Here is a 134014-nt window from a genome sequence, read left to right as displayed (position 1 = left end):
ACGGCGAACAAAGTATCCAGAAGGTGGCCAAAGCTGGATGGATACGATGGGCGGGGCTTGTAGCAAGAATGCCGGACAGCAACCCTGCAAAGATGGTGTTCGCTTCGGATCCGGTTGATACAAGAAGGCGTGGAGCGCAGCGAGCTAGGTGGGCGGATCAAGTGCGTATCGATTGGGCGAGCGTGGGACAGTACCGACGATGGAGAGATGCTGCCACGAACCGAGTATTGCGGCGTGAAATTGTTGATTCAGTGTTAACTAAATAAATGAAATGAACGAAATGCTAAGGACAAAGTCTCTGTGCATCGCTCATTATACCCTCTTCTTGTTGATGACAAGCACCATCCGTCTTTAGCAATAACTATTGATTCGGTATGTGTTAAAGGTTTTTCTGACCCTTACGATCCCACTGCACTGAATTTCAACAAAGTTGATTATAAACTGTTAGCTGTTCGTCTAGGAGATATAGATTGGTCTTAGATGTTTTGTTCTTATAGAGATATAGATTGGCCAGAGATTCTTTGTTATTCAAGTGTGAATGATGTCGTTGCACTATGAGCATGTGGAATTTTGACGTCTTCGAGAGTTGTTTATTTTATCTAAATGAACAACTTTGCCGAACATGCCAAGTCTCTAGAACGTCTTAGTAAAAAGTTAGATTGTGGCGCCACCTATGCGAACGATTTACAAACTATCCGTTTATGTCAGTAGATGGCCTTTGTTGTTACAAAAAACTTTGCCGAATACACCAAATGCCGGAAACGCTTCGTTACCGAGTTATTAATTTTGTCCCGCCAGATTGCGTCCCTGGCCCATAGTGCCCAAAAAGTTTCTGGAGTTTCGTCAGCAAGCGAAAGAACAACGGACTACCAGTGTCTATGTACTATAACACTCAAGAAGCATTCAGCGCAAAACAAATATGCAACTTGTTTACTAAACGTTTTTCTAGTGTCTTTACCAGAGTTGGGAAAAATCTGAAATTCATTCTACAGTAGCCAAACAAAGCCAATCGCAGTCAGCGAAGCCAGTGAAACTCAAGCCTAGCGCTACTGTAGGCAAAGAGCCTTGAAAATTTCAAAAAAAAAAAACCGTTGCTAAGGGCAACCCAAAATTACTGTAGAAAAATGTTCTATTTCCCGCTGTATTTCCCGCATTTAGAGCTTTGAATGACACTCACGATGTAGAAAATTCATGCACCCAACATAGGCTACTTGATGAGATTCACGTTTTTGAACTACTGTACTGGGAAAGCCACGTGATTTTCGCAAAATTCAAGCTTACTACTATTCCCGAGGAGGAAAGAATAACTCGCCAATAAATTATGCATACCATATTTTGGTATCATACCACAATTAGGTATTGTTCAGTTATCAATACCTCATTTTGGTATTATAATGGTATTTGAAAAAAATGTTTAAAACAATTAAAAATTCTTCATTTTTGTATTCGACAGCTATTGAGGACTGCTGGAGGTATTGAACTAGTATTGAAAAATTTCACTTTTATTTGAAAATCCATCAAGTATTGTTTAGGTATTACAATACCTGATCTTTACTGCTCTGCCCATAACTGTATATTTGTAATATTCGACAAAAGTAGGTATTGAGTAAATGGGATACCAAGTTTGCATTTTACTGCAGTATGGGAGGAAACTAAAATTTCAAAAAATCACTAAGATTACAAAAGAGCTTATTTGAGGCTGAAATTTTGTACAACCCATATCGCATATTGGGTGAATAATCAAAAAAAAAACTGATGGAAATTTCGTTGCTACAACATTATGAGGCTCATGTATAATCTCAATGTAACTGTTATGCGTTTACAATTGCCAATGTGATATTGGTATTTTTTTCAAATTTTCTAGAACAATCTCACAGATTTTAGTTAGTTGATCGAAAGTATATATCATTTGATGACTCTCCGTGGTATTAACTCCAATTTGTTAAAAATTACGAATGTGACTGTTATGCAGTTATGGGCAGTAGCTGATTGTCTGTCTGAATTTGACATTAATACTACAACTAATAATGTTCCAGCTGACATTACGTGCTCCATCAATTTACACATAAGCGCAGAGGATATTATAAAAGCTTCCAAAAGATTGAATAATCGAAAAAATGACTTGTTCTGATAGGTACTTCTGGTACATCAATGCATAGTTAACATTTATATAAAGATATTACTGGAATACTAGAGCAAGATCCTCTGTAGTTTTATTGATACAGTATAGCAAAGTTAGAGTTTTTAAGAAAAACTAAAAATTCAGTACAAGTACAAGGCATACGTTGAATGAATCATAATATTTCGTACATATCATTATACACTGTTCGAAAGCATACTAAAAACCTATCTTTGAAAAATAAAACGAAATAAAAATATGTACTTTAAATCTGGTAAATAAGGTGACTACACTTAAAATACATATTCGATTTTTTACCGAAACTTTACACATCCCATACTTTTTTGTCCCACTGACCATAGGAGAGGTTAAAAAAGCTATCAGCGAGCTGAAGAACTGTAAGGCTGCTGGGAAGGACGAGCTTCTCAAGCACGGAAGCGAGCAGCTTTACCAGTCGAGTACTGCTGAAGGTATCGGAGGACGAAGAATTGCCCACCGGCTGGTTAGATGGCCTCATCCACCCTATCTACAAGAAAGGGCACAGACTGGAGTGAGCCAATTACAGAGGAATCACCCTGCTGAATTCGGCGTACAAAATTCTGTCGCGCATCCTGTTTGACAGACTGAGACCGCTCGAGAAGTCTTTCGTCAGCGAATACCAAGCTGATTTTCGTGAGGGCCGTTCGACAACGGACGGCTTGCGAATGATCCTAGATAAATTCCGGGAGTATAACTTGCAGACTCACCATCTGTTAATTGATTTCAAAACGGCGTACGACTCAGTGAAAAGAAATGAGCTATGGCAGATAATGTCTGAAAATGGTTTTCCGGCAAAACTAATTAGGCTGATACGTGCTACGCTGGATGGTTCGAAATCAAGTGTTCGGATCGCAGACGAGGTGTCAACCTCGTTCGTGACGTTAGATAGATTGAAGCAGGGAGACGCACTTTCAAATTTACTGTTCAACATTGCACTCGAGGGTGCTATTAGGAGAGCTGGCGTGCAGAGAAATGGCACTATTATCACAAGGTCGCACATGCTCCTTGGCTTTGCGGACGATATAGACCTAATTGGAATCGATCGCAGGTCAGTGGAAGAGGCCTTCGTGCCTCTGAAGAGGGAGACAGCAAGGAAAGGCCTGACCATTAATTCTACCAAAACGAAGTACATGGTTGTTGAAGAATTTGTTTACCTTGGAACACCTGTGACATGTGACAACGACGTTTCCCGCGAAGTGAAAAGACGTGTTGCGGTTGCGAATAGGGCCTTTTACGGACTACGTAACCAGCTTAGGTCCCGCAGCTTACAAACGAGAACAAAATTCGCCCTGTATAAAACATTGATTCTTCCGGTGGCTCTCTACGGGCACGAAGCGTGGACGTTGAAAGAGTCAGACCGAAAAGCTCTCGATGTTTCCGAGCGTAAAGTGCTGCGGACAATACTCGGTGGGAAACTCGAAAATGGTGTGTGGTTCAGACGCATGAATCACGAGTTGTATCAAGTGTTCAAAGATGCGAATATTATCAAGCGTGTAAAATACGGCAGACTTCAGTGGGCTGGTCACTTAGTGCGAATGTCGGAAAAAAGAATTGCGAAAATAATATTCAGCAGGGAACCAGGTAGACGTCAGCGGCATCGGGGAAGACCACGATTTTTTTTTTTTTGTTGGGGGATTGAAACTACTGCGTCCATTGTTTAGAACTATTGATCACGAATACGCTGGCTGTACGCAGTGTTGACCAGACTCATTTCCCCGAAACTCGGATTGTGAAGCTCTGAACTGTTATTACTGTGCGTTGTATTCCTGAGATGGAAGGGGAGATTGTTGGGCTTGAGTGTTGCACATGGGATCCGACAGTTTCGATCTCGGTGGGCCGCAATTCAAGTTTCGGTGAAATGATTCGCACTCACTTACTCACTCATTTCATTTAACCGAAACTTGAATTGTGGCTCTCTGAGAACAAAATTGATCGATTTTGTGTGCAGTACTCAAGCTTAACCATCTGCTTTTCTATCTTAGGAGGATAGAGCATGGTTGTAGTAGTTCGTGGCTTCGTAGTTCGGAAAATGTTATTTTCGGGGAAATGAGTCTGAGCAACACTGGCTGTACGCAGTGGAAGAGGACCTGACGACCCTAAACGTTCGGGGCAACTGGAAAAGTTTCACCCAAGACTGACAAAGATGGAGCTCTACAATACGCCCGGCAATGGCGTGACGCTACGCTGTAGCCATCAAGGTATCAAGGAAGGTATTTGCACTTTTTTCAGTTAGGGCTCATTGACTTTTTCCAATATTTTTGCCTCTTTTTTATTAGGCGGCGTCTATTTATTACGTAACGCTAAAATTGAAAATTTTTGACCCCCTCCCCCCCTCCGGAAGGCTTTTTGTATGAAAAATTTTAGTGTGAGCCGTAACGCTTGAGCCTACTCCCCCCTCCCCCTAGAGCGTTACGTAATTTGTGGATGCCGCCTTAATATCAGCTAAAGATAATTTCAGGGGATCATTGAATACCGCTAAATAATTCATATCTTCATTATTATGTAAGTTTTATTATTTATAATGGTTTTCACAACGTTATTTGCATAAGTGGCCTATATGCATCATTATTAAAAAACGCATTTTTTGCTATAAGGCCTTTTCAAATGTTGATCTCGACTACTTGTTCATTGAAAACTAAACATCAAATTTGTATCACAAAACTCATATATATGATATATGATAATACAGCCATTCCATGAAAAACCGATCTAGTGAGTCTCCGAATTCCGTGAAAAATTGCTATTTGTTCCTTATCCGAAATAAAGATACACGTATTTTTGGATTTTTTGATTAGGGTAACCATTTCCGAAATAAGGTGATCAGAAAAATCGCGATTTTGCAAAATTTTTATTCAAAAAAAAATTATAACTTTTGAACCGTTCGACCAATTTTCAATCTTTTTGGACGAAATGAATTTTGACTTTTCAGGAAAAATTTAAAATTTCACAAAAATTGTGTTTTTTTACATGAAAAAACTCAATAGTTTCCGTTTTTTCGTGTTTTGAAGGCTGTTCTCATTTTTTCTTGAAAGTTCAGAAAATTTTACGAATACTGTCAAATTTTCAGCGCTGTATGTTTTTTAGTTTTTGAGATATATTTTTTTGAAAATAAAAAATCAGTCATTTTTTATCGGCACACACTGTAGGTCTCAGCGCATTAGATTTGTAATGTTTAAAAAAAATTATAACTTTTGAACAGCTTAACCGATTTCCAATCTTTTTGTATGGAATGAAAGCTTAAAATTTCAACAATTCAGATAAAATTGAAAAATCTGATAAATAGGGGACGGACCTGGTGTAGGGGTTAGAACACACGCCTCGCACGCCGAGGACCTGGGATCGAATCCCATCCCCGAGATAGTCACTAAAAATTTCAGTAGTGACGACTTCCTTCGGAAGGGAAGTAAAGCCGTTGGTCCCGAGATGAACTAGCCCAGGGCTAAAAATCTCGTTAATAAAGATAGAAGAAGAAGAAGAAGAAAAATCTGATAAAAATATTTTTAAACGTGAAAAAATATAAAAAATTCTAGTTTTTTTTTAGAAATTTTCATATATTTTAATGTAAAAAATTTTTTTTTTTCAAAGTTTTCTATTTTTTTCTAGTTTTTCTGAAAAGTTGAGACCTTAAGCTTCCATTCCATAAAAAAAAAATTGGAAATTGGTTGAGCTGTTCAAAAGTTGATTTTTTTTAAACATTACAAATCTAATGCGCTGAGATCTACAGTGTGTGCCGATGAAAAATGACTGATTTTTTATTTTCAAAAAAATATACAGTCATCTCTCCCTTACTCGATATTGAAGGGACTATCGAGTTAGGGAGGTATCGAGTTACAGAACACAAAATCAATGCAACTGCGATCCAAGGGACCATCGAGATACGAAATATCGAGTAAGGGAGAGATGACTGTATCTCAAAAACTAAAAAACATACATCGCTGAAAATTTGACAGTTTACATAAAATTTTCTGAACTATTAAGAAAAAATGAGAGCAGCAATAGCCCCTTTGGTCCCGAGGCCTTCAAAACACGAAAAAACGGAAACTATTAAGTTTTTTCATGTAAAAAAACACAATTTTTGTGAAATTTTATATTTTTCCCGACAATTTAAAATCTTTAGCATTCATTTCGTTAAAAAAGATTGAAAATCGGTCAAACGGTTCAAAAGTTATTTTTTTTTTGAATAAAAATTTTGCAAAATCGCGATTTTTCTGGTCACTCTATTTCGGAAATGGTCACCCTAATCAAAAAATCCAAAAATACGTGTATCCTTATTTCGGATAAGGAACAAAATAGCAAAATTGCACGGAATTCGGAGACCCACTAGATCGGTTTTTCATGGAATGGCTGAATATATATGAGATACGATGGAAAAAATATTTTTGGCCGATATTCTATATGGAATCCGCCCATAGTGATCCTTGCATCCTAAAAAATGTATCTAGCAATTGTCACTTCCGCTCCATCATCCCGAGTAACACACATGTTATAATTAGGGCATATAAACTGATATATAACTAGATTTAGTCATATAATAGTAATTTTGCCTCAATTATAACATGTGTACTACTTGGGATATCTTCAATCTGTTTATATTCGCAGAAGTTGTTCCTGCTTAGTGGAAATCGTCGTTTATGTTTCCAGTTTTCAAAATAAGGGGATCGCCAAAACATGCTCAACTATCGTTTAATAACTTCGTTATGTCCTTCTTCGAACTTGCTTAAAGTGATTGTGAATGAATCCCTGCTTTACAATTTAAAATGCTACATTAGCACTAAACAACATGGCTTTTTTCCACGTCAATTCCTCACATCAAATTTAGTCCAGTTCAGTTCGTTTGTACTTCACAAAATGGATCAAGGTTCACTGCACTGATTGACGCTGTATATTTGGACCTCAAAGCTGCATTCGATTGTCTCAACCAAGATATTCTTATAGCAAAGCTAAGAAAACTCGGCATTGCCCATTGCACGGTGATGTCATCAGAAAATCCCTCTCTTTCCTTCTTCGGGAAATCTGAATACTGGCACCGTTGTATGTCAAAGTTGACAGGTACTGGCACCATTGTTTTCAAGATTTGTTGAAGAGCGAAAGAGAGAGAATTTCGCCGTGGAATGCCTAATAGGTGGCATACTTTTAGACTGGTTCGATTCATACTTACGAGATAGGGCGCTGCAAGTAAAAATTTGCTTCTGTTGCTCATCCCCCTTTACCGCTACATCTGGTGTACCACAAGGCAGTAACGTTGGTCCCACACTGTTCTCGTTATTTTTCAACGACGTCACAAGGAAAATCCCTCATAACTGCCGGTCATTATCAGCGTTGTTCGTTCTTCAGACGACGCGCAAGTGCTTCAACAGTTTCTTACGCTTTTTTAGGATTGGTGTAGCCGAAACAAAATGCCATTAAATGTTAATAAATGTCAAGTCATAATATTTCCCCGCAAACTGTACAATGTTAATGCTGTGTACAGAGTAAATGGAGTTTCTCTGAAACGTGTAATGTCAATCATCGATTCAGGAGTTATATTGGACACCTAGTTAGTTTTTGTTAAGCACATTACTTCAATTATTTGTAAAGTTAACCGCCAGCTCGGGTTAATTTCAAAAGTATTTCAGGCGTTCCGTGATCCATATTGTTTCCGTTCATTAAATTGTTTATTAGTTCGTTAAATTCTTGACTTGTCTTCTGTTGTGTGGACTCATAGTTATGTTACATGAAATTTACGTTTGTGATCTGTTCAACGTCGCGTCATTCGCCGTGCCCTATCCCATCTTCCATGTAATGATCCAATAGTTCTGTCTTCCTATAAAAACCGGTGCTTATTGCTGAACCTCAAAACACTTTCTACACTAGAGTTCGCGGCTACAAAGCAAAGCCATGCTGAAGGTGTCTGGGTTCGATTCCTGGTTGGTTTAAGATCGTTTCGTAATGGAAATTTCCTTTACTTCCCTGGGCAATAGAATATCATCGTACCTGCCTCACGATACACACTTAAATTATTTGACGGATTCCTGTAAAACCTCAACAGCTGAACGGTTCGGTGAAATAAATTAACGGAGTACGGTAAATTTTTACAGTATTCGGTGAAAAATCACCGTAATCCGTAAAATTTCGACGGAATTACGGTGTTTTATTTCACCGAACTGTTCAGCTGTTGAGATTACGGTGAAATTCGCCGTAAGAGCTTAATGTGTATACGAATGCGAAAATTGCAACTCAGGCAAAGAAAGCTCTCAGTTAATAACTGTGGAAGTGCTCATAAAAACACTAAGCTGAGTAGCCGACTCTGTCCCAGTGCACAGTGAGAAAATCGGGCTCCAAAACGCGACTAAATGCAATATCTCAGCTGGGTAATGGTTTCAGGAAATGATTTTGACCATTCTAGATCGGAAATAGGCTGCTGAATCGATTGGTGGCCGTCCCATTGACCGGAGACTTCGCCCTGGCCACCTAGAGCCCTGGAACCATCCTGAGTTCCTTACGGCAAGTAGAATTATTGGAACTGATATAAACTGTCATGATTTCGTTTTGCTGCGGAACAGCACACGACAATATTCTTGCATGGCGGATTTAATGATATGAATTATTGACCATTATGGCCATTTTATGGTTCCGGAACTAACCCGGAACATCCGTAAAATTGGAAATATTGAAAAAAAAAATGTTCTTTTGGTTCCTTTGTCTCTTGTTGGTAAGAAAGAAGTACTCTTACAATTCGTATTTTGTAATCTGAATGTTTGACCATTACGGTCATTTTATGGTTCCGGAACTAACCCGGAACATCCGTAAAATTGGAAATATTGAAAAGAAAACAAATGTTCTTATAGTTCCTTTATGTCTTGTTGATAAGAGAGAAGTATTCTTACAAGTCGGATTTAGTAATCTGAATGTTTGACCATTATGGCCATTTTAAGGTTCCGGAACAAACCCGGAACATCCGTAAAATTGTAATTAATAAAAAAATATGTTCTGATAGTTCCTTTGTCTCTTGTTTGATAGAAAGAAGTATTCTTACAATTCGTATTTATTAATCTGAATATTTGACCATTATGGCCATTTTATGGTTCCGGAACTAACCTGGAACATCCGTAAAATTGGTAATATTAAAAAAAATGTTCTGATAGTTCATTTGTCTCTTGTTTGTTAGAAAGAAGGATTCTTTACATTTCGTATTTAGTAATCTGAATGTTTGACCATTATGGTCATTTTATGGTTTCGGAACTGACCTGGAACATCTGTAAAATTTTCCATATTGAAAAAAAAACCTATGTTCTATGTTCATATGTTCTTTGTTTAAAATTAAGTATTGTTACATATTGGAACCTGGAACATCTGTAAAATTTTCCATATTGAAAAAAAAACCTAAATGTTTAATCACTTTGATCATCTTATAATTCCGTGCTTAACCCGGAATATCCGTAAAATGAGCAATATTGAGAAAAAAAAAGATCAACTTTGGTAAGCTAGATCTCAGTTATTTATGGACCTTTTTGAATGAAATTTTCACAGAACATCAAACATATCGTTATTCCAACATGCAATTTTGAATAAGTTTTACAATCACGAGTTTAAAAGTAATAGCAATTTTCCTAAAGACGAAAATTCAAAACTGTTACACAATAACTGCATAAAGCAAACTTGTCCATCTTGTCAAAATGTTAATTCAAATGGAGCTCACTGTAGAAAAATTTTTGATCATTTCCTCCGCAGAAATTTTTACTTTTCTTGAGCGGAACAGCATACCTAGCTTAACATGTGAAAAATTTGTGGTGTTCTTTTACCAGTTTCTGGTATAGTTTTGATCTAAACAAGCGATTTCCATAGCTTTGCGTGAATACTCAACTGATAATCAGAAGTTCTCGCATATTCATGAAGTGAACGCATGTAATCATGATCCAGAACGGTGATATTTTAAAAAATTATATTCGTCGGCGATGTCAAGAAGATGTTCTAAATTTTATACACAAAAAAATAAATGTCTCCCTCGAATTGTTGAGACCTACTGTTAAAGCTGCTTATGCTATCGTCGACAATAAAAATACCCACGCCTGCCCAGTGTGTATTTCAGGACCAGATGTAGTTATAGGTACATCATATTTTCACTCCAGGTTGAACTCCACGGAATGGTTGATTCGTAACGCTGCCAAAAAGAGGATTCCCAATAATCCAGCATTGAAACATCCGGAAATGCAGTCAAAGCATAGAAGAATTTCAAACAAACTTGAAGATCGTTTCAAAGCGCATGTCAACCGACCAAAGCCAGGTGGATGTGGAAGCTCGAATAACGGAAATCTTGCTCGCCTTCTACTCTCCGATCCTACAGCGTTTTCTGATATTTTGGGAATAAATAGAAAATTGGTGGAAAATTTAAGAATAATGAGCAGTTTGGCACTCTCATCGCAAAGGCTCGAACCCGAGAAAGTTAAAATTTTATACGAGGAGTTAGAAAAAAACATACTGACAGAATTCCCTTTTATAAAAAAGTTGCCACCTTGCTTGCATAAGTACAAACACTTATCGGAGTACATCACCAAATTGGTAAGTGCACTGTTAGCTTAAAGTATATAAAATATTATCTGATTTTTTATTCTAGCCTTACACTATGAATTTTGTTGTTGAGCAGGCAGGTGAACGCATGCACAAACGGCATAAATTTTCGAGGCCTAACCTAGCCAACTCCGGAAGATAACATGTACGATATAATGGTTGCAGCTTTGGCGTGGTCTGACATCAAAATATCGTACACTACGTTTAAAAAACGACGAAATTGTAACGCTAATGAAGACCATGATATTGATTTGGCGCAATATTATGAAGGTCATCAAATGGAGATCGAAAACAAGGAATCAGCACAAACGGATGAGGAAAGCTCTGACATAGAAAGCTCTGAAGAATTGTCTAGCGAAGAGAGTTCAATGTCTGATAACGAATGACGAGCGTCATTTTTGTTTTTTTTTTACAATGTTTGTTAAAAATTGTTGATTTTTCTTCGTTAGTATTTGATTTTAATAGTTTTTTTTGTACTTTTGTTTATTAACGTTTATTGTTTAATTGTTCATACTTGATTAATGTTATAGGCATAAGAAATGTGACTAGAATTCTTAAAAATAACAATAAGAGATAAAAGATAAATATTTTGTTTCCATTCTCACATTTCATACATTTTTTTCTATGTAGCATTTACATAATATGTTATTCTTTGAGTACCAATCGGAATTTTTGGAACAACCAGTTTACGACTTGGTAATTCTGATTTTTTATCATAAATATGTCTCAAGAGGGGCATCATATAAGAGATTGAAGGAATACCATTGAAAGTTTTAAACAACTACCTTTTACAGGACGGGGAAGAAGAACAACATATGATTTACTATAGAATTGAAGATGCTTGTTTTGCAAAATAAAATCTTTAACTTTGTTTAACTTTGACGTATAAGAGAAAACTAATTAGATCTTATACCAAAGACCTCGACTATCCACAACATCGTCGAATACTAGTTGGACGATGTACAGAAAACCATTTACGATTTCATTACTAAATACGAAATGTAAGAATACTTCTTATCGGAACATATTTTTTTTATATTTTTTACAATTTTACGGATGTTCCGGGTTTGTTCCGGAACCATAAAATGGTCATAGTGGTCAAACATTCAGATTACTAAATACGAATTGTAAGAATACTTCTTTCTAACAAACAAGAGACAAATGAACTATCAGAACATTTTTTTTTTCATGTTGCCAATTTTACGGATGTTCCGGGTTAGTTCCGGAACCATAAAATGGCCATAATGGTCAAACATTCAGATTACTAAATACGAAATGTAAAGAATACTTCTTTCTAACAAACAAGAGACAAATGAACTATCAGAACATTTTTTTTTTTTTCAATATTTCCAATTTTACGGATGTTCCGGGTTAGTTCCGGAACCATAAAATGGCCGTAATGGTCAAACATGCAGATTACTGAATACGAATTGTAAGAATACTTCTTTCTAACAAACAAGAGACAAAGGAATCATTAGAACATTATTTTTTTTCATGTTGCCAATATTACGGATGTTCCGGGTTTGTTCCGGAACCATAAAATGGCCATAATGATTACTAAATACGAATCGTAAGAATACTTCTTTCTAACAAACAAGAGACAAAGGAACTATCAGAACGTTTTTTTTTTTCATGTTGCCAATTTTACGGATGTTCCGGGTTAGTTCCGGAACCATAAAATGGCCATAATGGTCAATAATTCATATCATTAAATCCGCCATGCAAGAATATTGTCGTGTGCTGTTCCGCAGCAAAACGAAATCATGACAGTTTATATCAGTTCCAATAATTCTACTCGCCGTAAGGAACTCAGGATGGTTCCAGGGCTCTAGGTGGCCAGGGCGAAGTCTCCGGTCAATGGGACAGCCACCAATCGATTCAGCAGCCTTTTTCCGATCTAGAATGGTCAAAATCATTTCCTGAAACCATTACCCAGCTGAGATATTGCATTTAGTCGCGTTTTGGAGCCCGATTTTCTCACTGTGCAGTGGGGACGTTGATTCCTAGAAGAACGACGCATAAAAGCTGAGGCCTTGTTTGCGGCTGTAATTATTGTAGGTAAAATTAATTCGCCTGGTATATTTAGTGACTTCCATTTCTAAGTTCCAACCCGTATACTTCGCTCGTCATACTTCTTTGTTCTTCCGTTCTGACGTACAAACTATGGTAAAAGTGACCCTATACGTAAAATGTGTGTCTCATTCAATATATTCTCCGATTGTTTCGACTTTACGTAATAGCTGCATGTTTAAGAGTAGGATTGATAGGATTAGGGTTCAGAACAATTATATTAAGGATCATTGCTCAATTAGGCATAGGATTGTCCGTTGAATGTATATTGTATATTGTAGTGATGTTTTAAATTCTTTATGATGTCCTTTTTTGTCAAGTCAGTAAGTCAAAATGCCCTCCTCTTAAAAATATTCGTACAGTAATCCATTTCTGTAACATCTCAAATCATCGTGAACACGGATGTGTAAAACAAACTTGCAAATTACAGATGATAATAAGAGTCGATTCTAATGATCTTCACGACTTGAAAACTAATTCAATTATTTAGGCATTTCTCAAAGATATAGTACATCTTCATTCATCACTTCCGGGTTTTTTTCTAGATATTCCTTTTAAAGGAATAACTGTAGAAATACCTCAAAGTACTCCTTCAAAGATATTGCATCAGAAATACAAAAAAATGTTAATGAACAGATCAAAAAATGTCTGAAAACTGTTTTTCATAAACTTTTTTATGGATTGCTCAAAGACACAACAGAAATCACTCAAGTGATTCTTCCAAAAACATTTTCATTTTCAAAAAACGTATCTCAAGGAATCACACTCGGATATTACTTCTTCAAGCCAGATGTGCAATTTACTGTATTTTTTAAATTCTTAGTATAGTACGCGTATGTTTATACTCCCTTTGGTAAATATGTTTGAAATTTAGAGCACTTTTTTAAAGACATCTACACGTCCTGACGAAAAGTTTCCCGGACTGAAGCGGGAATGGAACCCACACTTCTTGGCACAATGCGGCTAAATACTTGGTAACATTAACCGCACGGCCACGAAGCCCACTGGACTTTAGTTCTTAGTCCAAATTCCAGGAACGCCTGAACCGTTTGCGAAATATGACTCGGAAAATAATTTATTGGGATAGGAGTTAAATTGCCGTCGGCAATTATGACACATCATGAACCCGATCTCTTTTGATGATACAATTTACGCATTCATACTCGTTTCAGTAAACCATCTCTAGCCTAATATCTTAAAAATTTAAAACACAATTGGAGAGTATCGTATCGGCAAAGAACAACCCTCCCAATCATAATATTGCCGATTATCCATCGCACTAACTACGATTTCGGCACATGATCATGGTACTCGCACTTAATGATTGATCAGCTTTGCGCCGATCGAGGATTGATAGACTTAAGAAAAACTACTCTCCGCACCGATGAGATGAACAAATCCGAGGCAAAAAGGCACCCAAATTTAGCTGTGATTACGTGCCACAATATTTTCACACTCTGTGATCGTGGACTGAAGCAGTCAGTCAGTTGCTCTGTGATTCAACGGTTTGGCCGAACCATCATTATCTAAAAGCGTAAATGTGTACCAACTCATTCAAGGTCCGATAGAGTTTTAAATCGACGAGATTCGCGCGAGGACGAAGTGGAAGAGGGTGGGTTCGTCGTTTTTTATCTTCAACTTCTTCTGTGCGATATGAATGTCTTTGTTTCACTTGCACTATTGAAGTGTAATTGTTTTCTCGTTGAATGGCCATTCGATCGTTCGTTCGGGTGTTGGCGCTTTGCGTATCGATATTGTGGTATCGTAAACTGGGGGCACATTGTTCACTATTTATGAATTTTAGTGATCAATTTGACCTCGGATCACAGTGCCGTAATCCGTGAAGCTATTGATGAGTTTTTCAGATATATCTCAAAGACAACATCTGAAAATGCAAATATTGCGAGCTTTTTGTTAGAAACAAGTACTGACATACATAGTTCGTGACTATATATTCATTTTTTTTGTGAAAAACTCACCTTACGGTTGATAAATGTATTCAACAACTTTTCATTTGGCCAAGCTTGATAGCCCATATCCAATTTTAAGTATTTACTGTATTTTCCTAGCTTACATCATTTGCAGAAATGGAAGGCATAAATCTTCGGTAAGTTTATTCATCTCATGTCAATCATTGTTTCAAAAAAATGAAAAATACACCTGAATATAACTTAATTTTTGCTTAACCCTATAGTTTCTATAAACCTAAATATAAATATAAGATAGAGAAACACCATTCACGCCGATCATTGATACCCCGTTTTACGGTACAAGAAAATCTGTGATCAACGACTGATCTATGTTGATCGCTTGCACTACGATCGAAGCAAAAACACCCGAAATGAAAGTAAACCATAATGCGTTCGTAGCTTACATTTGGAACGACCGAGTAACTATAATTACCATTCGGATTGTTTTTCTTTTAACCCCGGCTTTCGAATGCATATTTTTACCTGAGTGAAGCTATTGTCTATTTCTCAAAACTGTATTCTCCTTCCAAAGCAACCCAAAAACGGATTGCTGCTGCACATCAATAGAACCCGACGCGGCGGACAAATCTCCTCAAGCACAGATAGGCCGCAAAGTGAATGACTAAAATCTCGGCTGCCATCACGAGATAGTTAAAGTAAACCGTATCCAGGCTGGTCCCGTAGCCATAATCCTGCAGGACAGCTTCCCCGTTTCGCAGGCAGGTAACGTTCCGGCCTTCGTCGCAGGTGATGTTTTGCACGCCTTGCCAGTAGTAAATGGAAACACCCTCCGAGGCGAAGAAGAAGAACGACAGGTACTTGCTGACGGGGAACGCTACCACGTTTAAGTACAGACCACCCAGCAGGTTGTACAGCAGGAAGATGAGATTGGCAGCTTCGAGTGACATCTCCAGCGAGCCGGTGATGCAGGTGAATAGGTAGCCTGAAATGGTGGGACGAATTTTAAGATTGATTGATGCATGTGGCTTATTTTATTTATGGATGGTATTTAAAGTTTATTTTATCAAGTCAATATTTTGATTTTGGTTCAGACATAAGCATCAAACATCACAAATTTGTTATTGATAATTCATTAGACAAGGGATGCATTTCCCTCATTTGTTACAAATCACGACAATTTGGGACTTATCATTACCTCGCTCCCTTAGTACATAGGGCTCCAATACACTGTGTTTTAATTTCTCGTTTTCATGCGCTTTTTGAATAGCGCCCTAAACGTTGATTTTAGCGATATAGTTTGTTCGGAGATGTTTCTTGGTATATTAAGGCGCAACTTTCGACGAAAAAAGTTTTGTGATCAATCCACCTAGCAGTGAGATAGAACAACTATTTTTTTCAAAACATTTAGATAGACATATGGTGTCTTCGGCAAAGTTGTAGAATTGGCAATTTGAAACAACTTTATCGAAGACACAATTTTTCTATCTCTTATACGTTTTGAGATATATAGTTACCGTGGACACTCCACCAGTACCGGCAGCTAACCCCATTGCACAACATGCGACCGGATGCATTGTAAGCACCTTACGCACCTAGCAACAACGACGAGTGACGACAACAACGACGACGCATCATCGGTTGGTCAACATTTTAGGCTACATGCAGACTCAGCAGATTATGCTATTAAATAGGGCCGATAGGATTCCGATCAGGCAGTCATCAGTGGTTATTATGTGAAGATAGTCGAATTGTGTTAATTAATTGTGTAAAAGTGAATAATTGTCGATAAAGTAAATGTAACAGTGATTAAATCTTTTTTAAAAATCCGATCACGATAGCCCTGTGATTATTGGCGCAGCCGTCCGGAGTCGGCTGAGTGACTATTTGTGATAACAGTGGAAAATTCACGAACTAAAAACGTGAATAAAGTGATCCCACGGCGTTCAACGCGAATTGGACAAGGCATCAGTGACAAGTAGACGGTACACGTCGTCACGCGACTCGAGGATCCCCCTGCAAATAGCATCTGGACAACCAGCAACGTCAGCCAGACCTACGAGGACACGACTACAAAAAACCGTAAGTAATTTTTACTCCATTTTCACTCCCCCAAAAATTACTTGCGAGGAGATTTGCGAACTACTATATAGGCGCATAATCTCTACAAAGAAATCGCACTATCAGATAGACGATTTCTTTGCCGCAACTTGATTTACTACCAGATAGGAATCAGGCCAAGCCTATCCTTACCCCCTTCTTAGCGTACTACCAGATAGGCGCACACTCTTTACGACGTGTCGCTCTACCAAATAGACGACCCGTTCGTTGCAACTCAATTCACTACCAGATAGAAATAGAGTGAAGTCTCCCCCCCCCCTAGTTAATTTAATGCCAAAAGTTAAAAGTGCCTTAAAGAAAACTCGAGAGCTCTTTCGGTCCGACATCGATAGCAGCTCTGATTCGGATAGTAGTGTTAAATCGGAGGAATATTCCCACGTACCGTTAAAAAACCTGACTATCCCAATCGAATCCCTTAACATGGCAGAGCAAAACGCACTTGAAGCCATGGCTCGCCAAATGGAAGCTATGATGCAAGCCATAAATACCCTAACTACAAAACAGATGCAATACGAAACTCAAATCGGTGCATCAACCAGCCGGGCTAGTGACACCCGCGAGACCGGCAACACATTTACACTGATGGGTGATCCATTCAGGATACCCGATCCAATAAAAACCTTACCAACTTTCAACGGCAATAAAAAACAGTTGAATTGGTGGCTGGAAACGGCCGAAAAAACATTGAAGAATTATGAAACTCTAGTATCACCCGAAATATACCAAATTTATTTGACTGCAGTTAGCAACAAAATTGAGGGTCACGCCAAAGATGTATTATGCACGAACGGCAACCCCACAACTTTTGATGAAATTAAACAAATTTTAGTAGCTGCTCTTGGTGACAAACAAGACCTGTCCACATACAATTGTCAACTCTGGCATAATAAAATGGACGGTAGTGTGAGCAAACACTACCAGCGAACAAAACAGCTGGTCCATAATATAAAATCGTTGGCTAAGCAGAACCCAAAGTATAACGACCATTGGGAAGCGGTCAATGATTTCATTGATGAATATAGCCTCGCAGCGTATGTCAGTGGGCTGCAAAAACCATACTTTGGCTACGTACAAGCTGCCGAGCCAAAGAATATCGAAAGCGCTTATGCATTTATTTGTAAGTTCACTTCGAACGAAACCAATAGAGAGATGACGCTTTATCATCAAAACAGGAAAGATAATTTTACCAGATCTAACGATCAAGACAAACAATCCAAACCAGGATTTAAAAAACCTTTCGATCCTCAAAACAGGGTAAGGAACGAAAATAAAGTTCAAAAACCTGAACCAATGGAGGTCGGCTCGACACGCAGTCGTCTAACGTTAAATAATGTAAATAATATAGAAACCAATTCTGACAACGAAGAGGAAGAGGACGAAGCTTTTCAGGACACAATTTTTTGCGTTCTGAACGAGTCCGACTCGGACACATAGAACATGATTTTTTACCTTACATCAAAATCAGGACTCCAAAAAAACAAATTTTCAAAATTTTAATAGATACAGGTGCCAATAAGAACCTTCTGAGACCAGGCATATTAAAGAATACATCCAAAATAGAAAGCACCCAATCCAAAAATGTAAGAGGTACGTTTAAAATATCCACTTAAGGAAAAATTAAATTACTCGGTCCCGACTTCCCAGAATTAACTTTCTACGAACTTGATTTCCATCCATCATTTGACGGACTGATTGGCTCTGAAACCCTTTCTAGGTATAAAGCCGAAATCAACTATGAGAAAAAAACTATCGTTTTTAATAGTAAAACGATACCGTTTTTCAAACATTTCATTAAAAAGGAAAAAACATTCAATCACATTGTTACTCTCAAAAGTAATAAAGATGGCGATTGGTTGGTAGGTGAACCCACCGAACTTTATAAAAACATCTTGATAGAACCAGGAATCTATAAATCAGTCGACAACAAAACATCGTTTCTTGTACGGACAAATAGCAAAGAACCCCCTAAATTAAAAAAATATTATTCATATCTAAGTCAATAATTTCGAAACGCGGAACTTTTTCTCGAACGATAAACATCCCCCTATCCAACATGTAGAGAAACTAGAAAATTTAATAAGAACTGATCATTTGTCCATTCTCGAAAAGAAGTCTCTCATTGAACTAATTAACAAACATAAGAATGTCATACTGAAAGAAAACGAAAAGTTGACATCTACCATAAAAATTAAACATAAAATTCAAACATCCCACGAAAAACCAATTTATACAAAAACATACAGATACCCCCATGCCCACAAGCAAACCGTGAAAGATCAAATAGAGGATATGCTTGAAAATGGCATAATCACGCATTCGGATTCTCCCTGGAATGCACCAATATGGGTAGTACCAAAAAAACCTGACGCCTCTGGAAAAAAGAAGTTTCGAGTCGTTATCGACTACCGGAAACTTAACGAAGTAACAGTTGATGACAAATTTCCAATTCCTCAAATTGAAGACATTTTAGACAATTTGGGAAAATCAACATATTTTACGACTCTTGATTTGAAATCAGGGTTTCACCAAATAGAAATGGATGAAAACTCAAGGCAGAAAACGGCTTTCAGCACTGACCTTGGCCATTATGAGTTTTTAAGGATGCCATTCGGGCTTAAGAATGCGCCAGCTACTTTTCAAAGAGCCATGAATTCCATCCTTGGAGAACTAATTGGAACAGTATGCTATGTCTATCTAGATGATGTGATTGTGTTTGGTAGATCATTAAACGAACACATTACAAATTTAGGAAAAGTACTAGAAAAGTTAGAAAACGCTAATCTCAAAATTCAACTCGATAAATGCGAGTCCCTAAAGAAAAAATGTGAATTTCTAGGACATGTAATCACACCAGAGGGAGTTAAGCCTAATCCCGACAAAATTAAAGAAATCCAAACCTGGGAGTTACCAACAACAGAAAAACAAATAAAACAATTTTTGGGACTAGTTGGATACTATCGAAAATTTATTCGAGATTACGCCAAGCTAACTAAACCTATGACAAAATACTTGAAGAAGGATGTTAAAGTAAATACTGACGATCCAGATTTCAAAAAATCTTTCGAAAAGTGCAAAACCATGCTTATTTCAGACCCTATTTTAGCCTACCCAGATTATTCGAAACCATTTGTACTGACCACGGATGCGTCTAATTATGCGCTAGGGGCAGTATTATCCCAAATTAACGAAGGTAAAGACCAACCTGTAGCATTCGCATCAAGAACCCTCAATAAACATGAAATAAATTACTCAACTACAGAAAAAGAAGCTTTGGCAATTATTTGGGCAATCGAAAAATTTAAACCATACCTCTACGGTCAGAAATTTACTCTAGTTACTGATCATAAACCATTAGTTTTCATCAAGAATGCAAATAAAAACGGAAAACTTATAAGATGGCGACTAGAACTCGAAAATTATGATTATACAGTAATTTACAAGACGGGCAAAACAAATGTAGTGGCTGATGCGCTTAGCAGGAAAGTCGAAACTAATGTAAATGAAATATCTGATCCTTCAGACATCGAAACAGTTCATTCTGCATCAAGTTCAGAAGAATTTTTTATTCATTTCACGGAAAGGCCCATTAATAATTACCGAAACCAAATAATTTTTAGAACAACTTCATTTAACTCCATACTTATGTTCGACATCTTCCCTGGGTATAAAAGAACAACAATTTGTGACAGTAATTTCACAGCAGATAAAATTACTGATTATCTTGAAAGATATTGGAATGGTAGACAGACGGCTATTCACGCGCCAGAAAGTTTACTGAACATGATCCAAGTGTCCTATAGAAACCACTTCTCGCATGCACACCTTGTTATTACCCAAAACATGGTAGAAGATATAATCAGCGAAGAACGTCAAGATAATATCATTAGGCAGGAACATGATAGAGCCCATAGAGGAATCCAAGAAGTCGAACAACAGATAAAAAGATCCTACTTTTTCCCTGAAATGGTCAAAAAGATAAGACAGTTTAACAATGCTTGTCAAATATGTTCCGGGCACAAATATGATAGAAAACCATATAACATAAAAATTTCACCAAGACCCATTGAAATAGCACCTTTTCATAGAATACATATTGATATTTTTGGAATGGACAAAATTAAAATTGAAACAAGAAATACTATTGATATCCAAAATGCCCTTAATCAATATTTTTCAAACTTTGCAATACCACGATCCATAGTGTGCGACCATGAAGCCGCATTTACAAGTATACAGATGGCAGATTACCTTGCAAATTTAGGAACTCAAATGGATTTTGCATCATCATCCGAGTCCAACGGGCAAATCGAAAAAACGCATTGTACTTTAATTGAGCTTTACAACACAATCAAACACAAATTTCCGAACATGTCTTCTGAACAGATTATGGGAATTATAGTGGCATTGTACAACAACACAGTACACTCCGCTACGGGATTCACCCCAAATGAAATAATATTTAACAGAACAGATGCAATAAGTCCTGCGGAGATCGATAATAACGCAAACAGAATTTTCAGAAAAGTAACAGAAAACTTACAGAAAGACCAACAAAAAATGGAACGTTACAATGACGAAAAAGAAGACCCCCCAGTAATAGAAGAGGGACAGACAATATTTGTTAAACGCGGGTACCAGAAAAAAATTGGATCCTAGATTCAACACGACGAAATGCTTGGAAAATAAAGAAAAAACTATTAAAATTCCTAGAAATACAAAGCGGAATAAAAACAAGATTAAAAGAATAAGGAAACCATAATATTTGTTCTTTATTAATCAATACTTTACTTTTCATTTCAGAGAACCCACTTTTATTTTAAACTTATGCAACCCGGACAGACATCGTTGTGAATATCACGTACATTTTTAACAATCAAAACTAAAAGATCAATTCATTTATAGAATCAACCAACCATTGGGAGGAACCTTTCATACCTTGACGACATACATAACCAGCCAGGAAGCCAAAATTTGCCGTATAATATCACAAATTGCACATTTTCAGACAAAGCATATTTGATTTAACGGATAAAACACAGCATACGGTCAACCTATACATTTGATTTATCTAATTCAAAAATTAAACTTTAAGTTAGTTAAAAGCAACTATGACTATTACGCAATTTGTACTACTTGTGTTATGTGTAATTTCAAACGTTCACCCACAATCGTTAAACATTAGAAACCTTTATAATGAACCACTTTTATTATTGAAATTTAAAGACTGTAGAATTCAAAAATCTTTTATAAAAATAGTACATCCAATCAATCTTACATCTATCGAAACAGAGGTTATACGTATAGTTAAATTAGCCAGTCAGTTAGATCAATCTTTACAGATTTCTCAATTAACGATTCAGAAAAGCCGAATGTTGATCAACAATCTTCGACAGCTGAAACCAATCCATCATAGGAGAGTACGACGCTGGGACACCATTGGAAAAGCCTGGAAGTGGCTAGCCGGAACCCCTGACGCAGACGATCTCAGGATCATAAACAGCACTATCAACCAACTTATAACGCAAAGCAATAACCAGGTAATCATAAACCAGATGATAACGAAACGAATAAGCGGAATGACAAGCGTTGTAAACGAACTTATAAACAAACACAACATGGAGAACAGAATAATTCTTAAGGAATACGATGCTCTAACACTCATACTGTATATAGACAGCATGAACCATTTTATCGAGGAAATCCAAGATACCGTTTTGCGTACCAAAATAATGCTCCCTAACAACAAATTACTAACGCTCAAGGAAATAACATTAGTCGAATCGCTTCTCGTCGAACAGGGAATAAACGTACGGTTTCCCGAAGAAGCACTCGAGTATGCTACACCAAAAGTTGCCATCAGAGAAGATTGTTTGCTCTATATCCTACAGATTCCAAAACTCTACGACCAAAATGCGGAAGTCATCGAAATTATTCCTTTGACTACGAATAACTACATCATCCCAGAAGCACCAAAATACGTGATAAAAATGCAGAACAGTTGGTTTCTAACACACTATCCAGAGAAAACCATCCAAAAGGAATCAGACTTAAGCACAATGAATGACGATTGCATCCACGCTATACTCAAAGGTGCGGTAAGTCATTGTAAAACCATAGAAAATCATGACATCACCATTAAACAGGTGTCAAGAAATAAAATCTTAATCAACAATAGCAAACAATCCTATATTGGATCGAACTGTGGCCCACATAATCGATCAATAACAGGTAACTACTTAATTACATTCCATAATTGTACGGTAGTTATAAATAACAAAGTATATGCACCAGAAGAAGTGATCGACAATATAACGTACGATTTCCAAGGAGCTTTTCCCAATTTAAAAATCAATTGGAGCTTTACAGAGCATTACAATATTTCAACACTCAAAAATTCAACAGAATTCAACAGAGAGCACATGGAGCTGATGAAACTGGAACAAAGTCAACATAAATCATGGATCATCACCCTTGCCGGAGGACTCTCAACTACAACACTAACAATAATTGGAATATTTTTATACGTTTGTCTCCGTAGAAGAAAACTTATCATCAAAATCAAAAACCCTGGAAGAATTAACCAAAAGCTCGAGGACGACCTTTCTCTACCCCCCCCCGAGGAGTTACCGTGGACACTCCACCAGTACCGGCAGCTAACCCCATTGCACAACATGCGACCGGATGCATTGTAAGCACCTTACGCACCTAGCAACAACGACGAGTGACGACAACAACGACGACGCATCATCGGTTGGTCAACATTTTAGGCTACATGCAGACTCAGCAGATTATGCTATTAAATAGGGCCGATAGGATTCCGATCAGGCAGTCATCAGTGGTTATTATGTGAAGATAGTCGAATTGTGTTAATTAATTGTGTAAAAGTGAATAATTGTCGATAAAGTAAATGTAACAGTGATTAAATCTTTTTTAAAAATCCGATCACGATAGCCCTGTGATTATTATATGCCTTTGTATGTGAATGACCCCTAAAAATCATATTTTTTATCATAACTTTTTTCCAAGACTTTTAACATTTTTTGTGTTTTCTACAAAGTTGTTTGTCATAGAAAAACCCGTGTTTTTGCTGAACATATCATCACCCTATCTTTTGAAGTAACAAAGTTATTCATGAATTACTCTTTTTTCAAGACGTAGTTTAGGCCTCTATAACTGGCTTCGGCGCAAAATGGCGCAGACAACTCTTACAAATCATGAAAGTACCATATCTCCCCTTTTGGCAGTTGATAAAAACTTTTGTCTATAAGCGTCTTTGCATGGGTTTTACTATCAAACAAATAAGCCTTATTAAAACGAATTCGACTGATAATTCTTTTACTTTAAGAGATAGAGAGGTGCAATGTTCAGCAAAAACACGCGTTTTAAGATGCTTAACAACTTTGTAGAAGACATGAAAAATGTTAAAAATTTAAGTAATTTTGACTATTGGATTGTTCCAACATTGCTTGCAAAGTGGGAAAATACGATGAACATGGGAATATCGTTATGTCTTTCCTTCAATTAAAAAGAAGCATCAAAGATTTTTCTGAAGATTACCCGAATAATTCTTCTTGAAATTGGTCCTGATATACTTCAAGCAGATCTTCCAAAGCATGTTCGGATTTTTTACAACATTTACCCAATTGGTTCCAAGTTTGATTCCTATAGCTTTGGTTGGGAGTTGGGACTTCCGGAAGAAATATTACGAAACTCTGAGATACCTTTCTGAATCATTAGAACTTCCAGCAGAATATTAAGAGAAATTGGAACTGTGGAATAACGTCCCAACTAGAACTGAGTCTGCTTCTCAGCTAAGTGCTCCTATGAGCACTTCGCCAATGTTGCCATTTTTGCATGCGTATGTCGTGTGGAAGGTACGATGATACTCTATGCCCAGGGAAGTCAAGGAAATTTACATTACGAAAAGATCCTGGACCGACTGGGATCGAACGCAGACACAAGCATAGTTTTGCTTGGTAGCGGCTAAGGAAGGCCCCTACTATAGTCTTATATTATTTCTGAATTGTTGATGGATGATTTCAAAAAAAATAAATGATACTGCAAGAAAATCCTAAAATTATTTCAGAACTGTGACTGAATAGGTGAAAATGTTTAATATTGTCATAAAAAAAGTTACGCTAGTAAATATGGTAATATAATACGAAGCGAAGGCCAAATGGAACAGCGTGAAGATGACTTGGAGTGCTCAGATTTTATTGTGAATATAAATCACTTCTAAAAAAATATATGTAAAAAGAAAAAAATGTCTTATATGAAAAATCTTTAGCTAATTTCTTATTGATTGGAGATGGCTGAAGACGTTTGTAACTCATAACAATACCTGACAATTATCGTCCTTTTGGATTTTTTTTATCACAATTTTGAGTTTACTTTACAAATAGTTATCGATAATAATTTCAACCCAAAATCTGTCGGCATACTTTTTCTTCCACATGATAGATCACGGTGTCTTTTTCATGTAACTTTATAACAAAAAAATCGGCAAGTCTCAAATTTGGAACGATGAAAGACAAGACTTTCCTCTTTTATTTGCTGCTAAATTCAAAATAATCCATCGGGGGGTCTAGTGCAATTTTTTTTTAGAAATTTTTTGTTTCTAATATAATTTTACATGCACCGAAAATTGATAAATTTTGGTGAGGTGAACTGTTGAAACGGATTTAGATGGAAATGGTGCAAAAATCCAGTGTCAATATCTTGTAGATTATACTCTAGACAGCTCTACACCTAACAATTTAGAGGCATGGGTCCGAGATGCCTCTCCTTTGCTTCATTCATTGTTGAAATTTGCATCGCTTTTACAACAAAGTATGTCAAACAACCTTTTTTCAATTTTGGTTTGTAACTCAAGAGCAATATTCATCTTTCTTTGGTTTAGGAACAAACAAAAGGTCGGAAGGACAAAAAGTCGAACAACAAAAGGTGACAAATGGTCGAAAATGCAAAAGGTCAAAAAGGACAAAAGGTTGAAAATGATGTCCATTATGGGAAATTTAATCATCTTTGAAAGAAGATTTTTGACCTTTTATCCGCTCTTTATTACTCTTCAATCTTTTGCTTTTTCGACCTTAAATCCAATATTCGAACCCAAATGCAATAGCAGTGCTATGTTGACAGTATTGTCCATGTGTTTATTGTGAGTGTTGACAGAACATTGCTTTTGTTTGCGATGGACAAAACAAACAGTATTGCTGACAAATATTCTCAGATTAGCTAGTCTAGGGCTGAAAATCTTTTACGTCAACTCGTCGTAAAATAAATTGTGGACTATACAGTGCCCTCTAATAAGGAGCTACTCTGAAAAAAATCATACAAATTGGTAAAGTATCCTTAGAGATATCTGAAAATTGCGATATGAGGTTTTTCGATGTTTTCAAGATCTTTATTTGACCAGCGTGGTACCAGCAACATACATGCTCATCACTCAAAAACGGCTGCACCAAATTGCTTCATTATTTCACAACATACTCCCATTAATGAATTGTTCCAAATAATGAATATCCGAATATGATAAAAAAAAATCGAGAAGACCAATGATCAATGTTGACACAGATTTCAAAACAAAAAGAGTTTTTTGAGAACTTGAGAAGTTTTTTGAAAAAATGGTGCAAAAATACTGAGAAACAAAAAAGTTATCGCGATTTGATTTTTTTCTTGCGGTAAAAAATAAAGCTGACGGCAGAGGGGTTAGTAACGAAATCATAAAATAAATAGTTTTGAATTTTTCATTAAGAACTTCACTTTAGTAAAATCGTTATTACTTTTACAGTCGTGATGGGAAAAAATATGCAAAAATGTACGTTCAAATTCAAGTTATGCCTAAGATTCTGTGAAAATTGCATTCCAATCGGTGCATAAATAACTGAGATCTAGCTTACCAAAGTTGATCATTTTGTTTGGAAAACCGAAAAAGTTGCAAATGTTTTGTCCAATACTGTATGTTGTGTTCAAAACTTATGAAGGCGGCAACTCGAAAGACTGTTGATACTAATCTTCCATCAAAAGACGTTCGAGTTGGTGCTATAATTGAATAAAAAGAGTCACAGGGATTCAAAATCATGAATTTTGAGCCGTCGCATGTTTTCTTTTGGTGCTAAAACTTAGTGGTCCCAAAAATAGAGAAAGCTGTATCTTCCCAATGGGGGTACAATAAGTCAAATTTGAGTAAATGCAACTTTTCCTATGCTTGCGTTTAATCAACCCAGAACTAAATATATATTTTTAGGTAGTGATCGAACGATAAGTCAATGACTTCAACAAATCCAATCTTTTTTATGCTTATTTGATACACATTTCAATTAAATAGGTACAGTTGGATTCAGAATAATTCTGTTATGATGAAATTATGATGTTCTCTGTCAAAATTTTATACCGATTGCTCAAAATTACATCATGCCAAAGGTTAGCATTTTGTTTGAAAGTCGACTTGAACTATTATTTTCTGAACACATTTGTATGCTCAAATACTACACGACATAATGCAAAAATCTTGTTGTAATGAATGCTCGGAGTATTTTTTTTCTGAAATTACTTAGAAACCCTTGTCTAGGTACGTCAAAATTCGTAAAATTTCCGGTATCAACAAATCTATCTGTTTAATTTTATTTCTATCATCAACTAAAATATACTACATGTCTTACAGTTGAGGTTGAAATACTCGTATCTGTCAAATGGTACAAACTCTAGTAGAATTAAAAGGTACAGTACTTAATTTGGTTTTTCATTTACTTATAGACCTTCCTCAGCCGAGTGGTGAGAGTCTGCGACTACAAAGTAAAGCCATGCTGAAGGTCTAAGTTCGATTGCCAGTCGGTCCAGGATCTTTTCGTAATGGAAATTTCCTTGACATCCCTGGGCATAAAGTATCATCGTACCTGCCACAAGAAGAAGAAGTATTCCACTAAACAGCTCGATGATTTATTATAATATAAAACTTCCTGTTATCTCTGAAATTCTTGAAATAATTTTCAGAAAATTCAAATTGATGCTTGACTATCCTAAAGACTTATTTTCACTCATTCCAAAACATAAAAGAAATACCATATGAAAATACAGAAAATTTACCACTTCTATTACACTGAATCATAATATGAGAAGTTAATATTTTTTGGAAAATTCAGGAGAACTTCTTGAAAAAATCAGGAGAATTATCCTTGAAATGCCGGATTCTAACAATTAAGGCATTAGCTGCCAAATCCTTAAAATTTCCTGTGTCATCGAAAAATGACTCACGTTTTTCGCAATTAGTTTTTATTTAAAACAATATCTGTGATAACAAATTATTTCATATACATCTTTTTTTAGGAAACTCTCAGCTGCTGTAAAAATAACAAATGTATTTTTTTTTTGACAATCGTCAAAGTTTCCCTAGCATTATTTGAAAATGAGTATGCTTAGAAGTATAAACAAAGAGTATATGTGGAATTAATAATTATTCAAAAGCATAAGAGTACCGTAGTGCGGGGTGACATTGGGCCTTAAGGGCGACTTTAGGCCAAGATTTTTACAGCAAACTAAAACCGGAATAATGAAAACAATATGGCAAGCTTCAAGATTGTGGTATAAATAGCCACTAGATGATTCTGGATTAGTTTTTTGACTCACGTACTAGCCATGAGATGCATCGAAAAGGGCGGTCAAATTCACCCCCTAGGCCCAATGTCTAAAACTGACTGTCTTCTATAAATATAGATTGGACTCTGGAAAAACGCACCGCTTTGTTTTGGGTGAAATATTTTATTGCATGGGTAAAAGTTAATTAAATTTTGAATAATACTAGTTTAGAATGTTATGCCAATGCGTGAAAAATTTTATCGCGATCTGTCAAGTAGATTTCAAGATAATTTCGAAACAAGAAGAGCTACACCAGCAAATCTTAGGCGCGGTGATCGATAATCCTGGTTCGTCGCACAAATGGATCGGCAAAAGGCCCCGAGCAAAGTCGGATAATTGGATGATATCAAATTGATAACAACTTTCATTATCGTTGTTATCTTTTTGATCTTATGTTATCAATGATAACCGAATGATAACAAAATTTGTTATCATTGTATCCGTGACAGACATTTTGAAAATTATCTGCAGCGTAAGTTTATTCCAAAACACTCATCTCTCAAAATATTTCCCTGATTTATGACGATAAAATTCAAAATTATATGATGATGTAAAATTAGTTATCATCTTGAACATAATTTACTATTACTATTTGACAATCAAATTCGAGTTATCATTTCTGTTATGTTGGCTGTTAATTCAGCCAAGGTGATAACAAAATCAGTTATCAAATGATGATAAGCAGGTAACAAGATTTGTTATCATTTTGCTACTCAACTTTGCTCGGGATGTCACACGTTGTGAAGATGTTCCAGGAGACGAAGACCATCGAGCGGCGCGCTGGAAGCGGCAGAAAACCGAAAACGGAATACCCACACACCTTATTATCAATCTGGTTTTCGATAAAGTAAATTAACGAACTCAGCTGGTAAATCTTACTTTGACTGCAATCCCGTCGAAATTTGACACTTGATCCAAATTGACATATTGAAATATATAAATCAGGCCTCAAATTTTTTGTTGGTACGTCCCGCATGGAGGTTCCGGAAGAAAAAGATGGACAAATTCGCGAAGAAGTACTTGTTGTAGCAGGCGATCTGCGAGTTTGGACGGTACAGTAAGCCGCTCGTTACAACCGGCACAACTAACGTGCAGATTTATCGAGAGGAATGCTTGCAGAAGCGCTAGTTGCTCTTCCACGCTCTCACCGGGGTCCCACGCTGTTCTGGCCGGAACTCGCTTCGTGTAAGAAGCGAATGGCGTTAATGTGGTCCCGAAGGAGGCAAACCCGCCAAATATACCAGAACTTCGTCCGATCCAAAAACTTAAAGTCGATAATGAAGAAGAAGTTGAAGAAAAGTGAAAAAACATTCAAAACCGATGAAGTTTAGAAGAAAAACTGGGAGATATTGTGTGATAATGATGGGCAAAGCCTCGCCCAAGATCACATGAGCAGTGTTAAGGGAAATGTACGAGCATTCAGCTTGGGGGAAGAAATTCAATAAATAAATTATCAGATATGATCATAACTAAGTAAAATCTTAAATCTTCTGGATTTTTTAAATTGTAGAATCTAGTACACATATCATTGTGAGAAATGCTAAAACATGCTATCCACAATACCTGAAAAATTTTCTACAGGAGTTGAAAGAATTCATGGAGGAATATGTAGTAACATCCCTGTAGGAGTTTATGTAATGGGTTCTCATAGAGATATTGTAGACAATATTTCGAGTGATTTCTTGAATTATTCTTGTAAAACTCCTTCGAAATTTTTGAGAAATCTGTATAAAATGTACTGGAGACATTATTAAGGAATAGGTGAAGGAATTTTCAAGTAACTTTTACATGACTCTCAGAAGAAATGCTAGGAATGTTTGATGGAAATCCTGAAGAAATGCAAGAAGAAAATGAACAATGATTCGAAAAAGAATATATGGAAAAATTACTCCAAAACTCCCTGAAAGCCGCTTTCTAGAAAATTCTTTGAGGAATCTTTGGACAAATTTTAGAAATCCTGGGAAGCTCTAGTAAGTATTGTTGCAAGTACTATTGTAAGTATTGCTGAAAGATCTCTGGAATGATCCTCAGAGGCACACCTAGGGGAAAAAAATGTTAGAATAACATGACAATATTTTGAAATAATCTTTGGAGGAACGTTTAGAGCAATCTAAAAAAATATTTCTTGTGTGATCTCTAAATTAATGTATGAAAATTAAGAGTAAAAGTTCTTGCAGGAATCTCTAGAGTGATTATTGAATCTTGCGATAACATCTGGAATTCCTCGGAAAATCCTTTTGAAAAGTTCTAGGAGAACTCCAGTGTTCACCTGGGAAAATTCAGCATAAAAATTTGAAGAAATACCTGCAGAAGTTCTTGGAGGAATCTCTGGAGGAAATTCTTCTGAATTTCTCAAAAATATTTCTTGCAAAAATTTGTACAGGTTTACTGGAGGGATAATTGATGATGAATTCCCAAAAGATAGCATCATAAGTTTTATCTATGGAGGAATTATTTGAAAGGTTTTTATATAAATCGTTCCTGCATGAGTTTCCAACGTTATGCAGGGTGGAGAAGAGTTCTTGTTGTCGTTTTTTTTTTTCTAATTTTTGTTGGAGAAATTCGAGAGATTACTGGAATGATTTGAGACTGTTGCGCTGTAATAATCGATGGTAAATATTCTCTGGAAAAATTCTGTCAGAATCACATATCTTCTTCTTCTTCTTCTTGGCATTAACGTCCCCACTGGGACCGAGCCTGCTTCACAGATTAGTGTTCTTATAAGCACTTCCACAGTTATTAACTGAGAGCTTTCTTTGCCAAAATTGCCATTTTCGCATTCGTATATCGTGTGGCAAGTACGATTATACTCTATGCCCAGGGAAGTCAAGGAAATTTCGATTACGAAAAGATCCTGGACTGACTTGGAATCTAACCCAGACACCTTCAGCATGGCTTTGCTTTGTAGCCGCGGACTCTAATCACTCGGCTAAGGAAGGCACCACATAATCACATATAAAAGTTTTGAATAAATCACCTTAGGCATTTCTTGAAGCATTTATAAAATCCTTCAGAATTACATGGATAATCTTTGATGGAACTCATGAGCAAACGTGTAAATAAAAATTTTAAATTCATGTGTTTCTGGAGAAAAACTTGTGGCACACTTTTCTTGAAAAATGTTATTGATCCATTTAGTTCAAAGACCAATATCAACATCAAATTTACTGAAATGTAATAATTTGAAGGTAAGCATCGAGCGAAGGTTTGAGTGGTGTCTGAATTATCAGGTAATGGCAAAACATGAGTTAATAAAACCAAGTCAGATGGCATGATGGCGTGATTCGCTTTGTAACAAAACATTAATTTATCTTGGTGCATGAATGCGCAATTAAAAAACATAGTACATTGAATACCATACAGCATTTGCGGCAAAATGGGAGGCAAATGATCATTTTGGACTATTTTCAGCTTTTGGACTGCAAAATTATTTATGAAGTTTTAGGTTTTATTGATATTCTCAAATACGATTCAATACAACATTCATATTAATAATAAGGTCTACTCTTCCTTCCAAATGAGATCAGTTCAGCTAGATTCTATTGAGAGTAGATACAGCGGTTTTAAAGAAACGATATCCGCAAAATATGCAAATTCAAAGAGGGTAGATTTTAGCAGACATCTGTACTATTCATATGATGTCGTAAATCAAAATGTACACCAATCGATGAGTTACTATTCAACACTAGAGAAATCAAGGAAAAATACAAATGAAAGGATTTGTAAACTTCATTTTTTTTCCTTTGGTCAGCTTTGGGCCCAGTGCGTCGGTGCAATGTCTATGTTGGAGGTTCCCGCCAAAGATTGTTTCCATGTAGAATACTAAGACACTGTAATACAATTATTTTATCAGTATTATCATCATTTTAAACCTCAAAATGGCCAAACAGTTTGTGTCAGATGATAAGATTGTATTAGCCTAACGTTTACATTGTGCTACACTTAGGAAGGAGGAGTCTAAAATGTGTAAAATTGATATTAACAAGAGTATGTTACGTACCATAGGAAACGCCCAGCAAACTGGCCACGGTGCAGACCGCAGCCATGCCCACATAAGTGGCAAATCCGGTCGAGAACTGCACAAACCCGTAGATGATACCGATGAACAGGTACGAGTGGAAGATTGCCTTCGGAACGGTCAGCAGCGCCTTGTGAACATAATAGGCCGAAAGTCGATACATCTGTTCGCCCACTTCGCGCCTCAGCAAGGGCATCTCATAGGAGAACACATAGAACACCGCATAGCTGATGGTGTAAATTAGCTCGCAAACCATGAGGAATAGCGCTCCCCGAATGTCTTGGATGGCCGTCTGGCTGGTAGGCGTAACGTGAAAGTAAAGCGCCGAGATGGTAATGCTAGTGATCTACATAGTTGCAGTGAATGGGAAAGAAGAAAAGTTTAATCATTTTCGCCGTTGTCAAACGGTAGCCTTTTGAATGCACCAATAAAACAATTGAAAATGCTCCATAGTAAATTCAAAACTACTTCATAATAAAAGCAATAGTATACCGTTAAAATTTGCGACATGTTACATAAAAAATAAATTGCTTTATAAGTCACCTAAGTGGTAGCCGTAAAACAACGAATTTTCTGATTTGAAGTGGAAAATCGTGCAATATTATTTATAAACCTTCGAGAGATCACTAGTTATGCTTGTATTTCTGAATACATTACATTAATTAGATGTACATTAACCTGCAGCGATCATTTGCTATGTTTGTAGATCTGAAGACCCTGTACTTGAAGAAGATTTTGTATAACCTTAAATAATCGTTGAACTCAAAACATTGTACAGCTTAACTGTATGAGTTTGCATGGATATTTTTTTAGTTTGCAAGGGATTGAAAAGTGATTCTGAAAAGTCACTCGTTGCGATTGTTGATTTGCTGACCTTTTCTTCTTGTAATTCTTGGGTAATTTTGAATAGTCGTTGAGCTGAGATCCTGGTAGCGTCTTATTATATAAGCTCATATAGATATCAACCTTGTTCCTAATCCTTGGAAAGATAAATAGTTACACATGTAGATCTGAAGGCCTATGCTCAAAAAAGTTCTGGTATAACCTTGAACGGTTGTTGAACTCTAAACATGAGTAAATATATTTCCATGAGCCTATACGAGCATAAATGTTGTTCATGAACCTTCGAGAGATCACTAGTTACACTTGGAGATATGAAAGCCTGGTTCCCTCGGAATTCTTGGCTAACTTCAAGGCAATCAGCACATAGGCATAGGTTTTGTTAAACAAGTCTTGTTTGTAGTCTATTTGATACTAATTTCATACAAACTGAATTTCGCTGGAATAAAACATTTACGTAACAAAAACAATTCTATTTATGTAACATTATTTTTACGTACCCCCGATTCATTACGTAAAAAGAAGTTTCGGTCTAATGCTGAATAACTTCATTTATCATTGAGCAGTTTATGGTTTTCTATGGAGCATTATCTTTTTCTTCTAGTCGCAAAAACTTTTCTACCATTGCCGAACTGTATCAGACTTCGACTTACCAAAAACAAGAGCGTCACAATGACGTGCTGCCGAATGTTGCGGACACTGTCGATGACGCCCCGGCGAAGCAGTAGCTGGAGCTGCGATGGCCAGCATGCGTGGTGATTATCTCTGGAAGGAAAAATGGTGGCAGACGCGTGGAAAATGAACGTTAAAACATTTAATAGGCGAAAATGGTTCGTTCCCCCTCACCGACAAAGCTTATCAATCACATCATTTTGGTGGTACGGTCCCATCAGGCACTTTTTGCCAATGTTTTCCATATGGCACTTGCGCACGATCTCGTATCTCGTTTTGCTGTCCGTTTCTCGCTCTAGCGCTTGCTGTTGCTGCAAATGATGATCGTTTTCCACATGATCGATTTGGCTGTAATCGCAGACCAATTTGAAGTAGTGATCTGCGGGATTGCAATTAATCGGTAGCGGAAAATGTATGCTGAAAGTAGAAACGAATGAGCGAAGAGAGGCTCATTAGAGGCTTTTAGGGTCATCATACTAAAATTTTGTGAAAATGTTTGCCTGGGGGGGGAAAAACGGGAAAAGTCGGTGGAAACTCAATATGGGAAGTAGGCGAAACATTTTTGGGTTGATTAATTAATGCAGAACTGTAGATTTGTTTGCGGCCATATGGCTAATGTCGTCAGGAGCTAAACTGAATGTTATTTTCCATGTTAGATTTCTTATTCATTATATAGAAGATAGAATAACCACCTGATTGGTTTACAAAATCACGACGATCAAAAAAGTAAGCACATTTGATCTGTTTCTCGAACGCATTTGTCATGGGAAACGCAAATATTAGATAATAGTTTGTTTCCTTTTTATATTAACTGCATAAAAGATAGGGTACTACAAATCCTCGCAGTTTATGGTAGTAGATGGAGGTTATTTGGTCAAAAGCCCAAAAGCCACAAGAAAAGCACTTTTTTTGTAAGAACAAAGTAGTACGAAGTGGAAGTGTTTTTTCGACAATTTATCATTCCATACAAATTGTACGGGAGCTAAAAAATAGATAATAGATTGAAAAGGACCTTACACTTAAATATTTTTATTGCTGACACCAATTAAAAAACAAGTTTAAACTATCAATATAACATTATCATTTCCCTTTTTCGGATAACTTTGCCTATCAACATGCGCTACGACTAACACTTAACCTTCAGAGGAAGACACGAGATCAGAGCTTATGACTTAGAAAATCCCGACGGCTTTTATGATTATCGTCTCCCGACAGGCTGCGGAGGCATGTGGGAAGGAATTGACCACCAGAGCAGAGAATAACACAGGGAATCGATTACTGCGTGGGGAAATTGTGATTCGGAGAAAATTAACTCGCGACGACGTGACTTGCGTTTACAAACGTGTTCACTTTAATGATCGATTGAGAGGTAACAACGGAAATAACAAAAGGTGGGTTTACACTTTGGGTTCCAGTTCAGTGGGTCAGCGCCCCTGTGGTAAAAAGATACTTACGTTCAACACTCCTCCTCGCTGAGCTACTGAACGAATCTATCTCTGTTTACCTTAGCCAGCCCAAGGTCGGCTACGTATTGGTTAATCTTCTGTGGTCCCAATGGCTTGGTGAATATATCGGCCATCATCCTATCGGTTGGACAGTAGGCCAGCCAAATCACTCCTTTCGAGCACAAATCCTTCGCATGATGTTGTCTAGTATCGATGTGCTTGCTGCGTTTTTTTTGCCGATCGAGGGAAACAAAATCGATACAACTACGGTTGTCTTCGTTGATCTTCGTCGGTTGTCGCTGCTCGGCTCCTAACTCACACAATAAGCGTCGCAACCACACTGCTACCTGTGCCGCTTCTGACAGAGCGACATACTCAGCTTCCATGGTGGACATTGATACGCAGTTCTGTTTTCTACTACCCCAGCTGATCGCCGCACCACCAAGCATGAACACAAATCCGCTTGTGGACTTACGATCCGAGGTATCTCCAGCCCAGTCTGCGTCGCTGTATCCAGTCAGTGTCAATCCATCTCCACGCTTGAGCCCAAGTCGCAAAACCAAATCTCCCGTTCCGATCAGGTATCGAACAACGCCTTTGAGTTCGACCCAATTACGGTGCGTAGGGCGGCTGCTACTACGACTGAGAATCGACACGGCTGCAGCAATGTCTGGTCTGGTGTTAGTGGGTAAGTACAATAACGCACCAACAAGACTGTGGTATTGCACGTTATCAGCCAGTGGCTCACTGTCAGCCTGCTTCATGTACCCTGTGTCTAGAGGGTATTTCGATGTCTTAGCCTTGTCCAATCCATGGCGTTCCGCGATTTCGTTGATAAACGCTTTCTGGCTCAGCGAATAGAATCCATCGCTGCTCTTCTCAACCTTGTTGCCTAGGAACTGACTTATAGGCCCCAATGACGAGATTTCAAAATGCTTACTTAATTGATTCTCCAAGAGATCCATCTGACGCTCATCACCACTAACCACGACAATGTCATTCACACATATTAAGAGATAAATCCACTCACCATTGTCCAACTGTTTCGCAAACAGGCAAGCGTCCGAATCTGATTGCTCAAATCCTAAGCTCAACAATACCTTCTTCATGGTAGCATTCCAGACATGAGCTGCCTGTTTGAGTCCATACAAACTTCGGTGCAGTCTGCACACCAGCTCCTCCTTACCGGGTACCGCGTATCCCGGGGGCTGCCGCATATAGAGTTCTTCGCTCAGTCTTCCATTTAGATACGCATTTTTCACATCGATGTGACGAACTTGAAGCTTCTTGTGCCCTGCTAGCACTAGGAGCACCCTGAACGTCGACGGCATTGAAACCGGCGCAAACACTTCACTAAAGTCACTGCCGTACCGTTGTCCAAATCCCTGGGCAACGAGCCTCACTTTGTGGCGCACCACCTGTCCATTAGAGTCCTTTTTCTTCTTAAAGACCCATTTTGACTATTGCTTGTCGCCCTTTCGGTAGTTCAACTAACGACCACGTACCCTTCGACAACAGCGATTTGTATTCATCGTTCATCACTTTTATCCACTTATTACTACACGCACTATTCACAGCTTCACGGTAGTTCTTCGGTTCCGGATCGTCCATCTTCGCAACACCGACTACAAAATCCTGATATCTTGCCGGCAGCACTCCTGCATTTCCACGCTGAGGTCTACCTGGCTCCGCTTGATCTCCATCGGAGTCTTCGGCATCAGCACCATAGAAAACATCATCGTCGAAATCTTCCTCCACAAAACCTTACCATTCCGATTCTTCGTCGATGCTTTCATTCTCTGCGGAAACCGATTCGATAGACACGAGTCGATCCGTGCTCCTCTGCGGAACAACTTCCGCATCCGCAGGCTTTTGATCCTTCGCTCCAGCTGGTAACTCCTCCTGCAGTTGTGATCCGAGTTCAAGGAACCTGGCATCCCGACTAATAACGATCTTATTCGTCTGCTTGTCCAAAAAACGATACGCTTTTGAGCCACAAGCATATCCAACGAACAAGAGCTTACTCGCTCGGCTGTCTAGCTTCACTCGTTTTGCGTCCGGAATGTAGACGAATGCCTCACACCCAAACACTTTCAGGCGGCTTAAATCAGGTTTCTCTCCACACCATAGTTCCATCGGCGTCTTCGCTACTGACCGTGAGGGTAAACGATTCTAAATGTAAGCTGCAGTAGCTATTGCTTCTCCCCAATACTTCTTATCCAAGTTCGCATCAAGAAGCATGCATACCGCCATCTCCTGCAGGTAGCGATTGCGCCTCTCGGCTACGCCGTTCTGTTGTGGCGCGTATCCTGCCGTCAGCTGCATCTGAATGCCCTCTTCCCGATAAAACTGTTCAAGCTCACGGTTGACGAACTCGCCACCACGATCAGATCGTATAATCTGCGACTTCCTCCCAAACTTGTTCTCAACCATCCGAACGAAACTCATGATACAGTGTTTCGCTTCAGATTTATCAGTAAGCAAATACATTATGACATACCTGCTGAAGTCATCGATGAGGGTTAGAAAGTACCTCTTACCGCCGGGTGTCACATTGCTCATTGGACCGCACAGATCCGTGTGGATCAACTGCAACGGCTGTGTTGATTTCCGCTCAGCTTGCTGCGGGTATGGCAACCGAGCCATCTTGCTCTCCATACACGGCTCACACACAATCTTGGTACCACAGTTCACTAGCTTCATACCAGTAGCCAGATCTTCTTTCTGAATCTTCTCAAACACCGCCGGATCACGGTGACTGAATCTTCGGTGCCATGTATGCTGGCAGTTCACTGTATGGCACTGGATATTTGCAACCGCAACACATTCCGGCTCTTTCAAAAAATACAGTCCGCCGCGCCTCTCACCCAAGGCAACGACCGTGTCCGACGCATTACGCACTTCAACACTGTTCTTCGTAAAGAGCACACTGTAACCCTTATCTGCCATTTTACTCACGGATAACAATCCACCGTCGAGGTTTGGCACGAACAACACTTTATCGAGATTGATATCCACCGGTTCACCGGTACCGTTAACACTTTTCAACGAACCGCAGCCAATACCACCAGACTCTGAGCAATTTCCATTCGCCATCACAACCGTAACACTCGACTTCTCCAGCTCATTGAAAAACCCTTCACTGCTGGTCATGTGGCACGAAGCCCCACTTTCGATCGTCCACAAACGATCCACTTTGGCCGCTGCACAGATGGCTTCACCCTCAGTATGGGCAGAAAAACAAACACTGTTGATTTCCGGATTTTTCACTTGCTTAGCCTTCGCCGGTTGTTGGCCACTGCCAACAGGTTTCACACCGGATAGTCCTTCGCCGCTGTTCTTCTCTTTTACACTTTGCCACTTCCGACAATCTTTCTTAAAATGTCCCGGTTTCTTGCACAAAAAACACAACTATTCTTTGTTTACTTTCTGCGTTCTTAGCACTTGTTCACCGGATGAAGATTTTCCGCTCCGCTCCTGCCGCTTGTGATATTCGTCCATGAGCTTGGACCGCACCAACTGCATCGTAACATCCGCATCGGGGCGTGCTTCTAGAGCAGATGCCAAGAAATGGTACGATTCTGGCATGCTCCTTAGCACCATAGTGATTTTCAGTTTCTCGGCCAACTCTAATCCCGCATTCAATAGAAAAGCGAATCCAATTCCAACAAGTGCTTCTCAACGTCTCCATTTTCACTCAATTTCGCATCACATAGCCGGTTTAGAAATGACAGCTGCGACGATGCTGTCGACTTCTCATTTCTTCTTTTAAAGCATCCCATACTGCCTTTGCACTAACACTATCCTTGATTAACACATACAGTCAACTCTTCCTTACTCGATAATAAAGGGACCATCGAGTTAGTGAGGTATCGAGTTACAGAACACTAAACCAGTGCAACTGCGATCTAAGGGACCATCGAGATAGCTATGAAAACCAACTTTTACTATGGTTCTCTAACTCGATATCGAGATACGGAATATCGAGTAAGGGAGAGTTAACTGTATTGACTTTCGTCTTTGCACAGTCCTAGTATAGCACGGGCCTTCCGGTCAGCTTTGTTCCAGGCGTCGGTTACTGGCTCCGGTTTGGCATCCGCCACGACATGCCAAAGATCCTCCCGGATCAAAAACATCTACATTTGAAACTTCCAACTAGCGTAGTTGGTGTTTCCAAGTTTGCTGATCGCAAACTTTCCCGGATCCGCCATTTTGTGCCCACCGGCAAATCACCACCAGGCAACAACCAGCCGAATTCAATGCACGCGACAACGCCAAAACTAATCTGACGAACTTCCGCGAATTTCACTATTAAACCGACCGAATTCCACGATTCCTCTCTGGGCACATAACCTGTGGGAAAGAATTGACCACCAGAGCAGAGAATAACACAGGGAATCGATTACTGCGTGGGGAAGTTGTGATTCGGAGAAAATTAACTCGCGACGACGTTGCTTGCTTAGCTTAGCTTAGACTGACTACACATATCAATGGTTGCTATTCCGTGATTGACCGAAGTCAGTGAAAATGCACAAAGAATCAACTAGAAGTTCGGCTGGGATTGGCCATAATCTTCTTCAGTGTGCATAATTCAGTGCCTCTATTTATACAGGGTCAATAACGGCGCCGGCCACGTCCTTGCAGTCAGGTGGGATTGGGGGAAGGAATGTTAGTGTGTAACCTTTGCTTTTTGGAGACCGTGTTTGCCTCTGCATCTCCACAAAGGTTACTGGGAGGGATGTTTGTTAATGGGGAGGATCGTTGGGTCATAGGATTCACTTTGATAAGCGATTAGACCATGATAAACAATGATTTGTGAGATATATACATGCTCATATGAAAATATAATATTTTCATTTGATATGAACAATTTCTATGTAGAGGAAAATTATGCCGACACTTGAGGTGACGAACCATTCAAAGTTTGTTGAACAAATACCTAAATGTAACATTCCTACAGCTGTCAGGACGAAAGCATGTGTTATTATATTTTACTCATTTGAAAAGAAACAAAAAACTCGATTGGTTGGGACATCATAGAACACTCTTATTCTTATGCCGACACTTACAGTGGCGAACCATCCAAAGTTTGTTGAATAAAGTGAACCTTTCGCAAGTCTACACTTGTAGTGTCGAACCATTCAAAGTTTTTTTAATTACAAAAATAAAGGTATATAAGAGGTGTTCTGAAAAAAAAATGTTAAACATAAATAAATCATGAATCAGAGTTTGTGTCGACACTCACAGTGACGAACCATCCATAGTTTGTTGAAAAATCATATTTACATCCCACCATTGTAACGATTGAATGTGCAGTCATACATATTTTATAGATTAGAAATAGTAGCATGAAACGAGCTCACCAATTGATCCGTTATCCTTGACTGAGCAGCCACAATCCACTTTCGGCTTCACTCGTTTGCTCGGCTATAAAAAAGCACTCAGGAAAAACAATATAAGCGCGCGACCCAAAAAGAATAAAAAAAAACTGTTCGGGCTTTCTTGACGCACTGCCCAGGAGCAAGCGTCAAGGTCGAAGGATCAAACAGAACTAACCGATCGCGGCACTTTTTCAGTTACTCCAACCGAACTCACCGATCACGCCACTTTTTCACTTACGAGACCGACGCGCGACATGTTTGATCCTGCCCTCGTCGCTCGCCCTGGCAAAAGCAAGTGTGAAAGTCGAAAGATTAAACAGAACTCTAACTCGCGACGACGTTGCTTGCGTTTACAAACGTGTTCACTTTAATGATCGATTGAGAGGTAACAACGGAAATAACAAAAGGTGGGTTTACACTTTGGGTTCCAGTTCAGTGGGTCAGCGCCCCTGTGGTAAAAAGATACTTACGTTCAACAAGGCAAATATCCATCACTATTTTGTTAATCTCCTAACCCAACTTTTTTCGCACAAAATCAAGCAATGTCATGATCTACAATCAATGCACTGCTCTTACTGTCTGGAACATATTGACATAATTAATATTGATGATTGCTGAAGATGCAATTTTTGAGCCTTAATATTTATCATTGGGAGTAAGACAGTGCAAAAAATGCATTACAGATGGAATAAGATGGGTTTAAAATCCCTATAAATAAGGACTAAATTTGTATATGTTTGTTAAAATAGTTCGTCTATTTCTGGTTTAATTCTTAACGGATCATCAAAGAGACCTCCACCCACACCTGAGACCCTACATATCGTGCCCAATAATACAAGAGCCTAGACCAATCAGTTCATTTCCATTACTTTTATGTTTCAGAAAATCCCGACGGCTTTTACTTTTATCTGTAAGAGTATGATCATGTAAAACATTCGTGACATATATAGAGGAGGGGGTTGGGGGGTTTGGTGTCTAAAATTCCTAAAAATTTTCCAGGCAGATTCTCAAAGGAAAGACTACAGGACAGCAAAGAATCAAGAAGAACGTGGAACTTTTGCGGAATGTTTAAGGTCACATTTTTTTCAATTTTGGCTTTGTAGATTGAATAAGACTTGTTTAATCTATGAAATAATAATTCATATTTCGGTCACACTTGCTATGCACTTCTGAATACTCTGTAATATAGTTTCCAGATCTACAAGCATGATCTCTGTCCAGATCATCAATAAGCATTTGAATATTTAAATCTGTGCTATTTTTGTAGAAAATCCAAGTTGTTTTGTTACATTGCTAATTGTAACCGCATAACAGTCGCGTTGAGATTATACATAAGTATGATATAGTAGCAATGATATTTATTATCTGGTTATTCACCAAATATCCTAAATGTACTGTACATAATTTCAGCATTCCATAGGTATTGTTGAGTTCTGGGTAATTTCTCCATACTGACAGAAAAACACACTTTGTACTCCATTTTAGCACTCCAAAATTCGTTACTTTTTGTACTTTCAATTTTTACGATCCTCTAGAATGAGAGGAAAGGGTATGCCGATGGCCTACAGGAGTGTTACGTTCGCGCCCAACACTTTTCATGTGACAGGTTTTACTATGCATTTGTTTACATCCGGGCAGGATCGGTGCAAACACGAGACTGTCATTTCCATAGAAGAACTGTCAAAGGGCTTTCCTATCAGCTGATTTGGAACGTCTTGTGAATAGGCCTATCAATCGCAACACTATTTCTTCTCTCTTTTTCTACTATCCACTCACGTTGGATCTAACCAACAAGAGAATGCACCAAACATTGTCAGTACAGACATGCTTACGCTGATTAAAATAATTATCAATTTTAGGCTGACAAAATCGGGCAAAAAATGGATGCTAAAATCGGGGGTTGACAAAATCGAGTAAAACAGGGTGCTAATCGGGGGTAGATAAAATTGGGGGTACACAAAATTGGGGGCTGACAAAATCGGGTCATTACTGTATAAAAAAAATGTGAAATATCAGAGATTTGCATGAGATTTTTGCGTGAAATACTTGATTCATAAATAGTGGGCAATATACACGCCAGTCACAATTTATGAATCAACGTTCAAAGCTAAGTATGCTGTTCCGCTCAAGAAAAGTAAAAATTTCTGCGGAAGAAATGGTCAAGAAATTTTCTACAGTGAGCTCCATTTGAAATGACATTTCTTTTCAACTGCGTACTGCGATCAAAGAATAATGCTTTTCTTGACCATTTCTTGCAAGAAATTTTCCACGCATCGACATAGGCGATTACTTTTCTGTTGAGGTGCATACTTCGCTCAAACTGCTAGAACTTGATGAATTTAAAATGTTTTTTCTCATTTTTAAACTATTTGCAATATAAATTTTGTGATGGAAGTTCGAAAAGTGCATAAAATCGGTTCGGGGCCGTTCATAAATCACAAATATCAAACAGAGTACAAAAAATGCCTAGTGCATGAGCCCGAAATTCTCATCGAATAAAATTATTAGAGAAAAAATGTGTAAATATTTTATATATGGCTCCTGAAAAGTATAAGGTGAATAAATTGTTGTAGAAAAGTTTCTTGGAAACGAAGAAGACCCAAAATTATTGAAGTAATGGTAAAGTGTTGATTCGAATTGCCCGGACGCTTCGAATCCCGAATCATCCGAAAAATATTAATTTGTCAACTTTTACGAATGAAACATTCACATTCAACATTCGACTTCCTAGAGCATAGAGTATCTTCGTACCTGCCACACGATATACGCATGCAAAAATGGTCATTGGCATAGTAAGCTCTCAGCTAATAACTGTGGAAGTGCTCATAAGAACACTAAGCTGAGAAGCAGGCTTTGTCCTAGTGGGGACGTAACGCCAGAAAAGAAGAAGAATGCTCGTGTTTGTCTACACAGCGCAACAAAAATAACATGTTTGCGTGTATTTAGGATCAAATCATGTGTCTTCAATAAACTTCGGGTTACTAAATCTGATGACGCTCTCAGAAATGCTCCAGCACGTCACGCTGTCATCTGTAGCTCAACAGGTTGTCAAAGTTTATAAAATGCTTGTTTCATTAATATTCACAAGGAACTTGAACTATGATTCATATTTTTTAGTAATCTTATCCTTTACGCAAATTACTGGATTACATTTATATTGAATCGGCTTTTTCAACATACTTGCGATCTCCATACAAAATTCTTCATTTCTTCTACATGGCAAAATACAATACTTTATTAAATCATCAAAAATAATATTTGAGCAACGAAAATGAATGAACTTTCTTTATAAGTGTTCTTTGAAACCTAGAATGTGCATTCTGTGTCAAATTAACTCTCTAAAACCCAACCTCGCCTTTGGGCGGATTACACTTCGCAGCTTGTAGATTAAAGCACCCATCCAGCGAATAATGAGTCGTTGGTTCGATCCTTATCGGAGCACGTGGTTTCTTTTCGTGGTTTCAATTTAAATTTGTACATTTGACACGTGTTCGTCGTGTACATGTAAACTACAAAACCTCGTATTTGGCCAAGACTCTTGTATGCTAGATAAGTGCCGAAGATGGCCGATAGTTCTGATGAACTGTAAGGTAAATGGGCAATGAGAATATATACCAAGGTGTGGAAGAAGAAGCAATGGCTATGTATTAGTAAAGAGAAAAAAAGCATAGCTCGTTTGCTTGTCGTTGTGAAACATGTTGCACCGTACATGGATGTCATGCACACTAAATGTCTTCTTCCTCACCTCGGTATATATATCATTGGTAAATGGGTTACTAACAGGGATAGGGAAAAAACATTGATGAATGTATTGGCCATTTGAAAAAGTAGTAAATGATCAAATGTTATTTCGCCCTAACAACCCTTTCGGCCTAACGGCATTCGGCCTAACGACCTGCACCTTTCGCTATCGGTTTCTTGAACATTTTTTGATGTTTCGGGGACAGTAGGTTGTTAGCCTAAGGTTCCCTATCCGCCGTGTTGGGGCTGCCATCTTAGGTGTAGCTTCCGGGGAAGAGCATTTCTTATTCAGCCGCTGGATGCCAGACAGACGCTGTTTGAGCCGCACCTCCTTGGTGAACAGACGCTCGGTGGACGTACCTCCTCAATGCAGCTGAAGTCAGAAGGACTACAGGACCCAGGCTGCACTACCAGCTAAGCACGCAACTCTTAGCTGGCGGTCATTTGTCATCCGTCGGCCCGTGGAAGCATGAGGTAGGAACTTGTGAGGACTCCGTCGACTCACCATTTTGCAGAGCAACGACCTGCACCCTTGACAATTAAATTGTGCTTGGTGTTTTCTAATTGAACGCATATGATATTGCTCTCACGTCTTATCCCGGCCGGAAAACTGTTGAAAAATATATCAAATTATTACTGTTCAGCACAGCTTAAAAATATATATATATATTTTTGCTTCGAGGTATTTCTAACGGATAAAATACTTGTAGCTTATCAATCACTATTTAATCATTATTTTGATTATTTTAGTCACTTAAGGTGAAGATGAATCGAAGCCAAACTTCAAAGTTTCAAGAGCACAAATCTCGGGAGCCGAACATCCGTTTGAGATGAAAACTTAATCGATTGGTCACCACTACCAAATGGATGTTTAGTTCTTCAGATTTGTGCTCTTGAAAATTTTAAGTGTGGCTTCGATTCATGTTGACCTTAAGGTGAAGATAAATCGAAGTCCAACTTCAAATTTTCAAGAGCATGGATCTGGAGAACCAAACATCTATGTTAGCTGAAAACTTAATCTATTGATCACTCGCTGGTGGTGACCAATCGATTAAGTTTTCAGCTCAAACGGGTGTTCGGTTCGCCAGATTTGAAATCTTGACAATTTGAGGTTTGGCTTCGATTCATCTTCACCTTAAGTCACTAATAAACAAGAAAAAATCTTTTGAATCTCCTGGAATCTAACAGTTTGAAAATGCATAGCGACTGTTGTGCACCTTTGAATAATCCTTAAGAATCCTTTGAGAGCTACAGTGGCCACATAGAAGTCAGATCAAATATTACAGAGTTACACTTTTTGAGGCGAATGAATTAAGTTTCAAACCGCATAAACAGAATCTGTACTTTCAAAACGAAACAAAACTGAAAAAATATACACTTTTGAAAAATTGTCAGCGGTCGATGGAGATTTGTTATTTATTATCTTCTTCATTTTGGCATTATGTCCTCACTGCAGTAGCGCAACCAGGATTTGGCTCTAGGGGGGGTTTTGTGAACCTGAAGGTAATGTGTTTTTTGGAAAGCAACACGGATGTAAAAAAAATCTAACAGCAAAACTAAAAAAAATTGCTAGATTAACATTAAAGAAAATACATAACAGCATATGCAAAATTGAGCTTTTCTCGTCCACCCTGCACATCAAATTTTTGTTGGTGAAATCAGCAATATTTTGCTGAAATTTTCCAAGCTGATATGTTCAGAAAATCAAATTGCTGAGTTGCAGTAGAAACTTGCTGATTACTTAGCGTTCTGATCTAAAGATCAGGAAATCTGTTCTCTGAAAATGTCAGATCGACAAATTTCAGCAAAAATTAGTAATTTGGTGTGTTGGCATACATTTTCATATTAATTTACAACGCTACTCAAACCAAATCTGTTGTGCCTGGTGGAATTTTACAGAAGTTTCTCGAAATACGTTCGGATTCCAATAAAAATTTCGTTCGCAATATTCTAATACGTTTAAATCTACATTTTTCGAAGTTTGCTCGAAAGTTTGTCCAGGCTACATTTGGATGCACGCACATAATTGGCGTGATAGCGTTCAATCACTATTCGTCTGTTATGTTCCTTACATATGTTTATCAGACGAATCAGTTCGATTATTAGTCAGCATTGCAAATATTGAAACATTTTTAGATTGTATGGAATTGCTTCTCCGTAAATTCGCTTGCTCTCTGGAGGTGATAAAATTCGGCCTAAGCTTGAGGCAGCTTGAAAATTTTTCATAACATCGAATTTTGAATCAATCAGCTTTTCAAACGGTCTCGATATGCACACGTATCTGCATGTTTGTTTGACAAACTTCTCTTAAAAAAACCCTGAATAATCGAGAAAAGTAAGTTTTTTTTTACTTTTTTACGGTTTTAAAATTAGAAAGCCACAACTTAGAATAACATTATTGTTAATACAACTTATTGTCCAGTGTTTGTGCATTTTAGTGTTGAATTTCAACAATATATTTGATAATTCTTTTAAAAAATTCTGCTTGGTTGCGCCACTGCCTCACTGGGACACAGCCTGCTTCTCAGCTTAGCGTTCAATGAGCACTTCCACCGTTATTAACTGAGAGCTTTCTTTGCCAAAGTTACCATTTTCGCATTCGTATATCCTGTGGCAGGTACAATAATACTCTATGCCTAGGGAAGTCAAGGAAATTTCCATTACGAAAATATACTGGACCGACCGGGAATCGAACCCAGACTTCTTCAGCATGGTGTTGCTTTGTAGCCGCGAACTCTAACCACTTGGCTAAGGAAGGCCGCACGAAACGTACCACGATGAAAATTATAAAGAACAACGTATTATCATTACCTTTCGAAAAATGTTCTAGCCTCCTCCGTAGGTCCCTGGTAATAAATCTCACCCTTCCGTACCAGCACGATGTCGGTAAAACACTGAAATGCATCTGACGTTGGATGATGTATGGTACAAATCACAGCTTTTCTGCCCTTGAGTGCAATTTTCCTCAGAGTCTTCAACACGGCAAGCGCACTGAAACTATCTAGGCCCGTGGTCGGCTCGTCACAGAACAATATGTCAGGCTCCGTCAATAGCTCTCCAGCAAGATTTACCTTCTTGCGTTCTCCACCGGATAAATTCGAGATTCTCGTATCCTCACATTTGTCCAATTGCAGTTCTTTGATCACTTGATTCATTCGATGGTTTTGAACTCCCTTTAGCTGTGACTAAAATAGACGAACGTATGAACCTTGAAAACAACCTTGCCCTTATCTGCTAAATTCACGACCTACCACAAATGACAGATGTTCCCGCACTGTTAACGATTGAACAGCGATTTCGAACTGTGGAACAAATCCCGACAGACGCTTCATCTGCGTTTGGCTCACGTACAACCCATTGATCAGTACATTTCCATGCACTTCGGCTACCAAACGCATCGAGATTGCCGCCAGAAGTGTTGTTTTTCCAGCTCCACTGTTTGGAAGATTTAATCAAAACGTACAAATTAGTCAACGCATGGTGCTCCCTAGACTGTTATTATCAGGAAAAAATCTAAATGAAATTTATGTCCACTAAAAATAACTGTTTCTTCGCTGTTATAATGTTCGGGGTCATAGATTTTGGAATAATAGTATGTTCAGGGTGATGACACTCTAATTGATGGCATTCGGGGTTATGGTAACGCGCTAATACGACGTCAACTGCAAGTCCATCTTCAGTGTCGTGTACGTACTAGACTCGACTTGCAGAAATCCACTGGCCACAGATTTGATGGAGATTTGTTTTTCTTATAATAACGGACTGGGGAGCACCGTGTCATCCTCATGCTCCTGAACAATCGTACTAACCTTGCACCCATAACGGCAACGAGGTCACCGGATCGAATCGCCCCACTAGCTGCAAATTCATTAGAATCAATCAATCGCAAATGTCATTCACGTCGAAGGTGATAAGGAGAGACTCACCATTCTTCAAAATGTAATTTGGTTCCGATCTGCTCCACAACTTCCGTCGGCCGACTCGAATCGAAAGCGACTTCCACTCCAGCAACACGTTGGATTCGTTTGGTTTTATCCTGCTTAAATGATCGCGTAACTCCATCACGTGTGTTCTCACTTGAAGGGTTCCACTCAGTGATCGACGAACTGCTTCTGATCATTCAGCCTGAACGACTGAAACTGATTAATTAAAATGATGACGCCCAAAGAGAAAGCATAACGAAGATGATAGAGGAACTGAATCAAACGAAGATGTTCTCTCCGCAAGAACGCTGAGACTAAAGCGTGCTTCTCTGTTTACATGCTTTTTTAAGATCGAGAATGATGTTCGTTAGGCTGATAAGGATTACTTGGGCGGGTTCCTAGGGAATGTAACGTCACGAACGTTGACAGCTTCATTTTGTGGTAATTGTGTGTGCACTGTAAAAATAAATTTTAATAGGGATCGTTAATCAAATCTCATATGAAAAAAATGCATTAGCCATTAATCAAAATGAACATGCTCATAATGACCCTCCTGAACGATTTTTATTGCAAGTGTTGGACTTTCCAAGTTACATTGCGAACCCTTCAAAATCATTGTCTAAGTTCATTATTTTTATTTATATTGAAAATACATAAAAAGCTATGATTACGTGAACTAATCTTATGTTGAGAAAGAAATTAGTGATTTTTTTTTTTGGAATTTTATCATTTTGTCAAATGTTTTCTAGCAAAGACGAATAAAATTTTAAACAAAAATTCTTAAGGAACATCTTGGATACAATGTACTTGAACTCACCACGACGAAGGATTTCGATTAAAACATTTATTATTTGTTGAGCTCCAACACAACATAAAAGTAAGGTCTGTGCTGGCTAGATAAGAATGGATTTTCTAATGTCAAAAATTTCAATGTGAAAGGTTATTTTATCAAACAAAATTTTCACAAACTGCATTTGAAATGCCCCAAGCAAAAATACAAAATTATAAAAATGTTAATTTGATTGGAAAAATATTGTGCTATTCGTTATCAAAGTCGTGCCCATACTTTCTGGGACACCCTATACTTAGTATGATACTAGTACACAGCCAATTTTGCTAATTAAGCTCTATTTTAAAGAATGATTCTTAATAAAGTTTCGTGTGTGCTTCGAAGGGGGCAGTTATGGCGGTTGTGCTACTTTTCCGCGAATGCCGTTTCTCTGAACGCCAGTTCTCCGAATGCCAGTTCCCCATAATATCCTTTTTGCATAAATGGCCCATTTCGCCGAAAAGCTTTTGGCATTCATAATTGTCTTAACTTAAAAAAATTGGTCAGTGAATCGGTCATCTGGTATGCACTATTTTTTATTTGATGGTCGTTTTTTTTTTCGAATTTCACCGGCTTTGGCATTTTTGCAAAATGTATTAGGTTGAGAATTTCCCAAAAACTCTTTCTTGATTTCTAATCATTCTTTCTAGTTCACCACTCTGTCACTGAGAAAAATCATTGCACATTTTTTAAACTGAATCACTTTTTGGGGACACGGCTTATTCGGAGCAAAGTGTCATTCGGAGAAATAAAATTCCGGGAAAAGTAGGGTAAATGATGGCTTCGGCACCCTGAGGGTATTTTCGGCAACACTAACTTGTCATCCTTGTTAAAATTTATCTACGGAACAGGGGTTACCTTCAATGCACTCAACATATTCCTTGAACTATAATTTTCCAATGTGATTTAAACATCCTCCACAAAAATTGTCACGTATTGTCGGCAGCCTAAGCAGCTGAACTTTTAAGAAGGCAATTATACACAACAATTAAGCACAACAATTAGCAAGAGACACCTGAACTACACTTGAGCACTCTTCGTTTATTTATTAATATACACAAAACACTATTTTGTTCTCTAAATCATCTATTTTTCCTCATCAAAGTCACGAGGCACTTGCTCTTTTATCGGCAATGCAAATACTATTGTCGGCAACAAAAATGTTCTCTTCGGCAATCCAAAACTGTACAAAAACTAGGTTATGTTTTGCTAACTTTTCGTATTTGTTGGCAATGCCTGAAATTAAACGTCATTCATTATGTTCTACTCGTCGAAAGGGCCAATGCAGAAAAATACAGACTGCACTGAGAGCAGCATTGCAGTTATAAATAGAATAGCAGAGAGTCAAATTCAATACACAACGCCACAAAATTTGTGCAGACTAAGGCACCGTCCACAATTTACGTAACGCTCATGGGGGAGGGGGAGTTGGCTCAAACGTTGCGGCTCATACATAAAATTCATTTTTTTTTCATACAAATAGGTACCGTTGCGGAGAAGGGAATGGTCGAAAATTGTACATTTTAGCGTTACGTCATAAATGGACTCTGCATAAATTCGTTTTCATTTATTTCATCGAATATTATTTGAATTCAATCTCACTATGGCAGCATTTCAGCTATACATGGCCACTTGTCATGGTTATAGACTTGCAACATGTGCGAATGCAACCAAGAAGTTGCAGCGTGACGTCATGATTAATTTATTGATTGGTCTGTAAGGGTTGCTGCTCTTGGGGCCCATTCGCAAATTTCATTACGCTCTATGGGGTGGGTGGGTGTCCTTGAGGTATTTTATTTAGCTCATACAAAATTTGTAGATTATTCATACAAAAAGCCTTACCAAGGGTGGGTGGGTGTCGAAAATGACCATTTTTTGGTGTTATGAAATTTATGAACGCTCTATCACCAAGTTATTACCGAGAGAATGAATGGTAACATTCAAAAAAATCCGATTTCGATGTTCCACGATTTTTTTTTGTTTATGAATAGCACTCTCCGAATATGATTCGATGGGCGCATCCGGATCAAAATTCCAGCTTTGCCAGTAAAATATTTTACGTTCATATTATTCACAGTGTATGAGAAAATCAGAATAGACCCTTTTCAAATCTACTCACTTTTGACTTGACACAATTACATCATCCACTGGTTGCCTGTAAAACAACAGGAGTGTTGCCAAAATAGTTAACCAATTAAAAGACGTATATTTTATATGTTTCTCAGTATATTGAAATTCATGCGCTACAATCTTCAAATAAGGAAGGTATTGAAAGGCTCAATTATTACCCATGCATGCTTTGCTGCCTAATTCCAATAAATTAGTTAGTTGTGTTCGATTTTTTTCGTGAATTTAAATCGAGAATAATATATACACCGCAATTGAATACGGCTTTCTGGCAACCTGGTCAAGCAATAAAAAGTGGTTGCCGAGGAAAACAAAGTTCATTAATTTTAATTTGTGATTTGAAGCATAAAAATTAAGTATATTCTAGTGCTTTATAGACCAATCGAAAGTTTAATAGTGCATAAGTGATCTGTGCGTAGCTTTTGTGAAAAAATGGCATTGGAGCGGAGAATTGGACCTTTCAAAGTAGTGAGTTTTTCTTAAGCTGTTCTTTGTTGTTCTATTCGGCAGCTTACGAATGACGATAATTTCGTAAGCATTTATTTCATTTAATAATAAAAACCATGTTATATAATATTTTTGGGAACGATGTGATTTATATGGAAGATCATAGTTCAAGAAATATGTTGAGTACATTGAAGGTAACCCCTGTTCCGCAGATAAGTTAGTGTTGCCGAAAATACCTTCAGGGTGCCGAAGCCATCATTTACCCTATTTACCGTATCTTATCTATCCGATAAAACATCTGTATCAAAATTGCGTTAAAGAGTAGAGAGGTACCCAAGTAGCAATATTAATTTTATGATATTCTTGAAGTGTTCTGTAACACGAATTCTATAAAACCACTAGTTCTTCAAACCTGCGCCAACCCAATCATAAACCTCTCATAAGTCTTAAGAGGCTCACACTTAACACGGTGTCTGAGGGTTTCATGATATAACATATCATAAATAAAACAAAATGCAATAAAATCATCAGTGATGATAACTTTCCGTTTTTATTTTTCGATAACCTCCTGAGCGTAACCGTGAATACCATGCATGAAAAATCCGAAACGCGCAATGCGTTTCGATAATATGACATTATCAGAAAAACAATATCATCAATTTGGAGAGTTGACGTATTGAACATTGCAGCATACATATTTTGTTTACATCATGGCTTCCATCCCAAAAGGAGATCGCAGCAAGCCGTGCGCGCGGGCGTCTGCGTTTTGAATTTCCTGTCACGTTTACTTTGGTCTCGCGATATTTGCAATTTGGCTGACGAAAAATATTGTGCATTCAGATTAACTTTAGACCGAAGTTCATAAGAGAAACGAAATATCACCGAAAGTTCGCCGAAGTTCGGCGTCGGCATTCTACCGAAGTGCTACGCCGACAAAGTCAATCGTTATGCGTCGGCGAAGCACCAAATTAGAATGCCGATGCCGAAGTTTTGACTGCCGAACTTCTATAATTGTCACTCGAATTGTCAATATAATCGACTGATTGTGGCATATCAATTTTTTTGTAAAGTGATAAAATTGTTTTGTTTTTACGAAGATTGTATTCATTGACGGCTTGTGGCGTTATGCGTGATAGATTTTTATGGGATTCCACTGGTGGTTGGGCCGGTGCTACGCCACCCAGATATACCCAGGTAACCACCAAGCATTGAAATAAGACGTACAGTAAGCTGCTTACAGCATTTGAACTGCTGGTTGCCTTATACAAGCAATTGGTTTGCTTAGCTGTCTTCAACAAGCAGATGCATTGCTATTTAAGATCTGACATCTGTTAATCAGCATTTTCACTGCTTGTCCTGTTTTCAGATCGAGGAAATCTAGATGCTGTTTACATGCTACGCAAATGCTAAGAGAGAAGAGTACAAACGATATGTTGCAAAATTTTGCAACATATTCCATCTCACATACGCTTTGGTTGTTTAGGAGAGTACCAACTAGAATCTGTTTGAACTGATGTTTTCTCACTCGGACCGCTTGCTCAAATATGCGAAGAGTTGCACCAAATTAAATGCAGATGGGGGATACGCTTTGATAGAATCAAAACTCAACTAGGCAGACGTTTTGATTTAAAGATTATTTGATCGTATGACATTAATGACTAAATTCCGACAAATCTACAATCTCTCTTGTTCCAAGAACAAATTCGTCGTATTTCACCTGAAGGATATGATACTCGTTTATGCTACAGAGGGAAATTTTCAACCTCATACTGCGATCTATGTATGAAACATTCTTTAAATAGGCCATTAAATCAGTGCTCGTCATCGCACCATCTGTAGCGTATTCTGGAACGCGGCACAGCACAGTCCAACTCACAGACCATTATCCCCAGATCAGGAGATTGAATCTAATTCATAGATGGATTACCAAAAAATTAACACAACAACAAACACTGTGAGGGTGATGACAACGGTGAGAAATGAAAGAGAGCGAGCGGAAGGTGAAATTTGTTTTTGTTTCATTTTTTCAACACCAAGGCGTTACGCTTTTTTGACAGTCATTAAACTGTTTCTGAAGGTGTAGCACTTGGAGAGCCCGTTATTTCGCCAAAACCTGCATTGAAGCAGCACTACCAGCAGATATAAGTTTAGTGAGCATTTAACATCATGCTGTGTAGACGAATATAATGCAGATCAAATGCTCTTTCAAATGCTTATTGGTTACTTGGGTATGTGTTTCTGAGGGAGAAAAATGATAAAGCATATCTGTTTTGGTTGCGATTAAACTGCTTATTTTCAATTCATTCTGGGCTATTTCTGTATCATATGGTGGGGTCCATTTATCTTACGAGTCATGGCGGTTAATCCAACAAACGCGCATGAATTGATATTAACTTTTTTAACTACGTCACTCCCAACGTTGACATAAACATTACATTCACAAAAATACACTTAATTATACATACACTGAATTTGAATCAGGTCGCATCACTCGCTTATTTGTATGAAGACTGTTAGTATGTTGAATAAATCGATTTTATCGAAATTTAACCATGCAATTTCAACCAAATTTAATCTGAAACGAAAGTTAAATGCCTATTTTGCATGTTTGATGGATAAGATCACGAACAATTTTGATAAATCATACTTGAAATTTTATGTAAACAGCAATTAAATCAGTGTTTTATCTAACTTTGGCGACCTGTAGCTAAAAATCCTGACGTGCTGGAACATTTCTGAGAATGGCATTAGATTTAGCAACCCCAAAACTACTAGAGACACATAATGTGATCCTTGAGACACGCAAAATTGTCATTTTTGTTGCGCTGTGTAATCCAAATCCTTGACATCTATGAGGGCGTCGGTGAGTCGCTGGCCTCTCTTCAAGTAGGAGTCATATCAACATTATCTGATAATGATTATCATTTCCTTTCCTCGTAACAGAAAAGATGGGCGTGGCCGGCAATGGAAATTATCATGTTTTTTCATCTTTGACTTTTGAATGAATAGCTATTTCTCCCCAAATAGTTTTGCCTAAGCAGTAGAGTTAATAACATGGCAGTTTTCAGTATGCAATCTAGGAAATACGCTGTCACCACGCAACACAACGCAACGCAGTGCCCCCAAAACACCGTAGTTTTACTTAATTCAATCATTAAACCATTATACATTTCGCTGAACACGGACAAGACGAATTCTATGTCAAGTCGGTCAGTCACAGAACTCGTCCATCTTTGATTGAGAACTGACATCTTTGACAGTAAATTTTGCACATCTTTTTGGTATGATACAATAAGTGTTTTCCATAGAAAAAATCGATCATTTTGACTCGAGACAAACATTGCAGCTTATTACAGGCGTGCAGCTTATTTGAAAAACTCTTACTCCGAAACTGTTGAAAAAGAATTCGCTGAGCGATGAGGGTTTTAGTATTTTTGCTTTCATCCAGGCCTATACGGGTTAAAAAGATCTACTTTGTTTGTTTTTACAGATTTTTTGGCAAGCCAAAATAAAAGTTTTCTTTATTACGAATGACTGTTATTTTTTTTGTGTAAAGTGAAAATCCTGGATTTCTAGAATCGATATAAAGCTTGTAAATTTAAAAATATTAAAAATGGGGTTTTTGTGTAATTTAAAATTTAAGTTTAACCCATATAGGCCTGGGTGAAAGCAAAAATACTAAAACCCTCATCGCTCAGCGAATTCTTAACAGATTCAAATTATTTTATGTCAGTTCACTGGCCCACATATCTAGTTTCTAGAAGTGGCCAGAGAAACTCGGCAATATTTCTGTGGCCGGAGTTATTTCAGTGGGTTACTGGGTCAAGTCGGGTAAAAAAGGGCTATTTTTTGGGACATGCCAATATACCTTTATTTAGTTGCAATGACAATCATTTTAATTTGCATAAATCATTAAGATCTGATATTCAATGTTATAAATGAAGAGTTTTGCACCGTTTAAAATACACCGGATGTGGCCATTCGGACGTAATGCCCGGAAGAACCGACTGTAGATTTGTTGGATACTAAACCGTTTTAATTCTCGAAAAGTAGAAATCAAACATAATTTTGCACTAAAATGCATTCCCATGATCTTGGCACAGATGTTCAGATACAAATTGGCCACTTTATCATAAGTTTGAGGCGTCCCGGGACTCGAAAATGATCATTTATAGGATTAATCAAATGCAAAACTCATAGTTATCCAATTTAATCGTTTCTCAAAAAGTTTACACTGATGCAATTTTCTTAAAATTCCGTCATGTAGTGGCCACATTATAGCCGATTCCGGAAATTATCAGTGTCTTGAAATTTGCTTACCTTGAGGGGCACAAACGCACAGTACCCTTCTCACCCGACCTGACCCAGTGATCCACCGGAATAACTCCGGCCACAAGAATATTTCCGCGTTCCTCTGGCCACTTCTAAAAACTAGATTTGTGTGCCAGTATACTGACAAAAAATCATTTGAATCCTTTAAGAATTCTCTGAGCGGTGAGGGTTTTAGAATTTTTGCTTTCACTCAGGCCTATACGGGTTAAATCTAGATTTTTGTCACTGACACCCCTTTGCTTTTAACCCCCTTATTTTTATGCCAGACGTTACAACAGCACTGAGGATGTTTCTCGTCTTTATGACCATTATTTGAATCGACTTATGTAAAAATTCATATAAGATATATGCATATATTTTATGTTTGTGTTCTGAGCTGAAAGAAACTGAAATTTTTGAAAAATGTTTCATCGCGATTAGCACAAATTTTGCTCTACCATTTCTTCAAAAATTCTGCAAAAAATATCTCTTAGAAAAACTTTATAATCTGTTGTCTATATTTTTTATATGATGCTTCAAATATCCAAATCATTTTTCAGGAACTAACTAATAAAAGGCCTTCGGAAATTCTGATTCAGCCAAGAACTTCTAGAGAGTATGCTGTGAGAGTTCCATAGGAATTGTTCTGAAAATCGTCAAAAGATTCAGCACTGTTTTGAAAGATTATATCAAGAGTGACGCATGTTCAGAAGTTCACTCGCACTACCACACTCGTGTTGTGTATAATACAATGCGACTGTTTTTTGATTGATTCACTACTTCTTCCAAAGATTCTTCAAGAATCTTCTGATGATTCACTATGGATGTTACAGAAGATTATTTTTAGAAACCACACATTGATTCATTCAAAAATGCCATAGCAGATTTTTCTAATAGTTTTTCTAACGGTTAAATAAAAGTTTCTTGTATCAGTTCTTATATTTAGTTTTCCACGAATTTCGCTATAGATACTACGTACTTCAATCGTGATTTTGAGGGCCATGCACAATCCATGTCATCCATGGCATGCGAAAAGCATCAAAAACCGTATCGTGTCTTCCATTCTTCGTAAGAATAAGTACGGTCTTAATAGAGTTAAAAGAGTGTATTGAACCTATTATAAATAGTTTAATTGATTTTTCAGCTTTCTGCTGATATTTGTTTTTTTTTGTTCAATCACGGGCAGGACAATCCTTTGACTGTGCTACCCAGGTATTTTTGTACGTAATACATATCCTACCTGTCCTACCAATTTCCAATTGGAACATGGTCCAATACGCACTGATGGGGTAAAATGACTTACCCATTAAATCATTCCTAGAACGTATCAATTTGTATTCTTTGCTGAACGGTGTCGAAAATATGTTTACCCAAGAGTTGCCGCCACAATGCTTGGACATAAACTCATTGAATTTCCCTTAATTTTCCGATTAGTGTCAACATTTTCCACTTTTTGCCCAAATATAAAGATGATTTTATTAACGAATAAGTGTTTCCATACTATAGAGCAAACTCATGGAGAAACTTGGTAGCTGACTAATAGTTCTCCATTCTAAATCCACCACTTAGTATGGAGTACTAATTCTACCCCATCTATTTGATTATTTTGAACCACCCCCATTTTTCAACAAACTTTTCTACACGATTAAAACCCGTAAAAAAATCAAATTTGGTAAATGTTTTCATGATGATAGCTAGCAAATATTGTAAAGTTACTGTTAGGATTTTGAATGGCGTTAAAATTTGGATCTCATAAGGAGGAAACGACACAAATCTTTGAAGTGGCACTTTAGACCATTTGACCCTACATGTTCTGCACCGCATCAGACCCGTTTGCCAAGTGTAAGACTATTTATAAATTATTCTTTTCTCTCAAAGAGGCTGAAAGACTTATTTTGAAATTGTTTAGAAGATGAGAAAAAATGCAATAATTATTTTGTTTCAATTCTTTGAAAACTTATCATGAGAATCATAAATTTAAAGCATGCTACAATACAGAAACTTCATGAACTGTAGAAGTTGATGCTTGATAATATCAAAAAATAATTGTTAGGATTCATAAATCCTTAGTGGTATACCCGAAGCTATTCAGTAAGACCTTGCTGAATGTTGTGAGCTCAAATGCCACCGGTCGAGTTTTTTTTAGATTGGAAGGTCTCTCGAGTTCACTTGGTGTTTTGAAACACGATTGAAGCCGTCATGTTCAAATATTCTAATTTATTTGAATTGAAAGTTCATTTTAAAATTAATGTACGAAAATGTGTGACATTTTTCGAGGTGAGCACACAGTTCAAATATTATAGCTTATCGTCTCCACTCTATTATGGGCAGTATAGTTTCCGCCGATATTTCGATAAACCTATTTTGAACCATTTCTATGCTTACTTATTCTTCTTCTTTTTGGTATTAACGGCCTCACTGAGACAGAACCTGCTTCTCAATTCGCTTCTCATTCGTAGATCGTGTGGCAGGTACGATGATACTCTATGCCCAGGGAAGTCAAGGAAATGTCCATTACGAAAAGATCCTGGACCGACCGGGAATTGAATTTAGACACTTTCAGCATGGCTTAGCTTTGTAGCCGCGGACTCTACCCAAGTAACCAATAAGCATTTGAAAGAGCATTTGATCTGCATTATATTCGTCTACACAGCATGATGTTAAATGCTCACTAAACTTATATCTGCTGGTAGTGCTGCTTCAATGCAGGTTTTGGCGAAATAACGGGCTCTCCAAGTGCTACACCTTCAGAAACAGTTTAATGACTGTCAAAAAAGCGTAACGCCTTGGTGTTGAAAAAATGAAACAAAAACAAATTTCACCTTCCGCTCGCTCTCTTTCATTTCTCACCGTTGTCATCACCCTCACAGTGTTTGTTGTTGTGTTAATTTTTTGGTAATCCATCTATGAATTAGATTCAATCTCCTGATCTGGGGATAATGGTCTGTGAGTTGGACTGTGCTGTGCCGCGTTCCAGAATACGCTACAGATGGTGCGATGACGAGCACTGATTTAATGGCCTATTTAAAGAATGTTTCATACATAGATCGCAGTATGAGGTTGAAAATTTCCCTCTGTAGCATAAACGAGTATCATATCCTTCAGGTGAAATACGACGAATTTGTTCTTGGAACAAGAGAGATTGTAGATTTGTCGGAATTTAGTCATTAATGTCATACGATCAAATAATCTTTAAATCAAAACGTCTGCCTAGTTGAGTTTTGATTCTATCAAAGCGTATCCCCCATCTGCATTTAATTTGGTGCAACTCTTCGCATATTTGAGCAAGCGGTCCGAGTGAGAAAACATCAGTTCAAACAGATTCTAGTTGGTACTCTCCTAAACAACCAAAGCGTATGTGAGATGGAATATGTTGCAAAATTTTGCAACATATCGTTTGTACTCTTCTCTCTTAGCATTTGCGTAGCATGTAAACAGCATCTAGATTTCCTCGATCTGAAAACAGGACAAGCAGTGAAAATGCTGATTAACAGATGTCAGATCTTAAATAGCAATGCATCTGCTTGTTGAAGACAGCTAAGCAAACCAATTGCTTGTATAAGGCAACCAGCAGTTCAAATGCTGTAAGCAGCTTACTGTACGACTTATTTCAATGCTTGGTGGTTACCTGGGTAACCACTCGGCTAAGGAAGGCCCCATGATCGCTAATGTGCCATACAATGAAGGAGCACTCTCTTGTGTAGGTTTCTAGGAAAGAGTCAATTGGAGTGTTGGAATAATAAAGTTAGTTTTATATTTGTATAAAAATGAAACCAGATTTATAAACAGGTCACATATTAGGCACATACCTAATGTTCTTCAGCAGTTTCGGCCCAATCGTTTACAGGTAACGGAACCAATATTTTCATTGCAGCTTTTAACCTCATTGAGCAGCGCAAATTGAGCTGATGACTTTCAAAAATCTTTGGCCGAGAATCCGGAAGAGACCCGTTTGGCAGCGCAACATCAAATGGCAAACAAACAAAAAAAAAACACAAACAAAAAGAAAGCCAGAACAGCCAGACGCCAAGGCGCCGCAAGGTGCACAATCACCTACCGCCGCCATCTTCCAGTGGCCGACCGGTTGATCGGTTTTCAACCTCCCCGTCCACACGCGCATATAGTATCTACTGACGTCAATTTTTTGCCAAGTTTCCAAACACCCAAAATCATTCAACCTCACCCCTCTTCGGCTGCTTGGCGACTCAACCAAACCGAACAGTTTGCAACCCCGTAGCTTTCTCAAGATCCGTTGCACTTCCGAATCACTCACTCGGCAGCAAGTGCAGTAACCTCTCCATGTGAATGACGATCCTTGAAAAATTCTTGTTCTCTTCCATTTCCGAAAACCATATGGACTACCGCAAAGCGCACTGACTGCTGTCGGATCATATGGTTTTTCCTAAACGATATAGATTTGCATTGTGCGCAATACCAACTTCTCATACTCTCCTCGGCTAAGTTTCTAATGAGCGGCTTGGAAATGATGAACTTCCTCTCGATTTCCATACACACGGGCATCTAAGTGCTCGTTGCTGCTTCTGTTTGGTATGCGCGCGATGAGGGAAAAAGACACTTACCAAACTTCCGATCCGATTGGTGCAGCTCCAGTTTTTTTTCTTCGAGGTTTAGAACGAGCTGGTGAAAGAACTCGGAACCGAAACCGAAACCGAATCTGATTGACCGAACGTGGTGAGCTGAGCACACGCAACTAAGAGAAAAGTTAAACATATGTTCGAAACAATTAGCCGTCCAAATCTGTTTTCCACGTTCGCAATTACAGCCCACCAGCACCACCCGTCGTAAGGGTGTGTGATATGCATTTTTTCCATGTCGATACGAAACAGAAAGGTGGCCCAGATAGCTGAGGTTGAGGATCTTTTCGTAATGGAAATTTTCTCGACTTCCAAGTGCATAGGGAAATTTGTCCATTAATTTGGTCCCTGTTATAGCATTATAAGAATTAAATCCTAATTATACGTAAAAAATAGTTTTTCTATAGATTTGACTTGTGATGATGGAAGCTTATATTATTTCAAGGCCAAATCCAATGAATTCTTTAAATTTAAAACAATTTTGATCATTCAAAGAGCAGTTTCAAATGATGGAATGAATCTATATCTCTAACTGGTTGCACTATCTGCAAAAATAATTTGACATAAGCGTTTTTTTAAGTTTGGCACCAAAACAGCAGGTGTTTCGATTCATGATACATAGTTGAATTTTGAAATCAAATCCTGTAGATTCTACTGTCAAGAGCTATCACTGTGAGCCTAGAAGGCAGCTACATGATAAAAGCGCGTAAATCATTAAATAATATTTTTGTATTTTATCAGAGGTGACAAGATTCAGTTTTGAGAAAAATGTTATCATACTCTTTTAAAAGGTTAACCATTACTAGTTTATCCGTAAAGATCAATTTATCGGTAAACATTATATTTTAAGTGCTTTTTTGAACTTTTTTATTGCCTTAACTGATTAAACAATTGCTTTTTCCCTTCTTTAAATTCTCGTAAATTTGGCTGCTATTCATTTCCTGCATATTCAGAAACAGTATCACAGTAACATTTTTGATTTAAAATTGAAAGAAAACAGTAGTGATACATAGATCTTTTCCCTTCTCCTTCGATCAAGATGAAAAAAAAACATAGAGAAATATGGCGTTTTTAAAAGTTTTCCTGAAAGATCGAAAGTCCACAATAAAACAAAACTAGTGATTTTCACCAAGCCTGCTTTGATTGCACTCAGGGCCAGGGACACAATCCGACGGGGGAACATTAAAAAATTGGTAACGATGCATTTCCGGCATGTGATGCCTTTGGCAAAGGTTTTAGTAACAAAAACTGACATAAACGGATAGTTCGAAAATCGTCTGCATACATGGCACCACAATCTAAATTTTGACTGTGACCTGCTAGAGACTTGGCATTTTTGGCAAAGTGGTTAATCTTGATAAAAGTAAACCATTTTCTCGAAGACATCAAAACAGACACCCTCAGTGTACAAGTACTGGTGATCTTCTATTTTTAGGCAACAATGGCGCCTGCCTCATCAGAATGCAGACCAATGAGGGGAAGGGGAAGGAGTTGATGATGCATTCAACTGGCTCCCACAGTAGACCATATATACCACTGCGTCTACGCCAGTTCATGCGGCATTAAACGTGAAGCGGTGAAGAAGTGGGTAATTTTTATGGCAGAGATGCTTGCTGGTTTGGTTAGCAGACTGCCTATGTATCAGGCGTAAGGAAAGGCGTGCTATAATGATGAAAGAATCTGTCCGTCTCGGGTTCTAGCAAATGCTATGAACTGTGATAGATCAACAGTAATATATTAAGAGTGGTAGATAGAAGCAAGTGAAAGATACAAATACAAAGTACGATAAAAGGGACGGGCCTGTGATTGAACTCATGACCTTCTGCTTATGAAGCAGAAGCGGTAGCCATTAGAACACCAACCCCATCAGTTTCACTGATATTAACATTTTTTTAAAGCAATAAGTCAGATAATATTGTTCGCTGATAAAACCATAACACACTCAACTCTGACCAAAAAAAATAGTAATATGACGCATAAAAATTAAGAACAAAACAAAACAATAACAATGTACAATATGCATGTCTACTACGATGAAGCTTTGACATACGATTCATTTAATATTGAAAACCGTTTTTACACTAATTTGTTCTTATTTTTCTAATAACTCGAAAGCAGTAGGTTGTCCTTGACGTTCTCGTGATAATAGTTTATTTTATCAAAATGAACCACTTTGCCGAATACGCCTAGTCTCTAGAAAGTCAAAGTAAAAAGTTAGATTGTGAAGCTACCTATAAGGACGATTTTTAGCTATCCGTTTGTGTCAGTACATAGTCCTAGTTGTTACACACTTAAACGGTTTCGCCGAGAACCCAACAGCTGATATCTCGGTAATAATTTGATGATTCTCGGTAAAACTTTTACCGAGATCTGGGTAAACGTTTACCGAATCTCGGTAATGTTCGCCGAGATCTCGGCAAAAAAATCGGATTGCCGAAATGTCGGTAAAATAAGTACCGAGATTCGGCGTTAAAATTTCCCGAGCTCTCAGCTGTTGGGTTCTCGGTGAAAAATTTTACTGAGGTCGGTGAAATAATTTAAGTGTGTACAAAAAAAAACTTTGGCGAAGATACTGCATGCCAGAAATGCTTCGTTACTGAGTTATCAACTCCGTTCCGCCAGATTGCGTCCCTGGTCTTGATGCAGTGCATAGATGCGCTGGAGTTATCTTTAACCTTCTTTGTGCATTGTAGTCATTTTTGCCCAATCCGTAATCCAAAGGAGCTGTAACTTTGTAGAAAAAAAGATACAAATTTTAATTTTCTGACTTTTCCTTACTTTTGAGAACGAACATTTTCGTGTTAAAATAAGCTTCCAGTGACCTCTAGGAGTGACGCCACAAAAAAGTGAAACATTACGCATAAAGGGTAAAAAATGAGCAATGACTGAAATGCTTTCAAAAACCCATTTTTGAATCAATGTTCATTCTTTTAGCTTTATAGAATAGTGTTTGATCCTTTGCTCGTGTCAAATTATTTATCATGGTCTAATCGCTTATCAAAGTGACTCCTGTAACCCAACGATCCTCCCCATTAACAAACATCCTTCCCAGTGACCTTTGCACTATGGGCGATCAGGTGGTCAATAATCGAAAAAATTAACTTGTTCTGAAAGGTTTTTCTTGTACATCATTTCATAGTAAACGCTTCTATTAAGTTATTCCTGGAATATCAGGGCAAGATCTTTTATATTTTGATTGATACAGTATGTCAAAATTAAAGTTTTTAAGAAAAATTTAGAATTCAGTGCATTCGTAATATTTTATACAAATCTTTATACACTGTCCGAAACCTTATTAGAAAAGCTATTTTATAAAAATAAAATGAAATAAAAATTCGTACTTTAGGTCGGAAAAATGCAGGAAAAAAACATATTTGATTTTACATCGAAATTTTACACATCCCATACTTTTTTGTCCCAAGTTGTCCCAGGCTGAAATTAATTTCCAAGGGTACTTTGAGATGTAAACTAAAGGATCGTGAAGAATTTAGCTGCACCAATTTTCACTTTTTTAATTGAGAGTTTTTTGAATTTTTCCAATATTTTCAACCATTTTCTATTAAAAACAGCTAAAAACTAAATCAGAGAATAAATTAATATCGATAAATCATTCTTATCATCATTTCTATGTAAGTTCTATCATTTATAATGGTTTGCACAACGTTAATCGCATAAATGGCTTATATGCATCATCAGTAACAAAACTTATTATTTCTATGGGTTATAGGCCCTTTTGGAAAGTTAGTCTCGAAAAATTGTTTTTGAAAATAAAATAACAATTTTGTATCACAAAACTCATAAATAAGACATGAGATGGAAACAATATTTTTGGCCGCCAGTCTGTATGAAAACCACCCATAGTGGCTTTGCAGAGGCAAACAGGTCTCCAAATAGCAAAGGTTGCACACCAACATTCCTTCCTTTAATCCCACCTGACTGCAAGGACGTGGCTGGCGCCGTTATTGATCCTGTATAAATAGAGGCACTGAATTATGCACACTGAAGAAGATTATGCTCAATCCCAGCCAACTTCTAGTTGATTCTTTGTGCATTTTCACTGACTTCGGTCAATCACGGAATAGCAACCATTGATACGCTAAGCAATGGTCATTCTTTTAGCTTTATATGAAAGAACGGGATTTCTATTATAGAACCCTGGGCATTTTTTGTAAATATGGCAACTCTGAACACAAGGGCACAGGGGCACCTGGGACCTGTTTCAGGAGGAACTGGATTATGTACCAGTTCCTTCTGAAACAGGTTTCAGGTGCCACTGTGCCCTTGTGTTCAGAGTTGCCATATTTACAAAAAATGTCCAGAGTTCTATAATAGAAATCCCGTTCTGTGATATTATCATAATATGACATATTATCATATCCAGAAGTTCATATGCATGTATGCTCAAAATTCATGATTTTTCATCCAGATCTTAATAGACACTATGCCAAATACCAAACATAAAGTTCTTTTTCTTGTTTTTGGCATTATGTCCCAACCAGAACAGAGCCTGCATCTGATCATAGTGTTCTTATGTGAACTTTTACTGTTATTCACTTATTTACAGCAATGATAGCTGCCGATGGAACATTTTTGCATGTGTATATCGTGTGGCAGATACGAAGATACTTTATGCTCTGGGAAGTCCATAAATTTCCCAACTCGAAAAGATTCTCGATGGAATTCGAACCCATGTCCTTCAGCTTGGTTTTGTGGTTCCAATAGGGCCCCATTAATATCTTCAGAAATTTCTCCAAGAATTTCCCAACAATTCTGTCAGGTTCCTCTAGGGATTCATTCAAAGATTATTTGAGGGATTTATACATGAAAATCTCTATAAATCTCTAGAGATTTTGCGATGAGTTTCTCTTGTGATGCCTTTATAGGTTCCTCCAGCATAATATTCACTGGGATTCCTCCAGGTTTTTTTTTTGCCAAGGATTTCTCCGGGAATTTTTCAAACAATTATTCCAGGGATTGTCTCAAGGATTCCCTCAAAGATTAGTTTAAGGATTTTTCAAACGTTTTCTACTTATATTCCTATTGAGCACTTCTCCTAGGATTCCACCAGGAAAATCTCAACAACATTTTTTGGCTTTATCCAGGAATCCCTCCAAGGATCTTAAGGCTAAGTAGCCCGTCATTTGTTTTAGCCTACCTCGCCTTAAAGAATTACTCCTGTTATTCCTTCAGTGATTTCCTAAGAAATTTCTTAAAGCATATTGCGGAAATTTCCTCAGGTGCAACTCTCGCGATTCCTCCAGGAATTATTCCGCTGATTTCTTCAGGGTTTCCTCCAGGAATTCCACCAGAAATTGCTTCTGAGGTTCCGCCACGAATTCCTAGAGTGATTCTTCAAAAAATTACCTCAAGATTTGTTTTCCATGAATTCTCCCAGGGATATCTCCAAGAAAATTGCTACATGAATGACTCCAAAGATTCTTCTAAGTCATCTTCCAAGAATTCCTCGAGAATTTTTTCTCCAGGAAAAAAAGTGCCACAATCCGTTCAAGATTTCTCCAGAAATTACTCAAAGAACTCATATATTATTTTCGGAATTTCTCTTAGAGAAAAAAGGCGCGTGACCCGAGAGGGAAAAAGCTGACGACTGCTCGAGCTTTCTTGATGTACTGCCCAGGAACAAACATCAAGGTCGAAGGATCAAACAGAACTCTCTTCGATTCACTGTACAAACTGCTGACTCACTGTGCCTATTCTGTTGCACATGTTATGTGGTTCGTGGTGTCTGACGTACGCCGTGATCTGTCATTCGACTTGACGGAATCCACTCAGTCACGAGGGAACGGACAGTGGATTCACCTCCGTTTCGTGGTCAACAGTGTTGCCGGTAACAGAGTCCTTGGAGTAATCTTTAAAAATATCTCTGAGAAAATCCCTTAAGGAATCCTTGCATAATCCCTTGAGAGATTCCTTGGAAAATCCTCAGAAAAATTCTAGCTGGAGTCTCTGGATGAATACCCGAGGAAATCTCTAGAAGATTTCTAAAGAAATCTCTGGAATTTTTTTTTTGGAAGAACCCATGTAAAGATTTTCCTGGTGTATTTCTTGACGAAATTTATGAAGAAATTGCTAGATAAATCTCTGGAGAAATGCCTGTAGAGATTTATCTGGAAGAATTCCTGGATTCCTGAATCTCTGCAGTAAATTGCTGAATAAATCAGAGTACGGCTAATTGATGAAAGAATCTATGGAGGATCTGGATAAATTGCTGAAGAAATTCCTAGAGGCATCTCAAGAGGAATCCCTGGTGGAAGTCCTGGAGTAATACATGGAGGGTCCCTGAAAAATCACTGTGAAGATTTTAAGGGAAAAATCCCTAAAGGAATCTTTGCAGTGATATTTCTGGAGAAATCCTTGGAGAATCTTTGGAGGAATCTATAGAATCGCTGAAGAAATATCTGGAGGAATCCATGAAGAGATTTTCCTTGTGAAATCTAGATAGAGATTTTCTAAATGTAATCCCTGAAGAAATTCTTCAAGATTTCTATATGTAATCCCTGGAAAAATTCTTCCCGATGGAATCCCTAAAAAATAGTGAAGTACTTTATTGTCTTTGGAGTAATTCCTAAAGAATTTCCTAATGGAATCCCAGGAGCAAACTCTGGAGGAAATAATGAAGCCTTGAAAAGGACTACCTGGGGATGTCCTTGCATGTATCCTTGGAGAGATTGTTCTAGTGTAACCACTGGAAAAAGACTTGAAGACATCTCCGTAAGAATCCCTTTAGAATTTGTCCCGAATTAATTTTTGAAGAACTCTTAAAAGGAATCTCTGAAAGAAGATCAGGAAAAAAGGCTTGAAGAATTCCTGGAGAAATATCTGGAAGGATTTCTGAAAGAACCCTTGAAGAAATTCCTGTAAAAAACTACTTGAGGAATCTATGAATCTATCTATGAATCTAATCTATCCATCACTGGAGACATTTCTGCGGAAACGTTTAATGCGAAATTTCTAGAAAGATTTTCCTGCAGAAATCCCTACAATCTCACATACTCTGAGATAACGCCCTAAAAGCCATTGGTAACCATGTGTGTAGCTCGTTGTTTCTGAGCAAATGAAGGAATGAACATTCAAACCAACATCACTGGTAGGTAGATAATGATCCTTTCTTTACCATAGAGTTGTTGATTAACGTGTAAATCCATTCAAATGCTCAGAAACAATGAGCTACACACATGGTTACCAATGGCTTTTAGGGCGAGATCATAAGTTATGCGAGTAATAATCCTTGGAAAAACCTTCGGAGGAACTCCTGGAGAAATTACAGGAAGAGGCTCTGGAGGAATTTCTGGAGATATATCGGGAGGAATACTTGAAATAATCATTGGAGATTTTCCCAGAGAACTTCTTGGGGATTTCCTGGAGCCACATTTGAACTGGTCCAAAAATTGCGTATGCGGTCAAAAGTTTCTATTCGTCAGCGATGAAACGTCTTTTTACTTCTAGGTGCACATTTTCTAATGACTAATGCTATGAAACCTATTCACAGTTACAAAAAAAACGACTTATGCTTCCAATCCAACAAGATAAAAAACTCAATTCTACCACTTAAAATCAAGATGGCGTCAAAATCCAAGATGGCCGCCAGATTTTTTTCACTAAAGTTAATACTCTTATTCTTCACTCGACTCGAAGAAGAAATCACCGGTTGAAAACTTTATTTTTGTTGTACAAAAATGATGTATTCATTGATTGTATTCGTACGTGTATTGTACGCCAAAATCGTAGAACATGATTTAGAAAATCGATCATTTCATAGGGTAAATACCATTGCTTACCTATTTTTGTAACCTATCTTACTCAGTTTGGTGGTGTTCTCAGAATTCAAAACGAGCGGTGTGCTAAAGTTGTAAAAACGGTTTTTTATCGAAATTCAAAATGGCGGCCAAATTCAAAATTCAAAACTTTTAGTCCCATATGAAATCTATACCCCTCATCTATACGATGCCACTCAGTTGGCTACGTGTTCCAAGGGAAATATGAGACATATCACGTGAAGAATACCTAAGACTTATCAAAAACTGGACTTTTTCGCAAACTGATTAGCTAGTGGACCCCTCACCAATTTAAGAAAACCGAAAGGGCCAATCTTTAGTTTCAGCTTATATTAGCGAGCAGTGGCATAAAATTGGAATGCTAACGATGGGTGCCTGGTTTCAGCGAGCATTGCTCTGCAGTGTTAAATTTTCTAGTTGTTTACAATTTTCCAAGAAACTAAAACTAATACAAAGTTGAATGCCGACGAATGCTTGAAAATTTTCCAAAATTTGACCATTTCCGTAAAACTGGTTCCGGAAATTTGTAGGTACAAAAAGACATAAACAAAGGCCACTCGATAGTATCAGAAATCATATAATGAAGCGTTCACCATTATTGTGTAATTTCTGAAAATATTGCAAAACTCAATGCAAGTGCGTAATGAAATAGCGATGCATAGTGCAGTGCAGTAAAATAGGTTGTTTAATCACAGATTGAAATTGTAAAAATAGCCTATTATGATGAAAAGTTGCTAAGAAAATTTATTTCGCCGCATTGGATTCCGCAACCATTCGAAATATCGCACACCCTTACACCCGAGCAGAAGCGAGCGGTCCAGATTGTCTAAATACCCCCATCGACCGACTGGCGCAAATCTTTCGGAAAAATTCAAACTACTTCCCCTCGTTCGCATTCTCGGAACGAAGCGGAGAAGAAAGACCCTGCGGCCGGCGAACACAAAATACCTACTCACACGATAAACGATGCTTTTTACGCACGGAACTGAAACACTGACGGCCGGTTGAGCCAATCGGAACCGGTTAAGCATTTCTCGTAAAAAGAAGTGTAGCAATTTCAAGAAATTCTAAAAGCACCTGAGCGCACCCATTTAGATCAATTAAGTGTAACTAGAGGGGGAGCCATTGAAGGGGAGTTTTTTTTACTTTGGTTGTTTTCTTTACTCGGGCGCAAAAAGGGTGCAATGTGTTGTATTTATCGGTTTGCTGGATTCCAATCTGGATCATTTACGGCCGATGATACTCTCTTCCGCTTATATGCGCCGCTTTCCGGACATCCTTCACTGGGCGTTTCCTCTTGGTTTCTCTTTCTACGTTTCCGTTTATTTGCATCATGTATTTTATGGCTTAATGTTCGTTACATACAACATGGATGGATACAGAACATATTTGTTATGCGTGGAATTTGGTTAGTGCAATCAAGTGAATTGGTCTATAAGGAAAATTTCATAATGGACCAATGCACGAGTTCACTAATTTGACGTTTGAGAGGTGCCGAATTCATTCGTTGTCATGGTCACGTGAAAAACACGGCACCGCTCAAATGTCAATAAGTGAACTCGTGCATTGGTCCATTGCTTTTGACAAGTTGTCACGTCAATTTCTGGAACACTAGTTTAAGGGCATTGTACTTTTTTTTGCATTTTCTCATCACGCCAATCTATCATGTAACGGCCTACTTTCCTGCACTGAAGTATGCAGTGCGAGAATAGTTCTTTCGCTACTGTAACCAGTGCTGTAATGATTCATTACGCAACGCTTTCTTATTACGCAACTGTTTTGAATTTTGAGTAATAGTAGTTTACGGAACAAGGTGCAGAATGATGATTTTTACAGCACGAGTTGTAATTTTATCCTACGAGGCTTGCTGAGTAGAATAATTACGACGAGTGCTGTAAAAATCGAGTTCTGTAACGAGTTACGTACAATATTTTTTGCAATTTCGTAGAGGACCACTTGAGGGTATCAGAAATTATATAGGAATGCATTCACCATTATTTTACAATTTCTGAGAAATTGTTGTGTTATGATTCATTACGCAACTCAAAACAGTTGTGTAATGAGAAAGCGTTGCGTAATGAATCATTACAGCACTGGTTTCAGTTAGGTAACGACTATTCCCGCACTGCATACTTCAGTGCAGGAAAGTAGGCCGTTTCATGACAGATTGGCGTGATGAAAAACAGCCTATTGCGATGAGAAATTGCAAAAACTACTATTACAACATTCCTAGTTTTTCATTATCACAAGGAAATATTTCGCTATCCTGCAAATGAAGCGATAAACTACCCACAAAGCTTTTCAGCAGGCCTTCTTCTTCTTCTTTCTGGCATTACGTCCCCACTGGGACAGAGCCTGCTTCTCAGCTTATAGCAGGCCTTATAGTGACCAAATTCTGTTTTGAATTTAACCACTAGGTGGTTTCACTTATCGTTCGGTTATCGAGGCCCAGATAGCCGTAGCGGTAAACGCGCAGTTATTCAGCAAGACCAAGCTGAGGGTCGTGGGTTCGAATCCCACCGGTCGAGGATCTTTTCGGGTTGGAAATTTTCTCGACTTCCCAGGGCATAGAGTATCTTCGTACCTGCCACACTATATACGCATGCAAAAATGGTCATTGGCATAGTAAGCTCTCAGTTAATAACTGTGGAAGTGCTCATAAGAACACTAAGCTGAGAAGCAGGCTCTGTCCCAGTGGGGACGTAACGCCAGAAAGAAGAAGAAGAAGTGGTTTCACTAATCAAAGCGATATTTTCGAAACGTTTTCTTGAAACTATAATTACTTTGAGTGGGTCTTCCTTAGCCGAGTGGTTAGAGTCCGCGGCTACAAAGCAAAGCCATGCTGAAGGTGTCTGGGTTTGAATCCCTGTCGGTCCAGGATCTTTTCGTAAAGGAAATTTCCTTGACTTCCCTGGGCATAGAGTATAATCGTACCTGCCACACGATAAACGAATGCAAAAATGGCAACTTAGGCAAAGAAGCTCTCAGATAATAACTGTGGAAGTGCTCATAAGGACACTAAGCTGAGAAGCAGGCTCTGTCCCAGTGAGAACGTTAATGCCAGGAAGATGATTACTTCGAAAAATGATTAGTCTGCAAAGCTTTAGAAGCTTGAGATTTATCTAATTGGGATACAATCCGTTTTGAAATTTTCACTGAATTACCGCTAATGATAATAAAAACATTTTGTACGCTTTAGTTTCAAGACACTTTACTCTCAGCAAAAATGCTTGGGAGATAAGGTGCTAACTACAGGGGATATCACTTTCGAAAGTCTTGAAGTTTATTAATATGATTTCGTTTCCCTGACGGTTGTATCTATCATTAATATATTTGCCTTTAATAGTTATAGCACCGTTAGTACCTTATATTCGAAGCAATTTTGCTTCTCAAGCTCAACTCAGAGAGGTCTATTTTAGTCCTAGTACGCGAGGTACCAATGATACGCTATATCCAGCCATTTACCAACCATTAATTGGTATAGTAGTAAATTCGATTTGGTTTCGATTATGTATCATTTTCGTAAGGGACTGAGCTTCAGTCTGAAGTTGAAATGACAAATACTCTGAACTAATTGAGCTTAGAATTTAGAAGAATCTTAATTGCTTCAAATAACCCAACCGTTTTTTTAATTACAAGGAAATCCCAATAGACTTTTAAGGTGCAGTTTAGTGCAATTTCTCTGCCATCTGTGTGCGACGCTGGCCATATTTCTTTCGGCATATGTGCGTAATTGAAACAAACAAAGTGCGTACACACATCATTTTATGCCAATTGCGCTTACCGGTATGCATATCGGAACGTCTGTTTCGAAATCGAACAGTTTACGTCTTTAGTTTTGTGAATGGTTGCCCAAATTGGTTTGGAGATTTCCAACAATACCTATACGACGTGTACAACATTGTATATCGGATGTTAATGACCGCAATAGGGGTGACTTTAATTTTTAATTGCCCGATTTGCTCCCAAAAGAGTTCGTTTCGATCCTCGACCAGGAAAAAGAGCCGGTCTGTCTATTTCGGTTGTTTCTACGAGGCGATAAGAGAGTCTGAGATGTATGGGTTTTGGTGAGTGCTGAAAATGATTGCTGAAACAGACTGATTCTTTTTCGATTTTTTTATTTTTGGAAAACGAGGAATAGTGGAAACTAAAGAGTGAGAGGGATTATCGTGGAAATAAAGAGCTAAGTTGTTAATGATGCAAATACCTGACAGGTTGAATGAACTTGCTTTGCCGTTGGGTGATTTTTTAATAGTTCATCAAACTTAAGCATTTGGCTTAATGGTTTATATAGATACACACTTTTCAACCAAATTAAACACAATAAGGAGGTTTATTATAATACTTTAACCTAAAATGAACCAAGCTTATTATATGTAAATGTCATTTTACAAAGATTTACTGATAGGAGGAAAGCAAGCCAATAGCTAGAGATTGGATTTTTGTTCTTCTTAAGGTGAAACTCCGTTGAATCCGTGAATTTCTGTGTGGAAGTAGTGGTACTCAAGAAATATTCTCGTAACTGTTGGTAATAGTGAAGTTATAATTAATAAGACATTGTTGCAGTTATCACTGCCTCAGTTTGAGTATTTTTCACTTCGACTAAATAATATTGCTTAATTTCGTTTTTAAACATCAACAGTCCTGACAGCACTGCAAGCGATCAGCCGACCCAAAATTAGAAAAATGAAAAAAGCGAAAAATTGTGATCGGGTGATTGTTTTAAGCACGGTTCTGCAAAGTTTGGGAAAGTGAGCAGAGCATCCAGCGTCTACCATCTACCAAAGCTGTGGCACCACAAATGAGCTAGGAACAGGCTTCACAGTGTTGGGCAACGTGCGACAACGCATTATCGGGTATCAGGCGATTAACACAAGGATGTGCTAGATGAGGATTCAAAGCCGTTTCTTCAACTACAGCATCATCAATGTAGGGTCAAGGTCCAAAATGCCACTTTAAGGATATGCGCCGTTTTCTCTTACTGAGATCCACATTTTAACGCCATTCGAAGTCCAAACAGTAACTTTACAATATTTGCTAGCTACCATCATAAAAACATAACCAAATTTAGGTTTCATTACGGGTTTAAATCTTGTAGAAAAGTTGGTTGAAAAATGGGGTCGGTTCGAGAAGGTGACGTTTAACGCGCACCTGGAGCAGATATATGACGAATGCTCACTGCGTGACGTTGTTGGTGGCATGGGGACGGGCCTGATAGAGCACCTGAGATCGACCTGAGAGGACCTGAGATCGAATCCCATGCCCGAGATTGTTACTTATGACATTTTTGCTTTCCATTCGGTTCTTGCGGATTCGAACTGATGAACTGAGGCTCCACGCTACAGCTGATGTAGTTCCGGGCACTGATTTCATGTCCTACATAAGGTACGTTCTGATCAAAAGTTCACCCAATTAGCTACCAACGAGCAGATACGTTGCGAAATTGATGCAAAAAAATCAAACCAATACCCGATTAATCTGAAATTTATATAGGTGAATACTATTCAAATCATTTGCTTCATCCTCGTCATTAAAATCAAATCAGCTAATGGCATTGTGGACCTATTGCGCTTCTTCCAATAAACAGCATTTGCATTGCTTGCAAACAAAAGTTGCACACGCAGTTGGAATGCTTATTAATAACAGGGAGATTTTAATTAGCATTGCTTCTGCTGATTCATGGCAGCTATGCAATCAAACAGCTTCTATAAAACAGCAAGCAGGTAAAGTGCTGTAAGCAATCTTTCGCGCGGCTTTTTTTAGTGCTTGGTGGTTATCTGGGCTGTGTTATTTCCAAGATTTTGGAGGAGGAAGTATTACCGAAGGAGTGGATGGAAGGTGTTATGTGTCTCATTTACAAAAAGGGCAACAAGTTGGATTGCGCCAACTATCTTGCGATCATAATTTTGAGCGCCACCCACAAGGTACTCTCCCAAATTTTATGCCACCGTCTATCACCAATTTCTTGAGAATTTGTTGGGCAACATCAGGCAGAATTTAGGGGCGAACATGCAACAACGGACCAGATATTCGCCATCCGCCAGGTGTTGCAGAAATATCAGTCTGTGCAGCCTATGGCTGAAAACGGTGTAAATTGTCTTTATCTTTATAAATAACCCCCCTTTAGAAATTTGGATCTGCGCTTGTATAATGCACTACAACTTAAGAGCAGATGTTCCGAGGTTTCGCGTTCCATATTACAGAAACGACAGATATCATTCTGAACCTGACCAATATTTTTTAAATGATATCTACTCGGACAGTGTCCCATTAATAGGCCAGCGTATGTACAAAGAACTCTCTTGTTGAGCTCTAAGAGTCTTTTCGTGATAGTTTCATTTGGAACTAAAAATCTTTTAGATTGATTACACCTTGTAGTGACCATCCAATTGGTCATCACCCTTTGTCGTTCCCAGCTTTTTAGTTTCATATTTATTGCACAGTATTGCCACAGAATGGCTCCGGTCCAATGAACTGTGTATTTGAACCCTGTTTAGCAAGCCCGTCTGCCTTTTCATTTCCTAAAATGCCATTGTGTCCCGGAACCCAATACAAACATACAGAGTTCTCTTGGCACACCATTCGCAATGAGAGAATGCATTCCTAGACAAGTCTTGATGTGCATTTATATTTATATGCGCCCAACGCCTTCAACGCAGCTTGGCTATCAGAAAAAATACAGATATTTGCATGTCTGTATTTAGCGTATTCCAGTATGGCAAAAATCTCCGCTTGGAATACTGTTGGATAGCTTCCCATCGCCACGGATACGTTTGTCCCAGGACCGTAGATTCCTGCTCCAGTTTGTGTTCTAATTTTTGAGCCATCTGTGAAGAATTTTATGGAGCCTTGACGAACATTGGGACCTCCGACATCCCAATCCGTACGCGTCATTTCGCATACATTGTAAGGGATATCAGAGTTGTCCACAGTTTTCACCCAGTCTCCATGCATAGTCATCACTGGCCCACAATGGATATGTTGTGGAATATTGAAGTGCCCAACAAGATCACCTGATTTGAACTTATTTAATCTATTAAGCCTTAGAAAACTCTTCTCTGCTTCCAATTGTACAAATTTGTACAACGGTAGCAGATGAAGAATAGCATCTAATGCTTTTGATGGAGTGCTTCGCATCGCTCCCGTTATAGCGATGGACACAAGACGTTGTACTTTTGATAGTTTTGCTTGTGTTGTGGCCTCTTTTGTTTTTGGCCGCCACACTAGCGAAGCATATATTACTTTTGGACGAATTATCGCCAAATAAACATTATCATTTTTGGTTTCAAGCCCCATCTCCTGCCAAAAATTTTGGAGCATGCCCAAAACGAACTAGTAGCTTTATTGGTCACATATTCAATTCAGTTTCGAATCCATGTCACAGCATTCCAATTCAGTTTAGAATCCAAAATCACTCCAAAGTATTTGACCTGTTCAGTAAGGTGCATTTGTACTCCTCTAAGCTTCAAAGCTTTTAGGATGAACTTCCTTTTCTTAGTAAAAGGGACAATTACTTCTTTTGAAGGATATGTTACGTTACGCGTTGTTCTTATACTGTTGTTGGACGGTCGAGTGCCGAAGTCGGCCCAGCAATTCCGGTTGGAGGATGGCTTCCGGTTCACTGGCGCTCCGACCACTCAAGCCGGTGACTCGCTACGGACTACTCAGAATAGTCCTCGAAGGTGAATCTATCCTACTCTGACGAAGATTTCCCCGACGGCGGAAGATCTCCCGAACCGATGTTATCCGATTTACTTGCGTGTTGACACATTTTCTGCATGATGTTGTCGGGGTTTAAATCTTCGTCGCTGCTTCCGAGCATTTCGTTCCGCACTTCCACAGTCAAAAACTACATGTTGCGGTGTCTCCTCGATGTGTGGGCAGTCTTGGCAGTGTGGCAACTCTGCCTGACCGAATCTATGGAGATACTTTCTGAAACGTCCATGACCTGATAGGAACTGTGTCAGAAAGAAGCTAACCTCTCCATGCTTCCTACTCATCCACGTCAACAGGTTTGGGATGAGCCGCTGGGTTCGACTCGTGCTGCCACCTCGCCATAGATCCGACTCTGGCCGTCTTCCGTACGCTTCTGACGTCTCTTCGTTGGTGGCACTCGATATCCTCCGCCAAAGTGATGCTATCCCCATTTGCATCACTTTGGCTATAATGCATACAGCATCTGACGATATCGTTCTATACGTACGCGCAACTCGCACTGCTATCAGCCGAAACGCTCTACTCAGCTTTTTGCGGTTCCGCTTTGTTTCTAGTGCCTTGCCCCAAGCAAGAACTCCATACCTCTGTATCGATGACGAGGCGTTAGCTAGTACACGCCTTGTGCTGTTGCTTGGGTCGCCTAAGTTTGGCATGATTTTCCTAATTACGTTCATTTCCTTCTTGGACTTTACGCATGCGTGGCTGTTGCTTCAACACGCGCTTCGGTGCAATTACATACCTTCCGACGTTGACCTCCATCCACTGAACCGCCTTGCAGTTGCTGACTAGCAGTACCTCTGTTTTGTGGTGAGATATCTGCAGTTTGACTCGGCTCATCCAGCCCTCAATTACGTCAATTGTTTCCATCACTGACATGTCCACTTCTTCCAGCGTCTCGCCCATCACCGTTAGTGACACATCCGTAGCCGCAGTGTCAAGACTCCGTCGTACATACCATTTCAAAGATTTGGATTGAGAATTGAACCTTGATGGACTTTTGCTGTTCTAACGTTCCGGGAATCCCAGAATTCCAAAAAATTAACGTTAAATTTAAAAAAAAAACTTAATTCGAATTCAAAACAAGACCGTTTTTTCAGACTTAAAACAAAAAATATGAGTTTTATGAGAGCCTGCCCAGACAATCAGAAGTCGCAAAATATTTTACGTTATATCTCGTTTATTCATACAAATTACATCAAACCCGCAAAACACGGTGCATAAAATCGTGAGATTGATGAGCTTCTTCGCATAAAACGCATTCTTTTCGTGATTTCGTTATACGTCGTTATACGTTATACATTTTTATTGTCTGGGTGGATAAGGCCTACGGAAAGTGCCCAAAATAAGATGTTAAGATAGTCATCGGCGACGCAAATGCGCAGATCGGGAAATAAGATTTCTACCGACCCGTCATTGAAACGGAAAGCCTCCATTCCGTTACCAATGATGATGGCCTGCGGCTAGTAAGCTTCGCTGCTGCTGGAGGGATGGCAATCAGCAGAACCTACTTCGCACGAAAGAATATCCGCAAACACACCTAGCGGCATCCGAGTGGCGATGCCTGCTCCCAAATAAACCACGTTCTGCCGCCAGAAGCCGTATGCTTGTGGCCGGTACCCGACAGAACAGAGAGCGGTACAGGGCAGCGAGAGTTGAAGAAAAGCGAATCCACCGCAGGAAAAAAAGGCAGCACGAAGGTAGCTGAAGCGCAAAATAACATGAACCGGAACGGTATGCGGAGATTTTATGCAACGGTCAATGGGGCGCGTCATAATACTGTACCAGTGCTCGCCATGTGCAATGTTCCCATAAACCGGCGGTGGCTGTCAGGTGGAAAGAGCACTATTGGCAATTGTTGAACAGTAAACATGGAAATGTAGCTAGAAATAGGATGAACATTGATGATGACGATCATGCTGTGAAATCACCGACCATAGGAGAGGTTTAAAATGCTATTAACGAGCTGAAGAACTGTAAGGCTGCTGGGAAGAACGAAATCCCGGTCGAGCTTCTCAAGCACGGAAGTGAGCAGCTTTACCAGACGATCCACCGAATACATCTGAAGTTATGGGAGGATGAAGAAATGCTCACCGGCTGGTTGGATGGACTTATACAAGCTACAAGAAAGGGCACAGACTGGAGTATGCCAATTACAGACGAATTACCCTGCTTGATTCGGCACACAAAATTCTGTCGCGCATCCTGTTTAAAAGACTGCGACCGCTCGAGAAGTCCTTTGTCGGCGAATACTAAGCTGATTTTCGTGATAACCGTTCGACAACGGACCAAATGTTCACCATACGAATGGTCTTAGATACATTCCGGGAGTATAACTTGCAGACTCACCATCCGTTTATTGATTTCAAAGCGGCGTACAACTCAGTGAAAAGAAATAAGCTGTGGCAGATAATAGTCTGATCATGGTTTTCCGGCGAAACTAATGAGGCTAATACGTGCTACGCTGAATGGTTCGAAATCAAGTGTTCGGATCGCAGACGAGGTATGATCTCGCTCGTGACGTTAGACGGATTGAAGCAGGGAGACACACTTTCGAATTTACTGTTCAATATTATACACGAGGGTGCTATTGGGAGATTTGGCGTGCGGGGAAATGTCACTATTATCACACGGTTGTACATGTTTCTATACTTTGCGCACGATATCGACCGCAGGTCAGTGGAGAAGGCCTTCGTGCCTCTGAAGAGAGAGACAGCGAGGTTAGGCCTGACCATCAATCCTACCAAAACGAAGTACATGGTCTCAGGTAAATAAAGCGGCAGTTTTGGTGATGTAAGAGCTGCGGTAGTGTTTGATGGGGATGTGTTTGAAGTTGTTGAAGAATTTGTTTACCTTGGAGCACTTGTGACATGTGACAACGACGTTTCTTGCCAAAATGATTTTTTACGGACTACGTGCCCAGCTTATGTCCCGCTATTTGCAAACGGAAACAAAATTCACCCTGTATAAAGCATTGATTCTTCCGGTGGCTCTCTACGGACATGAAGCGTGGACGTTGAAAGAAGAAGGCCGGAATGTCTTTGGTGTTTTAGAGCGAAAAGTGCTGCGGACAGTACTCGGTGGAAAACACGAAAATGACGCAGACGCATGAATCACGAATTGTATCAAGTGTATAAAGATGCGAATATTATCAAGCGTTTGAGATACGGCATACTTCAGTAGGCTGATCACGTAGTGCGAATGCCGGAAGAGAGAATTGCAAAAAAGTATTCAGCAGGGATCCAGGTAGAGGTCAGTGACTTCGTGAAGGACTACGAATACGTTGGCTGTACGCAATTGAAGATCACCTGGCGACCCTAAACGTTCAGGGCAACTGAAGAGGTATCGCTAAGACCGACGAAGATGGAACTCTAAATACACCCATCAATGGCGTGACGCTACGCTGTAGCCATCAAGGTATCAAGCTAGGTAATTAAGGACTGTTCATTTTATAAAATGGACACTTTGTTTATGCTGTATCTTTTTTATTTATTGATAAAATCGTAATCGGTTTTCTGTGTATCGTTGACCTATTATTCTAAAATGCTATGAAAATATAAAATCTTTGAAAATGCTTTTGGTTGAAGAGCTAAATAGTTTTTCCAAAAACTCTTAAAAAAAGCTGTCCGTCAAAGTTTAACATTATTTATCGCAAAACAAAAATCCTTATTTTTATGAACAAATTGTATAGGTAAAGCTTTTAAAATATCAATTATATTCCACCATTCTATGACATTAGGTAACTTTAGTGATTTACCCATTTATGGCCAAATTTGCTGATACACCATCCTTTCACTCCCAGCAAAAGAGAAAAGTAAAAAGCGTGTTCAAAACTAGTTTGGATTACTAAAGAAACTATATTAGTATAAACGAAAGCTAAATCGTGAGATTAAACTACAGTCTTAAGTATAAATTTTACTGTTTATGGTAGTTTTACTAAAAAGTCTCATACTTTTAAAATCATGTACGCATATTTATCGATCTATAGCAAATTGTAAACAGTTTTCTCCGAATTTTTCAATTGGTAATCTCAGAATAACATATTATGAAAATAATATGTGGAAAATAAAATCAATTTTATTACAGCAGTGTTGCCAATTTTGATGATTGTCAATGTACTTTGATAGGTCTTCTAAGAATAAAACAATTGTGTTTCTGTTATGCTTTGAATGTGACGTGGGGACTTACTAAGTAACTCTATGAAGGCGTAAGTTATTTTTCATATTATTACTATATTAGGACTTCCGTCAGGACGTACTTTTACACAAAAAATTATACTCATATCAATTCCCATCAAATTTAAAAAAAAATTCTTTAAAAATATACGGGAAAATTGATTTTATTATATCTGTAAAATTGTTGCTCCAAAAATAACTTGATATTTTCCATTAGGCTTCTGATTGATGATGCTTTCGAAGAACAAGCCTTTTTTGAAAATAGAAATTATAAATTATCGAATTTTCCAGCCAATTTCTTACCATCATTGATTTTGATAACCTCAAAAAATCGACCGGTCTAATCGTTGTTCCATATTCGTGTGAAATTTAATTATTTTGGAGAATTTTTATTATCACAACATTGTACAATACTAGTCGAACGATGTGCAAAAAACCGATTGAAATTTCATTGATTAATAAGAAAGATACAGCATGCACAAGGTGTCCACATTATAAAATGAACAGTCCTTAATGGTTAGCTCCTAAGTTTCATCATTCCGTAGGACTTGCAATCAAACAAGCATAAGCAAATCAAATATGCTTGTCTTTCAGTTCAACAGTTCCTTTTTCGAAAATCCTCTGCAATCTACGCACTGCAATTCTTAATCCATCCCGAGCTGAGCATCCACGAACCAAAACGTGGTGCCATCACAGAGAGCTCTCGAGCAAAACGCAAGCAAATCGATTAAAAGTAAAAAACAAAACTTCACAAAACATCTTCAGATATAGTCTGCGATAAAAAACACATCTATCACTTGTTTCCACACAACATTTGCACGTGGCCGCCGAATCTAATTTTCACCCGTCTTTCAGTTCAACAGATCAATCGTTAGAAAAGCATGTCCTCAAAACTGAAAGTTTCACCATATCTCTGAGTTTTTGAACCGTGATGAAACGGTGAACTTCCCTGCTGTCTCTATTCACCAACTCGTTCTACTGTTCGCTCAAATACGAGGCATGCAGTGAACTGAGCAGAGTACGGATCTCACTTTGGATTTAAGATGACTAATTATTGGAGACTTAAAATCAGGACATTTTAACATATTCACAACTTAGAGTGCTTTGGCATTGGAGTTTTTTCTCGGCCGATTTGTTTGCAATAAGAAGCATTTTAACATGTATGTTGTGGCCAAATATGAGGACAGTAGCTTTCAAAAAACCCCAACCCCGCCAAAGTGAATCAAAAGTGCCAAGAATAGGATCCGTCCCTACCTGTGCAAGTTCTGTTTTAGCTCAAATTCCAAATATGACTCATATTACCAATAACCAATGACATTTTCAAAGATGTTTTTCTCATTTTTTTTAATGTTGAGGACCTGTGATGTAAAATCACGTGACACTTCTGATTAGTATGAGTAAATCAGTTTACGTAAAGGTCTCGTAAGAATTCGCTAAGGATCTCGCCAGGAATTCATGAAGAGTCCTACAAAAAATCAATCAAAATTTTTGAGAGAATTCCGCCAAAGATTTTCTTTGGAAACCGACAGTTTTTTCTACACGATTCTCTGAAACATTCGTAAAAGATCTCTCCAGAAACTTTGATTAGACATGATGTGCAGCACGACATGGTAGATGAAGGAAATTCCTCTTTGTGATGCATCAAAATATTGAAACGAAGATAGAAAATTCCGTGGTTGCTACTATCTGTGCTGAAAAAGCAGGAATAATCTTAAAATATGAAAAATAAATCAGGACGCCTCAACAGAAGCTCAAAATCAGGACATGTCCTGTTAAATCAGGACATGTCCTGCTAAATCAGGACGGATGGTAATCCTATTTGGATTTCTTGTCTCTTGGGTACTAGGAGAATGGCATTCCTGCCAAAATAAGTCAATTAAGAGCCAGTTCGCGAAAACCGCAACCCCCTTTCCAAGGGAAGTTGTATTGATGTTCTCCGATCAGGCTGTAATTTTCAGGGATTGTTCTTCTATATAAAAGATGATGTTTTGCAAAATTTTAGATTTATATATTAGGGGGAAGTGTGACAAAATGACCCCCAATGATTCCATGTCACTTAACATGCAAAATCACAAAAACTGATATAACTATAGTAAAAGTGCACGGATTATGTTGAAATTTGGCATGATTACTCTACGTTATATAAACTTTGAGATTGGCATGATATATGGATTTTAAAGGTACTTCAAATCGAGAAAAAAGAGTTTTTCATAAAAAATTTAGTGATTTTCAAATCCATTTTTTTTACCAACCGAACTAGGTCAAAAAACTAAATATGACGTTTTGTAGGGTAACTCATGGGCTTCCATTTGAGGTGTAATCCAAATATGCCGTTTCAAAAAATTTCGAAAAAAAATTTTTTTTCGGGGTAGTGTTTGAACTTGAGCCATTTTGCGAGTACCGCAACCGCCTTGTCTAGAGAGGTTGTATTGATGTTCTCCGATCGAGCTGAAATTTACAGGAGTTGTTTTCCTATGTAAAAGAAGATATTTCGCAAAATTTCAGATTTTTATATTAGGGAGAAGTGGTACAAAATAACCACTGATGATATATAAAATAATATATAAAAAAATATTTAAAAAAATACAAAATTAATCAAACTGCTATAATAGCGATAGTAGGGGCCTAGATAGCCGTAGCGGTAAACGCGCAGCTATTCAGCAAGACCAAGCTGAGGGTCGTGGGTTCGAATCCCACCGGTCGAGGATCTTTTCGGGTTGGAAATTTTCTCGACATCCCAGGGCATAGAGTATCTTCGTACCTGCCACACGATATACATATGCAAAAATGGTCAATTGGCATAGAAAGCTCTCAGTTAATAACTGTGGAAGTGCTCATAAGAACACTAAGCTGAGCTGAGCAGGTTTTGTCCTAGTTGGGACGTAACGCCAGAAAGAAGAAGAAGAATAGCGGTAGTAAAAATGCACGAATTTGTATGAAATTTACGTTATATAAATTTTAAAATTACTTCACGTTCATATAAACTTTAAAATGATCATTTACGTTATATAAACTTTAAAATGATCATTTTGGATAAAAAATGTTTCAAATCAAGAAAAACCTGTTATTTTGTAAAATTAGTTTTTTTTTTTCAAATCGACTTATTTTTGGTCAACCGAACTAGGTTGAAGTTTTGTAGGACAACTCAAGGGCTTTCATTCGCGGTGTACCGTGATGAATCAAAATCCGGGCGGTATAAGCAGCGTATGGAGGCCTCTTGTCGGTAGTTGTAATACCGATTGAATCATACCGTGTTGCCGCTGCCATATCTGAAAGAAATGTCACTTTCTTGCAAAAGTGATGATGTTGATAGCAATAAGTCATTGCACCAATGTTTCAATGTTTTCGTTAGCAGCTTCGGCGGTTCAGTAGTAAGCGTTGTTTCTTCTCACGCCTTTTGGATGGGAATCAACTACCGCACTTTTTAATTTGGATAATGTTTGATGGGTTTGATTAGGAGGGTCACATGTATGTGTGTATAATGGTATGTTTTCTAGAGATCAATTTGTAAATAATTGAGTTTAGCTTAGTTTAGACAAACTGCACATATGGCTGCTATGAGACACTGTACTGTTTATATCTTGAATGGAATTTTGACTTTTACTAGTCTTGATGTTTGCAAATTTCTCGAAAGAGTAAAAGAGAGACAAAGATTGTTAAAAATTGCATTTTTCCACGGAAAATTGTGTATTTTTACAAAAAAAAACATATTTTTCAGTACAATCCGTTTAAACGTTACAGTAATTCTTGTGGTTTTGTTCCTTTCCGACACAAAAATATTGGGACCCACTTTTCCCTTATAAAAAGTATAGTTTTGCCAAATGGGTTTCGTTTTGAATAGTGATGAACACATATTGTGTAAGCAATGTTTGTGATTTAGTTGTTTGGACAGACATGTTGATGGTTTAAACTGCAATCATCACTGATTGGTTCAATGAACGATGCACACTATTGTTCTTATTACATATTACTTATGTGTTGATGATGTTCAAAGTATTATTCCAGTTTTATTTGAAAATTGTGTACTTACGGCATCGAAACATACAATTCCAATACAATGTCCGGATTCAAAAACATTGGGCTCCAATTCCGGACAGCCTCTTTTTACTATTTTAAACTATATTTACAGCATATTTTTTCAATGAGGTGCCACTAAACTTTTAAACTATAACTTTGTGTATTATTATGTTACAATCACTACTGCTGAGACGATTGCCTCCATCTTCGCACCCCTCGAACGCATAGATACCATTCATGCGAATGAGTGGGTGAAATGTCAAGTGGGGGAATGAGAATTGAAAAAAATACCTTCTCATTGTTGATTGATCGATGTGAATGTAAAATCGTTTATTAAGTGAATTATAATTTATATATTATTACTATATGCTTATTAAAATTGAATAATTACAAATAGCGCCCTGAATTACCATATATCAAATTTAAAAATTTGAATTTGTTTGCCTCGTAAGAGACCAAATGTAAGAAATAAAAATATGCTATACGATTATCTCTAACCAATGAATTTACTTTTGAGCTGATCTCATCGGGGACATTGATGAGTTTGTTGAACAGACCTCCGAAAGGCCAATACGTCGTAATAACTATAAAAACAGCTATTTTTTCATTCAATATAGTTGTATAAATGTTGTCAATTTAGCATTTTATTGGTAAAGATTATCAGAGTGTCCGGATATTGGTACCGTCCAAATTTTGATTCACTTCGGTACACCGCGAATGAAAGCTCATGAGTTTCCCTACAAAACTTCATATTTAGTTTTTGGACCTAGTTCGGTTGACAAAAATATAAGTCAATTTGAAAAAAACTAATTTTATAAAAATGATAAAATAATTTTTTTTATCAATTTGAAACATTTTTCTAATCTAAATACCATGTTCATTTCGAAGTTCATATAACGTTAAGTAAACATGCCAAATTTCATGCAAATTCGTGCATTTTTACTATTGCTATTATAGCACTTTAATTGATTTTGTATGTTTTTATATATCAAATCATTAGTGGTTATTTTGTACCACTTCTCCCTAATATAAAAATCTGAAATTTTGCGGAATATATTCTTTTATATAGGAAAACAACTCCTGTAAATTTCAGCTCGATCGGAGAACATCAATACAATCTCTCTAGACAAGGCGGTTGCGGTACTCGCAAAATGGCTCAAGTTCAAACACTACCCCGAAAAAAAAAAAAAATTCGAAAATTTTTAAAACGGCATATTTGGATTACACCTCAAATGAAACTTCATATTTAGTTTTTTGACCTAGTTCGGTTGGTAAGAAAAAAATCGATTTGAAAATCACTAAATTTTTTATGAAAAATTTGTTTTTCTCGATTTGAAGTACCTTTAAAATTCATATACCATGCCAATCTCAAAGTTTATATAACGTAGAGTAATCATGCCAAATTTCAACGTAATCCGTGCAGTTTTACTATAGTTATATCAGTTTTTGTGATTTTGCATGTTTGTCCCACTTCCCCCTAATATAAAAATCTAAAATTTTGCTAAACATCATCTTTTATATAGAAGAACAATCCCTGAAAATTTCAGCCTGATCGAAGAACATCAATACAAGAAGGGGTTGCGGCTCTCGCGAACTGGCTCTTAAAAGAACAGCTAATTTTCAAAAGAATACAAAATCGATGTAAAAATTGAAAACAATGATGCCATCTATCATTTTCACGACATAGCTTCAGCTATAAGTTCAATAATGATCATAATAGTATTACTCGAAAGAACAGCTGCAAGGGCATACAGTAGAATCGAACCTGTTACACGATATAAGAATACGAAAATGGCAAATTTGTCAAATAAAGCTCTCAGTTAATAACTGATGAAGTATTTATTGAACACTCAACTGAGAAGAAGGCTTTGCTCCAGTGGGGACGTAATTCGAAGAAGAAAAATAAACGAAAACTGTAAAAATACGGTCTGATGTTGAGAGATTTTAGTGAAAAATGACAGACGTAGTATTGTGTAAAAAATATGGGTGAAACTCATTCTGCGCAACCCAATTCTACGCAGAACAGACTTTAATTAAATCCTAGAGCAACCCCTGTCACAGTTTTAGGAAAACAATTCTTATCTAGCCAGCACAGAACTCATTTGTTTTTGTTTTGCGGAAACATCTAGTAAACCATATATTTATTAAAATATTTCGCCATGGTTTTTTCAAGTATGGGTTTAAAATTTTACTTGGCTTTCATTTGGCTTTCACTTTACGAAATTTCAATATTCGATGATATTTACTTAGAAGCATTAAAAATGCATTAAAAGGGCTTCCAATCAGTGTGGCCCAGGTCCAATCAGTAGGGGTAAACGTGCAGCTGTTCAGTGAGACCTTGGTCGTGGGTTTGAATCGCGCCGGTAGAGGATCTTGTCGTTAATGAAATTTCATTTAAACGCCAGAGATAATAGCCAGTGGAAATGCTGTTATAAGGCGCGATTTCATTTGTAGGGCTTTTATAAAGCCTATCAGTATTTCTGCTGATTTTGGGCCTATGGTTATTTTGAGCACTACCAAAGACAGTACTTCTTCTTCTTTTCTGGCGTTACGTCCCAACTGGGACATAGCATGCTTCTCAGATTAGTGTTCTTATGACCACTTCCACAGTTATTAACTGAGAGCTTTCTTTGCCGGTTGACCATTTTTGCATGTGTATATCGTGTGGCAGGTACGAAATTTCCTTTACGAAAAGATCCTCGACCAGTGGGACTCGAACCCACGACCCTCAGCATGGTCATGCTGAATAGCTGCGCGTTTATCGCTACGGCTATCTGGGCCCCTATACCAAAGATAGTAAAAACCCTTAAGAACTACAATCAATGACAAATCGTTTCACGTCAGATCCAAAACTTTGATGCCACACATCCTAATGTTTCCAAAAGATTGAATCGTACCGAACACAATCGCCATTCCATATGCATAACCGTAAACAGTTTTGAAAATCTGAATGAGAAGGATTTTCGGGGTTAAACGCTGCCTTTTTTCTCCGGTGCACCGGACCCAGACCCGGCGATGGTTGCGGAAAAGAGAGATCACCAGATAACCACCCTGGACGTCTATCAATGCGAACCAAAGCCCGATCTGATCAAGCTCAACAACGGAGCACTAAAAGAAGCTATACATGCAGTAAACAAATCGATCTGGAATAGGCGATCTCTGCATTTCTTTTCCTCCCGGCACAGACTCCGAACAAATTTTACCCGCTCGCCTCAGCCAGCTTCTTTCTTTCGGAAAAAAGAGGAGGCATACCGAAAAATAAAAATCAATTTTAGTCATTAGTAATATTTTATTACGATCGAGCAGCCAACGAGCAGTGTGGAGAACGGAGAATAGGCAAAAGAGCGAGAAAGAGTGAGCGAGGAGCTAGAGGATAGGAGGCAGTGCAGACTTAGTGCTGCTGCTATGGCAACAGACAACACACATCTTCGAATTGAATATTTTGGCACTTTTCGGGTTGCTGTGTTCGTCGATAGGCGTGCAAGTAACGAAAATAGTTGGAATTCATTGCTCGGCCGGAGTACACCACAATAGCAGGCACAGCCTCTCAGCAAAGCCAGAAAGATCGGATTTGTTTCGTCGATACTCGTCGGATTAGGTGCGATCGCGCGTGCTCTTCTCTGTACTTACGATTCGAAGATATTCAGTTTTTTTTTTGGGTCGGGATCTGTATGTGCACACATAATACACAGATTTGTGGTGACTGATGACTGGTTTTTGTGTATTGTTACCTCCTAGCCGAAGCAGCTTGTCGTTAGTTCTTTTTACTGATGTTGGTACCTTCTTTTTTGGCACTTCAATTGAATTCGAACGAGTTGTACTTGTTGTGAGCGGAGCAAGTCAAGTTACGATCGGTCCGGGCTTCCTTCGGGGTGCGCTAACTGTGCCAAAAGAGATGCTGCGTGTAGAATTATCGCACGCCTTTTGAGATAAAGTGGTGATTCTTAAGATAAATAGCTGAATAGTGTGTATTTGGCGAATGTGCTGAGGGTAGATGAAGACACACGGTTCGCCAAAAGATTACAGTGAGAGCTCACGTGCTGAGTTGCCTTAGTTGCCGGTTCTAATCGTACCCATCATCAGAGTGCTTCAGAAGACTAGTCAAACAGTGGAGAGAAGATCGTTCCCTGATTCGATAATAACACTCGTTCGCTAGCCGAGGAATTTCGAGTACCCAGTGTCAAGTGTCAAGGGTCGGATTAAGTTGAGGATTAAAGTGAGTGAATGCGAAGAAGAACCCCAGTGGAAGAAAACAAAAGATTTAAACGCTCGTCCTGATAGCATCGTGACGAACCCCAGCTCAACGGATCCCAGAAAAAAAACACGTGTTACTTCTTCCAGTCCCAACGTCCGGATTTAAAAGTGGATAAATAGCAGTCGCCGAAAAAAATGATGTCATTAAATTAAACACCACCAGCAACAATCGAGAATCGAGGGTGCGTATGACGCTGATGGTAACTCTTAAAGCGTTATTGAACATATTATTATACCCCGTCATTAATTCAAATAGACAACTTTTTTGCCCCCGCTCTTCTTCTTTGGTCACACTACTACTGTGTCGGTCGTCCTTCTGCTGCTTGTAAGTTTTCTTGTCACTCTCCACTAGCGGCAGAGATTCGTTTAGTTGTTGTTCAATTGCCTACCTGCCCATCCGTGCTTGCCCCGTCTTTTCCCTTTCCCTGCCACCAGTGCACAGTGGATCTGCGATAGGCCATAAATTCAAAAATATCTTGTTAAACATCAATAAAACAAGGTTCCACAATTTCTTTCCCTGATGCTACAACTAAATAACTCAATGTTTTGAGATGAATGACTTTGAAAATTTTACCGTCAACAACATGCTTCTCCGTTCCGAAGCGTTTTTTTAATATTTGTTTCTTGAAATATATATTAATTCACTCAATATTTTTCCAATCATGCACAAATCCCAGCATCAGTATTATTTTAAATCAGAAGAAAAAAAAAACATAATTTAAAAATATACACAACCAGAATTTGATGGTTTGAATACGTTTTACAGCCCATTTGAAGTAAATTTAATTAAAATATCATTTAAGCCTTGCATAATTTCTTTTGGCTTCAAATAACCCACTACAATGTAAACAACGCTAAATTTTTCCTGAAATGAATGTGTACATTAATAAACATTCATCATATATACGAGACACTTCTAGGTAGTGTCCGGCATTGAAGGATATCTTTCAAAAACTCTACATTCGGTTTCATGATAGGTGACCAAAATTTAATTATCAAAGTTCATATCAATATGCCCAAATGTATTTTTATATGAAGAGACATGATTCTACCTCTCACAACAATTCTGAAGTTTTCCATTGATCGGTTTTATCATGAGGGCCACCGGTAAAACCGATTAATGGGAAACTTCAGCATTATTGGGAGTACGTCATCTTTTTACTCATTTGTGAGAAGTAGAGTCATGTCTCTTTATACAAAAATACATTTGGACTTATTGAGATAAACTTTGATAATTAAATTTTGGTCACCTATCATGAAAGGGGGGGATCTCTACTCAAGACAAGTTTTCTGTTTCGTTTTTGAGATAGAGGACTGTTTCTTAACTTTTGATGAGATATCAAGTTGTAGCATACACATCTACAAATTTCAGTGCTTAAACTAGGTACCTAGTTTAAGCATAAAACACGTTTGTTCTACCTTGAGAACTCTTAGTTTGGAATTTGGCTATGTTATAGAGATGGTTGAGACCAATATCTTTGTAAAACGAAATTGAAAATTTGAAGAATCTGTTTGGAAAATGCATCACTGATATAGGGTAGTTGTACCAGTTATGGACATAGTGGTTCCCTATTTCGCCATACGTGATTACTGGAATGTCTTCAAATTTTGAAAATTTTTGTATGTTCCGTCGTTGGGGGTGACAATGGGTCAAAAAGGGATATGTGCGATTTATTTTTTAAATAACTATCGCTATTTAACTCCAATAAACTTCAAATTTGATGTGTATGTACTTTGATGGTACATTAACAACTGTTCAAAAAATTAAAGATAAATATTTATTCACAGCGGCACCACAAGTGAATGAAAAATGACCCAATCTCACCCCATAGAGGGGGTGACATTGGGTCACTGTAATTGAAATAACCTGTTTTTGATAATATGGTTACAAAACCATTCACAGCTGAAGAATATTGATGAAATACGATGCAAACAAGATGAAAAGATATCTAAGATGTTTCACAAGTATGATAAACCCACTTAAAAGAAAGATTATACTGAAAATTGAAGAGCTATGAGAAAAATACGTAAACCCAACACTTATCGTCAAGTTTACATAAATTTTCTTAGTTTTTTCCTCAAATTGTCTTCAAAGTCTCATCCCCATTGCTATAAAGCCCATTCAGTTTCCCCAAAGGTGTACTGAAACAGTGATTATTTTAAACCTTCGCAAATAGTTAAATTTCGGTGCGACATTTCACGATCAATAAATTTCAGGCGGAAGTTGACGTCATAATCCCAGTATTTCAGCGATCCAACTCGTTTGTACTTCCGTGAGATGTTTTATAATATGAAAACACTGATAAATAATCAAATTTAGAAAAAAAAACACTCTTTTGATAAAAATTTACGATGTTACTGCGCACGAAACACAGTTGCTGGTTTGAGAAGTTGTCAAAATCGAGATGAACTAGCCCAGGGCTAAAAATCTCGTTAATAAAGTCAAACCAACCAACCAGTTGTCAAAATGCGTTGTATTGTTATTCAATGCACGGAACACTCAAGTAGACTTGTTTGATGTTTCAGTGATGCTGTATTTAGAAAAAATAAACACATCTTAATGAAAAAAGAGAACACCCGGCACCGTAAAATGTCAAAAAAGTGGACTTGTAATTTCATTAACTATCGTTCTTGCTTGACCCAATCTCACCCCCATTTCAATGTTTTAGACATCGTACAGAAAAAAATGATTTTTTTATGGGAAAATCAAACAGATTCCGGAAAATACCTGTGATGTATAATGAAAAGACTTTCAACATTCTACTAATACAACGAAAGAGGCTAGAGTACATGCGTGATACTTTGTATAGGAGAAATTTAATGTTGTAAATTTTATCTAGTTTCAACATGCAAGTTTATTGATGTAGTATACAAAAACTACTATTTCTAAAAATGTATATTGTTACGAATTATGTGTAATAATATGTTCCCTAACATAGGAATTATTAATTTTAATAATATCAGCGTTATTAGCTGAAATATTTCACAAAACATATTTTTCCATTTTGACCCAATCTCACCCCCTAGACCCATTGTCACCCCCATCGACGGTTGTAGTAGTTAGATTTAAGATATATCTTGATGTTAAAACATTCAAAAAGATTTGAAAAGTGAAAGTTATCAAATTTTCACATATGGCCAAATAGGGAACCACCATGGCCATAACTGGTACACCTTCCCTACAGATTTTTTTTATCAGAATATTAGAAATTCTAGGAAAAAACATCAAACCAGAAAAAAATGTCAAATGAATTATTTTATGTAGTTTTCCATAAAGCTTGTTATATACACACTAAACTATTATCAGCCGACGAATTTCCTGGCTAGGAATCAATAATCGGATGTAAGTGATCTCGATCTTTATTACAGAAATATTCCATAAATTTAACGAATTCAATCGATGAAAATGCCAAGAAACCTATTTCGAGTAGCACACGAAACTTGCAACTAGTTGAACTGACTTAATTCATTTTAGTTCGAGAGGTATCGGACTCAACTTTTACTCACTAGACCAAGATTCAAAACCTGGTCAATTTTTTACTTCTTTTTTTATAAGTTTCTCATACCCGTTCCTTCGATTGTAAGACCCATATTTTTAACTCTGGCTAATTTTGTACGTTTTAAATATGTTACTGTACACTAGGGTGCGGCTTACTTTTCGAAAGTTCCCAAAATCTCAAATTCGTGTACTCTTCTGAATTCAAATAACACAAAAAGAGAAATTTCAAGGTTAGAGTCAATAATATTAAGATTTGGAGGTGGCACAAGCAACCAAAAGGTGATATTTCCAGTTATAAAATATAGCCTTTTATTTAGGCTACATAACTTTTACATATTTTGACCAATTGTTAAACTTTTGGCATCATTCAAAAATAGTCTTAGTTAAAACGAGACTTCCTCAAATTTTTACTCATCTTACTAAAAATCAGCTTTGTTTGACCATAACTTCATAGCTCCTTAATCGATTCCAAATCTGTTATTTTATTGAAGCTAATTTAGTTGTTCTCAAAGCCTGTATACAACACATTCATCTAAAACATTGTTTTGACTTATGTAGTTATTTTAAAGAATACACAAAAACACGGCTTCTGTTGAATAACACTGCGGAACACGTTTTTGTCTCTAGCACCAAAATCCCGCTATTAGCTAAACTAGGGATTGCTGAATCCATTGCCGTTTTCAAAAATATCATAGCACGTCTAGTTTTTGAGATATTAACTGTTTAAAATGCTAAATTTGACAATTTCAGCCAACTTGCATGCATGTTTCCCAGCTTGTATGGCACTTTATTCGCTTAATTCGCCACAGATTTCAAGCTTCATGTGTTTAGCAATTATTATCAACAAAGTTCATGATACTTTCGATGCACAAATGTTGTTTTTTAGTGGTTTTGAAAAGTATTGTATGAGAAACGAAAAATTTTGTATGTAGACTGCAAACATGTTGGAAAAATCGATTTAACCTAAATTTAAACGTGCAATTTCAATCAAATTATATCTGATATGAACGTTTAAGTCATATATTGCATGCTTGGTGGATTTGCTAACAAAAAAGTTTGATTATCACACCAAAAATTTCATATAAACATCAATGAAAACATTGCTTTAAACAACTTTAGCGACCTGTACCCAAAAATTGTGACGTGCTGGAACATTTCTCAGAACGGCATCTGTTACAGTAACCGCAAGTCTACTAGAGACACATAACTTGATCCTTGAGACACACAAAATTGTCATTTTTGTTACGCAGTGTAATTAATCCAAATCAATTTTTTAGTTATATATGATGTATACCCAGTTTAAAAAACAACTAAATTAGCTTCAAAAGCATGTTAAAAGATCGGAAATTGATTGAGCGTTCATGAAGCTATGGTCTAACACAGATGATTTTTCTCAGTAATATGAGGACAAGTATGAAGAAAAGTCTTAGTTAAAAGTAGTTTGCATCAAACTTGTCCTCATATTGCTGATAAAAAAAATCATCAATTTAATTTTGAAAAGAATGGTGCCAAAAGTTTCACAATTGGTTTGAAAATAACGAAGTTATGGAATATTTTATACATTGAAAATTTGCTCTCATGACGCTTGAAAGTTTGAGCTAAAAATATTAAGATTTAGAGGTGGCTCAATCTTAATATTTTTGGCTCAAACTTTGAGGTTTCTCTTTTTATGTGATTTGAATTCAGAAGAGCACACGCAGATTTTTTATTAACTTCGTACCTGCCACACGATATACGCATGCAAAAATGGTCATTGGCATAGTAAGCTCTTAGTTAATAACTGTGGAAGTGCTCATAAGAACACTAAGCTGAGAAGCAGGCTCTGTCCCAGTGAGGACGTAATGCCAAGAAGAAGAAGAAGATCCTTTTTGCATGTGGAACACATATCAAATTGCAAGAATTCATGACTATTTTAAGGAATTTCAATCTTTTGACCGCCATTCTATATAGCAGCAACCACTGTGCGGTGGCTGAGATGGCAAATGCGCCTCCTGCACCTCCGCCCGTTTGTCTGCCATGCCATGCCGTCACCACACCACCATCGAAGATCGATCGACAAGCCATAGGCGACGATGATGATGGACAACTGATGGACGGACGACGACGGATGGAGGGCGAGGAAAAAATGTGTGATGCTTTGTTGTGATGTATTTGCTCCTCCTAATCGTTCTCCGAAAAGGTACACTGTTTTTTTTCTAGTTCCCGGAGCTCCTTTTCAAGTAGGTAGTTTTAGGATCGGTCTTAGTTGTGCAGTGGTATTAAATATTAATGCATAGGTGTGCATGTACCGGAATGGTGGGAAAGGATATTATGCGTTTTGTTATTTCTATCCCAACCGTTTTTTAAGCTTCTCTTGTTCACTATGCATTTTTGTGCGTTTTTTTTGTTTAAGCATGGTCATTTTTTCCAACTCATAAGTGTTTCAATTTTCTTCCGAAGTTACTCAGGTTTCAAAATCATCCGCAATCAAGAGAACGTTTTCGGAAATTCCTGGGTTCCTGATATGGAAAAAGTAAGAACTATTATTGAAAAAAAAAACGAAAACATTCTCATAAAAAAAATTTCCAAAGGATTCGACAGTTTTTGGCATGAAGGCTTGATTGTAAAACAAAAAAAAACTTTTATTTTCCAACATACATTGTTAGAATAATCAAAAGTTATCGGTCAAATCGTACGCTTCAGGTTAATTATCAGAATTCCAAGTCTGAAAGCCTTCATGTAAAAGCAGGTGTTCCTCAAGGCAGCATTCTTGGACCAATATTATACAATATTTTCACATCTAACTTACCTGAGTTACCTCAGGGATGTCAAAAATCTTTGTTTGCGGATGACACAGGCCTCTCCGCCAAAGGACGAGGTCTGCGTGTCATCTGCAGTCGATTGCAAAAAAGTTTGGATATTTTTTCTTCATACTTGCAAAAATGGAAGATTTCTCCTAATGATTCCAAAACTCATCTTAAAATATTCCCCCAAAAACAAAAAACTCGTAATTTGAAACCTCATGAGAAATCAATGCGATTGGCCAATTTAGGAAGCGAAATTTAATCTCTGGCCAAAACTGGTTCAGTTGGCCTATATCAGGCCTGCCCAATCTTTTTGGCTCTTTTTCGACATAAATGGTTGGTGCGCTCGCAATAATAAACCAATATGAACAAAATTAGTCTCAAATGAAAGCTTTGTAGTATATCTGTCTATTCCATGCTGAAAATTTTAAATTTATATCAAACTCTTCGCTACCGATGCAATTAAGTCTAAAAAATGATCCGGCCCGCGGGCCGGACTGATTTTTTCCTTTACCTGCATCGCTAGCGAAGAGTTTGATATAAATTTAAAACTTTCAGCATGGAATAGACAGATATACTACAAAGCTTCCATTTGAGACTAATTTTGTTCATATTGGTTTATTATTGCGAGCGCACCAACCATTTATGTCAAAAAAGAGCCAAAAAGATTGGGCAGGCCTGGCCTATATTGAACAACGAGATTTTCAAAGCGAAAAAATGGTATTAGCTCAGTTTTGATATTTTACACACATTTGAAAGTTTGCATTTGACATATTTGTACTATAATTATGGCTTCCCATATAATTTTTATTGACATTTTCTCTTAGGCTGGCCAAAACCGGTGCTTTTACCCTAACAAGTCATTTGGATTTTGTTGCTAGAGTTATAAAAAGAGTTTCCTGGATCAAAACGGGTCAAAAATTGATCAACTTCCTCTTAATCACTGATAATTTCAAAAATGTCATCGTAAGTGTAGGCGACTATACTTAACTTGATGCGAAGTAATTGATTTGAATAAACAGAGTTAGATTCTGAATGCGCAAGAATGTATTAGAACAGTATTTTTAAGCCCATTCATCCTAGTCTGAAAGCTCGCTGTATCGTAACTAAGGCCATCGAGGCTGCATTTGCGCTTGGGATAACTACCCGACGGTCGTAAAAACTTTCAGAAATCAGACATTCAGCGGTCATTTTTTGAATAAATCTGAAGCCTAAGGTGGCGATTTAACTTTATTCTCTCCTCCTTACACGTGATGGTCCCTACTGGGACAGAACCTGATTTTTCTGCTTACTATTCTATGAACACTTCCACGAGAACTTTCTCGGTCAAAGTGAGCATTTTTGTATTAGTAGTATCAGTGGCAAAACGCCTTTGAGTTTCTGTGAATGTTTTGGGAACATTTAGACTTACTTCGTGGATTATTTTTGTCAAAGCGTATTTTGAAGAACGTTTCTATCAGTTCATGTTAAAAATTGTTTCAAATCATGTCGCAAACAGCCTAAAAAATCACCTAGATCGTTTTGCCTCAATGGTGAGTGCATATTACCCCGGATCCCCTTAAATTATGTGTCAAGTACGTTGAAACCTAACGCTCTACTAAGCCAAGCAAATTTGCATTATGAAAAGATGGTGGGTCGTCCGGAAAACAAGCTCAGACTCTTTTAGCATGACTTTGTTTGCAGTCGCAGAAGCTATAGAAAAGCTAAGTAGCTATCTTATTTAATGATTCTTCTAAACGTTCTACACCAGTGGTTCTCAACCTTTTTGGTGCTGCGACCTCCTTTGAAGCTTTACGAACGTCTCGCGGACCCTCAAAGGCGAATGTTCTTGAAATCGAATGCAAGACTCCTGCTATGATTCTTTGGAGGAGTTTACTAATAACACTGCGGAACACGTTTTTGTCTCAAGCATCAAAATACCACCATTTAAAAATGCTAAATTTGACGATTTCAGCCAACTTGCATACAAGTTTTCCAACTTGTATGACAATTTATTTGCTTAATTTGTCACAAAATTCAAACTTCATGTGTTAAACAATACGTTTCAACAAAGTTCATAATTCTTCCGCTGGTAAAATGTTATTTTTGGTGGTTCTTAAAAGTATTGTGTTATGCCATATAAGAGAAACGAAGAATTTTATATGGAGACTGCAAGCATGTTGAAAAAATCGATTTAAACTGAATATAATGGTAGAATTTACAATCAAATTATATCCAAATTAAAAGTTCAAGTCCTATTTTACATGATTAGTGGATTGAATCACAAAAAAGTTTGATAAATTATACTTTAAATTTCATGTAAACATTAATAAAACCTGTGTTTTATACAACTTTGGCGACCTGTAGCTAAAAATTGTGACGTGCTGGATTATTTCTGAGAACGGCATCAAATTCAGCGACTCAAAATCTACTAGAGACACATCATTTGATCCTTGAGACACGCAAAAATGTCATTTTTGTTACGCTGTGTAATTGAGCCAGGAATGTAGATTTCTGACTACTAACATATATTCAAAAATATGACCTCTATACACAATATTGACAAAATCCAACAAAAAATAATGTAGGCCAAGTAGGATAAACCCCTCGGACTCCTTTATCTTTCACTTTTACATTGTGGATTTTTCGCATTACAAAAAAGAAAAACTTGGGACAACAACTATTCACTTTGAGATGATGATTTTTTCTCGGTCAAAAAAAAAGGCATTTTAGCCCAAATATGAGCTCAGCAATTTCCCAAATATCCTGCCGACGTGAAACAAAAGTGCAAATATTAATACAGTGAAACCTCTATGAGTCGATATTGAAGGGACCATCGACTCATAGAAATATCGAGTCATGGAACAGCAATTCTTTGGAAAGCTGCTTCTAGGGACCATCATAGTAACCATGAAATTATGTTTTTAGTATGGTTCCATGAGTCGATATCGAGTCATGGAACATCGACTCATGGAGGTATCACTGTATACAGTGTTAAAAAGTCGGGCCCCTGTGGTGTTTTTGTCGACTAAGTGAACCGACAAACATGATCAAAAGTGTCAAGGTCAAAATTTGAACCCATTTTTTAAATTAAAGTTTAAATATGATATAGCTGTTATTTGCGTTATTTGTGAAAATTTGCCAAATTAGTAACTAGAACACGGCTCTAACTAATATAAACAAGTTTTTATCGAAAAAATAAAAAAATGCCCTGGATGCTCTGAGTTAAATATTTTAAAAGACTTGCTAATGGGCTTCTAGGCTCTGCTATTTTCTGCTGTGGGAAGAATTTGTCAGAAGTTTCACCAGGAAATCTTCGAAAGCTTTGTCAGATATCCGTGAGAAATCTTTGCAGAAATCTACCAAAGATCCCTGCAACAAATATCGATCAAAAATTTTACTTGAAATCCTAATGAAAAATTCACAAGACTTCCGCGAATGGTTTTTGTGTTTTAGATTGCTTTGTTCACTGTTTCCTATAACCAGAACCGAAATTCTGAGAAATTGTTTGCAAAATCTGCCAAGAATTGAACTTTTTTCAAGATCACACTGAATTGAACTAGAACGGATCCGCGTTGAGTAATCATCTCTGGCTTGCTATGTAAGCCGACAGAAGGTAATTTTCCAGTATTGCCACAGTTGAATGAAACAAAAACGGTTACGACTAAAAAATATTTGAAAGACGCAAAATTTGCAACTGGGTAATAAGACAGCGTCCATTTATTACGAAATGCTAGAATTGGAAATTTATCACTCTCGTCCGTAATGCTTTTTGCATGAAAAATTTCAATTTTTTGTATGAGCCATAACGTTTGAGCTTGCTCCATCCTTTCCCTAGAAACTAATTTGTGAACGGCGCCTAATATATTAGAAACAGATTCTTCATATCAAGAGAAACGACACTTATTCTCAATGACCTCACGGACCCCCTGACTGCTCGTCACAGTCCCCTAGGTGTCAGCGGACCACCGGTTGAGAAACACTGTTCTACACGCTTAGAAATAGTTACACGAAATTGATTATAATTCACTCATGATAGATCAAATTGAATTCACGCAAAAATTGCGTTCAACTTTCACTTCACTTGTTTGGCTTTCTCTCCGGCAAAAATCATAAAGCGTTCAATGCTAAAGGTTATGAAATAGTATCGAATGGACAAGCGTTGGAGGAAACAAAACAAAGGCCGTTTTCTTTGTTTTTTTATTTAATATGAAAAATCTTTCTAATGTGAACAATAACATTGGTTTTTAACAGATATTCGGTGAATTTAACTATCGAATCGCATTGAACGGCATAAGCGTGAGCAGTGAATTGATTTTGATTTTGATCAATTACTCCGTAGTTTCAGCAGGGATTTGTTATTTGTATCCTTCAAAGATGCTCCAAAGATTTTTTTAGGATTCTCCGACATGCCTCAAGGAAATTTGTTATGAAGCATTTTTTAGATAAATCGCAAAAGAAATAATTCAAGAAACCCTGGTGATATTTTTTCCAAAAGCCACTGAATGAATCTTTAAATCCTTGAATGACTTTCATAAAATCCTTCAATGACTTCCAGAAACAAGGAACTTCTGTGGAATTCTTGAAAAATACTTTGGGGGATTTCTTGCTTTTCGTATAATTCACAGATTATCTGGGAATTGCTAAACTAATTCTTAGAGAAATTTTTGAATGTAATTTATGAATATCTATTGTAACTCACCGGAAAATCTCTGAAAGAACTTTAAATTAAATTTTTGGAAATAAAATTTTAAAAATAGTTAAACTCTTGAAGGAATCTGTGGTGCAACCAGTGGAAATATTTCGAGAGTGGTTTTTGGAAGTGGTTTATGGACAAAAGGTCGAAATACAAAATATCGAAAGGGCAAAAAAATAATTCTTGATGATATTGCTGTAAAAATTTCTCGGTCGAAATTTGTCGAGGAAGCTATGTTTAGGAGTCTATGAAAGCGTTCTGGGTGGAGTCATTAAAACAATGTTTAGAGGTATGAGATATGCGTGTGAAAAAATTTGCAGCACACGGTGCCCCGACAGACCGTTATTATGTAAAAAAATTGTCCATCAAATCTGAGGACAGGGCTCGATTCCTGAGGTCATTATGCATCTCTGGGCCAATTTTTAAAAAAATCCCTAGGAGGAATCTCGAGAAATCTGGATTTGAAGTTTTTGACTAAAAATGTCGATATAAACCATATTGAAATTACACAATAGCTCTGAAAAAACCTACAAAAACGTTCAAAAAAGTTGGCTAAACTGTTCGCATCTAGTATATAATTATTGCCGTTGTTAAAATTATAAATATTTACAACTGACTTAACTTACCAAAATGGCTTAAGTATGTTTTTTATAGTTTAATGGTTTAAGTTTAATTGATTGTTTTATTTCTACGTTAAACCGATTGAAATAATACAAAATAATAAATTTACAATTACTAATGTTGTGATTTCAATAAAACAGGGATCTTAAAATAAATGTGACATAATAATAGTCAGAAGATAAGCCATGTGATTACTGTTATAGCCGATTAGAGAAAGTATCAAACGTTGGTTCAAAACCTGGAATGATTTGGTTGCTCTGGTACGCTCACGTCAATATCAGAATGAACTTAAGCTGATGTCTTTTACGGAGCCGCTGACCCCCACCTGAATGATGTAACTTTTTATTCCGGCATTCGCACTTAATGACCATCTCATTGAAGTTTGCCTATTTCATTCGCTTAATAGTATTCGCTCCTGTTCTTAAATAAATATGGTTAAAGAGCCAAGAATCAGCATTTTATACAGGGCATATTGACAATGATGTTTCATTTGGGCATGCTTGCATCACAGATAACACAGCGCAACAAAAATGACATTTTTGCGTGTCTCAAGGATCAAAATATGTGTCTCTAGTAGATTTGGGGTTGCTGAATCTGATGCCGTTCACAGAAATTTTCCAGCACGTCACAATTTTTAGCTACAGGTCGTCAAAGTTGTATAAAACATTGGTTTTATTGGTGTTTACCTAAAATTTGAAGCATATTTTATCAAACTTTTTTGTGATCTTATCCACCAAGCATGCAAAAGAGGACTTAAACTTTCGTTTTAGATATATTTTGTTTGTAATTTCACGATCGAATTTAGATTAAACCGATCTTTTTCAACATGCTTGCAGTCTCCATACAAAATTCTTCGTTTCTCTTATATGGCAAAATACAATACTTTTATAAACCATCAAAAAATAACTTTTCCGCACCAAAAATATTGTAAACTTTGGTGATAAGTATTGTTATACACATAAAGTTTGAATTCTGTGACAAATTATGCAAATATTTTGCCTTACAAGCTGGCAAACTTGCATGCAAGTTGGCTGAAATAGTCAATTTTTGCATTTTCAACAACCATTATCTTAAAAACTAGACGTGCTATGATATTTCTGTAAACGGCAATGGATTCAGCAACCCTTAATTGAGTAAATAGAGGTATTTTGATGTTGGAGACAAAAACGTGTTCCGCAGTGTAACAGATGTATATGCTAGAACAAAATTTTTCTGAAAACCTTTGTAAATATTCAAATTGAAACTCCTTACAATCACTAGCGCCGCCATACAGCGAATTGCGTCAATAAGTGGTAAATATCGGTATCTTGAAATATTTCATATTCACCACTCACATCGTCATGAAAACTTAGCGATGACAACGCCATCACGATGTTGCTACTTGTGTTGCCATTCAAAATGACCATTAATTGTATTACACAGTTTTACAATCGGACTTCAACGTCTGTTATCTGTGCTTGCATTCATCGTTGCTCTCTTTGCATTAATATTGAAAACTGATTAACTTTTCGAAAATCCGTTCAGTGTTGTACGATAATGGATCGCAACCCAGACAACCAAAATGTACGTATGTATAACGAAATCACCTGGAGGCTTTGCATGTGCAAAATTTCACTTATAAGATGTCGCGAAGAGGCCTTCTACGTACAAAAGTGGAGGCGGTATACGTGCATATATTATGTGATGAATAATAGCATACAATGTGAGTGTATAAATGTTCAACCGAACTAACTTGTGATCTTATGCGACTCAACTTATGATAACAAATGTTGATTTGACAGCTGCTACGGATTGATTCAACTTACTTCGTACGAGTGTAAGGAACGAAACAAAATGTACAATAGAACATAGAAAAAAAGCGTTTTATGCGAGGAAATTCAACAACAACACGGGAAATATCAATATCACACGTCACAAGCGTTCTATGGCTCTTCAAAAACTTCAACTACATCTCTATCAAGCACTGCCTCTGCCCCGACACAACTTCAGCTTTCTCTGTTCATATTAAGATATAACCATCTTTTTTAAGTCTATGCCATAGCTGCCACAGCTAGATTTTCGCTACTGAGTCGAACGTGTCCTATAAATCAGTAAACAGATTGACAATGAATTCTATTAAAACAAAGTAAATGGTTGCAGGTATATATAATGGAAGTCCTAGTGATGTTGATAGTTAAGTAATACTTATTCGGGATTTGTGTGAAGTTGTTAAAGACTTTGATAATCTTCGAACATTTGTGACATATAATAATCATGTTTTCCGTGTAGTAAAAGTCATGTTGTGGCTGAGAATGTAGAACAGGTAGGTAAAATTCTGATGGCAATACTCGGTGGAATACTAAACGTAGACGTAAACATCAAGAGTAGTACCAGATGTACAAAGAAGCAAATTTTATTAGGCAAAATAAATACGGCAGACTTAAGTGGGCTGGTCACTTAGTGTGAAAGTCGAAAAATAAGTTGTAAATAAATAATATTCAGTATTGAGTGATTCACGTTTATCGAACAAAACATATATATCATATTGAAATTTATTTCTTAGATTTAGTCTAGTCAACTAAGCTGACTGGTTTGAGCCATGTAATAACATACTTAAGCCACTCTGGTAAGTTAAGTCAGTTGTAAATATTTCTAGTTTTAACAACGGCAACAATTTTATACTAGATGCGAACAGTTTGGCCAACATTTTTGAACGTTTTTGTAGGTTTTTTTTCAGTGCTGTTACGTGATTTCAATATGGTTTATATCGACGTTTTTAGTCAAAAACGTCAAATCAAGATTTCTCGAGATTCCTCCTAGGGATTTTTTTAAAAATTGGCCAAGAGATGCATAATGACCTCAGAAATCGAGCCCTGTACTCAGATTTGATGGACAATTTTTTTACATAATAACGGTCTGTCGGGGCACCGTGCAGCAATTTATAATGACTTTAACCTAGAGAGTAGCACTAAAATATTCAAACAAATGATTTTCATCAAAAATGAGCTATCTAAATCCAAATCTAGGAAAGGGGCCTTCCTAAGCCGAGTGGTTAGAGTCCGCGGCTTCAAAGCATAGTCATGCTGAAGGTGTCTGGGTTCGATTCCCGGTCGGTCCAGGATCTTTTCGTAATGGAAATTTCCTTGACTTCCCTGGGCATAAAGTATCATCGTACCTGCCACACGATATACGAATGCGAAAATGGCAATTCAGGCAAAGAAAGCTCTCAGTTAATAACTGTGGAAGTGCTCATTTGGAACACTAATCTGAGTAGCCGGCTCTGTCCCAGTGGGGACGTTTAGGCCAAGAAGAAGAAGAAGAGCTATCTAAAATTACGTTATTGTTTGAAAAGGAGAGAAATGTTTACTTTTTCTTATTTCTTTTTATTTTATTTTGGAATTGTAATTTCCAAATTGAAAAAAGACAGAGATGAAATTTGAAAAGCATCATGAGAACCATTACTTTTCTCTTTTTATCGAACTTTATTTGTTATGTTTACCAAATTTAGTAGTTTTGGTAAACAATTCCATCCCTTTAATTGCCATGCATAACAATGATTGATTATTGGTCAAATAGCCTATTTAGCACACAGCTATTCAGAGTTTCCGGTTCGAATCACGCCGTTGAAGGATTTTTCGTTATGGAAATTTTCTAGATTGGTTGAGATATACAGTCGAAGCTCGTTATAACGACAACTTTTATTGCGACAAATCTCTCTATAACAACATTTCCAATGGGCCCTTCAAATTCCCATATTAAGTTCAACTTTCATAGCGACATTTTTCTGTTTCGACCGTTCTCTATTACGACATTAGTGTTATATTCAATAGTCACTCAATACAACGACATTCGTTTAGCTATTTTAGTACATATTATGATCGTTTTATTCCTCCATGCAACGACATCCAACCTCTTTATAACGACGATATTATGGCGACATCTCCGTATACCGACGGTCCCTTGCGATGTCGCTATAACGAGCTTCGACTGTACAATCTTTTTTGAACTGTGGAAGTGCCATTGCACAGTGGTCCAGGAATCAGTTTTACGCGGAAAGATGCATTTTGAGCTTTAGAATGAAACATTAGACAAAAACAGTCTTCTACAAAGTTGTTTGTATTAGTTAAGCCCTTTGTTTGGTTTTATTGAAAATTAGGGTGGACCACATTTTCATAGAAATTGTGTAACTAACTTTCTTATTTGTAGAAATTATATTATATATGCTTCAGCAAAGTTATAGACCATTCAATTTCAAGCAACTTTACCAAAAAAAGTTTTTTTGTATCTCTTAAATTGATCGATTTAGAGCTTTTTTCCTGCAGTGACATAGGGTGGTCCGAACAAAACTGGTTTTCTGGCTCTAGAGTTTTCAATTCAAATTTCTCATCAAAGTAGTCTATGAAACACTTTTAGAGCTTTAAAAAATGCGTAATTTGGTGAGTGAAGAAACTCGCTATCTCCTTTCGTTTAGGAGTTATTGTTGTTTTTCTCTCAAAAACATGCCTACTTTGATTGTGAATATCTCTGATTGGGGCAAACATAAAAAATATCTTTTGACGGCATTGAAGAGACAAAATAAAATTGTATATTATATCAAAAAATTAAAGATGTGTTATTTTTGGAACATTAAACTTAGACGCAGGCTCTATCTCATTTTAGCCAAAATTCCAGAAAGAAGAATTTTTGTTAGGTAAACAGGAAGGATGTTTCTTCTATTCTGTATTGATTGAGCTAATGAAGGAGACATTTTTTAAAGAGAAAACTTATCATTTCACATCTATCCTTGTTTGAGCAAACTTTTATCTAAATACCCATAAGGAGCCGTCTATTAATTACGTAAAGATTTATGAAAGAAAAGGGACTTACACCTTTTTAAAACATTTGTTCAGGGTTGATATGAAGTACCATTGAAATTTTACAGAAGTTTTATTTTAGGCAAGATACAATGATGGTAATCCAGGTTTCCATCATTGTACAGGGGATAGGAAAAATGATTGAGATAGGCAAAATTTTGCCCAATTTCAAGTGATCATAACTCTATGACAAATGGATGAAATTGGATGCATCCGAAAGCAGTCGACGGCAAATTTGGTCAAGTTCCAGGAACTTGGTTGGCCATCCATATTGACCACCGGACCTCAGAAAATCCGGAGCATCTCCGGTTATAGAGTTATGATCACTTGAAATTGGGCAAAATTTTGCCTATCTCAATCATTCTGCCTATCCCCTGTATTTGTCTTGGGATAAAACTTCTGTAGAGTTTCAATGGTACTATTAACCCTAGCTGTACCTATGTTTCTCTCCCGTTCTAATATCCCCTCAAAACGAGCAAAATTATTCATATGTATTTAATAAATCCGATAAAAATAACAACAAAAAGTACACAGAAAACCACAGCATCATCATCGACATGGTCGCCGTCTTTAGTCGTCGTCATCATCCCCGCATACCGCATCTTCTTCAACTGATGATGGTGTGTCCCGTAAGCACCCTAAGCGATTAACACTCGAGATTGGTTGGTTCCATTCGATTCGTTTGAAGGCAGCACGAAAAACAAGTCCACCTCACCCAAAGGAGACAAGACTCCCGGGGACTAGAGGCCCCATCATTACAATTGAACCGAGATGGGGGAGAAAAAATAGCAGTCAAACGCACCGAGAGTTTAAGCTATTCGATTGACGCTGAATGCCTTCCCGAGCAGAATTTGATTTTAATATTTATCAAAATTATTTTTGATAGCCATTTCCTAGATTTGGTCAGTTCATTTGAACATAACTAAAAAAAAAACATTTTGGTTTAATTTAATAATGGAGGAGTTAAATATTACCCAACAAGAAACCATTTTAAACTCGTTTTATAATTTAAACAACAGATACCGTTTAAGTAGATGAAAAACTCAAATTCAGTACTATATCATTTAATTCCATTAGAATTGTATCCTTTGACACATACGCGTATTTCGACCTCAACTGTAAGGCCGTCTTCAGTGTCGTGTACTAGAGTCAAGTCTAGTACATGACACTGAAGACGGCCTAACAGTTGAGGTCGAAATACGCGTATGTCTCAAAGGATACAAACTCTAGTGGAATTAAATGGTATAGTACTGAATTCGGTATTTTCATCTCCTTATAGGTATTCCACTGAACAGCTCGAAGATTTATTTTCGCCATTTTTTTTTTGTAATGACTTAAAAGTTACTTATTTTGAAATTATTGTTATAAGTATCAAATATCTAAATAAGTTTTCAGTTTGATACAGCGCTAACAAAACTTGTTATTCTGCTTATTTCCATACAAAATTTTGATCGGGTGGGATTGGTGGGATGATTCGAGAGCGCGCACATGGATTGGGTGAGATGGGGTCGGTCGTGCGCGCGCATTGGCCACAAAGAAACGAAGAGCGTTTATGACTTGTTAAACATAGAGAGTAAATGAAGTAATAATAATAATAGTCGTGCGATGGTGGCTGCTAAATGTGACGGGCGAATTTCGATGATCGCATAACGATCCGCGCCCGTATGATCATCGATGGTGATTAGTGGTGTGAAATACGGCTCGCAATGGGGTTTAGCTATGCGCGTGTGTACGTGCGCAAGTACCAGCGGCGAGTTGCGGCCAATAATGTGGTGGAGTGATTTTTTTGCGTTAGTTAATTTAGGCAGCGAATCTTAGTTTGGAGTCTGGATGACGAAAGGTTAGATTTCAAACGATTTGTTTGTACAGAGTATCCCACTCCCCTCAATATTTGTATTCGATAATTTTGTGTGACGCAATTTCCGCTTTATCATCGAAATTGTTTTACTGTAGTGACCTAACGTAGTGACGAGAGGGCCATTTAGATTTTTGTTACACTCTGGACTTGAAAAGAAAACACAGAATTTATGTTTAATGATAGTTAAACAAAAAGGCCTTCCTTAGCCGAGTGGTTAGAGTCCGCGGCTACAAAGCAAAGTCATGCTGAAGGTGCCAGGGTTCGATTCCCGGTCGGTTCAGGATCTTTTCGTAATGGAAATTTCCTTGACTTCCCTGGGCATGAAGTATCATCGTACCTGCCACACGATATACGAATGAGAAAATGGCAACTTTGGCAAAATATGCTTAGTTATATAGAAGTGAACACTTAGCTGAGGAGCAGGCTCTGTCCCAGTGGGGACGTAATATCAATAAGAAGAAGAAGAAGTTCTGATTCGCTAATTGTTGAACAGCTCTTGTTGTGACGTTTAACAATTGGACTAACCTTATTTGTAAGGACTGTTGGAACTCCAAAAAAAAAAAAATGTTGAAATTCCAAAGGAATTGAAGACAAAGGCTAGAAAAATTGAATTTTGTATCATTTCGAAACACAAGTACTTGATTGGGATCTCAATCAACCATATATCTTTTCATTTAAGTCACTTAAATTTCTATTGTGCTCTAAGGTGCAAGTATTTGGCACTCGAAACCCCACAATTAGCCTCCAATCCCAACAAAAAAGAGACCATCGTTTAACCATCTTCTCGCATATCAACCCGTAATTGCCGCAATCATCGCATCGATTTTACTAGACGGGCCATCATTTTCATAACGGGCAGTCAATATGTTTTCACGCTCATCACCTTCTACGCCCTCCTTCTCCCTTCTCGCCACCAACGAATGATCATTCATGGACTGCAGCAACGCATCGCAACTTTCCGCGGGTGCTGGCTGCTCGGGTAGTAACGAGTTCATCTGCCCAGATTTTCAGTAAGTGCTAAACGGTGGCAAAAACTCCCGGCGCATCCATAGTTTAGCAGCTCAATTAATTACAGATCGTTGAACACACTACTGACTGCCGAATATACACGCACATTTGCTAATTGATAGTCTTAGGCGCATCTTTGGGCATCGCTCTTTTTTTTCTCTTCTCTGTTCCGACCAGGCTTTTATGATCGTTTCAATTGCCTTCCCATTTTCCGCGCTCGCACACACCGATCCACCCATTGCAGATCGGATAAGGGTATGCAACATGCATTTTTTCATGTCGATACGATACGAAACGATACATTGAATTTATAGCAGGGAGGGAACGAAACGAAATATGAAAGTTCTACCAACATAGAAACTCAAAGTTCGATATAAGCAGTACATGTCCAGTAAAGTCATATCAATAAGATGAATGAATGTTTGAGTTCAACGGGTGCTCTTCGTTTAGTTATTTGTTGCGTTGAAAATCTGTACTATAATTAAAACTATCTATATATACAACTGCTAACGTTTGTAGATCTCAAGGCATTTAGTGCATGGAGTCTTTGTAGGGTTAAGAACCTCGGTTTTAATTAAATCGAGGTATATTATTTACGAGAACGGTTGAGGGTTTGTATCATAACTAAAAACTCTTAATAGACCACTGCATATGTTTGTAGATCCTGAAGCCTACATTCGATGAAGTCCTTGGAGGACCTTTAAACTCCGTATAAATTAATACATAACTTTCGTTTAGTTATATTAAGAGTTAAGAGTCTTTTGGCCTTCATTCCATGGAATACATGGAGGACCTATAACATCGGTACTTACTTAATACTGGAAGGACAATAATTTTTTGCTATTGCGTTGAATCTACACCGAATAAAGAAGCCTTCTCCATTGAACCAAAGCCTGGGCCAATCGCCTCCAGTCGCCCGGAACGTTGAGCGACCTTAAATCCTCCTCAACTGCAAAAATCATCAGGTGCGCGATCTAAAAGCGTAAAAAGCCCTATTCGCAGCTGCAATACGCCTTTTTACCTCGCGGTAACATCATTATTGCATGCCACTAGAGTTCCAAGGTACACAAATTCTTTAACTATTTAAAAAAAAATATCACTAACTAACACCACCTCACTACCAGCGACCATATATTTTGTCTGTGTGGTATTAATAATGTGCCTAATTCGTGTTCTCTCTGCTGTAAAAGGTACGTATGCCTCTTCCGCAGCTCGGCGATCAATCCTGATTATGTCAATATCGTCCGCAAAACCCAGGAGCATATACGAACGTGTGATGATTGCCGTTCTTATGCACGCATGCTTTCCTTATTGCTTTTTCTAACGCTATGTTGAACAATAGATTTGAAAGTGCATCGCCCTGATTCAATTCATCTAAGATAACGAAGTATTTTGAAATCTCATCCGCAACCCGTATACTTGATTTCGATCCTTCCAACGTTGCACGAATCAGTCTAATCAGTTTCGTCGGAATACCATGCTCTATCATTATTTACCATAACTCGTTTCTTTTCAATCGTACGACGCCTTGAAATCAATGAGCAGATGAAAAGTTTGCAAGTTATACTGCCGGAATTTATCGAGGATCTGTCGCAGGGTAAATTTTTGATCCGACGTCGATCGACACTCACGAAAACCAGCATGGTATTCGCCGACGAATGACTCTTCAAGCAGTCTCAATCTTTTGAACAGTATACGTGACATTATTTTGTACGCCGGATTGAGGAGTTTTATTCCTCGGTAATTGGCGCACTCCAATCTATGCCTATTTTTGAAGAGAATGAAATCATCAATCTAGCTAGCCGGCAGTTCTTCTTCCTCCGATATCCTTAGCAGTATATGATGAATTATTCTATGCAGCTGCTCACTACCGTGCTTGAGAAGCTCGGCCGGGAGTTCACCCTTCTCAACAACCTTGTTGTTCTTCAGCTCCTTAATCGCCTTGTTCACCTCATCTAGTGATGGAGGATCCACAGCTTGACCATCGGTAACATCGGTACTTATCCAAAAAATAACCAGTTCATTTTTATGACTGGTTAAAGACCATACAAAAATTGTTTTTCACACCAATAGATTGAAGGTGTTTTCGGATAAGCTAGAACACCTATTGTACTCATTAAGTTACACAACCAGGTTTGTTCTGACTATTACGGCCTACCAGCCCATTGATGATCAAAAAAAATTGAAGTTTATAGACACAAGTGTCAGTGGTTAACGCGGATAATGGTGACGCGTCCTGTCTAGCGTACTGGGGAGTCGTGGAATCGAAGCTCACCAGAAAGATTCCATTATTTTTCATAATTTTGCATCTAAATTTGTCCAATCTCTTGAACTTCAAAAGGCAAAACCTCTGCTTACGAACCAAACTGGTTTGTATCAAAATATCTTAATTTGATTACAAAAAAGCCTGGAGGTTTGCAATGCTCCAATTGGCAATCTGCCCCAATTAAAAAAATAGAGTAATTAATATTAGTTTTGTCATGTTTAGCTCTTTTACGTACTCAAACCCTCTGAGTAATATCTTAGTAAAGAGAGTGAAAAAAGTAGATTTAAAAATTGTAACTTGCTCCGCCCTTATTGCTTATCTTTTGTGATACGCATATCTCGACTACCACTTGCAGCCTTCTTCAGTGAGTAAATGCGAGTAACTGACACTCAAGAAAAATGTAAGTAGGTATATTTGTCTGTAAGATGCACTGTCCATAAAAGCACAACTGTCCCTTATGGATTTTCGAACCAACACGTTTTTTCGTCGCAACACCTATGTTTTAATATGTATTTTACTATGCACATAAAAATTTACACACTTTGTTTGAAAATGTTGTGGAAAAATATGAAATTTGTGCAGTCCCATATTGAAAAATAAAGGCATAACAGTCTCTATATGAACTTTCAACCGAAATAGCAACTGCGAAACATGAATTGTGCTCAAGTTTAAATTTTTTGATGATCATTTGAAACAAAATGAGTTACTTGTGAGGTTGTGCTGAATAAATATGGCAAGAAGAAATGTACTAGAAAATCATGAACATTTGTATGAGAAGTCAAACTTCAAACTTTGAGCGGTGTTTTCTCAATGCCTACTTTTTCAATATAAGACAGTTATGCCTTTATGGGCTGTGCAAGTAGGTTTATTTTTTTCTAAAACCATTTATTTCAATTCAAAGAATACAACCTTTAAGAATCAACATTTAAGAATCAAGTTCGACATATCATTGCAAATACACCGTGGTCAATATATTCTCATACACTTTTACTTTACTTTGGTGTAATTTTACTGGTTGTAGGATAAGCCTAAGTTTGAGTATTTCATTGTAATCTGGTAGTATTAGACTAACGTAGAATAGCTTGATTGGTGAAGTAGAAAAATGAACTGCTATGGTATGTGATGAAATGTCAATTGAAGTCCTGTTTTGTACTTAAAATGAATTTTTGATCATATTGGTCTGATTTATAAAGTAAAAATCAGAGCATTCGCAAACAATATCCAGAATCTTCAATTTAATCATATTGCGTTGTAAATAGGTAAATATTGATAAAATTTGATAAAAAGATGTGCGATAACGGCAGGACGAATATGGCTCTGCCTATGACCGTGCCGCTGGAAACAATTTTCCTTAAGTCTTGAGTTATTAAAATAAGTCGAGTCTAGTACACGACACTAGAGACGGCCTTACAGTTGACGTCGAAATACGCGTTTCTGTCAAAGGATACAAACTCTAGTGGAATTAAATGGTATAGTACTAAATTCGGGTTTTTCATGTACTTATTATTATAAGTTTATAATTGAAAAATTTCCAAAATATTTCATGTAGTAAATCAGTATTATAACGCATTTCAAAAAATATAATCACCAATTATGTCAGTTAGACAAGCGCGTAGTAATGTTACCTCGAATTTGTATGAGAATATATTGAACACGGTGTAGTAGTTTGGTCCCGGATTTGCAAGTGTTTACATGCCAATTATTAATGTTTCATAAAAACCGAAAATCAACTTTCGGTTGAATAAAAAATTATAGCACCATTATAAATAAACCGTTATGCAATCATCTGCAATAATAAATAAATGAAAGTACTCAAGACATAATACCAAAAAAGCCAGATTTTCTTCTAAAAACTATTAAAAATTTCTAAATTTCCAGTGGGGTTCCGAAGAGGATTTCATGGGCAGCTCAGTAAACGCACTGGAAAGAAAAATATAGCATTAGAGAAGTCTTAAATTGCAAAAAAAATAGTTCTTTTTTGTCTAATTGAATCATTTAATACGATATATCTATCAATTTTATTACATTAAACCGAAATGCCGATTTTCACATTAAAAATTGAAAGCATCAAAAACGATTAGGGAAACTTTGGGAATAAATGACGTAGAAAAATGTTAATTATCCTCTCTATCAGCAGCTTCATTTTTTACGATCAAAAACATCAAATCGTGATAACTTTTGTGATTCTCAATATTTTTGCATTCACTAATTTATGATCTGGTTTTAAAGATATTTCGATGTTCCTTGGGGACTGACATTCTTCTTATAAAATGTCTTCGGCGGCCATTTTGTTTTTGGTTAATTTATCAAAAATAAAATGTGGAATATACAACACCAAGTAATAAGGGGCTAGTCTGAAAAAATCTAACAATTCGGTTAAGTATTCTTGGAGAAATCTGAAAATTACGATATTATGATTTTTAAAGTTTTCGAGAGTTTTATTTGGCCAGCGTTGTACTCAAATTGCTTATTTTTTCGCATAAAACTGTCATTAATATATTGTTCCGAAGAGTGAATATCCTAAAACGATAAAAAAAATCCGTAGCCTGAAAAGTTAACGCGAGTTATGGCAACGCATCGGTCCCCCAATAAAATATGGAATATCTCCGGATACAGATGACCAATGATGATCAATACTTGTAAATCATAAACTTGTAAAAAATGGTGAAACAAAAAAGTTATTGTGATTTGATTTTTTTTTATTTGCGGTAAAAAATAAGCTGCTAGTAGAGGGTAGTTGCTTAAAAAGCATCGATATAATTCAAATTATGCCACAAAAATCCAAACTGAAACCAGACATAGAACTGCATAGTTTCTGCTACACACATGATCATTCGAAAAAAAAACTGGATTTTGCCACGAAAAATCTGGTTAGAACTGGGTGGAGCGTTATATCCCACTGTTTAAAAACAAAAAAACATTGACAATGGTTTCACCTCTCTCGAATTTAATTTGTTAGATATGATTGCCTCAATCCAACAACTTTTTTAGTAATTGCGAGCTTCCCTGTAATCCAATCTAACAAGATAATATCTTATATATTATATAGTTAAATTTCGTTTTATTCCGTTTGTGGAAGCAAATCTCGAGTTTTAGTGAACCGATGAAGCTGAAAATTTATCGGGTTGTGCACTACATATATAGAATGATAGTGATACATTTTCGCATCGATATATCGAGTGGTTCTTGGGATTTGCTTCTTGAAATGGATAGGGTGATTATGATGACGTCCCGTGCGGCCTTAATGGTTGAGTAAAAACTTTGCCTCGTAGTCATAGGGTTCTGATGGGTTTGACGGAATCATTCGAAATATCGCATACCCTTACTATCGTCTATCGATCCAATTGCGGCCCATTCAAATCGAGTTTTTTTTTTGGGGCCTTGTCTGTCTACCTTTCTCGCTTTGTTTCTCCTTCCACCAGCCAATAGGATCGGATCTAAGCAATTTTCGACAGTGTTTAATCCATGACATAAATCCCCAAACAACATTATCATCATAATCATGATCATCATCGGCAGCACAGACTGTCTACCACCACGCTGGCTAGCGATGAACATGCAAAGTGGGAAAAAGTAGTTCATTTTTCCTTTTTTTCTTCTCACTTTTTATCACCGAATAGGCTGTTTTCCACAAAATGTGATCCCAATCGGCTTCCGACTCAAAGGAACATAGTCATTTGATGAGCAGGTAGCAGCATCGGAGTAAACGACCAAAGAGCACCAAATAGCATCGATCAAAGCAGGAGAAGAGAAAGAAGCTAAAAGAAGAAACGGAAGAAGAGAGTGAGGTTGAAAACAAACCGAATTAGTCGGTCGGCCCGAAGAGTGGCGGAGTTTTGTTACACCCCAAAGGTAGACAGAAAAGCCATCAATCTGGAGTCGCAAACGATCGTCGACATGCTGCAAAGCACGTTGGGGTCGGCTCAACGGTTTAAAAAGCGGGAGCGGACGCAGAACTGGGCGTACGAGGAGAAGCACTTTCTGCTGGAGCTATGCCGGAAGGATATGCACATTATCGAGAATAAACGGCTGGACAGTGCGCTCACCTCGCTGAAGAACCGGGCCTGGAAGATCATCCACCAGCAGTTTGCGATCGCGTTCGGCACGGACCGGAACTGCAACCGGCTGAAGGAGCAGTGGCGGCGGATGAAAGGTGAGTGTCAGCAAGGATGGTAATGAACTGATTACATGGATGAGTGTATTCCCTCGAAAGATACGCTATTTCCATGATCTGATCATGACGAAACTGTTTTTTAAGCTTCTTAATCAAAAATAGTAAGACAATATCTTTCCTTATTCTAAAGTCAACATTTATGATTGATATTGAAAGGAAGGGTTTCCTGATGATTTTTATGGATAGGGTGAATGTTTTTTTAGGCAAAACAGAACGTTATGATATTTGATTCGATTGGCTTCTATAATGTAGAAGTGTAAAGTAATGAAGCACACGCCTTTCATTATACAAGAGTGTGGCAGTATGTAAATTGATTAGATGGTGAAACCGAGCGATAGAAGCATTCGAATAGCACGTTTTTCAACCAGCATTTTGAAACGAGTGAAATTCCTCGCTCTCATTACTCCTGTAATAGCTTCTTCTCTTCTTCTTGGCATTACGTCCTCACTGGGACAGAACGTGCTTCTCAGCTTAGTGTTTTTTTATGGTCATTTCCGCAGCTATTAACTGAAAGCTTTCTTTCCGCATTTTTGCATCCGTATATCGTGTGGCTGGTACGATGATACTCTATGCCCATGGAAGTCAAGGAAATTTCCATTACGAAAAGATCCTGAACCGACCGGGAATCGAACTCCGGCACCTTCAGCATGGCTTTGCTTTGTAGCCGTGGACTTCAACCACTCGGCTAAGGCTGTGATAGCTCTGAATGCAATTATTCAAACTGCGTTGATTATTCACGATATTTCAATTTTTCGTACAATAAAATTTAGATATTTAATATCTGTTTCACAGTTGATCAGCCGTCAATGAAGCCGGCTTGATGATTCTCCTCGAATTCCTCTACTATAGGTAACAGACGATGGAAGATGATTTGGGATAACATTCCTGGCCCATCTGGATCTTTGCCCCGATACCATCTTTGCCAGTTGCTCAGCTGTTGAGTGACATCTTTAATCTTCCTTATAGTATGAGCTGATTAGTTTACGTCGTCCGCAGTACTGACGCAGACGTTACCTCCATTGTATTGATTCTTACTGCCGGCGCTCTGAACGGTACTTCAGGTGTTCATCATAGTACTGCTTCCACCTTTCGATCACCTCACGTTCGTCTTCAAGACGCTCCCATACTTTCCTTTGTACATCTTGTTTGTTGGCACGAAGCAGTAAGCAAAAGTTTTCGAAAAGCATAGATACACAATACAATTTAATCGTTCCATAAGCTGTATTTACAGTATGAAGTTAATAATAAATAAAATATGTGGGGGCAATATAAACATACGGGGCAATTGGGCCATCCCTGATTTTACCTCAAAAACAGTGTTTTATTGCCTAGTGTCATTATGATCTGCTAGAGGATGCTTCAAATAGCCACCACAATAAAAACCGTAAGAATTTTCGGTTACATACTCAAAATATTCACATAAATGTACAAAATTGACGTCTCTTGTCATAAAAAGCTTATAATTTTGGCAGTTTTCAATTCATGCTATGAACCTATGCACGAGTTCATTACTTGACGTTTAAGCGGTGCCGTGTTATTTATGTAACCATGGAAACCAGTGAATTCGGCACCGCTCAAACGTCAAATTAGTGAACTCGTGCATCGGTCCATAAGACAATTAGGGTAACCGTCCTATTATGGAGGACTTAAGCACGGTGTTGAAATTTAAATCGTATTTTAGTGTCCAAAACCTAAATATTATAATATTTTACAATGCGAAGTGTTAAAACTATCCTTTATCTGGAGTATAGTGAAGTAAAAAAGTAAAATTGGGAATCAAACATACATTTTTTAAACATAAATCTGAAGCTCTTCCTCTGTCCTATTATTGCGGTATTTCGTCCTATTATTGCGGTAGTGCCGTCCTATTATTGCGGTATACCAGAAATCATAGATTTTATTTCATTCAGTATACATTCAATGTCACACAATGTTCTAGCATTAAAACTATGATCCCTCCATGTTAATGACACTGCACGGTACTGTCAATTTGTGTAACTTTGGACATATCTATAAAGAAAACTAATTCATTACTTTATGTCACGATCCGAAAACAAACCAACAGAATCGAATGATTTTCTGGTTGTTTCGTCTCCTCTTCCGTCGTAGCTGGACAATGTTAATGTAAATAGACAAGGTTCTTCCATCTGAGACCACTAGCCGCTATATAAGAAATGTATGTTTTGACTTAAGTATAACCACAATTAAAAATATTTTTTCACTAGATTTCATAAATCCAATGCAATTTTAAAAGATTGCTTCCTTGCGATCATCTTTTATCTTAGTTTTTCATCGCATTTTTGGAATTTGATACGAATTTCAATCAGTTTACGTGATTTTTCGGTAAAACATCGTGTTGATTTGCATTATATTTGTAATTAAGAGTAACTATAGGGTAAAGATAAACATAAATCTTTTGTTTGACTAAATAAATGTATGAATACACAAAATTACGTCACAAAATAGTATCCCAATAATATAACTAACGCTTCCAGCAATTACATTTAAAATGACTATTGAAGTATCGAATTTTTTAATGTGAGTTACAGATACCGCAATAATAGGCAAAAAGCTATTTTCATTGTCCTATTATTGTGGTATATGCTTGTACACAAAAATATAGAAATTTTATTTAAAATTCAATATGTATCATGTAACTACATCCATACTGAACTGATATACGCGCTGCATATGATTGTTTTGGTTCTAAACTTAAAAATTTACGCTTATGAAAACCCGTCCGTAGATAGAGGGACTGGTTAACAATATAGGCTTTTCTTGATGCATCATTTAAAACTGTTCTTCCAAAGATCAAAATCGTTTAATTTTCAAAGCATTTATCTGGTACAGCTTGGGAATACTATAGGCTTTCATCATCATGGATAATATCCATAGGAAATAGAGTTTTTGATTAATAATGAGGGTTTAACTTATATACCGCAATAATAGGGAATACCGCAATAATGGGCAAATTACCCTATATTAATTATTGTGGTAAATTGTAACTTCTGATAATATTGATCATTTCGTGCGCGAGATTAGATTTGTTCATAAACAAAATTATTGGAAAAGCGAATATTTTTTTAAAAATGTAGGAGCGGGGCAATATGAGCCACCTAGATTTAAGCAAAAAAACGATGTTTTGAACATAATAACGCAAATCCTAAATATACTAGATTATTTTTTTTACTGCATAGGCATTTTGTTGCACCATTGCAAATTAAAAACTTTGCTAAAAAATAATTTGAACCAAGTGTTGCAATTTAATACTAAAATGACATTGTCTGTTTACTATGTTTTATGTATCTATCAAAAGTAAACCGCTAGAATGGCAAGCAAGCAAAGCTAATAAAATTTCCTTCCCAATATTGTACACTTTATCATTCACCCTTCTCTATATTTTGTTGAAAAAAATCATACGCTTGAAAGTGGTGGCTCATACTACCCCGTTAGGTGGCTCATAATGACCCATATGGTTGATGAACACGCAGAGAACATGGTTCTCAAAAAAGTTCCAAAAATAAATTAATTGATTATCGACATAACATGGAAGAAAACATGTTATAGTACAAGTCATTTGTCACTGTTTTTCTATACATTCCATGACGTTTTCCTTAGGCGGCCCATATTGCCCTGATCACCCCTATCTGCTTTCCTATTACAGTTGTATTTTGTAAAAAAAGGTTACTTAGATTTTTTTTGAAAAACACTATTTTGTGTGTGTTTTTAAACTATACGGGGCAAAATGGTCCCCCTACAGGATCAATATGAGCCACCATACTAAATCTTATTGTTTTAAATTGAAAACTACACTGAAACCAAAGCTCCATTATATTTTATGTGCGGTAAACAGATAAAAGAAAATTTGCTGGCCTCAATATGAGTTTATGTGTCGCTTTTAAGTTGTATTTGGTGACTTTAGAAAATACTTTAACCGCACATAATTTTGAAATGCATCACCATTTTGTATACATGCATTTACATAAAACCTATTAATGTTCTTGTTTTAATTATGAATCGTGGTTTACGGCCAACCAGCCGAGTGGAAGTTTAACAACTACCGAAAAGCTAAACATTACATATAATTTGCAATTGGATTAGATGGACAAATTGATGTGAAGATTTGCGAAAAAGTTACACGTCTTCTCAGTGAGAATCGAACTCACGACTCCCCGATCTCTAGTTGGGGCGCGTTAACCACTACGCCATGAGAGGACTCATGAACGCAGAAGTTAACCTGAATTCGATTTCAGCTCAATAATCACGTGGTCCTCGTCGCGACCCATTGGAAGCCCACACAATAGAAACCTCAGCCAGCGCAGTTGCTGGCTAGTGTAGTGTGCTATTCCTATATCTAAAAAACAATGCGCTCTCGGGCTAGGCATTGGATATATATAGAAAGCGTTGTGTTTGGATGGGCATCTAATTCTTCCGAAAGAGGTGCACTTTGCGAAAGAGGACCACGTGATTATTGAGCTGAAATCGAATTCAGGTTAACTTCTGCGTTCATGAGTCCTCTCATGGCGTAGTGGTTAACGCGCCCCAACTAGAGATCGGGGAGTCGTGAGTTCGATTCTCACTGAGAAGACGTGTAACTTTTTCGCAAATCTTCACATCAATTTGTCCATCTAATCCAATTGCAAATTATATGTAATGTTTAGCTTTTCGGTAGCTATTAATGTTGTTAATAAATTTTAAGGGTATTATCTCATAGTGTAGAACTATCAATACTTGCACATAATTTCAACTGTTCACATTGTAAACAAGATTTCAATCAACCAAGCAGATGTCAGAAAACAGCTATAGTTAGCAGCTAAAATGTTTAAACTTTCGGACGATCTGCTGCCGGCTTTTGTAAGTATCTTTCAGAATTCGATTAAATTTAGTGCATTCAAAACCCTGTTCATTTTTAACAGATATTTTCTCTAACGCATCAAAGCGTTCAACCTAAGCAAAGGGGGTTGGTGGCTTGGCATTGAACGCCTGAGAACCGACTAAAGTGAAGCAGCAATACCGCCATCTTGCAGGAAGCAAAGATTTTCACCAGCAAGTGCAACAGGACAACTCTGTTTAAAGAAATGTGGTCGCCAAAACAACGAAGGTTTACGGTGAAATACGATAACGTATTCCGTCGGTTCACTGTCGTGCAGTTCTGGAAGTATCGACAAGATGTACGCCTTCGGGAGTTCCAAGCACTGATGGAAGGCATTCTAAATCACAGTACTACATCAATATGGATAAAATTATTACCTACGGTGATGCAGCACAAAGCTGAGAAAGGTAGTTTCCCCAGTGTTTAAAATATGTAATAAAAACCATATCTAGTTACAAATATTTTGTCGTTTTTTTAAAATTCATTCATCACGCAACATCTGAGACGATTAATTTATAGTACTTATCCCATGTTTATTAAATATGCCGGTACATAAAATACAATGGATATGGATATAGAAAAAAAGAAAATAGGCACTTATAATTTGAGTGCATTGCACGTAGAATCTAATATGCGCCGAAAATCTGGTCCTATGTGCAACAGCAGTAAAATTTATGTGCGAAGCTTGATTGCAAAAATACATGGGTGCCGCACATAAAATATAATGGAGATTTAATCTCAGTGTATTTGGAAACATAACGTAGAAGAAGACAATGTGTATGAGAGATTTTGTGCAAGAACTATGTTAAAGTCTTAGGTGATTAATGAAATTGTATATTTCGCTGATAGTTCAATAAATCAATGAAGCTCTTAGAACTTCATTTTTCAGACATTGCCGTTCAAATAGGTTAATATATTAAACATTTGAATATTCTAGTTTTAATTGAAATCTCGTGCGTCGACGATATTGTAATGAAACTGCACAAATTACATGTATTGATTGTCTATTTTCGTGGAAATATAGCTTTGACCGGCTATGACCATATTGCTCGGTTCCTAGATGTTTTATATAGGTTCTGTTTTATTGAAAATTTATTTTAGAATCTATATCATTGCGAGCACAGAATGCCTGTAGATAGTGAAAGAACGAAGATTTTCATGAATATATGAAGTACAAAATCAGATTTTTGACCGTAATTCGGGGTGTAGTTGATCAGTGGGGAAAAGTTGATCATTCCCGTACCCACATGTATAAACTGTCAAGAGAGCTATGATCTGATTTCAATTATCACAATTTTTGTGATGTCACATTACCTGATATCTGCTCTTGATGTTTTGAAGTTCGTTTTTATATGCAAGACAATTATACCATGTAAAAACGGATTTTTTATGAAATGTTTAAAGAACTGTTGAAGGGTTCTTCTCCAAACAATCAACTATTGCCAAGGCTATATAAAAACACCATTTAAATAAACTGTTTCATACGTTCCAGGTATACTCTGTAAACTCAGTTTTGAATTTGTATTGACGATAAAATTTCATTTTCAGACAATAAACACTTTTTTTTGTGAGCGAATTGATAATTCAATGGAAAATTGATTGGTGTATCCTGTAATTCACAACTTTCAACTCTAAAATTGACCGATTTATCGATAAGTTGTAAGATTTTTGATACTAGATTCAGATTCAGTGACCCCAATTCTTTTGAATAGCATATCGCTTTATTTTATGAAACCTATCGCAGTAATTGATCAACTTCACCCCAGAATCAAAAACTCCACTTTTTGATTCCTAAAAAATGTTTTTATTGTTATGATAACATTTCGTCAAAATAACGTTTGTATAATTCGATAAAGATTTAACCAGTACAGGTTTTAAAAATATATTTTTTTTTTTGTATGGTATTCAGTTGGAGCTGCCTGACAGCTTAACTTGTCAAGGCTGAACCCTCGGTCTGGTTTTTGCCAAGTTTCCCCTCTACCAGGACCAATACTCAGACGGACTAGGCAATGGCGCCCACATGAACACTGTTTTTTTATTAGTATTGTGACGTGGTAGTTTTTGAAAAGTGCCCATATTCCCTTGCTTCTGAGAAAAGGAAGCATTGTGAAAATCAGCAGCTCCATCAGAATTTGTTTGAAATAGTTGTGTAGTAGTGTCATTACTAATACTGTCTAGTCGAAATGGTTTTGAATAATTTGTCATTCAAGTGCTATTCTGATTACTCCTGTCTTTTACGTAAGATTAGAGTCTTAAATGTCAATTGTCGTCAAGTTTTAACAAAATTAGGCTGTTTAGTAGTAGTTCTAGTTAATTTAATTTTTTTTTTTTGTTAAAAGTGTATATTGGTCATTACGTTCATATATCCTTAAAGAAAAAAGTCGCTTTCCTTGTCTGTTCAACAATTTTTCGAAACTAGCAAGTGAACCCTAATGATCGATCTCAGCGTTTTACTTTCCATAGTCATTTTTATAGTGAATATTGAAGAGTAAAGTTACCTTAGGCTTCTATTACAGTCTCCTACATGATTCACTTTTCGGTGGCAAATGCAATGCTTCACAACGCCTACTTTCTACTTGTAAATTTTGCGAAAATGAAGTTGGAATTAGATTATTTATACCGCTGTTACAAAAGAGGTATTTCTTATTATGGCAATGTAAAAACCATATTAAAATAAGATTGTCGCCACTTATTTCTACTCAGTGAATCTACTAGTCATTTTCCTAAGAGTTCCTATGTATTCCCTACGTCGTATATGATAAAGATGTATCTAACTAGCTAATAGTAAGAGTGGCTACGGATCATTCTGGTTAGCAAAAGGCAAACTGAACGTCACCAATAGTATTAATGTCCACTTCGAATAGATTAATTATTTGAAATGGGCATCAATTCTATCACTGACGCAGAATGTCCGTTGGATCACTTCCGAGATATTATTGCGTCTATGCCATATGAATTATGACGCGGCTTTAAGCAAAAAGTGCCAAAATGTGATACCACCACTGCAGGTTACGCCTTTGGTTTTCATCATATGGGCTAATGGATTATGCCCTCCCATCGCGGCAAGGTCGCATAACCAAGGGGAGGGAGGTTTTAAAAATATTTGGATGATAATACATGGATCCTGCTAGGAATTATAGAACAGAATGGCACAACAGTGATCAACTTCACCCCATTCTACGGTACTGTGGTGGCTATAGCCACCTATAGTTGAAGCATACTTTATGAGATCCTTAGGTTGTCGGGATCAAAATCGTTTTTTATTTAGCTGAAATGAAAGGTTGCCCATATTGCCCCTTATGACCATAGTACCCCGCCTTACCTTTCAGAATGCAGATCTGTGATTTTTGACGAGATTTATCCAAGATTTTTGTTCACTACCCTGACAAAACGGATTACTCTAGAAAGTTCTCAGTGGGGTATTAGAAGGTGCGGTTGGAGCATTGAAATAGTAGGGCGACGGTCGTATTTTAGAGGAAGTGATTTTGGGTTGTTGTTCCGTTTAATTATTTACACAGCGTAACCTAGTCAATGAACATGCCAAAATGTAGAGAAAAGCTTATTCTTTGAAATAAAAATTCTCACTCTGTCATATTAGTCCGAAATACATCGGAAGTAGTTCAATTATGAAACACTGTTTTTGCCTATTTCGGACACCCCAATACATTTCGGACCCTCAAAGTAAATATTTTGGAACCCCGGCGTTTTCATTTGATTGGAGACTAAGTCAAAGAAACTGAGGGTTTAATATACTCGCGTATAGTCTAATATGTCGATTAACAAAGAAAAATGGAAAGAATTTTTAGTTCAGAAATTTGAAAATAGTTTTTGTTTACATTTGACTTAAATTTGACGGCTTCACCTTCCGGATCGTTTTTGTCCGCGTCGTGGAACTTCTGATCGTTTCTTGAACGGAAAATGTTATTTTCGGAGTTTGATAATTATGTTCAGATTGCGCATTCTGTCCGGGCGGGTGTTACGCAACTAACAATCGGTTGTGGATGCTTTTTAACCGTTCGATGACCCTGGAGGGATCGACTCTGCTTTTCGTATAATTTTGAGCAGAAAAACCGACTGTGTTATCCTAGGGTGTTTAGTTCGAACGCGCTTCCTTTCGTTTTTCGATTATCTGAAAATACAGTACCACCCAGTATAGTTTTTCAATGGGCGTGATTTTTTTTTTTTTTTTGTACGCGTATCGTTGTTTTATACAATCCGATGACCCTGGAGGGATCGGTTTTGCTTTTTACTGGTTATTGAGCAAAAATATTACTGCACAATCGACAAGCATTTCGCGAAATATTATTTATACTATAAATAAGCTATTGTTTTCTTTTTTGATTGCCGGCGTTCAAAAGATTAATTTGAAAACGCTTAAACAACAAATATTTATGGTCTATCGCCAGCTTTTTAGGCGAATCCTGACAATATACCTTCCCCAACCTCCAACTCCGTAGCACTTATGAGGGTGTCGCTGAGTCGGTGGCCTCTCATTAAGTAAGTGCTACATCAACATTTCCTTCCCCTATCCCAAGTTACGGTAAAGATGGGCGTGGCCGGGAATAGCGATATTCATGCTTTTAGTATTCTTGTTTATGATTTGAACAAGGTATACTCCCCTGCCTTGTTCTTGAAAGTAGTCAGGATGAGATTATTAAAAAGAAACATGAATGTTGCTAGTATCCAATCTACGAAGTATACCGTAACTACGCTAACGCTAACGCTAACGCTAACATTTGACTTAAATTTGACGGCTTCAATTTCTGTGCGAAACGTGTTGTGACGGTTGTATGTAAGAAGCGATTGAATCAAATAAATTTTAGCCAAAATAAAGATAGGGGCCTTCCTTAGCTGAGTGATGCGAAAATGGCAACTTTGGTAAAGAAAGCTCTCAGTTAATAAACTGTGGAAGTGCGCTTTGAACACTACGCTGAGTAGCGGGCTCTGCCCCAGTGGGGACGGCAATGCTAAGAAGAAGAAAGATATTTTTTATGTACGAACGGCTGATGCAAGTGTGAAACAGTCCTATTTTTTTTCAGATAACTGACGAATTGAGTTTATCTTTTTATTTAAACGGGAAAATTTGTTGGAAAATGGCCAAGTAGGTCCAATAAATATTGGTTATCCTATTTGTGATAACTTCAGTTTTTAAGTGGTAGTTCTGTGATTCGACAAGCTGAAAGTTACTTATGATGGCGCTACATCCTTCAGGACATGACCTGCGTCACAATGTTACGGCATCAAACTGGGTCCATGGCTGCAATCCTCCAGTCTCTGTAACGCCCCACATTTCCAAAATCCTGCTCCACTTGGTCAAACCACCTAGCTCGTTGCGCTCCTCTTCGTCTTGTACTTGTACTATGAATTCGATGCGAACATCATTTTTGGGGGATTGTTGCCCGGAATTCTCACAACGTGCCCCCATTCCTATTTATTTCAAATTATTCATGGTGCGGAATCGAAATCTTGATCCAACATTCGAAAGTTAAGTGTTGATAACGCGGAGGAATCAAACAGGATAATTTATTTTGTATGCTTTTTGATGCGTTATAGTTAACTGAAGCCTTAAGTGTTATGAATCAAAACGGTATGCACTTCTTTAGTGTCGAGCAATAAGGAATACCTAGAGGGGTATTGCCTGGGGAAATTTCCACTGAAATCACTGTAAGACATGTAACTCCTGGAAAGATTAAAAACATGATTCGACATAAACATTCTTGATATAACCGCTGAATTGTGCTGAATTTCCTGGAGCCCCGGAAGCAATCCTGGAAAAAAATCCTCTTATATCTTCACTGTACTGGAAGAGTCCTGGAGTAATCGTTGGTGGAATTCAAAAGAATGCTTGGAAATATCTGTAGGCTTTTATGTAGAGTTTTGGCCTATGGAAATACTCTTAGGGGGTTAGTCCATAAACCACGTGGTCATATATGGGAGTAGGCGGGTGGGAGGTGGTGTAGGTTGGTTGTCTGCCAACAAATTCCAAATTTTTAGTTTGTACAAAAAACCATGATGGGGCAGGGTGTTTCTCATTACCACGTGGTATATGGACAACCAGTGAAAATCTCGGTCGAATCCATTTAAAAACTTGGATAATTCCTGTATAAATCATTCCTAATTCAAAACAAGTTCTGCCCAGACAACCAGAAATCGCATGAAAGTTCACGTTACAACTCGTTTATTCATACTAATTACATCAAACCCGCAAAACACCGTGGATAAACTTGTCAGAATGATGAGCTTCCTCGCATCTTCTTTTCTGAGTTCATTTGTACATTTTGTTTCGTCCCGTACACTCGTACAAAGTAAGTCGAATCAATCCGTTGCAGCTGTCAAATCAACATTTGTTATCGTAAATTGAGTCGCATAAGATCACAGGTTAGTTCGGTAGAATATTTATACACTCGCATTGTACGTTATTCTTCTTCTTCTTCTTTCTGGCGTTACGTCCCAATTAGGACAAAGCCTGCTTCTCAGCTTAGTGTTCTTATGAGCACTTCCACAGTTATTAACTGAGAGCTTTCTTTGCCGATTGACCATTTTTGCATGTGTATATCGTGTGGCAGGTACGAAGATACTCTATGCCCTGGGAATCGAGAAAATTTCCTTTACGAAAAGATCCTCGACCAGCGGGATTCGAACCCACGACCCTCAGCATGGTCATGCTGAATAGCTGCGCGTTCACCGCTACGGCTATCTGGGCCCCTCTGGGTTATTATTCATCACATAATATATACACGCATATTGCCTCCACTTTTGTACGTAGAAGACCTTTTCACGACATCTTATAAGTGTAATGTTGCACATACAAAGCCTCCAGGTGATTTCGTTATACCGTAATCCGGGGTATCATTGATCAGCGGGGTAACATTGATCGGAATGACCCATCTCGTAAAATGTTCGTATCATCATTGATTGATGAAACATTTCCAAAGCATGAATTGCGCTTCTGTTTCTTATTTTCATTAGCTGATGAAAATTGAGATCTTTTCGAAAATTACATCTACTTCATGCGTAAATTTAACAACTTTTTGAAACAACGATTTCAACGGTTAAGGATGACACTACCGAAAATTCATGTCTCACTAAGTTGTGCAAGCGATATGAGCAAGGAAAATGTGGTTCTTACTAAAAATTGCATCGCCAAAAACGATTCCGTTGTCAAAACATTCATAAGAATGTTCAATTAGGCAACATTAACGAATTACTGTTAAGAATGTAGAATTTCCTTAGGAAATTGCCTACCTTTAGGCGTATTCCGTGGCTCGAGGTGTGTTTATTATTGAAATAACTCAAAAATTAAATGATTTGTTAAAGTTTGGTTTTCATATTCGGTTTCAGGGGCCATGATTTATGTGAGTAACGACATTTTCAATATAACCGAACGTTGTTTACATGGGTGATCAATGTTACCCCATATCAGCAAAATCAAAAAATCACTTTTAACATTTATTTAAACATACTTAAAACTTCTGAAAACAAAAATACAGTGTATAGACACGCGCGATGGGTACCAGTCCTTATTTTAAAAATATGAAACTTGCGACATTTGGATTTTCAAATGAATAATTTAAGAAATATCTTAAAAGCTGATCAATATTACCCCGGATTACGGTACGTACATTTTGGTTGTCTGGGTGGTGAAACTGCTCAGGAAACCCTAAAACAATTCAGTTTGGTGTAGTTTCTGTAACAATTGCAAATATTATCTACGAGGTATTTCTATAGAAATCTTCGAAAGTGTATTTTCCCACAGAAAACGTATAGGGGAAGATGGCCCAATACGCACAGATGGGGTAAAATGGTCCGACTCATTGAATCATTCCTAGAACGTTTCAATCTGTATAATTTGCCAAACGGCGTTCAAATACGTTTACCCAAGAAGTGCTGCTACAATCCATGGACATAAACTCATAGATTTTTACTTAATTTCCCGGTGATATTCAACACTTTTCACTTTTTTGCCTAAATATTAAGGTTTTCTGTTGATTTTATTAACCAATAAGCGTTTCCATGCCACAGAGCAAACTCATGGGGAAGCATGGTTGTTAACTCTTCGAACTCCATACTAAATGGCATTTTACCCCACCCATTTGGTCATTTTGAACCACCCCCATTTTTTAATCAACTTTTCAACACGATTTAAAACCGTAAAAAAAACTCACATTTGGGAAATGTTTTCATTGTGGTAGCTAGCAAATATTGTAAAGTTACTGTTAAGACTTCGAATGGCCTTGAAATGTGGATCTTATTACAAGAAAACGACACAAATCCTTAAAGTGGCATTTTGGACCATTTTGCCCTACACCCAACTTATTATAACAGTCGTGGTATTTTCTGTATTCAAGTTCTGGTGGAACTGCTCAGGAAAATCTAAATCTTAACTCAACATGGGTTAAATCCGGGATATGAGTAGTTCCGGGATTTTAAGCTAAAGTTTTTGTTCGTTGAAATAGAAAAAAGCAACAAAAAGGTTAAAGAATATATGGTCATTTTTAAATAAAAGCCATTTATTTAAGTAAACAATATTCCCATCATTCTGTATTCAAAGATTTTGAAAGTACTTAAGTTATCTATAGAGTTTCTGATAACTTTGAGTATGATTCACTATAGTGCTTTCAATACTCTAAAAGCGTTTTCTGCTGACAACTTCTCGAATAGCATTGATTTTTATTTAGTTGCTTCATTATAGAAAACATCACTGAAACAAATCTGCACGTGTTTTACTTACAGATTTACGCAATAAGTGTGGTAGCCATATGAATTTCGTCATTGACTTCACGGCATTCACGGTATCAACATAAGATTGTCATGTGGATCAAAACATGAAGGTCTTAAGTTAAAATAATGAAAACTGTCTGCTTTACTTATTAAATACAAATGTATTGGCTTGAAACAGCTTGTGACAGAATATGAATATCGTGAGATTGAAAGAAGAAATTTGGTAGTAGAACTTTTGCTCCCCAAAATATGAATTCGAGGCACCTCTACTTGTCGCAAGCTCACTTTAATGTTTTTTTTTCACAAACAAGTGAGCCTGCGACAAGAGGACCCAAGGAACAATTGGTAGCTTTTAAGACACTTACGTGTTTAATACAAGCTGCATAGCAGCAACCATTGCTGAACAAATTTTTAGTTGAATCATTAATTGAATAAAATTAATTTCTGCTTATAAAAAAGCTGTTATTCCACTTGAAGTTTGTGTTTTGAATAAGAGCTGAATAAACCTCCGAAAATGCAAATATAGTGGCTTTTGTTCTACAACACATAAGAAGTTTAACAATTGACTGTTTAAAAGCTTCTAAAGGCTGTAGCCATCATTTTAGTAAAATATGGAACATTTGATTAACAACAAATCGTACAAAAGTTTCAGTGTCTTATACTTAAAATGTTGACCAGCATGATTAGTAAAACTTAAAAACAATGCAAATAACAGTATATGAGTATGCTTTTATTCAAGCAAAACATATCATGTCTTTTTATGTTATTTTCAAATGTTTCAAATGTTTTTCAAATCAAATCTAAGACATGTAGGCGACTATCGATCAACGAGGGTAAAGTTCGAATTGGATTAAAAACATCATAATTTAAATTTTCCGAATGAAGTGTTCATCATCTGCGACGTTATTGATATCGGAAAAAGTTACTAACCATAACATTTTAATGATAATTGAAGTATACATAATAATTTAACAATAATTACATGAAAGTTGCTACCAAATTTACTAGTCCAGAGTCACAAATAAACATACATATTTAATTATTGTTGAATAATGGTGACAGCTGAAAAAATGCCCTACAAAGAGCTGAGAAGATGCTATTTAGATCCAAATTTTAGACAATGTTCAATATTTGTCATTGGAATGAATAATAGTAGTATCAACACTTATTAAACTTCTCCAAAGAATCTCTGCCGACTTGTCAAGATTGTTTTACTAATAAGTTGAACAAGTCATTTTTCCTTCTATTAAAGAGCCAATATTTCACCAAACAAATATATTTGTGTGAACAGATGTACAGGAGACGAACTAACGTTTTGGTTGCTTCGCACTTCAGCTGTTTCCATGCTTAACATGAACATGATTTAAAGCTGGATAGGTATTTTATAAAATCTTAATACAACATCCGAGCAGTTAATCCAAAGAAGGCCAAAATAACGATTTATAAACGCATTGTTCAGCAACAAATAAGCCTTACAAAAGAGGTCACACCATAGCCAAATTTTCGAAAAAAATGGACAAAATATTTAAAAATTGCGTTGTATTCCCAATGTATTACAATGTTCAACTTACTAATATTATTATTATTTATCTCTACTGGAGCGGCTTTTTGTCCTTGGCGAATTTGTCACTAACTTACTAACATATAAGAACATATTGGATACAATAATAACTGATGCTCTCTCAATACAATTATTCAATTATGTTTAAAAAATATTTTGAATCAGTCTTCTGATATAGGACTATTTTGAAAAACAAGAAGAGCACATTTAACATACACATCGTTGAAATATATTTTATATTCTATAATGCTTAATATATGGAAAAGTGCGACAAATACTTAAAATATTATTCTAATAAAAATATTATATCAAGCGTATGCTAGAATAAGGGCGTAAGTCGCATGATAGATTTCTCTTCATCGATCCTCTCTTCTGTGAATAAAGCTAACAAGATGCGGGTTTGTAAGCATTTTTTCACCTCAGAACGCAAGATTGCATCGCAGCCTAGCGTCCTGCAGTGAAAAAATGCCAACGAACCCGCTTCTTGTCACCTTTATTCACAGAAGAGAGGATCGATGAAGAGAAATCGATCTTGCGACTTACGCCCTTATTCTAGCACACGCTTGATATATGAAATAAATGAATTTTATTATAGTTAGATGAACGCCTTACTTTGTGAAAAAACTTTATTTTTGACTTTTTACTTTGTCAATAAACTTTATTTTTGACCAGCATTGACATAAATTTTCTCACTGTGCGCTATAAATAGCCGACTGAATTCAGCTCGCATCAGTACTGAACAGCAGCAGAAGTAATGCGCTTGTTCAGTTGTTGATCAGCATAGCACGTGTTAATTAGACATTGTTGAACAGAAGCTCAAGCATGATCAATGTTCAGCTACAAGTGGTTTATATTGGGCACTAGAAGGCTGATATATGAATTCAAGGATGGCGCAGATGGCAATGTATACCGCTGATGATGAGAAGGTCTCGAGTTTGAATCCAGTATCCAGGTAATTATTGAAAGTGGTTATTAATTCCATGGTAAAAGTGTACACTGCATTCGATGTATACGGTGTTAGCGATTTTTAGTCATTTATTTGTTTTCAATTATTTTTGTGGCAGTTGAATAAAAGCTGAGATAAATACTTATAAAGTGATTTTGAAGTTGTAGAATAAAGTCAATATACAACGACACGCTTTATAACTTCTCCAAATTTGTGTGAACAACGCCTGAACAAAGGTTTCACATGAAAATAATTAAAATGTTGTTAAACATGATGCTGAATTAAACTGCAATAATGTTGTTTGTTAAATTAGCGTTGTTAAATCATCAATCCTTATTAGGCTAAGTGAAACCTTAATAAACATCATTTCAATATATTATTACAGTCACTAAATGATAGGTAGCCTAATAATTTCGCCAGATTTGCTTGAACAATGTGTGCGTAGCAGCTGCAAAGTAATATAATAAAGCAACTATTCAGTATGTAGTTGTGAAAAATTGCTTAATAAATGATTATAAAATAGGCAAATGTTTCTTGGGGAGCGCTGCAAATTCATGATTTGGGATGCCCGGGATTAGCATATTCAATATATTCGAACCTAAAAACTAGTAAAATCTGTTAGTGGAGTCCGATTTTTCTCCTAAACTGTACATTTTTTTCAATGATGAAAGTAATGCATGTTTCAGACATAATGCACTACTAAAAAGAAATCGAATCCGCAATTTTTTATCGAACACTTTCAGCTTCAGACATTACTTCTTCTCTTTGGAAGCATGATGATGACTGTCATTCGACCCGAGGTCCGACCGCAATTTAGTTCACTATGGGTTGATCACAATTTACTAATGTTGAACGTGGTAATCAAAAGTGAAGTTCAACGATATCATCGTAGCACACTGATTGCGCAAATCAATGAATCGACAAACTTGCATAAGATACCGATAAGTAAAACACACTGAAAACGTGTTGGGTGGCATCCGAATCTGAAAGGGAAAGCTTCGGGAACTCATATGGAAAAATTATGGAACCGGTCGGTATATCAATAAAACAAAATTTTGTTTAAGTTTCTTTCAATTATATGCCCAGAACTACCATACAAAATGTAAAAGTTATTACAACTCTTCATAGTAGAACATTAATTTATTTCCAAACTCAATTATGCCAGTGCCATCAAACTGTTCGCTCAACTACAGCTCCTTCATCACAACACAACTCTGTATAGATTTTTTTCTCATGGAGACGCATTGTGCTTCATCACAGCTTTACACCTCTTCACACTATCCAGTACTTCTCATTGACTATTCACTCTCAATTTGCAACGCTGATTTACACCTTCATTAGCTGCTCAGACCCCAAAGCCCCCAATTGTTCGGGCCGTAAAGCAAACCGTGTGCGTGCCCTATCAAATGGTGCGTCTAAATAATACAGCATTTAGCTCCGATTACCACCAATTTCATCGCGCTTCTCTTCTCGTTTTTCTTTTTCTCCTCCCGCAGCCTGCACACGTGCCGAGATGCTCGATTACCAACAGCGCATCCAACGATACGGCCAAGAAGTGGCAGACCGCAAAAAGCCGAGCCAGTTCACCTTCGAAATCTGGGAGTTTATGCAAGAGGCGAAGAAGGTGTGCAAAAACGAACTGATGGACGATGTGGACTACTCGAAGATGAAGCTCTCGCTCGAGGAGAACCTTCCACAGGGGGTGTCGATCAAGGACTCGATCAGCGACGAGAACGACGACGAAAGCTCATCCGTGTGGTAAGTTTAGTGAAGAATTGGATATCATAAAACATTTAGCTTATTATCTCATCTTATTGTAGGGAGAAGAATTCACAAAACCTCTGCGAGGTTCAGATCAAAGAGGATTCCATGGAAGAAGGTGATGACTACGACAAAAGTCGACCAGCCAAATTTCCCCGGCTAGGGGCTTTGCCGAGTTCGTCCCCATATTCGGCAGAAAACGCACATACCAAATTCAACGAGCTGTTGGCAAGCAGCTTCGCCAGTCGACTGAACGAGCATCTGGCCAACAACAACAATAACAACAAAATCGATGTCGATAGCTACAGTCGAACATTTGGTAGCGATTCGAACGTATCCGATGTACCTGTTAACATGTCTCAGACTGATCTGAGCAACACGCTGGAAGCGCTAAATATCCTGAAGAGCCGATTCAACCGACTCAACGAGCTTGGCCAGTGGAAGAATGCATTCCACGAAGCGCAGAATCTCAGCACCAACGCCAACAACAGTCACAACGAGCATCATCCCCATCAGTCACCACATCCGTCGCATCAACCGCTTCCACTTCCGCCCCCAGTGCAGAGGGAGCTTCAGCAACCCAGTTCCCCAATTCCGGCCAGTGCGAGTGCCACCAGCAGCAATAGTCAGCCAAATGCGACTAACAAAGTGGCCGAACAACACCAGCAGAGCGAACACGAATTACGGATGGAGATATTAAAAACTGATCTCGAGACGGCTAAAATCAATAAAGAAACCGCAGAAATCAACCGACAAATTGCACTCCAAAAGTTAAACAGTCTGAACAGTTGAAATAATAATCATGCCTAAGCCAGCCGAGGCGCGCACCAGACGCAGTACTTAGTGCTAATAGTAGGCATAATACAATAATTTCAACCCGGTCCAAGCAACTATATGGGGAGACGCGAGCGCGCCAAGTTGATCAAAGCAGGCTAATCAAACGAGAAAGAGAGAGAGAGAGAGAGCGAGTGCGTGAGTGCGAGCGTTAGAGAAAGACTCTATGCAAAATAGCTACCTCGAGAGGGCGGTGGTCCACCACTAGTAAAAGCCACTGCCACTGTAAATCTTCGGAGTGCTTAAACTGAAACTAGGCGCTTCGGATCTTTTACAATGCTTTTCTGTTATTATTATTACTAGTTTTTGGCTTTTCTTCGGAATTTTACACTTTTATTTTTTTCGTTCAAGAAGAAAAAGGTATAATTATCACTCTCCTTTTTTGTAGAACAAATTAATTAGAACCAAATCGCCTATCCGAGCATCGACTATAGGATAGGTTTGTGAGAAAGAAAGTGCGGTGTTGTTTCAATGAAAGCACACTCGGCACACCACTGCACCAACACATGCACACTTGTAATATTTAATTTAATGTATCTTACTTCGAAGTAACAATAAATATGAACTTATATAAAGGTATAACTGAATAAAAACAAACCTATGTAACTGTACGATCTTGAGCGCGAAGTTTTCTTCCACACATGATGACCCATCGCACTCAAAACTATTGGCTGAGTGTAGCTAATGATGATGACATGTTGAGTACACAGGCAGTCGAAATCAATAAGACACGGGAGCCGCGCAGGTGTTAATTAACGATGGCTAGTTTGAGTTGCTACTTTTAGCTGGAGTGATTGGGGATCATTATAGGAAGGGTGCTTCTAATGGCTGGTGGATTGATTTATGGTTAGGCTAAGTAAGTA

General features: G+C 37.5%; 2 protein-coding genes across 3 annotated transcripts; one reads left to right on the top strand and one right to left on the bottom strand.

Moving 5' to 3' along the window:
- Positions 1 to 15239: 15239 nt before the first annotated feature.
- Positions 15240 to 48913, bottom strand: LOC23687608 (protein brown). Its single transcript, XM_021840283.1, has 8 exons — positions 48482 to 48913; positions 48365 to 48413; positions 47807 to 47990; positions 47367 to 47740; positions 34163 to 34405; positions 33970 to 34081; positions 32459 to 32822; positions 15240 to 15688 (listed from the first exon to the last, which is right to left on the bottom strand). Exons 1-8 carry the CDS (start codon positions 48615 to 48617, stop codon positions 15306 to 15308), a joined length of 1845 nt encoding a protein of 614 aa, XP_021695975.1. The 5' UTR covers positions 48618 to 48913; the 3' UTR covers positions 15240 to 15305.
- Positions 48914 to 87820: 38907 nt separating this feature from the next.
- Positions 87821 to 133765, top strand: LOC5568483. Of its 2 annotated transcripts, none has more exons than XM_021840282.1 (5): positions 87821 to 87839; positions 88569 to 88921; positions 113902 to 114434; positions 132053 to 132314; positions 132377 to 133765. In XM_021840282.1, exons 3-5 carry the CDS (start codon positions 114179 to 114181, stop codon positions 133107 to 133109), a joined length of 1251 nt encoding a protein of 416 aa, XP_021695974.1. In that variant the 5' UTR covers positions 87821 to 87839; positions 88569 to 88921; positions 113902 to 114178; the 3' UTR covers positions 133110 to 133765. The 2 variants fall into 2 exon arrangements, with proteins under 2 accessions (XP_021695974.1, XP_001652318.1); XM_001652268.2 differs by lacking the exon at positions 87821 to 87839 and adding an exon at positions 87880 to 88083.
- The last annotated feature ends 249 nt before the right edge of the window (positions 133766 to 134014 follow it).

This window comes from Aedes aegypti, chromosome 2, assembly GCF_002204515.2.
Source record: "Aedes aegypti strain LVP_AGWG chromosome 2, AaegL5.0 Primary Assembly, whole genome shotgun sequence".
In the NCBI taxonomy this organism is placed as follows: domain Eukaryota; kingdom Metazoa; phylum Arthropoda; class Insecta; order Diptera; family Culicidae; genus Aedes; species Aedes aegypti.
This window is presented reverse-complemented; position numbering and strand designations above follow the sequence as displayed.

Coding starts and splice junctions, on each gene's coding strand:
- LOC5568483 (XM_021840282.1), top strand. CDS start 114,179: ATGCTGCAAAGCACGTTGGGGTCGGCTCAACGGTTTAAAAAGCGGGAG. Junction 114,435..132,052: donor GCAGTGGCGGCGGATGAAAG/GTGAGTGTCAGC, acceptor CTCCTCCCGCAG/CCTGCACACGTGCCGAGATG. Junction 132,315..132,376: donor GACGAAAGCTCATCCGTGTG/GTAAGTTTAGTG, acceptor ATCTTATTGTAG/GGAGAAGAATTCACAAAACC.
- LOC23687608 (XM_021840283.1), bottom strand. CDS start 48,617: ATGGAGTTACGCGATCATTTAAGCAGGATAAAACCAAACGAATCCAAC. Junction 47,741..47,806: donor GGGAACATCTGTCATTTGTG/GTAGGTCGTGAA, acceptor CGTCTATTTTAG/TCACAGCTAAAGGGAGTTCA. Junction 15,689..32,458: donor TTTGCTGGGCGTTTCCTATG/GTACGTAACATA, acceptor CCACCATTTCAG/GCTACCTATTCACCTGCATC.